This window comes from Pelecanus crispus, chromosome 3 (genome assembly GCF_030463565.1).
Source record: "Pelecanus crispus isolate bPelCri1 chromosome 3, bPelCri1.pri, whole genome shotgun sequence".
Lineage (NCBI taxonomy): Eukaryota > Metazoa > Chordata > Aves > Pelecaniformes > Pelecanidae > Pelecanus > Pelecanus crispus.
Genome location: NC_134645.1, coordinates 92,858,976 through 92,997,206, shown reverse-complemented (window position 1 = coordinate 92,997,206; position 138,231 = coordinate 92,858,976). Strand labels below are relative to the sequence as shown.

The 138,231-nt window shown below is 41.3% G+C and overlaps 1 protein-coding gene across 27 annotated transcripts; it reads right to left on the bottom strand.

Annotated features, from left to right (window-relative positions):
• Positions 1–16,758: 16,758 nt before the first annotated feature.
• SNAP91 (synaptosome associated protein 91) lies at positions 16,759–84,979 on the bottom strand. Of its 27 annotated transcripts, none has more exons than XM_075708259.1 (28): positions 84,850–84,979; positions 66,108–66,250; positions 64,949–65,024; positions 63,034–63,136; positions 61,002–61,095; positions 59,665–59,776; positions 58,157–58,263; positions 56,760–56,801; positions 53,597–53,667; positions 53,171–53,176; positions 52,163–52,190; positions 49,998–50,107; positions 48,730–48,830; positions 43,642–43,656; positions 43,326–43,496; positions 36,611–36,718; positions 35,821–36,078; positions 35,536–35,613; positions 35,361–35,432; positions 34,832–34,915; positions 33,868–33,951; positions 27,590–27,727; positions 26,171–26,320; positions 24,755–24,785; positions 23,424–23,535; positions 20,351–20,434; positions 20,176–20,280; positions 16,759–16,851 (listed from the first exon to the last, which is right to left on the bottom strand). In XM_075708259.1, exons 1-28 carry the CDS (start codon positions 84,977–84,979, stop codon positions 16,759–16,761), a joined length of 2,706 nt encoding a protein of 901 aa, XP_075564374.1. The 27 variants fall into 27 exon arrangements, with proteins under 27 accessions (XP_075564374.1, XP_075564378.1, XP_075564373.1 ...); XM_075708263.1 differs by having other exon boundaries at positions 26,171–26,305; XM_075708258.1 differs by lacking the exon at positions 53,171–53,176 and adding an exon at positions 22,526–22,549.
• Positions 84,980–138,231: the final 53,252 nt, after the last annotated feature.

Below are 138,231 nucleotides of genomic sequence, written 5' to 3'. Positions count from 1 at the left end.
ATTATGCAGGTATTCCTGACGAACCATTAATTCCTCCTACTAGGAATACATCTATAAGCCTTGATAATGGCTTACCCTTCAGCTGTTATTGCTAAGAAAAAAGATCAGATATACTGGAAAAGCTACACAAATATTTTACAAAGATTGTGCCTCTTGGCAATTATATACGCACCATAGTTATTGCAGTTGCTATGGCTTTACTTCTTTTCCATGTGAAAGAGTTCGAAAACATTGGATGAAACCAAGTCGGGCTGGTTTTCAGACAAAATTACTCAGCTGCCCTTTGGCTGCAGTTGCAGCATTCTCCCACCCCTCCCCTCCTGTTTAATTTCCAACTTTTTGGATTAAATGCTGGTTTCAGCTTTGCTTAATCAAAGATGAAAGCAGCCAGGAGACAAAGCCAGGAGCACATGGCAAAGGATCCTTTCTGGCCGTACCCCTCTGTAGGCATTTTGAAGCAGGTCAGGCCCCAGAGGGAGAAGAGCACAAGAGAAGGCAAAGGTGAAGACTGTGATCAACAGCAAAAAAAGCGCAGTGCCTTACTGAATGGAAGAAAACATGGTTTCTATTTTTCCTACAGTGAAAGGCAACCCTAGTTTTTACATTCCTTTGCATTCTCTTGAATGATTAACTCATCAGCTAAGTATTGTTGGCTCTTGTACAGGAGCAAACCAACCCATGCAGTAGCGGGGATACAACATGCCCTCGAATGCCAGCAGGGACTTCCCAACACACAAGAAAAGAGAATGCTAAGTTACCCCAAAGGGGATTTACTAGTAATATGAAGGGGAGGAGCGGGGGGAAGTAATCTCTAAGACAAGCACCATATTTTTATTTAAGTAAAACAGGGATATTTTGAAAAATATGTATGCATAAAGGCAACGGAGGCTTTATAGATATGGGTGGCATATGGGTTTTTCTGCCACGCTCGTCTGTGCAGGACATGGATGCATTCTAGAGCTGCGGTGAGTTACATGGCAGAAGAACAACCAGTTGCTGGTTGTCTAGCCCACCATCTCCCCACAGGGGCAGGGATTTATTGTGCTACCAAACTCTTGCTGCTTATCGTGAGTTTGGGCTCAGACCTGGTCTTCTTAAATGGTGGACGTGAACAGAGGCTTCCAGGCGCATGGCCACTGACATTTTAGGTTTTTATACATTTTGCTGTACGTATCCATGGAGGGTGTATGAAGTCATTTTTAATAATGGTGGGTTGAAACAGTAAGCTGCGGTAACCAGACAAACACTGCATCACATTCTCCTCTCATTTACAATGGTGAACCTTAGAGGGAAATTTGACCCACCACATATATGTATTTACTTGTTATAGAGCGTTACACACTAGGCATTTATGATCTGTAAACAGGTATATTTCTTTTAGAAAGAAATAAAAAGGAAGTCAATACTCAAAAGGGAAAGTAGCTTTGACAGTGTTCAGTTTAGATATGATACTTTATTGCTTGTACATTAACCTGTTAAAACAGTGACCTGTGATCAGGTAATGCTGCTTAAATGACTGATGTGTTTGAGTCCTTCACTTCTTGCTTACTGATTTTTTCCTTACCGGTTGGGACGAAGTAAAATGAGGCATCTGTGCAAAGACCAATGTGAGGTTAGTTTTCTGTCCATACTGTGAAAACAGTTTCCACAAGCTTTAAAAAAAAAACCCACCACAACCAGCTGCCACTAATTGTATTTTATTACCTTTAAACTGGTAGACAATTGTCTCTACAGGGTTATGACTTTGGAAGCAGGTTTTGCTTGGTCATTTTGATGTACAAATCCATGGAATGCCCCCCCCCCCCCACACACACACACACACAAGGAGGGCCAGCTTTAAACTCATCTTCAGCTTGAAGGATCCACAGAGATTGTATTCACTATCTCCAGCTACAAGCATAAAAGAAATGCCATACAGTATTTGTGTATTTCTTCTCACTTCAGCCTTCACCTTTGTATCCTTCACATTAACGATTTCAACTTTGCCCCCACCCTATGCTCTAGCCATTTATCATCAGGCTATTGAAGCACCTTTCCTTGATTCTCTTTCGCATATCACAAAGTTTACATACAGGCCACTTCTGAACTTGCTGAAGTGTTTTTTTCACCTCGATCCTATCCCTAGGAATTGTTTTTCTATTTTTATAGTGGGGAAAAGTCCTGGCTCTCCCTGCTGCAATAATGTATGGACTTGATGCTGCTGCTCCCCACCAGGACAGCTGGAAACTTGTGCTTCAGTCCTACAAGCAACAAACTCCATCGATTCCCTGCTCATTTCTGGGTGCTGCTTCAGCTTTCTTTAGTCTTCAAACAGGTTTACATCAGGCACACACACAGCTGAGGGATGAAGGCAACCAGGGAACCTGTCCCCTGCTCTGCTGCAGAGACCTTGGAGGAAATGCAGCCAGGGCAGGCCCAGCCCCCCTCCTCCCAATATCACCGTCACTGATGCGCAGGCTCAGACATCCCTTGTCCTGTGAATCTCATGCCATGCCTCTTGCACTACACACATCCCATCCCATCCCATCCCATCCCATCCCATCCCATCCCAAACTCCCTCCAGGAAAGGAAGCTCCTCGACTGAGTGGGACAGTGCCAGCTAGGGTCCCAGCCAGGAGCTGCACCAGTGGTGCAGGCTCCCTGTAGGGCTCACCTTGGCTCCCCTTGCTCCAGCTTCTCCTTCAGTGCCTCAGTTGACCAGAGCATCTTCACAGTCCCACTGTGCCCGCATTTCCTCGGGGTCCTGCCCTTTGGAGCGGGGCTAGTCTCTCTCTCTGTACTTCAGCTATCTTTAATGAGCTGTTTGCAACTTCATCTCACGCTTCCCTGCCCATCTTGGGTTTGCTCTGTTGCCAATTCCACTTTTTAATTTTTTTAATTGTGCCTGCTTTGGGGTTTCACCTAATTTTCTACTTAAACACCAAACACCTAAAATTAAATTCAATAAATAATGCCCGACCACTGGTGCTATACAGTGAGGAACTCGGCTTTCTGTCCAAGAGAAACCACTTCAAAGTGCTACTAAGGTAACAGCTGCAAACAGAGAACTAAAGGCAAAACCACTGCCACCAAACCAGTGTTCATAGCTCCAAAAAAATGCATCGAATCTGGAGCCAACCTTGGGAAATGCTTTCATAAGCTCTGAGTCAACCTAAATGTGGGCTGCCAGCTGAAGGAGCGATCTTGTGACGTGCCTTACAAAACAGCTCCAGGCTGCCCTGACAGCTCCTCCTGCCACGGATGCTGACTGCGGGAGAGGTCACAGGCTCTGGACCCCAGCAGCAAGCACAGGGTTTAATCTCCTAGACACATCCTACTCTCCAGGGGAGGCTTCAGTTAATTTCAGTGATTCGGCTGACTGCAAAAATAACAATAATTTGATGCTATTAATCAGATCATACTAACTGGGCTGTAAACAGCTCCCATAGCCTCGCAAGATCCACTGGAGTAATGGTTCGAGTGAAAAGGGAATGATCCGCGGCAGGGAGATGTGCCCGTATGGGAGCCACATCTGCTCAGCACTTGGAGAAATTCAGCAGGGACCTTCTCAGTAGCCGGCTGCGGGTGAGGTTTATCACACTAGTTATTTAAGCCTGCTGCCAAGGTTATGTCTTGTTGCAGCAGAACAGCTTTCTAGGGCTAATCCAAGGACTAAGCCTGGAAAAGAAAAGCTATAGAAGTTGGAAGTAGGTCTTACCTGCAGCATTTCTTTACATACCATTTGCGAAAGAGAAAAATCACAACTTGACAGAAGGGGTAAAGCCTTCATATTCCAGTATGTACAGTGATGACCACCTGCCTTTTTTCCCCTCTCAATACCATTAAACAGCATAAATTTAAACCACTGTAAATATTAGAAAGAACTTAGGAAACTCCATGCTTTGTTATATCCCTATACCAGCCCTTTTTTTAATGTGCAAGGTGGAGCCAGGGGTGTAGGCGCAGCCTCTTTGCTGAGCCCATGCTGGCCCTCGTGTGCTCGTCTCTTGCCACATCAGTCAGAGCCCGCGTACAGAGCCAAAATTACATGGTCCTGGGACAGAGGAGTGCAGCCACGTACTTTTCTAGGCCACAATGCAGCTTTTTTTTTTTTTAATTTGGCAAAGGCTAAGCTTCAAGGCAAGTATTTTTAGACGTATAAAAAGTCACTTTTCTAGATCTAGAAGCCAGCTCCCTCCTCCTAATTTGAAAGCAACCTTTTTGTAAATTTTTAAGCTTGTCTGGCAATGTCACTGTGTAACCAAGTATATCCTGGTAGAAACATGATAAAGGTACAGCTCAGAGATACAAGACTGGTGGAAAAGAAGGTTACCTATGAAGCAGATAATTGCTAAAATAACTGCAAGATTCACAGCCATTCTTAAAAAGAAGACCTGACATAATTTTTTTCTACTACCTATCGACTAAGTGCATGGAAAGAAAATTTTCAAGCAATTAGGGGTTGGGGGGGGGGTTCTTTTGTTTTGTTTTTATTTTAGTGGGATGCCAATGTCATTCTCTTGGCAGAGTGCTTTTTATGCAGCTCCACCAAGTACAGAATTAGGGGTTCAGAAGGTAGTGCCATGTGACATGGGGCAATCCAAAGGCAGTAGCTCCCATTGGTGATGATGATCAACTTTCTACTGATGAGAGAGTCTTTTAGCAGATATCTAAACAACATCCAGATATTATGGCCATTAAAACCCACAAAACTTTCCATGAGAGCAGAGCAGTTCAGACCTGTGCCATGGCCAGATTACAGCTGGTAGCTGTGTTCTGCCTCTCCCTGTTGCCCCTTACGCGTTCATGGTACATGAATGCGGTGCAGCTAGCAAGGAAAAGAAACCCATGCTCTGAATCTGTTAATGCTACCACCATCCTTATTTATTAAAACTCTCCCTTCTGCTATTTTCAGCGTCTTGCATCATTACGTTCATTGGGAGATTCCCCCAGATGGGCACATCCATCACCCTGCAAGTGAGGACCCTGCTGCTGAGCCCCACCCACACAGCAGGGCATCTCACACCAAAGGTGCTGCTCCATACACTTTTGTATTGGGGCGACCTCAGGCTTGCAAACCAGAGAAACTGCTGATATACCAGCACTACTCTGGCAAAAAACAGCTAGGGTTACCAAACAAGGTATTTTACGTTTTCCAACCTGTACATAGGAGTTTTGTTACAAAGAACGTACATTTGCATATTTCAGATTACCCCGCCGAAAATTAAGTATTAAGTGTATCATGTGTACATGTATGTATGGTACATCAGCGAATACGCTATATGTATATGTAACTATGTACAATACATACATAGTAGTGTGATTGTAAATGTGATACTCAAACAGTATCTGAAGAGGAGCTAATGATGCTGTCACAGCATCTGAGACCCTGATCTTGTGCCCACACACTGCACTGTCTCCTCCCTCACCTCTCCCATCACCCTCCAGAGACCTGCAGCTGCTTCTTGCTTCTGTCTCTCCTGCCAGGCACCTGAGTAAGTCGCATGTGGGAGAAACAGAGTTTGAGGATCCTGCATTCAAAGGGCTGAGGGAGGATGGACAGTCCTATCTCCTACAGAGCCACTCTGCCCTGCTGTCCTTGCCGTACGCTGAATTCTCCCAGGACAACTAACTCCCCATGCCCACAGAGATCCAACCAGCTGAAAAGTAGGGTGTGGAGAGACATTCAGCCCACGGCCTCCCTCCTCCTCCCCAAATTTCTTCCCTTGCTGAAAAGTTTTAGCAGTGTGCTGAGTCATTAATGTTGTAAAGAGCCAGTGATGCTCAACACTGAAATTCTTTTAAACTGTCAAATTTCTTCCTTTTAAAAATTATTTCCTTTTCTAATTTTCAGTCCTATTTTTATTTTTTCCCCCCCAAATGGCTACACACTATGCACAAATGTATGCTGAAGGGCAATTCTTTAAACCGCAGCTCTTCAGGAAGGTCTTTAAGAGCATGGAGGAGCATAGGCTGATGATGGCCCAACAATGCAATCCTGCTGGGGAAAGTGCAGATGCCACGCTTGGATCTGTAACTGGGAGCCTGGCTCACAAGCCCTGGGATGTGGTATTTCTGTTACACACAGCACAGGCGTGCCTTCACTCCACTGCTGTGTCCCATTTTGGATGCTGCACTTCACGGGAGGTGCGGACCAGTTGAAGAGAGTGCAGAGAATACCAAGATTGACCAAATATCCAGAAAAATTGACTGGCAAGGAAAGACTGAAGGCAGAGGACATAAGACAGAAGAATGACCGTGGTAACTGCCCAGATATCATCTTTGCTGCTGCAAAGAACAAAGGGCATATCCCCACGGACAGAAGAAATAGCAGTTCAACACACAGCGAGGAGGAATCAGGTAATAGAGTAACAGCAGCTTTCTCAGGGTGAAGGTAGTGAGGTCCTGCAGTGGTGTTTGGAAAGGCTGTGGTGTGATGGAGGTCATTTAGAAAAATCTGTTGGGAATTATACAATTTTGGCTTTAGAGCAGGGAATAAAGTAGAGTGCGCTCTATTTTCTGTGATTTCTATCTTCTGATCCTGCCCAGCAGTCTTAAAGTGGAAACTTCACATGCTCTGAATGCATCGCCTTTGCAGTGGAGTGCAGCAAGCTGTGTTGGTCTTGTTTATCTGTAGCAGAGAGCCAACTTTTAAGTGAAACAGTGTGCATAGTTATACAGAACTTTTATATTGGCAATAAAATGCTTTGGCCAAGAGAAAAATATTATATTTCACACAAGAGTCTGTTCCAGTACAGCATAGATTGAATCAGCTTAGCTCTTCAGTTTGGCTAGGGGAAAATGATTTAATTTCAGTTGCATCTCTCCTCCATCTCTGACAGATCTATCAAAATACTGGACTTATCAGTTAAAGTTTCCAGCCACTGTAAGTTAAGTCTCAAATGGCAAAGCCTGGCTGGCAAGCTGAACTGTACAACTAGAAAAATAATATTCTGTAAGCCTGCCAGCTATTTTAAAGGTCATTGAATGAGAGAAGCACATCCACGATAGGCTCTTCATGCAAACTGTTCTGAACTGGACTGTAAACAGTTCATACACAAGACCAGCTACTTCGTTTTAAGATTTCCAGACCAACCACTTGCAATACCACATTGGTGTAAAGTGTTTTACTTAAAATGTAAGTGAGGGCTATTCCTTTATTGGCCCCAAAGGAGTAAAGGTACAGCAAAGACAACATTGCGGGTTTGAGATGGAGGATTTTCCTTGCTAACGGCAGAAAGTGTCTGTGGGATACAGCCTGGCATAGGTATCACTGCAGCTCCCAGGGCTTGCAATTTCCTTGCTGTTCTTTGTTCCTTGAAAATTTGCATTTGAATGAAATGTAGATGATTTGCCCATTTCTCAGTATATACTCCTCATCTAAAGAGAGATGAAGATTGTAAGTGATATGTTAGCAAATTCTTTGAGGTATTTCTAAAAGCTGTTAAAAGCACAAACAACCCCAATCCAGCCCTCAACATCTGTTGGCAAAAAGGAGTTGTCTGAAAAATCCACAAGCCAGGCTAAATGACAGAGTAGGATTAGAGTTGATCTTGATGATCAGTCATGAAGCCAAATGCCTAAAGAAGCAAAATATTTTAACAGATACATAAGCTACTTTATTGTAATAAAAGTTTGCCAGGATCCTGAAATCTTGGGGAAATCAATCCTGGATACAAAATACTATATTTTGAGTGGATAGAAGAGTGTAACACTTTTCTACATTTAACTGTACTGACTACATATGTGCAAGATGTATATACCAAAACCTAATGTTACATCTTACTATCAAGAACATAATCTGTCAGGCAGATAAAATCTTCAGCAGATAAATACTTGACTTAGGAACCACAAGGTGCACTTTTTCTAGATAGCTGAAGATATCAGCTTCTGGAGAAACCAGGAGGGCTTAAGCAAACATGGAAACAAGTATTAGTTGTCCACCAGTAACCTGGTTATAGAGCTGCTCGGAAGAAACACGTTTACTTAGTAGTATCTCAGAACAAAAAGTGTGCGGAGCATTGGAGACTTATACACACACACACATTAGTTTTATAATTACTACTTACAAGCCTAAACAAGAGCTGGCCATTTAAATAGAAAATCTGCTTTGAAAAAGAACAGTATCTTTTGTATGGTCTCTGTTAATAAATGGGAATCAACTCTTCCCCTAGTCTGTACAGAGACTGTGGTAATAAGGTGATTTCATCTGCGTATCTTGGATTTTAAAATCTAAAGGCAAGTTTTAGAGAGAGAAAAAAAGAATGAATTATTAGCCAAATAACTAGCCTAATTCAATTTCACGTAAGTTTAGGAGGATGCTTAAAAACAGCCCATGCACAAAAAGTGATGCACTGCTGGGTGATGTGTATGCCATTGGAGTTAGTGGAGTTTTTGTGTCAATTAAAAATTAGCTACAGTGTATTGAATGCTACTGTCCTGGTTTTGGCTGGGAGAGAGTTAATTTTCTTCCTAGTAGCTGGCATAGTGCTGTGTTTTGGATTTAGTAGGAGAAGAATGCTGATAACACACTGATGGTTTAGTTGTTGCTGAGTACTGCTTATGCTAGTCAAGGACTTTTCAGCTTCCCATGCTCTGCCAGGCGCACAAGAAACTGGGAGGGGGCACAGCCAGAATAGTTGATCCAAACTGACCAAAGGGCTATTCCATCATGGACATCATGCTCAGTACATAAACTGGGGGAGTTGGCTGGGGGGCTGCGATTGCTGCTCGGGAACTGTCTGGGTATCGGTTGGCGGGTGGTGAGCAATTGCATTGTGCATCACTTTGTATATTATTATTATATTGTTATTATTACTACTACTACTACTACTACTACTACTACTATTTTACTTTATTCCAATTATTAAACTGTTCTTACCTCAACCCAGGAGTGTTTCTCACTCTTACTCCTCCGATTCTCTCCCCCATCCCATCGGGGCCGGGGAGTGAGCGAGCGGCTGCGTGGTGCTGAGTTGCTGGCTGGGGCTAAACCACGACAGCTGCCTTGCTTCTCTCCCTGTCTGGGCCTGGACCATGTCTTAGAGAGTAAAACATTTCAGCCATACTACAGGCATCACAGGTGGTCAAATATTTGGAGAGAAGCAAATTTCCAGCATGACTTGCCTTGGAGCCAAGGGTTCTATAAGCAAATTCTGCACAACCAGATCTTCAAGAAAGCATAACGAGGTAAGCAGCTGGACTTCCATCAGTACTATTTCTGAAATGAGAGCACTGTATCGAGCTACAGGAAAGTGGTTGGGTCACACTGCTGCAAAGCTTTGCAGGAAGAAGCACAAAGAGAACTGAGCTGTTGGTGGCACAGGACCCAAGCAGCAAGGCAAAGCCACTAGCTGCCTGCAAATTTAGATATATATTTAATTATATATATTTACTTGTATATTTAAATATATATTTAAAAGCAGGACAGCTTGTATCCTGCAAAGGGCAGGGCTGAGCAAGGCCCGGTGTGTTTGTTTATCGCTGAGTAGCAGGGATGCTAGATGGGTGCTAGATACTGTCGTGGTGGGGTGGAGGTGAGCTGGGAAGTGGTGATTTCAATACACTGCTGGAAACCTCTTCTTCTAGGCACAAAGGGAATGGTGTGCTCTATCCCAAAGGCGTGCCTTTGGAGCTAGAAATAGCTCCTAAAATTTGGTTCTGCTATAAAAGTGGAAAGACCAAAACCTTGAAGTGGCCAAAGCCCCGTGAACAACAGAAGATAGTTTGCGCAAAGGTTCAGAAGAGATCAGTAGATTCAAAGATGCTCTAATACCTAAGCCAGAATTTGTATAGTAAGACAATCTTATTTATACAGTATGCTGGTCTCAAAATTACTAATTTCCCCCCATTTCTTCCTTTGCTAATCTACTAGACTTGTTTTTTCTATGTTTCAAAAGAAGTGATCTATTCTCCTTGACTTTTCAAAATAAAGCCAAATTTCAAGGTTTTGAAACTGCTCTTTCAGTTAGCTGGAGTCAGTGTGGGATTATTCCAGTAAGGAAGAATCACTAAAAATCCTCTTGACTGATCAACCCAGATTGACAGGGTATAATTATAGACATATCATAGACACATAAAGCATAGTCTTACAATTAACTTTAGAATTTAACTTGTCCTACTCTTGCATTTGAGTAGCATTTCAAAAAATCCCCTTTATTTATACACAGACACACTCAGAGTATGAAATACTGCTTCTTTTAAAGCCTGGTGTCTGCTTGCACCTGTACCTTGCTCTTGCACACAGAATCTGTTTGCTGACATTAAATACCCAAGCTGCAGGCCTGCAGCAGCTTACAAGGCTGACGGCACAGAGCTGCCCGCTCCCTGGGGTCACTCTGCACCCCCACTGCTCCATCACCCACTCCCTCCCGCAATTACAGATACCCTGCAGCCCGAAGAACACACCATCTATCCCCCACACCATTCCCTAGTGTATCCATCCTAGCCCACTTCTCTTTCCCCTCCTTAGTGCAATACTATGCCCACTCCCACACAGACAGCTTCTTTCCAGGCCTGGGTGGGCAAAAGTACAGACAAGGACTACGGGAAGGAGCAACCTGACGTTCTTAAGAGGGGAGGGGAGGGGAGGATCCCTCCTACCCTGTGTGCCAGAGATCCCACCAGCCTCTGCATAGTTAGCACTGATAACTAACCCGTCTCCAGCTACCAGTTTAACTCTGAAAGATTGACTCAGCTTTCCCTCCCGTCTGAGATCACAGTTCCTTGGATCTTTGCATCTTTACAGTAGCTTCATGTAGCATGTGCCTTCAACATACTTGCTGTTTGCACTTAATGGTATGAAACCTCTGCTTCCAACAGAGTGGGTTAGTTCTTTGGTAAGACCTTCGAAAAACATGGCTACTTCAGCTATTTATGATATTGAGGTAAACTGACAAATTTCTCCCATCAAACTAAACTATATTTCAAAAATATGGGTAAACTTCACCATGTTCAACCACGAACATTTGGATGTAGGTGCTTTACAGTGTTGGTGCAGGGCGGACATTCATCAGACCTTTCACAGGTTCCCCTACACTGCCAGAGAAGAGATTTGCGCTCCTTAGTCCTTGCAGTGGATGTCACACCCACACACGTTTCTTCACTTGCTTCAGGTTCTGCTTCTGCTCTACCACCTTTGATAACTCTCTAATTTCTTACACCTAAAATTGCATTCAGAGATGTCTTGGGCAACAGAACAAGCATCAGGCTTTCGCTACCCACATCATTGGCAGAGTTTAATTAAGGGAAAGGGAAGAGGTGGTGAAGCTTTAGGAGCCAAGATCTGGAACAGAAAAAATGGCGGCGCTGTCTGCTTTAAAATACGTATAGCCTCTCTCCTTCTGTAATCCCATCTCTGAAATTCTTATTTCGTCCCCTCATTACCACTCAGCGTCTGCCACTTCCCACACTGCTCACAGCACTAGCAATATAAAATAAATGGAAAAAAGGTTTTCTCTTTTAATAAAATTTCTGATATATTTCATGTTCTAGAAAAGCTTGATCACTAACTCAGTGTATCATCTTTGTGTCACTGCCACTACTACCACAGGAAGTTTCAGTTGGCTTTTCTAGGCATTAAGAGTTATTAGGACCTTTTTTCCCCATGCAGAATAAGTTGCCGAGCAGGCAGCTCTTATTCTGGGGCAAGAGATGGGGAAGGAGTGGCAAGAGCAAAGATTCATGCTGAAAAGACGAAACAGTGTCAGCTGTGGCTACTGGACATTTTGTGAACTAGGTGCTGTCACCCACCAGTAAGTAGCACCTCATACTACCAAAGTCTCAAATGCATTTACAAAGCAAATCTTCCCCTCCTCCCTGCCAGCTACAGTTTTTCCTCTAGACTTTCCTGCTTGGTTTTTAAGACAAGTCTCTAGCATTTGCAGTTGCCTTACTAAATCTTAAGAATGGAAGTTTGGGTAGAAGTCTGATTTTTGCAACCAGCCTGAAACGCTAAGGTGGTCCCCAAGATCTTAGAAAACGACAACAATTTAGTTCCCACCACCCAGGCTTTCACCTGGGGAAATGCCAGCATCAATCCAGAAGCCCTCAGCTCAAGCTACAGTACATTTTGAAAGGCATGCATTATAAAACACAGCTAAAAATCTCAAATAAAGCCAATTAAAATTAATGACGAATGGGGAAGAGGAGTAGATGACACTGCTATCTCCAAACAGTCAAAAAATGAGTCAGTTCTGAGGAACAAGTTGGGGTTATTTGTTCAAACTTCTACAGTAACCTGAGTTCATGTTCCCCAGGTATTTACCGCTCCTTAGGGCACTCAAGGCTTAAGGAGGGGCTAAAAAAGTCTCATGTGGCCAGAGATGCCAGCTTCTAAAGAAGCCAGCACACATACAGCAAGAGCTTGGGTACTTGGGTAAAGGATGTCTGAAGTCTGTCCTCCTCTCATGAAAAATGCAGGGGAAGGAGACAGTTTCTTCCTCCCACAGATGGGAGCCCTCCTCCCCACCCACTCTTCTCTATAGCTTGTATTGAGAAGTGGTTAGTCATAGCAGGACACAGATGCGTTCATGCCTGGATGATGAAACTCAGATGATAACAAGAACATGTTCTTGTCTACAGGCCAGGAAACAACCACTCGTTTTCCTTGCAAGCCAGATTTTATAACTCCTTTGTGATGGAGAAGACAAGAGTCACTTTATTTAGCCTTACTCAGCATACTGGGGAAATACACTGGTTTTACTTCTCACAGTGCAGAAGCTTCTTGCTCTTCCACCAAGTTTGCTTTCTGTCCAGGCTTCTATTTCCTCACAGGATATCAAATGCCACACACACCGCTGTTGGCCATGAGATCTATAGAAGGCTAACAAGAACAAGGAACAAGGGTTGTGGACATGGACAAAGCTGATGCAGAAAGGCAATTACTGCATGGCAGGGACGTGTACCTGGCAAAGAAAAAGCCCTCATGCTGAGGTTTGGCTCCTTGAAACACGTAACATTGCAAACATTCATTCGCAATTCAGCAAGTTAATCAACTTAATTTGAATGAGACACTAATGAACTGGTCTGAATATATTTACATGTTTGGTTATGACTGTCCTCTGAAAACGTTGTCCTTACTTTGAGAAGACATGCACAACACGGTGGTAAGAAGTTGAGCGTTCCCTGCTTTTTGCAACACATAGCACATAGGAAAGAAATGGCAAAACCATGGTGAGCCTTTCTGGGGGTGCAGTTATGGACCCTGTTCAGGTTTTCGTGCTCAAATAGTGAGAAAATACAGAGATTTGCTGAGCTTTACAGATTTCTCATGCAGAACACCCTGACTCAATAGGGTGCTCATCCTAAGGCTGAAGTATAAAAATCAATTTTCCATGACCAAACTTGATAGATTTAGAATACCAACATAGTAGCAAGTAAAAAAACCAAATGAATAATCAAAAAGCCTCTTAAGCAATGGCACTCCCCTACTGGTTGCACAACTTGGAAATGTCTTTGAAATCCAATTCAAGATTAAAACCTTACCGGAGCGTGATCGAATTGTTTCAGTGTCTTGTTGTTCATAAGTACTTCGAAGCAGCCCTTGGCATTCAGTACTGCTTCATCACTTCATTTTGTTACTAAATCAAGGAAGTCTCTACTTAGTCACCTCATAGCAGAAGGACTTTAATGTACTCAACTGTATGAAACATTTTCTCCTCCTTTCATCCTGCTGTAAGACGAACCACAGCACAAGCAATACCTGTAGCATCGTAGCTGTGCTAGCTCTCAATAAGCTGTTGAATGACACCTCCTAGGAAAGAAATCAGGACCAGTATACTAAACTTCACAGTTCCAATATTATTCTAGTTTAAGGAGATGAAGAGCTTTAATGAAGCCTCCTGAGGTGTTATAGGTCAAACTAAAGAATTCTGCTCTCCCTCTCCGCGCTTTACTTGTGGCTTTGTGCTCAGTCTGGCTTTTCATGGATCTCTCCTGTACTGCTTAAAGACCAGCAAAAGTCATTACCATGTGCAGCAGACTCAGCAGTGTCAGGACCTATACACATTTTTCCCCTCTCAAAGTGTATTATTGTGCTCAACATCTCAATGATCATGAAACTGGCAACAAGATATTTACTTTGATCAAGGTGTTTATTGCATCTCAGAGGGCACACATGCACTGGGGTTTTTTGTTTTTTGTCTTTTTAAACTGAAATACAAAGAAGAGCCATTTTGAAATTAGCTTTTTATAGAACTTTCCCATTACGGTGTATGTTATCCCCACAGCAAATTCAGATACAACCACTTTTAATGGTACCATACATTGATTAAATAGTTCATTTGAAAGACTTTAGGTGAATATCTTTCCAACCCGATATGCTTTTACAGAGAACTGCCAAGCCACTTGTAACACTGATCAACAGTGACCTCATTGAAGAGTCAAGATCTTACGCCAAGCCATCAGCAGAAACAGTATGAGAACAAATAAAAATTAAAGAAACACAGTATGTACAGTAAAGGGCATGGATCTCTGGATCAGAATGAAATCTAATCACCAATAGTACAAAACTACTCACAGCGCATTCGGGGCAATGGAGAAAACACTAGCCTAAGGCATACACAGGTAAGCACTAAATTAAGAGATGTACGTAAGAACTGAACAGAGATGAGTAACATCACTTGTCATGTTTTGACTACAGATATACCAAAGAGTGCTCTTTTATTTGAAATCCCTTAATGCCAGCAGAACTATGGTTGCTTTTTCCAACTACACGGAGAGAAACTGACCCTTTACTTATTTTCAGTGCATTTAGCAAGAACTGATAAGTATGTGAATTTTAAATGCAAAAACTTAAATAATTAAAATAGTTTTTAAAATAAAAACAGCAATAAATATGGTGTTCTTTCGGATATGATTTTTCATTCTTGGTAAATCATCGAAAAAGTATTTGTTATGGAAGTTTACCTTTATATTAGTTTAAATTATCTTAACATATACAGTGCCACAAAAATAAAACATTTTTTCACAACAATTGAGATTCCTGTGACTGGAAAAGAAAAAAGTATTCCACACAATTTCATAAGTATTTTCCTTACTATCTGGTATTATCACACCATGTTTTGTAACAGATAAAGGAGAAATTGAGTCTTAGGGAAATTTTAGGTGTCCTCAAAAAGTTATATACATTGAAACCTTCAAAAACCACAGACATCGCTCCAAATGGCTCACCAAACAACAGCTGCATAATCTGCCCCCGTGGGATAGGTTCAGAAAAGCACTAGAAGGCATCAGAAACATACATCCATTGTTTAAATTGTAAAACACAAATAACCCAAGTACACGAATTTCGAGAGAGTAGGGATAACAGCTAAGGTAGTACACATTCCTAATGTTCACTTTCACAGCTGTGCTACACGTTTCAGGAGGAAGAGAAAGTCTGAGTAAGCACTGGGTTTGGTACTGGTGGCTCACTTTGAAACTCTGAGCATCTGTTTGTAGACTCCAAACTCACGTTTTTATCATCCAGTCAGAAAAACTGCAGCTGTGAAAACAGAAAAGTATTAGATGAAAACCAGAATAATGAGTTAGATAAAGCACATTCTAGAAAAAGCACCAAACCTGCTCATCTGTTCACACCTCCCAGGACTTGTTATCAGTTTTTAGTGAAGCAGCAGTCTTCCCACAGACGGTTATGAATTTGTCTACTACAAACCCAAGTCAAAAGTAGCGAGTCCTAGCAATGAAGGTGCATCTCCACTCCTGGCCATCACCACCAAGTGCCAGTTACACCTCCCCAGGGCTGGAATTTGGAGAAGGGGGAAGTGGGACTGGATGGTGTCTGCTAAGAGCAGCCTGATCCCATCCACTGCTGCTAACTCCAGTGCAGAGGAGGCTTAGAATAAGTCTTAAAATTAAGCTCTAGGTAGAAAGAAAAGGGACTTAAGAGAGCTTTGAAGGTATGTCATGATTGTCCTCTCCTCACCTGGCAAATGATTCTAGTCTATAATTATAAAATGTCTACTGTATTTCTGCATTAATATTTTTTAATTGGCTTAAGTGTTCAATTTAATCTGATGCTTCTACTTGGCCCTCTTCACATCATTCTCCAAAACCCCCACAGTAACATTTTTGCCTTTTTTCCCTTCCTTTCTGCAGTACTGTTTTTTTGCTTCTCCATTTTTTCTTTCTATTTACTCCTCTGTTCTTCCCCACTGTTGTTCTACATGGCACCGCTCAGGACCTCATGCCTTGGCATTCAGAAAAGAAGTGCCTTGAAAAATTGTATGGTGGGGGAGAACATTAGCTGGCAGCAGTTAAGAAATACAAACAACCTTCCCTTGATGATCAGGATACATAAGCTTTCCTCTTTTGATCCCTTCACACCTCTGATACCCAATCTGTTTCCACACCCATAAGGCTGGAACAAGCCTCTTCAGCACCATTTTGCCCCCAGTATTTGTACCCTGTTATGATTCTATTTATTTCAGTATTAATTTCAGGGACAAAAAAAAAAAACCAAACCCAAACCACATGAACCTTTGGATTGAATGGAAACAAGGCAAAAAATGTAAGTTATAGATGGAAGATAACTTTTCCTGGTGGTCACTTTTGACAAAAATGTAGCCAAAAGCCAAGCTTTCAGGCTAAAATGAAAAGTGTGGACAGAGAATTCTGGTTTCTGTTTAAACCACCACATTATCAGTGCTTGTTTGTACCTATCTCTGCAGCGACATTTTATCAGCCATATTTAATCTACCAGCCTAACCAACATCTGTGTGCCAGACACGTACCACAGCGTAACATGCTTAGGCAGGCAGTCACAGAATACCTTATCGTTTATAAGAAATCCTTGATGTTAAGATCCGCTAATGGGTCCTTTGTTGGAGGTTTCTTGGGACTCTGAGTGGCAGGAGTTGGGCTTGGAGAGAGCTAACAGACGCCAGTCAGGAAAGCAGAAAAAAACAAAGCAGACAAGGATACGCAAGCATTAGATAGATATTGCTGGTTCCCACACAAGCACATTGCAAGCACATAAAGTTCTGAACTTTAAGTTCAGTGTGTTGACATTTTGCTCAAGCATTGTTTAGACTCCATCCTTACTACAGGGCTAACAAAGTTTGGCTGGTTTAATGGACACTGCTACAGAAATTGCATATATCCTAATTAGCATAGCTTCAAATCACTCTTGCCCTGCAAGACAGAATGGTGTCAGGATCATCAACCCAGGCAGAAGCTAAGAAATTTTTAGATGTTAAACGCCAAGGTGCAGAATAAGCAGAGTGTGTGCTGCAGAGTACGCCTGAAAATCCCAGAGACTGGCATTTAAGTACAAGTTGTTCTACACTGGTAGTGTAAGAGTGAGCCCAAAGTGTACCGGTATGTGACTATACTATACTCTGTTCCTCCTCTGGTAGGTATAAAAGTCATCAATTATTCCACAGAAAGTGTCAGCTGTTCAAGTTCCATGCAACCCTTTTCACTATGGAGCCCAATGATTCTCCCATCCTGACCTTACTCCCCCCTGCCTCCACCTTACTCAGGGAACGGGGTGTTTTGCACCGAAAGAAGCCCAGCAAGTTACCAGTCTAAAATGGTTAAACTTGCATTTACTGAGAAACAGGTGTCATCCAAGAACTTGAGACCTTAGCTTGTTCATAAGCAGCAGGTCGGTTTTCTGAAGAATCCTCTTGGTGGGCTGGGAGTGAAGATGCAGAGTGCAGCTCTAGTAAATGTTGACAAGCTCTGAACAGAATAGGAATGCCCATCAGCTCCACTTTGAGCTTTAATCAAATCTCCCCCCAAAACATATCTTGGATGTAGTTAGATGTAGGAGGCTTTTCAAACCTGTTCCATTGGTCTTGTACAAGGGAATTTAAAAAAAATCAAGGTGGTTCATGTGATCTGTTGCAAGTCAATGGCTGGCTTGGATGGGTGTACTCTTTGCTGGGTCAAAAAAGTGGCTGGATAGCCAGGCCCAAAGAGTTATGGTGAATGGAGTTAAATGCAATTGGCAGTTGGTCACTAGTGGTGTTCCCCAGGACTCAGTATTGGGCCAGTTTTGTTTCATATCTTTATCAATGATCTCGATGAGGGGAGTGAGTGCACCCTCAGTAAGTTTGCAGACAACACCAAGTTGGGCAGGAGTGTTGATCTGCTCAAGGGTAGGAAGGCTCTACAGAGGGACCTGGACAGGCTGGACCGATGGGCCGAGGCCAACTGTATGAGGTTCAACAAGGCCAAGTGCCAGGTCCTGCACTTGGATCACAACAATCCCATTGCAATCCCAATGCAAGGCTTGGGGAAGAGTGGCTGGAAAGCTGCCCAGTGAAAAAGGACCTGGGGGTGTTGGTTGACAGCCAGCTGAATACAATCCAGCAGTGTGCCCAGGTGGCCAGGAAGGCCAACAGCATCCTGGCTTGTAACAGAAATAGCGTGGCCAGCAGGAGCAGGGAAGTGATCGTCCCCCTGTACTCAGCACTGGTGAGGCCGCACCTCAAATACTCTTGTTCAGTTTTGGGCCCCTCAGTACAAGAAAGACATTGAGGTGCTGGAACGTGTCTAGAGAAGGGCAACAAAGCTGGTGAAGGGTCTAAAGAGCAAGTCTTATGAGGAGCGGCTAAGGGAATGTATTGGGTTTGCGTAGCAAGGTTTTGGTAGCAGGGGGGCTACAGTGATGGCTTCTGTGAGAAGCTGCTAGATGCTTGCCCTATGTTCGATAGAGCCAATGCCAGCCGGCTCCAAGAGGGACCTGCTGCTAGCCAAGGCTGAGTCCATCAGCGACAGCGGTAGCGCCTCTGGGATAATGTGTTTAAGAAGGAGGAAAAAGAAGAAAAAAACCCACCAGGACACAAACTGCAGCTGGAGTGAGGAGTGAGAATATGTGAGAGGAACGACTCTGCAGACACCCAGGTCAGTGAAGAAGGAGGGGGAGGAGGTGCTCCAGGCACCGGAGCAGAGATTCTCCTGCAGCCCCTGGTGAAGACCATGGCGAGGCAGGCTGTGCCCCTGCAGCCCAGGGAGGTCCATGGAGGAGCAGATATCCACCTGCAGCCCGGGGAGGACCCCATGCCAGAGCAGGTGGATGTGCCCAAAGGAGGCTGTGACCCCATGGGAAGCCTGCACTGGAGCAGGCTGCTGGCAGGACCCGTGACGCCGTGGGGGACCCACGCTGGAGCAGTCTGCTCCTAAAGGACTGCACCCCATGGAAGGGACCTATGCTGGAGCAGTTCATGAAGAACTGCAGCCTGTGGGAAGGATTCACATTGGAGAAGTTTGTGGAGGACTGTCTCCCGTGGGAGGGACCCCACGCTGGAGCAGGGGAAGAGTGTGAGGAGTCCTCCCCTGAGGAGGAAGGAGCAGCAGAGACAAGGTGTGATGAACTGACCACAACCCCTATTCCCTGTCCCTCTGTGCTGCTCAGGGGGAGGAGGTAAAGAAAAATCAGGAGTGAAGTTAGCCTGGGAAGAAGGGAGGGGTGGGGGGAAGGTGTTTTAAGACTTGAGGGGTTTTTTTTCCTCATTACCTTACTCAGTTTTGATTGGCAATAAATTAAACTAATTTTCCCCAAGTCGAGTCTGTTTTGCCCATGACGATAATTGGTGAGCGATCTTCCTGTCCTTATCTCGTCATGAGCTTTTTTGTTATATTTTCTCTCCCTTGTCCAGTTGAGGAGGGGAGTGATAGAGCTGCTTTGGTGGGCACCTGGCATCCAGCCAGCATCAAACCACCACAGGGAACTGGGGTTGTTTAGCCTGGAGAAAAGGAGGCTCAGGGGAAACCTTATCGCTCTCTACAACTACCTGAAAGGAGGTTGTAGTGAGGTGGGCGTCAGTCTCTTCTCCCAAGTAACAAGCAATAGGACAAGAGGAAATGGCCTCAAGTTGCACCAGGGGAGGTTTAGCATGGATATTCAGAAAAATTTCTTTACTGAAAGGGCTGTCAAGCACTGGAACAGGCTGCCCAGGGAAGTGGTTGAGTTACCATCCCTGGGGGTATTTAAAAGACATGTAGATGTGGTGCCTAGGGACACGGTTTAGTGGTGGACTTGGCAGTGTTAGGTAATGGTTGGACTTGATGATCTTATGGGTCTTTTCCAACCTAAATGATTCTATGATTCTAAGTCAGGCAGCTGATACTGTAAGAAACCTCTTTTACAGTCCTACAGCTAGAATTGAACTGAGATAATGCATACACACAAACTACTTTCAAGAGAAATGGAGAGCAATTAAACATTCGTCTAGCAGTGACACCTACCTGTACACCAGGGCCAGTGGCAGCTCCAAATGGTGGCCTCATCATAGGCTGCCCATACATAACTGGCTGCTGGGGCATCATGGGTACGCCTGTGCCTGCTGGGGGCTGTAAATTAATGCAGTGTGAGTAGGGTTCTGTGTGAAGAAAGGAGAGCAGCATAACAAAAGAGACTCACCATCCCAAATGCTGCTCCTGGCTGTGGGACAGGTGGAGTACCTCCTGTGGCAGGAACAGCGCTTGCTGGAGGCACAGCTCCCGTCTAAAAAATTTTTTTTAAAAAATTAAAAAAATGCAAGAATCTCTGTAACACCAACTATCTGGAAACCACACAGAGTCTCCAGCATTCTCAAAGTTGTTCTGGAAAGTAGGACTGTGATGGAGCAGATAATACCTAACCTCAAAACCACCATACTTCAAAGAAGGAGAGCTGAATGAGTCCTTAGGCTGAGCAAGGGTGACAGACTCCATTTTGTTCACGAACGGAGTTCATTTACTGAATACAACTGAAGATAGGCCCAAGAAAATATGTACTCTCCTCCTCCTTCTACATAGTGTACGAAAGCGTCCCAATTTCATAATTGATAGCCAACCCACTATTATACTTGTTGTAGCACTGTATTTTAGTAAAAGCTTAAGCAGATTGTAAAGCTAAGGGAAATAACTGTTATAACTAGTTTCCAATTAAGAAATATAGTATTTTTATGCAGTGAGATTCATTTAAGTTAAAGAATAAGTTCACACACTTAAGCCACAATCACAGCCATTACATACTTTACTTAGGAGAGTTCAGTTTATCTTGTTATGCCTAACTTGTTATGATTTTCATTCAAATACCACAAGAAAAAAAAAAAAAGGTGATCTTTCACTAGGATTCAGAAAGACAGAACTGTTAGTTTAGTAGTCTGACTGGATGTACAGCACAACAGCATCTTTGAACAAGGCCACTCCACTTATCTAGCAGAACCTACACATCATCCCTTTTGGTTCCCTTGTCTGTAACTTCCCATGCACAGTCTCCCTATGGCCCTGAAAGCATCCAAGTCTCTCCTTTTCACAGAAGTATATACAACCTAATTAACAACTCTCAAGACACTCAGGAAGCATTCAAGGAAAGGGCTTTCAAATGGTAGTAAGATTTTTAGGAACCTCATTACTGCTATCATATGGCCTAAGTATATTGGCACAACTTCTCAAGCTATTACAGAAGCTGAGTCTCCACATCCTTACCGCCTACCCTGAGTCAGTTATATTCCACCATGCTTGGAGAGCAGCTAGCACACTTTCAGTTCAAAGGACAGTACATGTCTCGAGATATGCTGACTACTCCCTGAACAGTTGACTTCTGTGAATGCTGCATTTAGTGCCCTTGGTTGATCTTTGCTTCCAGGCTAAAATATGCCGGTTTCTTAGGAAACTGGAGACAAGTCAAGATAACCTGTTCCAGATGTATTAATCAGCTAACACCCTACAGTTCCTGGCTAATAATTCTGAACCTCTTTTCCAATCTCAAGGCTTTCTGGGGACCATTTCAATTAAAAGCTGTACTGTGCTAGCAGCACAGCTGTCCCCAAACTAAAACCATCATCTGGACATTCGGCAAGGAATAGAAATACACAGATTAATGACATCAGATGCAGTGATCTGACTGCAGCCACAGGAGCATGTTGTAGCTCAAAATCCAGTTAGGTAGATGCCAAGAAAATGGCCACACAGACTGAATCTGCTTTTGCCTCAAAGGGTCACTCAAGGGAATTGGCTTTTATGAAATTCTGCTGATTTTAATCCAGAAGGTGAAAGGTCACAAGGAAGGGAAGAAGTGACCAAAACTTAAGTGGTTCAACAGTGACGTGAAGGAAAGCTACATTTTGGTCTCCACATTTATTTTTCCTGCAGACCTGGTTTGCTTTTGTTTCAAAAAATACCTAAGTGCATGATTTTGAAGAAATATATGTAGCACCCATGTTTCATAAAATACTATCAAAACCACCCAGCTTTCCAGGAAGGCTAGTTACTTATCAGATGGTAAAACCACTACAAGATCAGGCTGATGTTACAGAAGTTAGAAATTTCAGGTAGTACAAGTCATCAGATAGTTCACATCCAGGTAAAGCAAAGACAGTTTCAAGCCATTACTTTCAAGCTTACAGCACAGAAATGGTTAATCACTACTACCATATTCAGCACATTGCCTGAGAATTGTCTGCTGGACAGACAGTCCAAGAAGAGCCATGTTAGGTAGCTTCTAGCTAGTTTTAAGCCAGCAGTAGTAACTGTAGTGCAGGTGAGGTGCTGTTAGTATCTTCATGTTTAGTAAGTAAGTACAATAAGAGATAAAAAAAAATTCACTTACACTGTACAGTATTGCCCAGCCTTTCTATTAAGAAAAAAGTTGATGTTACAACTAATACACTTAATGCAGTACTAAGTTCAGGGAATTCTTCTATCTTCCATAAGGTTAAGGAACAAGCTGGAACATGCTTAGAGTCACATTAACATCTAGCTGTGGCAGCAGGGAACTGAACTGGTCATGCTCCCCCTTGACAGTCCTTTCCTTCCCTTCCCAACCCAACTTTTTTCAAATGGAGGCTGTTTTATGCCCTGTGCGACTTTGATGAGATGAGATATGACCCCTCTTCAGTTTACTCTTGTAGCTTATTCATGATCAAGTTGCTCTTGTACCAAATTTAGATTTTTAGCTCAATTCAACCCTCTTCTCTCAAAGTTAGTGCCTTCTGATAGATTTTACAGGGCAATCTTAATTTTCCAACAGACTGCTTTACTCAGCTAAACAAGCTACCCACTTCTAATCTAACATCAATCACCTGATCAGTATGAATACTGTTTAGTCTTTTGATCTACTTCATTCAGGAAAGCTTGAGAAAAACCTATTTATCTTCTCTCCTTCCAGTACTTCAGCTTTGGATCCATACTGCTGTCTTTTGGGCAATCGACCTGGGCCTGGTGTGGGCAAGACCTATACGGCTAACCTGCCCACAGATACTAAGCGTACATGTAGCGTAACCTCTTGACACATATGCTAGTGTATTTTCATTGACCTGAACTCAATGATTTATTTATGCCAGCTGTAAATCTGGTCTTAAAAGTGTGACTTGAAACAATCATATCATTTATACAGAAGCAAATTCTTTAGGTGAAGTAGGCAGGAGCAGTGCCTACACGTATGCTTGCATAGTCTCATAAAATATTGAGGTTTCGGTACCAGTGGTATCAATGGATTAGCCACCTACCAATGGACCACCTGGGACACCACCAGTTGACCATGTTGCAGGTGCTACTTTTGGCTGCCAGTTGGCTCCTCCTGTTAACTTTTTCTCTCCAGCATTCCACTGAAGGTCTCCCCTAATAGAGAGGGAGAGAGACAGAGCTATTATTTACATACCCTCACAGTGGAAATGAAAACCAATTGTAGTATACATTAACATTAGGCTTGCAGCTACATTAGTTTATGGTGTATGCAGTTTAAGTTATTAACAGAAAGATACACTTCTAGTGCCACTCATTTTCAAGGGTTGTTAGCAGTAGACACCAGTATACTCTATACTGAAGTCGGTTACATGGTTATGGCCTTTGTGGTGAGAATTAAAGAGAAGTTTTACTTAGTATTGACCAAAGGTAACATATTATTGCATATACCCTTGCAAAGTAGGAAGAGGGACTGCTACTGCCTATTCTACTGGGACCAGGCAGTAGAACTGCCTGTTAGAAGTCTTTGAAAGGTCATTTCATTGCTGGAAATCTTGCTCAGACAGCTGAAGGAGGAAAGCATTCAGTTCTGAAAAAAGTTGATAGATACAAGAGAAACAAATCATTCATAGAAGAAAAGGGCTGCTGCAAAACCAGATTTTGTTTGAGGCTGCTCTATCCAGAATAAGCTACACCATTTGAATGAAGTAGACTGAAGAAAGCTAAGTTTTGGGGATAAATGTGATGATATTCCTCCTATCATCTCCACAGAGGCACAATACTTTTTGAAGTACACACATCATAAACTGGTCTTGCATACAGAGAAAGACTTAGCACATAAGTAACCAATCAGTTAGATTAAGAAGACAGATTCAAAAATAAATGCAACGCTGTAAGTATTTCTTCTTGCAAAAAGAAGCTTTTCACTGCATGGAATGAACTTCTTTTCTATTTTACAAGTATTCCAATGCCTACACGATAAGCACATCCAGCGTCTGTAAAAAGATAACAAAACTATTACATATTAGCCTAGATTACTGAGGACAGCTATACAATTTATTATCTGGACTATTTGTTCATTTTAAGTTGTTTGGAAATCAGCTATCCAATATGAAGACAGTGATTTACAGAATTTTTTTTTTTTAAGACTCAGATTCAAGCCAGCAAGTTTAAAAGCTATATCAGGAACAATTAACCTTAATTACTCAGTGAACCTGTATAGAATAGAATCTTTTATCCAGAATTTTTCTGAACTTTTTTTGGGGGGGTAGGGAGCACATGACCAATTCATTGATTCCTAGTAAACACTGAAATAGATGTAAGACTATACTACAGACTTGAAAACTTTTTTTTTTTAAAACAAAGTTGAACTTACTTTTTTGAAGTGGTACCAGAAATTCCAAGATCTGAGAATTGTAAGGAAAAGAAAAGGAAAAAAGTCATGTGTTTGTTTATTAAATTAAGCATGTCAAAGTAACAGCTCATATTTCATTGCATGTGGGCTTGTACAGAGTAATAAAGTTTTGAATGTCTTCATTTATACAGCATCAGAGTACTGGCCACATCTACCTCTTTCTTCAGGACAAGCTTTTAATGAACACTGCAGATGTCTTATACTTGAGGAAGCCATTTTTGCTCCATAAGCAATCCAAAGTAACAATATATTTAGGCCTACAAAACGCTAAGTTATTTAAGAGGACCAAAACTATTTACCATGATGACAAAACTAGTTTCTGTTCCTCATTATAGACACTGAAATAAAAAGCTATTTTTATACACATAAATCTGAATGTTACCTGGAAGTTTTGCACTGTTTTATCTGCTCTATCATACATGGGAACTCCAAGCAGTTTCCTTAATTACTCTTTGGAAGAAGTATTAAGCTAAGTTTTAAAGAATACTCTTCTCATATGACCGGTACAAGTCCTGTAAGTCACAAATTGCTAAGTTTGATTTTCTCTGCCAAACTCAGATATACCAAATGACTTGCAGAAGAGGTTTCAAGTGATTAAGAGTCCTGCTGACTTCTAAGCATGGTAGTTTCCCCCCACACCTAACAGAAGAGTATGCATCATAAGATCAGTTATATCTTTGCTGTGGTGTGTTTACATATACTAACAGAGTATTCCATTTATACAATTCTCTGAAGTACAACTTCAGTAGCATTATACCTTAGCCTAGGTGGGCCTCTGTTAGGTTTTTTTGGGTGTCTGTGGCTCCTGATCTCTAGTTATAAAGGCTCTAGCCCTTTTCCTACTACAGGAAAGAGAACATTTTTTAGTTTAGCATTTCAAGAACACGTTTTGGAAAGTTCACTGTCTGAGAAAAGGTCTGTTCTTGGCTGTTATGCACACCTCACCCCACTGCTGTTCCTCCTCTCATTAAGCAAGAAGTCAGCTATTTGTGTCCACCAGCTTTTCTGCTTAAATTCCACAGTGCTATCAGGTGCTTTGGACAGTTTTCACCTTTCCATCTGTTATTACACAGGGGCACATCCATTAAGAGTCTAATGTGCCTCTGAATGCACCTGGGACGTTCACATGTTACAAATCGCACCTACCAAACAGATCCCATTACTTGATTCAGATCCTGGGCACAAAGAGGGACAAGTTACGAGCCCAGACTACCAGCTATCTGAATCAGGCCTTATACCTGCCCATAGCTTCCCCCACCTCCCCAGAGAAACAGGAGAACACTGAAAGAAGCAACTTAAAATAGACAGGTATTTGGTTCCACAGACGAGAAACACAGCTGTATGCCACACCACTTAAAAGCGAAATTTGTCACTTACTGCCTACTAAGTTTGCAAGAGACGAATCAAGATCACTTCCGAGGCCTTTGCTTGTGGCTGAAGCAGTGACTGTTGCTGTGGCTGAAGGTGCTATAGACTGACCAGAAGGAACCATAGTTGGCATAAGAAGATCACCTAGGCCATCAAACACTGGAGGTGAAAGGAAAATGGGTTAGAAACAGCCACTGTGGTAAGAAATATGCTACCTGCAACTTCACTGTTGCTCCAACAAATATAGCACAGACAACCACGTCACAAGTCTTACCAAAGCACAGTTTGACATTAAAAATAATGCCAACAAGGGCATGCATTTCATTTTACTAGACACTGAATGTACAGTAATCCTGAAAGAGCTATACCAATGAGAACTAATATGACAGGACATGCCTAAAAGGACTTTAATTGGAGCATTGAATCTACATAAATACAGCACCACTTCCACATGATACTATTTTTAATTACAGCCATCCTTAACGAGATGTCAGAAGTACACACGTTTTTCAGGAGATATTGATTTAAGGACTTTTAAAATTGACATCTTGCAGCAAACACCAGTCAGAATTACTGTGGCAAAGGCAGTCTTACACCTTGACATCTTATGGCAATAGGACTGAAAGTCCCAGGATGTTACTATTCACTTGCAAGCAGCACAGAGTCGGGAAAACCTACTAACATCTTATGAGATCAGAAGGAACCAGAACCATCCACACTGACAGAGCTAGCCTCCTTAGACCAGTCATCTAACTCAGAAGTTCATTTTTTAGTTTCCTTGAAGTCAAACCGCTTGGTACATCTCATGCCAGCATTCTATCTTCTGATCTGTATTTGAGGTACATGCTAGTGTTAAGTCAACAGGAAGGGGTAGCATGTGCACTGGCAAGCAACCAAATAACCAAGCAGCAGTACTACTTCAACCTTTTTTTCTTGCACAGTGGCAGAACTCACCAATTTTAAGTTTGTAGCAAGGACCCAGCATGAAAAATATAGAATGGAAGAGATACAAACAAAATGATAGCAGTGATGAAAGTTTAAGCTTAGTCAGGCAAAGAACACAACCTCAGTCTCCATTTTGTGTACCTTCAGGTGCCATGCAAGCTCAAGAACAGCTTCAGCAGCAGCAGCAAGACTACTAGCCTATATACTTGATTTACAGAACAGTGTTTTCCTTGAGTTATTCCTGATTCATGCAAACAAGCACATGCAAGGATGATGTTCACACTAGTTTGTTTTTTACTAACATGGTAGAATAAAAAATGGGTACAGAGAGCTCTTGGGCACACGCCAGCCTGAGTTCTTCCAGCACAGAAGGAACAGGGAAATCACTTATATTGTTTGCACTCAGACCCTAAATATGGTGTCATTAACTCATCTAACACAAAACACATTAGAAAATTCATAGGAAGAAACCCTGTGGCTCACCTGATGCATCAAATGAACTGCCAGTCGTTGGAGCTGTTGTCCCAAAAGCTGCATCAAAGTTAGGCTGTAGTAAGCTGGTTTGAGCTGGAGTGACTGGGGATGGTGATGGAGAGGGAGCAATAAAAGAACCTCCAAAGCCTTGAAAAAGCCACATAAGAGAGGTGTGGATATTAGAGTCAGTCTTGCCGGGCTGTGTTTAACAGAAGCTCAGTCTATATACGGCAGAATGATAGAGACAATTCTTACTACACCATTGTAAATAACTCAGTACTACACAAGCATCCTTGGTATGCCAGGTATGACCCAGGGAATTTAAACTTTTGTGAGAAACATCAACAAAAACTTTGTTTGTTATTTAGATTTCTGCAGAGGCAGACCAACTGAGTAGAGAACACAATTCTTCCAGTACTACACCCTATAGTTCTAGGTAAGTAATCTCACAGGCAGAATGCAACAAACAAGAATTAGTTGGGGGCGGGATGAGGACAAAGAGAAACAGAGGACTAACTTGAGAAAAGCATATGATCGCCCGTCAACTACTTCGGAATCTCAATCCAGAAGAAAGTGTTTTGCTAATCCAGTTTAGTCTCTCTCACCATCTTAAAACATCCTGGTCTCCCTCGTCAAGATGTCTTCAAACTGCTGCCCACTGCCATGCCAAAGCAGGATCAACAGCATCCACAAATGAACTGCTTGTAGGCTGGAGAATCTCCATGATTAAGATTAATGCATGTATTATAAATCCTATATTTATATAAATAAACACTACTCATGGAAATTTTCTAGCCTACAAGCAATGCACTCCCATGCTTGACTATTCTTAAAATCCCTCCCTTGTCCACTATATAATTTGATCTCCCTTGCAATTTAAGCTTATTTGTATTATCTACAGACTCTGGAAACTGATTAAATATGCAAAGACTCCATCAAAATGAGAACAGACATATGACACCTTCTCAATTCTCTTTAGTCTACAAGCCATTCCTCTTGTTCAATTTCTTCTTGACAGTGATGTCCGAGACCTCTATACTACATCTTCAGTCTCTCAGCCTTGTTTTATTCCCAGCTGCCCTTGCACAGAAAGGATCACATCTGAGCTCAGTGCTCCAATCATGACTACACAAATACAGCAGCAAGAGCATGCTCCAAACCTGCAGGCTGTACTTTCCCCCCCCGTATCAGCGTAGGAAGCATATTATTTTGCCACAGATGAGCACAAGACAGTGACGAGCCAGCACTCTACCACTGCCTTTAGTTTCTTTTCAGGGAATGTCCTGCCTTACAGTCTACTGTCCTTATTTGTCCAGCTAATCATTGCTGCCTATGGACAGAAGCTTGAACTAATTTGAAATTTCTCCTTTAGATCATTTTCTCCAATTTGTAGAGACCATTTTAAGTCCTAGTCTCATCCAAAGTAAATACAGATCTTTTCATATGGGTGAAATCTGAAAAATTAAGCATGCTACTCCAACAGTCACATTGTTGAAATCAAGTACCAAATAGAACTTATCAATTTAGAAGAGACCATCTATTTACATTAGACCCTTATCACTACTTTCTGTCTTTTTACTGAGACAGTTTGTACCACTCTTGCTTAAGCAACTAATTCCTTTCTTCCTCTTCTTTCTTCAGCTTTCTTTAGTTACCAGTTCATTGGGAAGTCAGCTTTTTAAAAACAGGAAAATAAAGAAAATTCTGAAGATTTTCTAACCACCTTTTTATCCAAACCGCTTTCCATGGTCACAGGGTATCTCAATTACAGCACATTACACAAATGTCTTACAGTGACAACAGCACATTTCCCAGCTATGGAATCAAGCATCTGCCCGACATTTAACTACAAGACAGGCTACAGCTCAGCATAAAGAACTTGTGCTCAAATTGTGAGCAGCAATTATATCAAATGTTAAACTGTGAGATCTCAGACACTCTCCCCGAAAACTTTGCTTTCTCAGAGAACAAAGTAAGACTAAACACCAAACACTTAACAAATGTTGAAATGATAGGAAAAATTTATACACACACACATACACTCAGTGAAAGCATCAGACTTATCTACATGTCAGGCAGATGCATACTTTAGAAGAGAAGCGAGTCAGTCGTAACTAATTGTATTCAAACCAAAACCCTCAGTAGGGAAATGAGTGGTGTGCCATCACCAGATCCTGGGCACCAGGCCAGCAACTTGCTGTACCACCAGCAGACAGGTTTTAGTTGTGGAATGCCTGGCCTGTATGAACAAATACACTGGCCCCAGACACAGCTGGGAGAGGACAGCAAACCTGACCATGCGCTACAGGTCTAGGAGAACACAACCTCATTAGAAACACTTCATAAATTATGTCCTCCAGCTGAAGCCTGACAGATTGCAGGCAATGACCGAAAACACTCAGATTGTAACTTAAACTGGTTTTCAGATGCTACCGACCACAGGCACTGGCTGGAGCCATGGAAGCAGGAGCAAGAAGTAGAGCAGCCTGCTTTCTGCAGTCCAAAGTAAAGAGCATTTCAAAAGCCTGTGTAAGCTTCCCTATGTTTCTTAGGCCTGCTTCAGGGTTCTGGCACCAAGAAGCCCTTATCATGCAAATCCTACTCCACAGCAAGTGACATGCTCACAGATGCTAACTCTGAATCTGGACAAATGCACTGGGATCAGAGATCTGCCCTCAGCTCTCCAAGGTCTGTTCTTGAAGTTTGTCACGGGTAATTTAGGTTGGAAGGGACCTCTGGAGGTCAGCCAGCCCAACACCCTGCTCAAAGCCTGTCTAATCAAATCAGGTCGCCCAGAGATTTGCCTTGACACCTCCAAGAGGAGAGATTTCACCGCCGCTCTGGGAGGCCTGTTGTCATACCTGACCAAACTCATGGTAAAAATAAATTAACTGGAATTTCCAACCCACATTGCCTCTTCTCCTATCACTGTGTACCTCCAAGAAGAACCTGGGTAGTCTTCTCTGTATCCTCCAGTGAGGTAGTTTAGACACCTATAAGGTCTCCCTTTTGCCTTCTCTTCTTAAAGCTGAATGGACCCAGTTCTCAGCCTCTCCTCATAGGTCATGTGCACCAGTCACCATCTCGGTGGCCCTCCACTGAACTCACTCTGGTACATCCTGATCACCCACATCAAGAGATTGTCTAACACATTCTGGAAGTTCCTTGGATTACCTACACCCAGCCATATTGATCTTCCAGCACATACTACGGTGGTTAAAGTTGCCCATGAGTGCCAAAGCCTGTGATAGTGAGGCTTTCTCCAGCTGCCTAAAAAAGGCTGCTTCTACTGCCTCTTCTTGATCAGCTGGTCTGTAGCAGACACCTACTATAACACCACCAGTGCTGGCCTGTCCTCTGATCCTTACCTACAGACTCTCCTGGTTCATCACCTGTCCCAAGGCAAAGCTCCGTGCATTCAACTATCTGCAAACAAGTACTAATCTCCAAAGAATCAGGCCAGAAGTGGGTTGACAAGATACAGGGATGACAAAGGCAGCTGACTGCAGCAATTCCTAAAGCACTGGAGCCATCTAAAGACCCTGCACTCAGTTAGATCCTTTGAATTTCCTGAGTGAGAACAAGGAGCTCGGCAGCAGGGCATGACACAACTTTCATTTGTAAGATTCTCTTTAGAAAGTTTTGTAAGTTTTTGCAAAGCCCCACAAAGTGTCTGTTTCTCCAACTACAGAAGAGAGTTCTCTTCAGCTTCAGATGAAGTTTGCATGATGATCAGTCTTAATTCCATGGCTTCTGGCCTCTTGTGCAATTTAACAGCAACACTGGGCAGAGAAGCCATAAAAATGCTTTAACAGATTAAGTTCCTAGTTGTCTAGGGCTTGCACAAGACCCAGAGTGAATCTGCAGAAACAGCAGCAACCAAGTTACTGAGATGTGTTGTCTGGACATCCTCAACTGCCCAATTTTGAGGTTGTTTTTACTTACACATTCAAGTAAAATTTCTTGTAAGAACATGCTACTGGAGTACGTACTGGGATATGCATGCACACAGTTTAACTGGATAGAAAGATCTAGAAGGGAAAATGGCTAGACTATCGTATTTATCAGCATAGTTCTAGTCTTGACTGCAGAGAGGCTTAGAAGAGTAGGAAATGTGGTGGTATTTTTTTCCTAAGTGAGACAAGAAGAGACTAGCAACTTATTTGACAGCAGAACACTTAAGACAATGACACATAGTAACTATACTCATAACATTATGCATATAAACAGTACAACCAAGCATTCATAAAACATGAAGGAGAGCCTTCAGCCACCATATTAAATCTGGACAGTCTTAAATTTAAAACTGGATTACACTGCAGGCTATACATCTGCCATTATCCAGGGTGAACAAATGCTTACCAATATGCTGTGATGTTTACAGACTCTCTATATCTGCCAAATAGATATTCAAGTCTACTTGGAGCCCTTTTAAATATATATAACAAAAAAAATTAAAAAGATTAAAATCACCTGTTCACCCCAATGGCTTCAAGTCTGCTTGAGTGTTTAGACTTATGACAACCCTTTTATAATTTAGGTTTTGATTTAATGTGACTCATCAGATTCAGAGAGCATACTGCTGAAGTTTAAGCCATCTGGAGCATAATTCCTACTGGAATTTAAGCTTAGTTACAGATAAGGACATAAAATATTTTGTATTGTAATGTTTGCATAAGCAGAATTAGCTTCTTCCCAACATCTTTGCACCCAGTCCCCCGATAATGCACACAACCACAAATGACCAGTACGTTTCAGAATCTCCTAGTTAAAGCCTGACCTCCAGCCTCAAGCTACCCATAGGCTAACACAAAGACCTAGTGAAGCAATATTAAAACAAAAGGTGGTCTTCTACCTTAAAATCCTGAAGCTGCCTGTACTACAGCTTTAGTATGCATTTATGCATTATATCCCACTAAGTAGCTGGCTTGCCAGCACTGGAACCGACTGGGAATGGACATAAACATTATTATTCTGTAGACTACTTCTACATTCCTGCAGCACAACTAGGTGATGCCCACACTTAGAGCAGGTACTAGCAAAAGTGTCCTCTTCTGAGATGGCTTCAGCATGCAAGCACCCAGCTGTATCAACTCACCGCACTTAGAGCAGATTACATACTGAGGTATCTCACTTATGTTATTTATTTCTCATACAATGGAGCATCTCTTACGAGCACATAAAGGCAAAACATACACAGTATTGGACTTCTGATATATAGTGTAAGCTGGCATGAGAGACCTGCAGACATACAGACAGCAACTAACGTCAGGGCCCCCCATACCTACAGTGGTTAGCAGTTGCATAAAGGGCTGACTATCACTCCAGCTCAGAACTAAAGCCACAAAGATACAACATGAAGCTTTGAATCATCTTTGAAGTTCATGAAGAATAACCTGCCAACCAATTCTACTGAACAAATTCACCTTTCAGAAACATGGGGAAACTAAGCCAAGTCTTCCTCAAACCAGAAGTGCATCAGTTTCCTTTAAACCTGAGGAAGACATGCTGGGATCTTTCTTACTCTCTACAAACTTCAAACTGGGATGGGGAGGAGTCACAACTGTTTAGCACAATCACTATAGCCACTAAAACACATGGTATAGCACGAATTTTGGAAAATGGTACAAACAGAATTCAGCTGAAGCTGCTTATCTGTAGAATGCAGACTACAACAATACAGTTATTTGACCTTTGAAATAGGTGAGACAGTGATGCCACATTCAGCACTAGCAGAGACCTCACCTCACCCAGTATGAGAGGGTCTCTATCACTTGTATGCTCTTGTGCTCAGAAAAGCTCTCTCATCACCCCACTCTCCCTGGCTAAATGCAAGGCTGCTACCAAGTCATCCATTCAAGCTCCTAACATTTAAGTGTGTAACCTGCCTCAATTAAATCAACCAAGAAATGAAGATGAATTAGCAGTAAGGAACAAGTAGCACAGCCTTCAATACTGCTTAACATAACTAATGCTACAGTCAGCCAAAGAAACTTTATGTAAACACTCCTATTCACTGCATAGTACTGAAAAATAAGGCTCATGTAGGAGATAGGAAAACGAAGAGCATGGGAAGAAGATAATCTAGGAAGTTAACTTGTACTTCAGTATAGTGCCTCCATTACAAATCACTGCAGTTTTAATTTGTCTAAAGGACTAAGAAATCTTGTGAACAAGAATTTTATTCCCCTGCAAAAGTCCACTTACACCCAAGGAACATAAAATATTTCAAAGACCATTTCTTAGTTTTGCCTTAAAATAACAAGTTTTTAGAAGTTCTTTATTACCAGCAAGTAGGTCTGCAGAAGCTGAGGAACTAGAAGCAGCCTGGGTTGCGGGCTGGGGTTCAGGAACACTACTTCCAAAAGCATCTAAAGGGAATTCCAGAAAGCATCAAGAAAAGGTAAAGAGTTCAATATTAAATGCATCAATTCATCACTTATCATAAACAAAAGATGTCAAAAGGATAACCACTTCATTCATCAGAAGAAGAAAATTAAAGCGCTTGGCCATCTTTATTGCAGAGCAGTACGATGGATGCAAAGCTCAGGTGGAAAAAAGGAGGTGCAACAAACCAGCACTTGAAAGAAATCTCTTCTTTTAGTTGGGCCTCTTCTCAGAAAACCCATACAAACCACAGCATTCTTGATGAGAGGGTTAAGCCCTTTGGAAATGAATGCATCATATGAGAGACTGGAGTAATTATAGCCAGAATCTACTGACTCACATTCAGTCTTTTTAGAGGAATATTTCACTAACGTTTGAAAATTCACTACTTCTAAGCAACATTCCTGTTCTACAACACTCCTAGAGTTGGCTGCACCCATCCTAATTTCCACCTTGTCAAATCCAACAAAGATCCTCTGATTCAGATATGCAGTTTGAGACACGTCACCCTCAGAACTTCAGCTGCTTTGAGAAATGGAACTGAGAGAAAACAACATGACCATAGAAAGTTGCAAAGAAGAAAAAAAAAACAAAACACAACAGACTTTCATTGGACCTCTGAGGAAGAGCCATACATGCATTGATTAAAGACAGAATGGCAAGTCTCATGACAACAGAATGACAACACTGACAACTTATTTGCAGTTCATTATTGTGCAATATGAAGAACTGGACATGCTAGTATGAGCTGTGATGCTACACAGAAAAGCTGTGAGAAGGGGAAACCGCAGCTTTAGCCAAGTGCAAAGGTAATTAGAATGAAGTGATTCAACTCTGAAGTGGTGAGGAAAGAAAAATACCCACCACCAAATAGGTCAATCACACCTGAAGAATCCACCTTTGCTGGAGAGGCAGTGGGTAGAGGAGAGGGGGCTGCAAACGCATCCACTGCAGTAAGCATAGGATAAATAATATTTAGTATCAGCAAGGCAACAATGATAGCTAAATATTTCAAAGCCACATGGGCTCCACCAGTTAGAATCACAGGGTCGGTAAATTCAGGTAACAGTCTTCAGAACTGCAAACAGAAAGTGTTACATTTCTCACACAGCAACTGAAAACCACAGTACTTTAAAGAAAGCATTGTTTATTAAGAATTTTCTTACACTTAGAGGAACAGTGTCAGCCACTTCATGGTTTGCATCTTCAGCAGCTGCTAATCTTGTGACCAAAGTGTCAACAAAGCCACAACTTAGTACTTCAGCTTAAAGATGTAAATTGGCAGTAAGTCTTTTTTTGGTTTTTTTGTTGCTTTTTTTTTTTTTTTTTAACTCTTGAGGGGAAAAAAAAAAGAAGTATGTCTGTAGGATGGCCTGTGAAGACAAGCACTCACCAGACAAGAGATCAGCAGTGAGAGAACTCTCAGGCACAGGAGAAGCTCCATGCGGCGGAGATGAAAAAGCATCTTCCGGAAATGAAAGAAAAAGGAGAAGTAAGTATCATTCAAGTCAGTTTACACCATTACACACCATCAAAGCAGCACAGTATTGGAAGAATCCTCTCTTTACCTGTACCAAAGAGATCTATGCTAGGAGTAGCATCTGGTTTAGGTGCTGCAGGTACATCAGGAACAGACTCAAATAAATCTAAGGCCAAGAACATAACACGTCTTTAACTCATTTTTGAAAGGCAGGACTGAAAACAGAATTTTCAAGTTGTGCACATCGTATTTAGAGTTAATAGGCTCTCTGGTTTGAAAGCCTAGCACACAGCATGCATGCAACAACAATTTGTTTGTTCTGTACTCCTGACAGATCAATCCACCAGAATCCAAGAGTTAAAAACAAAATTACCACCAAAGATATCTAGAGCAGGAGGAGCGGAGGTGGTGGCGGTAGCAGAAGTGGTGGCAGTAGTGGTAGTGGCAGTAGCCGTAGTAGCAGTAGCAGCAGCAGCAACAGCAGCAGCTGGAGAAGGAGTTGTTGCAGGAACTGGAGTGGCTGCACTAGTTGTAGGGGTAACTACAGGAACAGCAGTCTCTGTTGGCTTCATAGCAAAGAGGTCCAGCTCAGGAGCAGCCTCTGCACTACCTTCGGATGGGGCAAAGGGGTCTTGTAAAAAGGAGAGGGGAAATATATGTGTATGCATACTTAGGATCAGTGAGGGAGGAAGTCAAGAACAAAGCAACTACAGGCAATGCACATACTGCAAATACACGCACGCACACAAAGGAGGTTGCTCTAACATCTAGCCTACTTATCCAGACATGTTACTTATGTTTTTCCAAAATATAGACCATCTGAAAGGCTGAGCAGTCTAGTTACTAAAGGGCAGAACTTTCAAAGGCTGTTTGACAAGGCTAAAAAAAAGACAGGAAACATGACAAAAGAATATCCAGTTTAAGAGGTTACTGCTTACAAAACTCAGCACTGCCAGAATAATTTATTAGCACTACTGAATAAGCATAAAGTTACTGGGAATTAGAAACAGGCAGTTTTATTAAGCATGCTCTTCAGTCTAAGGTTTGTTTCGACCAATTGCAAACACTATGAAAATTTCAGAAAAACACACTGCCATGTAGTTTAAACAACAACAAAAAAAAAGCCAGCAAAACAAGACACTATCTAATGACATAAAACCCACCATTTCCTGAACATGCATCAAGAGCTGCTGCTACAGGGGTTGGGGTAGCTGGTGCTGCTGCCCCTTCAGCTGCTGCAGGGGCTTCCCCAGGAGAAGCTGCAAAGGCATCTTGGGTGCAGTTTAAGAACAGAAATTAAAAGGGAAAAGGATAAAGAGAAGAAAAAAATAGTAAAAGAACCAAGTTAAATTGCACAGGTAGATCCCCTTATACAACATGAATGTTGTTACTCTGACAGCAAGACAAGTCATGCAGCGCAAAACGCTTTGTCTCCCCCAACCCCACATGAGCAGGTTCTAGACAGGGTTTGAAGATGGAGCTTCTCAGGTTGCCTGCAGGAAGTACAGTGAGTGTAAAAGGAGGCATTATTCTCATTGTATAAGGGTTCAGAGCAGCATGCTCATGTACTACCCAAAATTAACTAATGAAGAAAGAGCAAAGGTATGGCAGTAAGTTGGTGTTAATAAAGATATTAAAAACTTGCATGCTCAAAGCCCATAATACATGTGATTAATCTGCAACTGTGATTTTATTTGCATAGTGCTTTGCAAACTTAAGCACTGTTACGAATAATAGTCGAATTACATTGGCAGAGATCTGCATCTACCATTTCTAGCTTTTGAGCCAAGTCAGTCATGCAATGTCTGAGAAATTGAACTTACTTGTTTCTTAACAGTATTCCAATCAGATCTTTCTGAAGCCATAACCTGATGCATAGGTTATATTTACTCAGCTTGCTTCTGACAGATCAAGAACATTCATCTTAGCTGCTGGCCAGCCATAGTTTGTCTCTCCTTTGAGGATCACCTCTAAAGCCAACCAGTCAAGTCAGGGAAAGCAACTGTTTTGGGCTTTTGGAACAACTTGCTCATGAGTTTTCTTTGACTGTTTTTTTGTTTGCCACTTGCTAAGTGGTATGTTTAAATTTCAAGCTCTGAATTTTTACAGCATCATTCCTAGGCTTAAACCACCATCTGTAGCTCTTAATTCCATGAAGTAGTCCTAATGGACAGTGCCATTTGGACTATCCTCATAGGCAAGCATTTTCTTCACAAAAAGACTGCACAATCGAGATTAAATACTTCAAGATGTTCATAAAGGCCATTTTTCTACTGCTACAAGGTTAGAAATTTAAAAAAAATTCTGTTGGGGAATACTGCAATTGCACTGTCAAACTAGTACTGGAAAAAGTTTAACATGCTTTAACTTGAGTGTCAATTTTAAAATGAAACCAACCATTTTAAAAACAAGTTTGTGCCACTTAATCCAAAAAGCTCAACAGAACATGCATTGAAACTTCAACAGAAGACATGAAAGCCAATTAGTCTTGTATAATAGAATTAAAATGAGTTAGTAGCAAAAAAAGGCCTGCTAATAAGCCATTTCATATATAATTCTATTTTTCACGTCACAGGTTACAACAACAAAACTGGATGGCAGTTGTCCAAGTTAAAAAAAAAAAATCATAATTAGTCAAACATCACAGTATTGTATGTATACCCGACACTGGCATACACCACGTAGAAGAAATTCAACACAGAACTGGACTGAAGAGTTTTGAATTATACTACTTGAGAATACTCTATGCATATGGTCATGTGTGTTGGGTTTTGCTCTACAGGGCCAGCTTTCAGATGGAGGGTCACCCTGGGCTCTTTGAAAAGAATACATTTCTATCCACACAAGCTTGCAGGCCAACAGCACAGTAGTCGATCAACACTACAACACTACTAATTACTTCCCAGCATGGAAGGATAGAATCCAGATTTCATATAAAGTGGGATTTCAGAATGCATATAGTCACAAGTTGTATGTTGGGACCACTTCAGCCTTAGAGCAACACCTATTCCTGTCCAGATGCACAGTATTGAAGTTCCATGTGCAACAGCCACAGAAATTCAGGTGGGTACAAAGTCCTTCCAGCCCACAGATGGAAGGGAACAGCTAGCTTGGCACTTGGCACTAGCTAGCTTGGCACCAGCTTTATTATTTATTGCCACTTCTGAGCAAGGTTCTAGCTAAGCATTATCATTTTCTTTATCATCATACTTGGGTTAAATGGTAGGTGGGATAAACACCTAAGTTCATAATGGAACCTAAAGGAAAAATGCCATATTAAGAACTTTTAATATTAGTTACGCTGAGAAGTTCAAGAAACCTATACGAGCATAGAGACAGACCAATTAGAACAGATGACCCTACAATTCACAGTTCAAACCAAGGGTGTTGTGTGTGGGGTTTTTTGTTTGTTTGGTTAGTTTTTTTAAAGTTAATGCTCATCAAGTTCTTCAAAGCCTTTTGAAAGGCTCTGCTGCACCTGCACAGATGCCCTCTGCTAAAATCTAGCATCACATGCAGAAATGGATACAATTAAGTACTGCACATTTTGTTAGTAAAAAAAATTAAAATTGGACTGTTCATTTTCTTTTTTGTTTCTCCATATTGGCATATAACCAACCCTACATTTGCATATCCAGCACTGTAATAGATCGTCTCCCTTTAAAGCAGTTACTATACAACTACCTGAAAGGAGGTTGTAGTGAGGTGGGTGTTGGTCTCTTCTCCCAAGTAGCTAGCGATAGGACAAGAGGAAATGGGCTCAAGCTGCGCCAGGGGAGGTTTAGACTGGAAATTAGGAAAAATTTCTTTACGGAAAGGGTGGTCAGGCATTGGAACAGGCTGCCCAGAGAGGTGGTGGAGTCACCATCCCTGGAGGCGTTTAAAAAACGGGTAGATGTGGCACTTCGGGATATGGTTTAGTCTGGTCTACCCTTGATTAGTCTAGAGTGGGCTTGGTAGTGTAGGTTAATGGTTGGACTGGATGATCTTAAAGGTCTTTTCCAACCTAGATGATTCTATGATTCTATGATTCTATATTTACTCAGTTTATGCCACTTCCTTACATTTGGGCATCTTCTGCTTCAAAAGTGAATCTAGCTTTTGACTTCTAGAATCAAGTAGCACATGATCCTCACTTGGGTTCATAGACAGCCTGGAAACTCAAGGAGATGTTGCTGAAACCTCTGCAAGTTCACACTGCATGGAACATCTATTAGGAGTGATAGGTATGTATTATGTACTGCGTAACACTTAAAACTGTTAAATAAAAATAGTTGTTATTGCAATGACATGCAAACAAGGGCATTTTTAAGTTCTGAATACTGAAGTAGTGCTTCAATACATCTTGTCTGCAGCAAAATAAGTGTTCCTGAAGAGTGATCTGTTTCATTTCATAAATTCAAGCTTTATTTGGTGCCATGGCATCAATAGTTACTCACACATGATGATACTACTGATTTACAATCATTTAATGTATTATGCAACATGTGAAGCAACCTTATGGAAAGTCACAAGTATAGGAAAGATCATAGAACTAAAGTGTACAGATGAAAAGAGTTTTTTTCTGTTTCCACAGTTTCTTCCTCTTCAGTCATCCTTCATTACTTTTTGACACTGAGAACCTGACCTGAGCTAACAAGAAATATTCCACTAGGCTCAGTGCTAGGAAAGAATTGTAAGAATTACAGGATTTTTTTTGTTGGTGGTTGTTTTTTAAAAGAAGCACTAGTTTGCTATACCAGCATGTTCCAGCATAAGGGACATTCATTAGCCCTCAAGTGCCAAAAAGTCTTGATCACCTTGCCTTTAGTTTCTTTAAAGAGAAAACCATAGTTCTCCTGCCCGCTTACAATTCATGTCATCTGAATGCCTAATAACTGAAATTTGCACAGTGTCTGCCATGACTTGTTACTTGCACCACTTACAGTGTAATCACACAACAGAATATAACTCAAGAGCACATCACTAGCGTCCCACAACACCATGTCCAAATTCTATTATTGGGACGCATGGCATTTCAAGATATTTCACCTTTCTTCTACCTTTAGATTTCTCCCTCTCAGGAAAGATTCCAGCTGCACTTTGAAAACAGCCTCCTCTTGTTTCTCTTAGAAACAAGATGAAGAATTCTTCAAGTTGGCCCAAGTAACTGAAAGCTTGCCCATTAATCAGATGGAATTCTTCAAAAAAAACCTATGCTGGATCAATCCTGCATTTCTCATCTGCTTTCCAAGACCATGTTAGAAATGAAGACATAATGCAGAGCTGCTTTTCCTCTTAAAGACAAAGCCCAGTCATAGTCAGCATGCAGGCTCCTATCAGCCAAAGTACCAGTGATATAGTGCAAGATAATAAGTCAACAGTCATTCCTGGAAAGTCTCCTCTTCTACTTCTTCCATCAACTTGGCTGCCTTTTTCCTGCAGCTTTCAGCTTCCTTTCCCTCCCCAGACACTCCCTGCAGACTCTTTACATTCTTTCTCCTGAGATCACTGCTCCCGTACCTTCCCCTACGACCCCTCACTGCAAGGAACTGTGTTCTACTAAGCAACTGAGAATTGGCAAGCTGCAAAAGGTTAAGGTGACCCTGAAGACTGTATCTTCAGCAGACCTCACAGGTCAAATACCTACTTATTAAGATGAACTGTCAGCATGCCTAGCACCACAAAAGCTAGAGAGCAACAGTGTCTGCCCAAAAGCTACCACTTCTTGCACTGTACACAGTCTTAAAGTAGCAAGGAATGTTAGTGTAGGACATCACTTATAGCAGAAGCTTCAGAAAAAAAGCCCCAAACACCCCATCAAAAAAAGAAACAAAAAACCCCGTAAGTAGAGACTGAAGTTCAGTATGGGCTCCAGGATCTTAAAAGGGTCGGGCCTGTGGGTGCCTTGAAGGCACTGCAAAAGTACCTTCACTGCTGAGTGTGTTTAGAGATTTTTCTTCTTGAGAATTAGAGGTTTTCAAATCCAGAAACTTGATGCTACTGTAAATAATAAAACCTTGCTTCTTCCTAAAGTGTTCTAGGAAAGAGTCAGTATTCATCTAATATACAATCCACTGGAGATTTACAGCATTTGAGCAACAAAATACATTCTCTTTAAAAGAAGAGATCAAGTCACGGAAATCTGGATAATGCAAAAGTAAAATTCTTTCCACATTGGAGGATGAAGGCAACTCCACTTCTTAACATGTGCCACTAAGTAATCTAGTGATCAGTTAAATCTCTAGAAACTAAAAACATCCAGCTCTTTGCCACTTTATAAATGTGAAAGTAGACACATGATTTGGTAGCAGCCATTTTTTCAGGCACAGAATAGTGAAAGAGGTAGAAAAAAAGAAGGATATGTCCTGCTGCTGTAGTACTGGAAGAATAGGCAAGGGTAGGTGTTTTTCTGATCTGGTTGCAAGTTTACAGTGATTTCTAGCCATTTAAGTACCTTTTTTTTTTTTTTTAAAGTCATATATATATATATGCTAAATCAATAACGCAATTTGAAAGTGCTGTATCCAAGACTGGCTCGACCCCAATGTCTACACACCAGAAGTTTCACACACGATGCATCTGCAGGGCTGTTAATAAGCACAGGCCTTGACTTCTGCAACGGGCTCCTGAGAGTAACCAACACCAGCTCTCTCTTGCTCCTAGTGGTGTCCAGTACTGCTGTCCACAACTATTTTAAAATTGCTTCTGAACTGCCTGATCCTGTGGCACTTGGACTATTATCCATCTTTGTAAAAGGAGGGGTTAAGTAGCAGGTAGCAGTTGTAGTCCTTTCTTACAGCTTCTCAGCAGTTTTACTGGGGATATCTTGGACATGTCTGTTGAAGTCAGTCCTAAACAAAACTTCTAACTGGGAACTTTCAGTCTTTAGGAAACACCTTTGTAGTCAAACTGTTTATGTATGAGACTTCTTCAGCACTCTTGTCACTAGAAGCGATAGATAAGCACACCCCCACAGAGAATATACTGGAATTCAGTTTTGACAGCAAGTTATTACTAATTCCTGACATCCACTGTCACGCTGGAAACATGCATCAGAGGAAGAGACAACGAGAAGAATACAGTGGTCAGGTGATCTCAAACATGTTAGTAGTTTGTAAATCAGAACATTTCTCCATTAACCTGGGCTGGTACAGTGTTGAAAAATGATAATTTAATGGTAATTTCTGACGCACTGTTGAGAAGCCTCCTGCTCCATGAGAGTGACAAGCAAGCTGAAAACATACAGGGGGGATTTTATTCTTACTCAAGAGGTTAGCTGCTAACATCACAGACTTCAAGAGCATAACTAAATAACTAAATATGTTATATGTTAGTTGTATAGTTGGCATTTCGTACAAGTTCATTGTCACTTTAATTTACTGTTAATGCTACGTGAAATAAAACCCAGACTCAAGAATGCCTAAATATAGTATTGATCCAGCTGAAATTACTATATTTACAGGAAAGATCCAAAAGAAACGCAACCCAGCTCAAGTGTGACATGTAATGAAAGGGCAGGAAGCTGCCATGTCCATCCTCTCCTTTTTCCAGAAATTGTAGTATGGTGCATAGTTATTGAATAATGTGGAAAGAATACCTGCTTACCCCAGCGTGGACCTGAAAACTAAGGTTCTTAGCTGTTCAACCATGAGGTAACACAGTCTTAAGCATGTACAGTTTTCTGTTTCCATATATATGCAGAGGAGTCTATTAGCTAAAAGCACAGCAAACAAAGAGGTAGTTGGACAGTCTACATTTCCTGTTCCATCTAGCATCCAACATACAGGCACCTCTTATACAGTTAGTTAAATTAGAGGCCTTGTAACAATAGCTGAACTCAGTATTACTTCATCTACCTTATAAGCTGGCATAGAACACTAGAGCAACCGAACTAACCTCCAAAGAGATCCACTTCAGCAGTGGCAGCAGTAATAGTTGTAGTTGTAGCGGCAGCAGCTGAAGTAGTTGTAGTATCAGTAGTTGCAGCAGTAGTTGCACTAGGCTCTGGGGCAAATGGATCTGAAATCTGTGGCTCAGAGGTAACACCGGAAAGTGCAGCCAGATTATCTATATGCAATCATATAATGAAGATCAAATAGGAAAAGTAAGGGGAAGAGGGAGAGAGACCACAACCACTCAACTCCAGAAAGTTGGAGCTTTTAATAAGGAGTCTTAACATTCAGAAATCTTAGAAGTGAAAAATATTACTCACCCTCTCCCAAGAGGTCTAGTGATTGTCCATTAAAATGACAGCAAAATAAAGAAACAGACCAATTAGTAGAACTGCCAGATTGAAGATGTTCATTAGCCATATGTTCATTCTCTAAGTGACATGTCTAGGTTAAACATAACTTCTGCACTTGATTTTCCAACATTCAGGAAGTTATTGTTACATGGCAAAGTTCATTCTGTTTAATAGCTCTATTCAAAACAGAACCAGTACATAAGTTGCACACATTTGGTAAGTTCCTTAATATCTAATCAGCAAGATGTTCAAATACTGGTAGTATTTATCACTTCTGTTTTATACAGCTGGTTTTCTTTTCTTAAACTGTAATAGAGAGAACCAAGTAGTGGCCTGAGAAAGGGTTGACAGGAAGGTCTCCTACCTTTCACTACCCCAGGGCAAAGCCAAGAACCACTTCTTTAGAAGCTCAATTCACCACTATACTAGTTCTCTCTTGTATTTGGCTTAGCAGTGTGAGAGCAACACCAGAAGTAGGTAGACCTCTTTGAGGTTTATGAACAGCTAACATCCCCTAAGAGCACTGAAAATTTTAAATGCAAGTTACTGGGCCTAACAGCACACAGATTCAAGACTTTCACCAAGTAAAAGCGTACATGGGAAGAGTGAGCCCCAATGAACCCCAGTGCTCACGTAGAAGTACAGTAAACAGGCATAGTTGAAGCTTATTTAAATCCATGAGCTATTAGCAGAACATACTGAGATACCAAAGAGAATCTCAAGATAATTCTGCTTAGTTGCAAGTATTTTCTAGACCAAAGTAGTCAGAAAGCAGTCAAAATCAACACTGCAGTCATTAAAAGTAGACAGAATTCAGCTTACTGTTCTATGAAAGCGAGCTGTTGTGATCCACCCGTCAGCCCTAGAACCCTTCACAAAACTGGCACCGAAGCCAGGATACTGTAGCAGACAGCAGCTTGCAAATACAGCATTAAGTTATTTCAGGATACAATACATGGCATCCCTACAGCCCCAAGTATATTCTGAGAGGCAGACAGGCTGTGGTTCTTGTACTTGAGACAACTGTTTAGTAGAAGAAAAAAAAAAAAAAAAAAAAGGAGAGCAGCCCCTGTTTGAAAGCTGCATTTGTGATACAGCAAGCATACTATGCAGAATCAACCACCTCTGTTAACACTTGCTATGAAGAGTATGAATGATTGACAGCATAACCAGGTTGGCTTTTTTCAACTTCGGTTCCTTAGTCAACTGTTTCTGGATGCCAATAAAGTATCTTTACTGACACACTTTCCTACAATTTCATGTCCTCTGAGATCAGTCAGATTGAGCTCAAAGACAGAGGAAGCTTTGCCTACATTAAAAAACCAACTATAAGCTATAAAAGCCTGTGAAAACTAACCAGGCCTATTACATTTTTATACTGGAGTTAGAATAGTCTGAGCTCAGCAACTACCTATTTACTAACCAGTAGCCCAGTGTTGCTCCTAGATTCATTGTACACATAACAGGGTCATGGGTTCATCTGGTCCACACTGAGCAGCCAGCACAGAGTCCAGATGCTTTACTACAGGTCAGTATGTAGGAAGCAAAATGCTTTGAGCAAGCACAGCTCAATCTTCACAAGTTTGTCTTTATTTTGCAACACTTGTTAAAAAGCCACCATGAAACTACATGTAGGTATTTTCGTAATTGGTTCCTTGGGAGAGCTCTACTTGAGACTGACTGCACAAGCTGAGGTAAGTCAAAAAGCCATTCTGAAAAAGCGTAACAGTATATTAAAAATGCAGCACTCTGGTATCTCATTACTGCACACCAGGTGGACATCTCACAGCTAGACTTGAAATAAACAACTGTTGGCAAACTTTCACCTTCTATTAGCTCATTCTTCAATGCATTTTTGTTATCCAGTTATGTTATAGATCACAATACAGCGAAGTGATAATTATCCAGCATGGCAATCTACACTTACTGTTAATATGAGAAGGATTAAAACCAATGCTTTATCTTATAGTAATATTAAAGTAACAATACTAATAGCAAATCCATATTCTAAGGCACACTGCAAGGTAGTTCAGAGCAGAAATTCAAGTCAATTTGCTTTTACATCTGAGAGTCAGACCTCACAAGGATGCAGAATTTGACCTACTGTATGTTGTGTAATACTACAGTCTAGTTTGCCTGCCAAATGCCTATCTATTCACTTGTGGTATGCTGCAGGCAGCTTATCACCCTACCTTGATCACCTCCTGTTAGCACAGAAGCGTAGATTTTCAGAAGTTACAGTAAATTTGCTAGATAACTTATGTTGCATTCAGAAATATACTAGGTATAAAACAAAATATACAGTATACTGTATATACCACTAAATATATAGTGTACTATACCAAATATACAGTATATGCCAGAATACATGGAATCTACACTGTCAGTAAGACTGAGAAAGTAGGATTGTTTGTTGGTGACATGTATTCCTGATGTTTATGTGACATTCGAAGTGCCAGTTTGGTGCTGCATCCTGAAGTATTTGATATTCACATTTTCCTAGCTATTCTGAACTGCAGCAATTCTTCCAGCTTCCTCCTCCTACTACTTGTTTCTCATGAGTTTCCACGTTAACTTGCTGTGGGCCAGAAAAGTTTTGCAGATGAGCAAGAAGCTCAAGTAGCAGGGAGGCACTGTTACACACCCTCCCAAATGTCCTGGGTGGAAGGAAGGTCACCTTGTCCAGCCTCCTGCTCAGAACAACATTACACCCAACACCAGATCAGGGCAATCATGGCTTTTGTCTAGTCAGGTCTTGAAAAATCTCCAGGAACTGAGAGTCCACTAGCTCGCATCAGGGATCTGCTCCAGTACTGCCCTACCCTCCAAGTGAAATACTTTTTTCCTAGTGTCCAATCAACCTCTGATGCTGCCATCTATTGTTATTACCCTTCATTATAGTCAACTATCATTTCCAAGAAAATTTTGGCTCTGCTCTGTAACTCCCCTTCAAGTAATTGTCAGCTACTATTAAGAGTCCTCTTTAGCCTCCTCTTTGCCAGATGACAGAGGCCCAGCTCCCTCAATCTCTCTCCATAGAGATGTGCTCTAGATCCCTGGAGTCCTGGTAGCCCTCTGCCAACCCCCTCTCCCTTAAACAGGAGAGTCCAGAACTGGATGCAGTATTCCTGACGTGGCCTCACCTGCAGTAATTAGAAGGCTCTGTAGTACCTATGAGGCCATACAATTTATAAGGACTACTGGCTTCATCCTGCAGATTTAGTTTAAATAAGTAAATAAAAAAAACCCCAACACTTAACAAAGGCTCAAAGGTTCTCTCATGACTGGATGAAACATTAATGGAAATTATGGAAATTTCAGTATTTTCACAATAAAGCCATTCTAGTTCTCAATTTATGCATGTCTGACATGGTGTTTGACAATTATTTAAAAGAGTTTAAAAAAGGAAAAAAAAAAAAAAAAGGAAAAAAAAGAAAGCAGCAAGATTCCAGTGCAGTGACAGGTCATCGTACCTGGATTCCTGCTAGCAGTAAAGCAGACAAACTTGAAGCTTACTAAGTTACCAAAATACTATTCTGAAAGATAAGACTGAAGTATACTTGATGAGGTTAGCGACAATCCTGGCCCAAGGAAAAAAGTTAGCTGTCCTTTTCCATTGTGGAATAAGAAGACTAGGTGCATTACTAGTCAATTTTAAAAGTTTTCAGTAATTCAGAATAAAACCACCCAAGTTGCAAACTACAGGTGCTTTGTCCAAAAGAGCAAAGCAAAAAACCAAATAAATCAGCTTTTAATTACAATGCAAATGAATATTTTACAATATTAATGTCTATTTACTCTGTATAAATGAGCAACTGCTTTAAAAAGTTAGCTGAGAGGCCTGAGCTCTTTTGAACATCTCAAAAGCTTGTGTTCCAGTACTTGGCAATGACAAAGCAAGACAAATAGGACGCAATCACAAATTGCAGAATAATTAGTCCCAGGCATCCTAGAATAGATGACTCTTTGGTCTTGCTTTCTGGGTAAGATTACATTACAATTAATGAAATTGACACTTCTGCAAAAAGAAATATTCAATTCAACAGATTAAATAGAAACATGCAAAACATGGTCTACATGACAGCCATAGCTATCCTGTCATAATGAAGTGGCTGAGATACCATGTCGTCTTTAATGAACTAAAGCTAAGAACAGAAATAGGGAATGCAGAAGCCTAGTACCCAGTATTAGCATTCATAGCAGAGTCAGCATGACTCAGTGTAGAATTCCTGCCATGAGATGGCTGATGAGTTCATTAAGCTGCCACACAAGCAAAGATCTCTTAAGATTACACCACAGTGGGTTTACAACTATGTAAGTTAAATCACATTTACTGGCCTAATTCCTTGTCTTCACAGGACAGGAGTGAACATTGCCTACATTTATTGCAGTCCTCTTCAGACCACCAGCTGCTAGTGCTGCCTGGAACAACAGCCTCAGTTCACTACAGAGCTCAGATTTCAGAGAGCTAGTTAGGTATTCCTATCTGAAAGCAGTTAGCCCTCTACTTCCATCTTCATATTATTATTCTAAGTAGACAAGGAAGATTTTAATAAAATATGTTAAGGGTTGTCAGAGGTAATCACACTTGCAGCAGAACTAATTTGCCACCATTGCCTTTAGATGCATTTTTGGTTTAAAAGATATTTTTGACCCTCCCCCTACTGATCTGTGGGCTTTGCTTTAGGAACAGAAGAGTTGATTTCTGCCCTCACCTTGCCAATAAGCACATGAGCAGTTCTTCTGTTTTAAAGTGCCTACCCTACCTGTTCACTTTAAGCCATCCCCTTTCTGCTCACTCTTAGTTACATAATCCTGGCTCCCCCAGCTTTGCAGTCAGGACCTTAGAAGCAGCTTATACTATTATGCATAGTGGAAACTTCTGGAAAAAGGAGTAGCCCTTTTGCTGCAAAGGGATGCCTGACTGAAGGTCAGCTGAAGCCTGGGAGTGAGCTGGGAACATCGTGTGCCAGCAGAGAAAGAGCCAGGTTTCAGTTCAGCCAGGCAAGAAGATGGAGACTGCAAGAAGAGATGCTGACAGCGAGGTTTCTCTACCTCCCCATGAAGTAGCTCCAGCAGGGGCTGCTGGAGCTGCCTGCCCAGTAGCGGCAAAATCTGGCTGAAGATCCAAAAGATCACTGGATAGTTTGGAAGAGCTGCCAAGGAAAAGAAGAGAGATATTAAATACTGGAAGAATTTGTCCATTGTAATCAAGTTTAAAAAAAAAAAACCCAAACATGACTGGATTATAGGAATTACCCTTAGTTTGGATGACTGATGAAACCATTGAGAGACACATTTTTTTCGGGCCTTAGCATTAGAGCAGTGGCCATAAACACCTCTACTGCAGTAAGTACCAAGAATACATTATACCCTAGGATGGCACCTTAACTTACTTCCATTACTTGATAATGATATTGTAACAGATGTGAGACTTTTACAGTCCTAAAAGCCCAAACAAACAAAACAAAAAAAACCCAAACAAAAAACCCCAAAACCAAAACCCAAAATCCTAAGTGGTCCCTAAGAACAGAGCAAGTAACTGCTGCAACTGAAAAGAGCTCCATTCTACTTCAAAATTTCATTGTGCCACATCAGAAAGCAAGAAATCCACATTTCCAGGCAATAAATAGGCATTATGTAGAAGAGAGTTGGTAAAACTTATATGGCTTAAGCCAGCCAGATATTTGCTTAGGAAACAAGGTCTTGTTCATTTGGAACATTTAAATAGTAAACAGTAGAAGCTCTTTCTTCAGTGAAGTACTTCACCTGACATTTAACTGAAGTTAGTCACATCTTCAGACTTTTGGTTCAAGCTTAGAGCTGCTACATGTCTAGAGTTCTTTCATTTCTACTCATTACAATGAGCAACAGTGGTTTGTTCTGGATTTGACTTGAAAGCAAGGTTCAGATTTTCTCATCAGTCAAATGTTTATTTTTTATTTTAACCTCCAAAAGTTCATTAATTTTGTGCTTCATTAACTGATTTGAACAGCAAGAAAAAAGAATCTTAATTTAGCAGTTTTAGAAACAGAATAGTGAAGGTCAGCAAAGACTACTTTGGATTTGCACATTACTCCAGTCTATTCAATTAAAAGTTTATGTTGAGAATGGTACAAAATCATTACTACACTGAAAGCAAATGAGAGTAGCTGCAATTTTTTTTTCGTTAGATCTCTGTATGTGTAGAGTAATGTAGCCCATTCAATACTGATGTACACTACTTGTAAAGCAAGCAAAACCTTGCAAGCAAGCCTCCTGTTACAAGTGTGGCTTTGGCATCCACATCAAGCTCGGTAACTCAAATATGCTTTCTAACTTACCTCACTGGAGCAGCTGTAGATGAAGTTGCAAAAAGGTCAACTGGAGGAGACGTATCGATAGTTTTTGCTGGAGTAGAACTAGGAGATGTAACAGTTGTGGCTGGGGAAGACTGGAGAAATATTTTAAAAATACACTCAATATACCAGCATTTCTCCACAAATAACTCATGCACAGATTCACATACTTTAAAAATCCAATTTTGACATCAGGTCATCTTATTGTGAGCTGTTCCCCCCTTTGAAAGAATTTAAGGAAGACTGGGCTAAGTTTTCAGAGGGTGGTGGAGTTGAGAAACTCCAAGGTGACTCCACCTCGTAATGCCTAGCTCAAGAGGAAACACCTACTGCATGCATTCAGAGCACCTGCAGACACCAGCAGCCAGTCTCATATGAGCTTTAGTCCCTTGGTTTCACGACTCACCCAACATCCAGGCAACTCACTCAGAGACTTGTGATCTGGATTTGCCTTACCCACCTTTTAAAATCCCCATTAGGGTAACTAACAGTTCCTATGTGTCAAAGGTTTCTCAGCAAGTTCCAAGAAAATAGTTTGCTCCCCAGCAAACTCCCTCCTCTCAGTTTTGATACCATCCTGAAGATGGGAGGAACAAAGTATTTTTGTGGGTTTGTTTCTACATCTGTCAGACCCTTCATTTTGTCCACAGAATGAAATATCTATTTGTCCACAACAGCACCTTAGTACTCTAACCACAGAAATGGTGGGAGAAGAGAAATGGTTAGAAACTAAGTTAAAAGTGTGTACGTAAACCTTCAAACTGAAGAGAGTTTAAAGAGCCATCAACAGTGCTAACTGTTAAGTTGTTGGGAAGTGACTGCATCACTGGACAAAGGAAAAGCAGAAAAGGGTTGGGCTAGATGATCTCTAAAGGTCCCTTCCAACCCAAAGCATTCTATGATTCTATGATATAAAAGACAGCTCAGCCTATGATTTTGCTTCATGAGCTCCTCCAATTCTGAATAAAGATACCTTAAGTATGGCAAGAACAGACACCCTGGAGAGTATATTGTAACTCTTCTGTGCACTTGAAGACTCAAGTTACCTTGAAGAGTGTCAATTTAATTCTAAAAGATACCACAAGCTTTGTTGTAGCACCTTGCGTGCTAGAGATGCTTTTCGTATGAAAACAAGTCCTATGTTTATTACTGTTTGCCATTCTGACCACTTCCAAGAAAGAAAATGAATGGCAAATATGAAGCGATTTTCTTCTGAGTTCTGCTGCTGCCATCCCATCATCACAACTCTAGCAGGAGATGGATATAAGCTTTCTAGACTTTCCTTAAGCCTTTACTAAGGTTTAAGACTAAATTGGTCCAAATTCTTCATGTGAACCAGAGAAGAGGGGGCTACTTAACACTGTAAGAACACTTTCTGAGCCATAATGTAGTTCTCATCAACTGCTACCATACTGGATAAGAGGGGGTTTTGTTTTTTGTTTTTAAAAAGTGCTCTTTGGAAAGAAATTTAAGAGCTTTCACTAGAATCAACCATTGAACTGGCTCCCTCAGATTCAGAAGTTTTCATTGAGTTTTTCCTGCACAACACCCATTATTAGACACAGAACTACAGCACCTGGCAATGCTTCAGGGATACCAGGAACTACTATTACCGACACTGTAAAGCTCATTAGTTTATCTGACACTCAAACCAAGATGTTTTCACTGGCAACTCTTGCTTTAGATTAAGGTGAGCAGTCTCACTAATAAAGGTAAATTCTGAAATTAGATATATCCCATGCAAGTTTTCTTGGCTTTTCACATAAATGTGTTTTTAAAAGACTCAGCACTTTCTCCTAAAAAGCTGCAAATGGAGTGAAGAAATTGGAAGACAAATAGTACAGAGAAAGTTTCTCACCGACATGAGGATTAAAAAAAACAGCTGAGACAAAGCTATAGGCACCTTTTATGTTTTCACAAATCCCACAGTGGTATAAGTACTACAGCCCTTCAGATCAGCAAAATGCTTTTCTGGGGTCATTATTTACAAGGCCATTTAAAGATGCAACTTTGTCACTTAGGTGGGGCCTAGCTGATGAAGTCTAAAAAGCACATTAGGAGATGGAAATTTAACTCCTTATGCCCTTAAGATGTTCTAAAGCACACCACCTGAACAGGAACTAATTAGTACGGCAATTGACAGTATTTACCTTACTCAGAGGAGAAGGAGCCCCAGATCTAGAGGGGAAAAAAAAAGGGGGGTGGGGTGGGGGGTGTCAGATAAGTACACTTTTGGAAACTATGTTTCTAGTCATCAGAACTCATGCAAAAAAAACAAAAGCTAAGCATGACAGCTTTCTGAAGATCTCTACAGTTGCATGCACTCCCCATTTCTCAAAATTTCATGTGTCACTTTAGACAAGGAATGTAAATTGTTACTTCAAAGCTTAAATGAATCTTTTAAGCTAATTGGTATCACAGGATTATTCTGCCTTTTAAATAAGCTCTACTAAATGGAAGAAAGGCAGAGATGCATGCAAGTGTCTTGTGTTAGGGCCTACAGGAGCCAGTAGGAAAGAGTTATTGGGGCAAGGCATCGCCATATTATAAAATCATGCAACAGCAGCAGAGTAAAATGAATATGGAAGCAGTTATCTAACACAAGTCTTCTGAGGATATGTCAGTGAATTTTCAAAGTCTATTGCTCTTTTACAGAAAGTCAGAGTTACTTTAAAATAGTGATATTTAAAATTTAAAAGTACGGAAACAGTTTGAATGTCCAAGCTGAAAGTTCTCACACATGCAAGAAAATCACACAAACACTAACCAACAGAGCCTTAATCATAAGTTAAAATGTACATCAGTGTGTTTGTTTACTTTCATTATTATGAGGTAAGAAAATACTGCTACACATTTTTAGAGCTGCTTTGATCTAAGAGATGAAAGGAGAAGTTGAAGTTAAAACTGCACCAATATTGAACTAGCATCCATCCTATAGGCTACCTGAATTGAAAAGTCCTAGGAGCTGTAGAACTGATTAGAAGATCTAGAGCTAAGACAGAAATGACTAAAAATAACTTACTGACTATACACAAAAGCAAGCAAGACTTTAGGTGCAATTTAAAGAAGATATCTATTTCAAATTGTTCAAGCCATCTTAAAAAAAAAAAATTATAACCATGTCTGCATGCAAGTGATATGTGAACACATGTACTTACCCTTCGCTATATTGCAAGGAAAGCAACAGTAAAAGAGAAAACACAGGTTTAGCTTAATCCTTCCTAGACTTAGCCATGACAAGTATCTAGTAAGAAGATGCAAAGCCATTAGAAAACAAATCAATTTTGATAATAAAACCCTTAGCAGCAGGGAAAACCAGTTCCTTCTAGGAGTTTTCCACAGTTAATTTTACTTCATTTTGGGAAGCGTCTAGTTGTTCGGTGTATCATTTCCCCCCACCCCCTAGTAAGAAAAAAAAAGTTGCCATTAAGACACCTTTGTAAGAAAAAGGAAAATCCTAGTCTTACCACAGCTTATGTTCCAGCTAAGTGACAAAACGAGGTTGGGGGAGGCAAACCTAAACACCAGCTAGTCTCACGTTGTTACTATTATGCCTTGATACATGGTATAACATATATACCTACTTGTTGCCAGGTTTTTTTCCTTCCAGCGAGTTTAGATGTTGCTCAAGGGTCTCCATGAGACTGCTAGGAGCCTTGAAAGCAAAGAGAAATACACTTCTAAACACAATACATTGACCTAATGATACTTCAAAATCCAGCACCAACTTCCCTGAAGTCCACCATGTGCATGCTCATGCTGATACTTTATTCACACCACTGTGAAAATAGTGGATTTCCATGCTAGAAGTATTCAGGCAAAGACAGCTTTTGAAAGATAATCTTGTGTCTAAATTTGCAGAGAGAAAACATTTACCTCTACTAAACAGCACCTGAAGCCTAAATCCAGGCCATGCTGCTGATCATGCTTTGAGTCAGTATTAAACATTGACAACAGCACAGGCATCCACAGGGTTAATTTTAAGAGTAATAGGTTCAAGGTCATCCTTCCAGTTTTGCTTTTAGTCGGACCTCCAACATCTCGTTCATGACGAGAGGGTTAGCTAATATTTGCAATCTAAACAAACTAAAAGTCCTTTCCAATGCCCCCCAAAGCAGCTACCTTTGGTTCAAGACTCCCAACATTACAAAACCTTAGAGCCGTTTGTTCTCAAAATGGTAGCCACCCACAGGTTACTGAGCCCAGAAGTTAACTCAATATTCAGAAAGATTACTATTTTAGACATCTACAAAAAACTAAGCTTTTTCAAGCCTCCCTGATCTCAGGTTTTATTTTAAGCAGCTTTTTTTGTGGTCAGGCAATACCCCCAGGCATGCACTTGCTGTTACAATGGAAGATAGGAAAAGTAGTCATAAATGCAAATGACAGTGTGTTTAGCTACTCCAGTATAAAAAAAGCATCCAGATAAGTAGAATCCTACAAGATCAACAAGCAAGGAGGAAACCCTTGAGAGATACAGTAGCATGTAATAGTCAATTATTTCATCAGGGTTACCGGTTCATCAATGGTACAGTCTTTAAACACGGAATTCTCTTTATCAGTCTCTTTCAGATCAACCAGAATTCCTGACAGCAATACCTACGATGTTTTTCATAAATAATGTCTTTAATTTCAGGGTATACATATGCATCAAAAAAGTCAGTTTGTGATGCTTGAAAACAGACTATCCACTGCTCCTATGTACAGTATGTTGAAAACCAGCTGGCTAGCTAAATCAGATGTCTCAGGATGCTTAGTACCTGCTAGTACCAATGCACAGCTAAGTGTACTTATACTGTCTGCCTATTAATTTTGGCACTAAAACTGAGCAGTAAGGTAATTTAACACAAGCAGAAATTTAAAAAACTCAAAAAATCCTTAAATGATGGCTTGAGTTTAAATGTCCCACATATATACACAGTGCAGAAACATCTTAGCCGTTGCTGCTTTTATAGGCATATTTATTCATTTTCAACTAATTTGAGCACAAGAAAGAATTTTCCAGCAGCAAGAAAAAGATGAGCAAAGGCTCTCATTTGCAAAAAAAAACCCAAAAAAAAAAAAAAAAGCCTCCTCAACCTCCAAAACCTTGAAACCTTGCAGCCAAACTAGAAAGTCCAAAGATGACAGCTATCAATTTGTATGTCAGTACTGTGTCCACTTGTTTGGATTTACAGAGTATGTACACGCATCAAGAGCAAAACAACCAACTTCTTGTGGAATACTACTGACTATTGCTATGGCTTGCTTTAGGAATTTAGGTATACCATTGACATTATATACAATTACATACTACTTATTAGCTGAAATTCAGTTTTATTATCTGCCTTTTATTTATTTCTCACTGAAATACACTGCCTAGGTCTTATACACAATTGACAGCATGTGGCAAGTCCCAAGCAGCCTTTCAGAGAATACAGCTATGAGGGACTACTTGAGAAGACCACTGAAGTGGTCAGCCAGTTGGACTAGATGATCATTGTAGATCCCTTCCTTCCAAAGGAACTATTCTGTTCTATGTTAAAGCATTGGTTCATGAGGTGAAAGGGATCCTCCAGTAGCAGTAACTAAGGTGCTGCTGAGCAAGTGCAGCACTGACTGGTGATGCAGAACAGGGCTTGTGCAGTCCCACCAGGCTGATGCAACACAAACAAAAGCAGATAAAAGTGCTACAGGAATTTATAAAGCATATTTCATTAACTGAGCTTAAGGTGAGTTCTTCTGGTTCAAGGACTTAGTTCATGGCTGACTGGACCTTGTTGAAAAAGAGCCCCTGAGGTGCAGTTAGGTGAACGTACTACTTCAGCTATTTCAGAATTGGGTTTGGTATTCCACACACTGCTAGAAGTCTAAGCTTTCCTCTGCTGAAAGAGTGGCCAGACTTCATAACTCCGTAGCATCTGAAACCCATAAAGATTAAAACTCTCCACCCTCACATCATGTCTCACTTTCAGAATTTTTAACTGGCTTTTTAACCAAGAGAACCAGTATTCTGATGCTGATTTAAACCAGGCTTTCAAGAGGCTTTCAAGAACTACAACATTCATAGCTTATGAATACTTCGGATTTACAACTGTTAAGCAGTTTGGGCTGCTCTTCTGTTCCAATTTTACTGGCATCAAAACTGCCACGAGTGAGCTCTTCAGCATGGATCTCTTCTTCCAAGTAAATATCCTTTTCATATTAAACACAAAGCCAGGCACCCAGCCCAATTTGCAAGTGATGTTGAAAATGGACCAGCACAATAGAATTTAGGCAGCTACAGCATAAGTGAATTTTCGTGTTAAAAATTTTGATGCATACTGACAGAGAAGTTCAGCAATCAAATCACAACCTCTGCATTTAAACTTCAAGTTCACCGTACCTAGACCAAGACAGCAGTGCTGGTGCTGCTCTGAATTTAATCTTTGGACCAAGACTGTATCAGGGAGAGATTATGAAGCAAGTCACACTACAATCTCTATGCCATCTGTCATCAAAAATGAACTTGAGCTACAAGCTGCAAAAATTTGTCCTTTAGTAAAGAAAGAGCAATCCAGCTATAGGTCAGAAGTCATCATGAAAGACATTATTTTAGTTATATTGGTCTTCAAAAATAGCTTTGGGCAGTTCTTACTTGCAAGTTGGGCAGGCTTTAAAGTGTTAGGTGGTATGCCTTCCTACCAACATTTACATTCGTAGTGTGCTTCCTAATTACAGAACTTCTAGCTATTACACAGATCCAAAAAGACTACAAGAGAAGCTTACCTGTGTAAGATCGGGGATATCGCCTTTGTCAATTCCAACTTGCTGCGGATATAAGAGGTAAAATGTAAATGCATTATTCCAGTGCAGCAGGCACTAATTTTGACTAGAACTGTGGTACGCTCTTCAACCTATAATGCACTTTATCTACAGAAAAAGACTACAAAGTTAGCAAGTGCAGATGCCCATCTTTCCAGTAGCTATCTCCAAGAACCTGCAGCAGTCTTTTTTTTTTTTTTTAACCAAATTAAATATCCATTTTAAAAAAATAAAAAAATAAAGGAGTTCAATTCCACCCAGGTGAAGTTCATACTCCATACTGCAAGTTGGGCAGGGCTTTCTGGTCATATACCGTTGTCTCAGAGGACAGCATTAGTGAACTGCTGAACCCATGCTATCCAGATACCTGACTATCCTAATGAAGTTCTCTGAAATTCAGCCAGTGAACAAATCCTAGAAGACATCACTTAAAAAAATGCTAAAGCTCAAGTCACTATGTTGTTCTGCCCTTCTCTCCTAGCACTTCAAATACAGCAGGATGAGGTCTAAGTGTGCAATCTTCTATTAGTTGTCCTGTTGCTTCACTATCGTTCTTCAAAGTGCTTGTTGGTTTACCTTTTGCGGAACAAGCTCCACCACACATAGTAATCCTGAAGCATAGTTGCTATAAGCCCTGTCCTGCAAAGCAGACCTATAGGTGTCTAAAGTGCTTCACTCCCTCAAGTTCAACATTCATATCAAACATTACATGCCATTTGGGAGCCTAGCAGGCTCCTTCATAAATAACTAAGTAAATTAGCAAAGAAACAAAATTTTATTCAGCTCATTACTTCTGGCCGTTATAATGAAGCATGAAACGTGGAAAATGTGCATCTTGTGCCAAGGAGCCAACCACCACAAATGAGAGCCCAGCAAAAGAGTTAATTAACCATGTAATATTTTTCTTATCCACATAAGAGGATGATAACAAGGATCAAACCCAGGACAATCTCACATTCCAGTTAAATTGTAGTTGGCTGCAAAGACTTAAAAAGCAGACTTACAAAATCATTATGCTTTTATTCCTAATTGCTCTATCTTCCTCTAGTGTTCAACCCTGTCCTAGAAGCATGCATTTATTAGAGCATTTCCAGGAAATGTTGATATAGCTGAAGTCATGCCATCTGTTATGTTACCAGGAAAGTTGAGGCTGGCTGCACAGCACAGACATGTGGAAGTCCTAAGCAGGGCTTAACTACTTCAAGAAGAGCTGAACAAGCAGATCCAGGAACTTCTATACTGCCTCACATTTATACACAGTGAGGCAGATGCTTAACAAGTGCAATTAATATTTTATATCGGTGCTAAAAAATTCACAAAATACTTAAGTGCCAGACTCCAGAAGACTGGAAGTCACTTACCTCTGCAACTTTAAGAAACTCTGATACTCTGGTCATTCGAGTAAGAAATCGTTTGTAGATTTCAAGAGCATCTTTACATTGTCCCTTTTTCATTTCAAAAAATTTCTCTAGAGAAATAATTTGGCAAATTTCAGTTAAGATATCTTACATTAGGTCTGCATTCATCAGCAAGTCTAGTTTTCAGGAAAATCACGTTTTAAGAATATTGCACTTCATTAATATTTTTCTACTTGGGCACTAATCTAGTGGTGTTCCTAGTCCTTAGTAGAATTTAGAAGTTGGGCTTGCTGAGCTGCTAAAGAATTATATAGACTGGAAAATTACACCCCAGCCAGCCATAGCATTGTGTGTGATGTAAACCAGGTTTTTAAAGATAAAAAGTAAGGAGGTGAAGTAACTACCAAACTTAAAATTCAAAGTAATTAAGGATACTTAAACATATATTAATACGTCCTCTCCCAAGTTGTCTTCACTCCAAAGAACAGTCCTTTTTTTCATTTGAGAGGCTCTCTAAAGTTGGTTTGTGTCCATTATCAAGCACAACTGCCACATATAAGTAGCAGTAGACAGCAAAATCTCAATCTAATTGTTATGCCCACACATTTGTACCTGCTCCATAAGCTTCCCATGCCTATAGTTTCAGTCAAAACACCTGGGACTTACTTTTATGAAACCACCAGAAAGCATTGCAACACGGATACAAAAAAATTGTCTGAGCTTTGCAGCTCAGGAACATCTTTTTGCCTGTTCAGTCTCTGCAACATCTCAGTTTCTTCCTGTTCTAGTTGCAGCCAGAGTTTTAGGTCAGTCATGCTGGCCAAGCAATATCAGTTTTTAGCTGTCTTTATAGACCAGCTGAAGTGCTCACAAGTTTTAATAGTTGAAGCTCTTTTTCTACAGGGTCAGTTATGTTTCCTGCAGTTTATGGCAACCCCTGGTTTTAGACTCCATAATAAAGTCTTTTGCAGGGATAGCTTGAGGTGTGTTAAGCTGGTGATCACGCCAAGCTGTCTGAGCTTCGGAATGTGCTCACAGCCTCCTAAAGACTTTGTAGGCTGATGGTAGGTAGGGCTCTGGAGGGGATCCAGCTTTGGCAGTCACACTTTCAGACAGATCAGGAATGTTATTCAGGAGTATATTACTTCATATAGGGCTACCGCATAGCATATATAACAGAAGAATCTGGACATCTTAAAAATGCAATCAAATAACAAAAGTTGCTTTACTAACCTTGCAGGACATACTATGGAAGCTCACAGAGCACTGTACATTTCTTTAGGCACAGAAATGCTCACTATCTTTAAGCAAACTTCTGTACAATTTTAAGGGCATACAACAACCCAGCCTCAGATGAACACTGACGTAAGAGGTTATGGCTTAAATTTTTCTCTCAAGAAAAATGTATTAAATTTTAGTGAAAATTAAGTAAAAAACACCCACTGAAGCAGATCTGAAACTCATTTTTCACTTGTTCATGGTATGTGAGGTATAGACACCAGGTTACTTACCTAGTAAGTTAATAACCCCATCATTGTAGCAAGCAAAAAGTTTGATAAGATCTTTAAATAGAAGCATGAATGCAGCATTTATGACACCATTTGTCAGTTCATTCGGATGAACCTACAAATAAAACACCAGTTATTTACAGCAGATTTACTGAATGCAATCAGAAGTTTTAGCTTGCACCAGGTATCTGATGCTGTTATAGAATCAAGCACTGAATACAAGCTTTCACACAAAGAAACCAAAGGTTTTGGTTAGCAGATCAAGGATTGCTTCCTTCACCAATCCAAAACAGTCCATTACAGCAGAGGAGTATCCCCATCAACAGTAAACATAGTCTGGAATCCTTCACCTATCACAGAGGTGGAAAGCAGAGATGCTATTAACAAAGCTTTAATGAAACTGGACAAGAGATGTCAGTTCACAGCAGAGCTGAACAAAACCTCAGTAGTCTAATATGTAATCAGTTGTGTTAATGATGTCAAGCCCCTTCCAGTTCTCACATTAGCTTGGGCAGAAAATAAGTGCTTATTTATTGAAAGATCTTTGTTTTATTAAAAAAAATCTCCTCTTCCATGACCTTTATCACAATTCCTATGCCGTTTAAGTAACAAAAGCACATTAGCAAGACATGTATTTCTAAGGCCTTCCTCTGACAGCTGTAGTGGGTCCTGCCTTGCATCTGGAAGTGTGTCCATCTGCCGACCAAGAACAGAAGAACTTCAAGATGGATTCCTTCAAAGACCTCTTGGCAACATTACACTGTACCTCCTACATCAACTGACTCCTGTTTTTATCCTTAAGACAGATAAATAATCCCACCAACTTTCATAACATTTTTACACTATAAATATATTGTAGACACTTATTTCTGTGAATAGTCCAATCCAGCCTACAGCTGAAAACCAGACGAATGTTTTGAGGAGCCAAAACAATGTACATGTGATATTTTAATCGCTTTTTCTCTCCCCCCAAAAAAAGTTGGTTGCCAAGAGACAGAAAAAAAGATTCTTCAGTCTCCTTGCTTTGTCCATTTCTTCCCCTCACTGATGCAGAAGATGAAACTCCCAGCTCTGAGTCGGCATTCCTCAAGAGCCCTCATTTCCTGTCCCCCTACTCTTTCCACAAAAAAAAAAAAAAGTAGAACTGCACATTTTGTACATATAGGAAAGAGCTATCCTTCACCTCACTCTACCTCAGTGAGATACTGAAAAGGGGATTTTTTTGCCCACATAATGGGATGCTCAGTAAAGCATTACCGACAAGGTGAAACATTTTAGTTACAATGCAGCATTTATAAGTCACTGCCCAGTGTTAATGCTAGGTCAGCTTCAATACATACATCGAATTCAAGTAGTGCATCAATTTGTTCCTGCAATATTGGCATACTCTTCAGTAGCTTTTCAGGAGCCATTGTTCTCATTACACCATCAGCTCTGCAAGAGGGAATACAGATTAGAAGCCATGCTGGTTTTCCTCTCCCTCTCACCAAACTGGTTTGTTGTCTAAATTTAAGCTTAAAGCTGCTATAACCCATTTCAAACATTTGGAGCACTGTCTGATTCTCCTGCTTCCCACAACCTCACAAGAGGTGGCATGGAAAATATTTCATCCAGCCACCCTCCCTGACAGCAGGCGAAGAAGGGTTTTGTGTTAGAGTGACGAATGCAAGAGAATGATCTCTTTATGGAAAGAAGACACTGAGACTTTAAAGAACTTGAAAGAAATACAGTCACAGAAGTACTTAGAGAACTGATAGTCTTTGTGCATTAAGCTTGTTAAGAATAACTAATGACAACTCATTGCTAAGAGTGCTTTTTAATGATGTGTCTGTGGTCACTGAAGACAAAAATAATTCTGTAGGTTGGGTTTTTCCCCATCAAGTGCCACAATATATGCATGCCAATTCAGTGACAATTAAATTCAGAGCAATCTTTGCTTAGAGCTTCTTTCCTCAGTATTCCTGGGTACTAATTAATTCCATTACTCCTTCATAGCATGTCCACTGACTTTGACCTGCCTTATCAGTCCTGAACCATTACTCCAACAGCAGCACGCAGCAGTCATGGATGTGTAGCATTCCTTAATTGCCACCCATAGTCTTATAGAAGTCTTCATGCATGCCCATTTTAATCTCTGAATATCAAACCTGCACAACCACCATTATGTATTGCCCCATTCTGGCCACTGACAGGTATAGTATCTCCTCTCGGGGAATGCATACCACCATTTTTACTTATTTTATACTCTACTCTGAGGCAGCACCTTGTTTTGAGCACCAGAAATAACACACATAGAAAGCCTTTCCAGAAACATATAGCAAGGCAAGAATAGAAGGACTCCCAGCAACTCAAACTTATGTTTATTTAACATGAATTGTTTGAAGGCACTAGGTGACAAAGGGAACTTAAGATGCTAGCACTACAGCAGGCTGCTGAATCAAAGCCTGCCTGAAACATCAATCCAACTAGCTACTAGTCTTCATGTCAAAAACTTCTTAATGATTCCTATTCCAGATAGGTTCAAGAGATAACTACTTTGGTCCCCACTGTGGGAATGGCATCCAGCTGTATGACAGTTTGAGAAGCAGGAGAGGAAAGCCTGGCAGCAATGCTTGCATTAACAGCTCGGAATCCCAAGCTGCAGAATATACCGAACTGCCAGAACAATCCTGTATGCAACTCATGATTAGCAGGAGCATCTTCAGCATGCAGTCAATTAAGCTGCACCTTCAGTAGGTGTTAAGTCACTTGCTGTGCTGTCCGTGCTTCAAGAGAGAATCTAGAGCCATTAAAGTCCCAGTTAGAGGAGTCAGAGACCAAAAAAATGTTCTGACAAATACCAACATACTACTCTGGCCTGGGTTAACTTTTTTTTTTAAAAAAAACCACAATCCTTGTGGGAAATAAAACCAGTACTTTACAACCTTACTCTGTTCAGTTTATAACTGTTTGCTGTGTTGCCTGCTAAGGACTTCAGGTGTTCACTTCAGTTTTCCTTTGTAATCAGTCATCTTTCTTAAGGAAAGAGTCTGGAGAATAATGAAACATCCTAAATCTTCAAATCCTCAACACAGTCTCGCTGCAGCACAATTTAATAAGAGTCAGATTTAAGGCCTAGTGCTAAAAGCTCCCAGTTCTGCAAGGCACCTTACTTTAGTCTTCAGTATTTGCTTTACTACCCACAGTCTTTCCTCTCCTCCTTGTGCAATTTTAATCCATTACAAATACTTAAGAAATCCAACCATTTTGGTATTTCATTGTGGCCAAACAAAGAACTAAGTCATTGAGACACTAAAATTAAGCGTAATGCCACAAATAAAATTTTCATGGGTCAGGCAATCCTAACAGTTTATAGATCTAAACTTTGCTTACCCTTTCTTCACTCGTGCAAAGTCAAATGCCATTTGCCTGTAGGAAAACGCTTTTTCATTCAAGTATCTACTATAACGCCTTATAAAGGTGGACATGTCATAACCTGCAAAAAACAGTTACATGTTTTACATTTAATTTTCATGCTTGCTTGGAGGTTCTTTAGTTAAACGATAACATACAATCGATGGGCCCTAAGGTTATGTGATCTCTGTTGCACTAGACAACCACACATACGGAACAGGCATCACAGGACATCTTCCAGCTTCTGAAGAAAAAGGAGTAGTGCTGCACCAAAACAATCTACCACCGTCCTCTGCTTCCAACAGATTCATCCAATGCACCAGTGGCATGGTTCCTGGGGAAACCTGTTAGTGACTCCTACACAGTTATGTGGTAACGTTATTTGATGGCAAAATTAGTTATCCCTCTATTAACAGGGAAAGATGCCAATTTAAAGAAAAGTTTATACTTAACTAGCACATGACTTCCAGGATAAAGGCCAATTTCAACTTAAACACTCCTGCTACTTTACCTACGTCAGTCCCTCCAACTCTTACATTGACCTTCAAAATTCCCCTGACTAGGTTTACCAGAACAAAGAAATTATGATGGCATTCACAGAAATTATTGCCTTCTTTGAACTGTTACACCAGAGATCTTCAAGGCATATGATGCTGTACAAGCAGCCTCAAACTTCAGTGACCTTCAAGCCTGTAAGACTTCTGAACAGTTAGTATTACAGTCTATCCTTCAGGTATTTCTTTTAAAGTTTCTTCCTCTAAGCTACAGAAATGTGTGCAGAAGGCAACTCATCCTCCTCTTCAGTACAAGTCCCTTTTTGCTACCTTTGTTAAAATCCACACCCCTTGACTTAGTCATTGACTGTATTTTTCCTTAACATCTCTCAACATCAAGCATCTCTGTCAATTCAGGCTTAACACTACCAACTCTGATGCCTCATTATCTATGACACACTGTTGTATTATCTATGAAATGGCAATTTAAGCTTAAAGAAAGTGGCAAAGAACATATTTAACAGAATTCATTGTTGCCAAATACCAGTATCTTTGAACATGCATAGCATGTTTTGCTTAGACAAACACAGTTTTAGTATTTGTTTGGCTTTATTCCTGCCCTGTGTTACCATTTCTAAAAGATGCTCAAGTCTTTTTGCTGTCACCTGTCTCCACTGAGATATGGAGTAACATGTCATTGCTTCAATCTTGCCCATTATTGTAGCATTCCTGCATTCTGCATACAGTCTACAAATATTCTCTGACAGCTGCTGAATTATAAGTTTCCTCTCTTCTCTAGTAGAGCTGCCATGAAACAAGCTTTTTCTCTGTTAAGTGAAGCAATACGAAAATTCACTAATAATTCCAGAGTCAAAGTAGAAAAGCAGACATTGTAAGCTTTACAGAGAACAACTCCTTAATTTTTGCCTAGACCTTCTAAATTCACTACTCAAACCAAAACCAGCTAGTTCTTTTGGTGCCTTCCCACTACCTCCCCAAATTAAACATTTGTATAGATAATTCCTAGAAAGTGCAGTGTCCCCAAGCTACCAAATTACCATTTAAGACTGAGTAAAACCCAAAACACTAAATGGAAAGTTATCCATTCTATCCTTAACTCCCATAACAGTTAAGGAGATAGCTGACCCAGCCCTGATGTCAACCAGCACTCTCTAAGGGAGTTGTACAGTTTCACCTCTTGAGTACAAATTTTGCAGGAACTGAGAAACATTGTTCTGAAGTTGTCCAGCATTGACTTGAGCTCCTGTATTCATTAAGTACTTATAAAAAGGCTTCAGCAGCACACTTTTGTATTATTTGCATCTTATGAATGAAGGAGCAAATTAACAATAGTATCTTATTTGGAATCTTGTTAAGATTATAGACATGAGGAGGCTTACCATGAGATCCACTTTTGTCCAGAAAATTGCTGAGATTGAACAATGTGTTTCTAGATGCCAGGTACTGAATAAATCTCTGCAACACAAAGTTATTTTCTTATCACGGGTTGTATCTGAAGGCTTTGTACCTCCTAGCAAGAAGATTACCAGTCTAGCTCCAGCATACACACATGAAAACCCAGATTTTTGTCTTAGCCTGCAATACCTTCCTCAAAATTTTCATCCATTCAGATTAATTATGTTTAGCCTGGATCTCTACTAAATATCCTACTGTATACATAAAAATAGATTCTGTGCAAATACAAACCAGATTGTAGAAGAAGCAGTAAAAACAGTTAATTCCACAAAGAGATTTGAGTAAGCACAAGATTTATCTACTTGCAAAGCAGCATATCCAGGCTAGTCCCAGACTTTTCAATCCAGCAGCCCTCAGTTTCAGCCAAGCCAAGAGACTGTTCTAATAACAAGCAGGCCTCACATCAAGTACAGGGACTAACAGACTGAAAGAGTTACAGAAAGCAAATCAGAATACTGGCCAAAACTTGGAATGGAAAAATAGGACAGCAGTAAAAATTTACTCTGTGACATTGAAGAAGTTCCTTGTATGAAAACACGTTATATACAGCCAGGGAGGAATTGTTTCACAGTCATACTAAAGCTCTTTAAGTAAGCTTTTTGTTTTTACACAGACATACCAGTCTATAGAGGCCAAAAAAAAAAAAAAACCCAAGGGGAAGGAAAAAGCAATCCAAAAGGCTACCAAGTTGAATTTACAGCTCTAGGAAGATTTTAACACTCAGAGAGGGCAGCTATTTGGATGGCAGTACACGTGTGCCAGAACATCAGCTCTGACTCTATTCAAAAAGTTCCAGGTAGTCTTCAAACCTGCATAGCTCTGTTTTCAGATAGCACATAAACTGTCAACAGGAACAGGCTGCTGCTTGCTCATATGCTACAGTTTTGTAAATGGAGAGACAGATAATCGGCATGCCTCCAACTACATTGTAAAAGGTAAGTTTGCTCCTCATCAAGAATCATTCTTGCCCTTTGTTCTCAGGTCCTTACTGGTTCAGAAGAGATGCCTTTGCACTACTAATTTTTTTGGCTTGGAGTCTGCTCAGTGCCAATGTGGTCTCACGATAAAGCTGATTACACTTACCTCATTGCCATGAACCATTAGATGATGTGTGGTAACTAAGGCTTTGAATACAACCACCCAGCTACTATTTGTTGCTCGCTCAAAAAGTGTATCAGCCATCTGAGGAATATTCACGTTTGTTTCATTAGTTGCTTGGATCAAGTCTGTAAGAAAGAGAAAAGGAAGGTGTTAGGTGCTACAAATAAGATGAAAAAGTTTGCAGCATGGCCAAGCTCTCAGCCCACCAGGCTGCGGGCCATGGTTGTGACAAACAGCAAGCTCAGTGCTTATTCTCTACATTTTAAAACAAAACAAAACCAAACTACTGATATTATATTAGCACATACTGACAGCAACGATACTCTGACTCTTCAGTCCAACAATTCTGTCCTGAGCTATGTCCCAACCTTTCTCCATCTTCATCCCAGATGAAGTTAGGGTGCACAACATCACATGACTTTACTGCTTGCGGGTTTTCAAGTTAATTGTGGCAGTTCACTACCTCTGGGTTAGATGAGTAAGTATTACTGAATTCTTCACTTACAGGTAATACATCAAGCACACTGAACCCAGTCACATCATCAAAAAGAGGTATCACCAGAAACAGATACTCTAGCCATCTCAGAGGTTAGAGTTTCATCAGCATGCTACAGCACACCTCCTATAGTCTCTACAGACCTAGACAGCAGAAGAGCGCATTCAGGCATGCGTTAAGACCTCTTCAACAGCAGAAAAGAAGGCAAGGATGACATTAGTTTATAGCAAAGAACAATAGTCTTTTGCAAGCAACTGCACCTTACATAGAAGAAATAAGACATTAGGCTGTCTTAGGGAACTAGAATAAAATACAGCTTTGTGTCCTGTACATTAGGGAGGTGTAGACTTGCACAGGAGAGTACATGAAATTAAGATAAGTACTTAAAATCATAAACAGTAGGGCTGCAAGCTTTCCTCTAGCACCTCTATCGCACATCTACTGATAAGATCTTTGATTTACTACATCACCTATTACCTACAGGCTCTTGCTAGGCAGCCAGCAATGGCCTTCTACAAGTTATTACCTAGTTTTTGAGACACAGTTGGAAACTGCATACTGCATCTGCATGACCAAAACCCATGTGACACCAGACACAGCCCTGGCAAGACTTCAGGAGAAGACTTCATGCAACACAAAGAACAGAGAATACAGACCTAATTGTAGGGTTGAGGCTTAAAGTTTGAAGACCTAAGTAGAAAAAGTTAAAAATCAAAAAGTTTAACTACTAGACTAAGCATTATCTGTGTTCCTAATGAAAATATTCATCTTTTACTTTCCCTGAGAGGAAAGTAACCATTGTTAATGATTGTCCACATATTTCTCCCCTCCCCCCAGACTAGAAATGTTCATCTAACTATTCAAGCTATTCAGTGATGACAGATATTCTACCCTAGAAGCAGACAGGCTATTCTTTGACTGATCCTTGCACACCTAAACTATGTGAGTCTGCTGTAAACACTCTACAGGAGTTCAATTCACCTGGGCAGCAGGGTCACCACTTTACAGACTTGCTTTCCCTCCCCAGCACAACCCCATATAATGGAGGGCATTAATGCTGCTAAGAGCAGAAAGCCAAGGTTCAGACCACTGTGAAACCACTGATTCTGCCTCTGCAGGGAAGGAAAAGTCCAGAGGGCAGGTTTGTCTAAACAGACCGATGAGTTGCATCAGCTATTGAGAACCACCTGGTGTGTCCAGAAACCCACACTGCTGTACCAGAAGCATTCAGAAGTTTAGTAACTTTTTTTTTTAAATTCATGGCAAGTGGTTTTTTATGAGGGTTTTTACTTCTATTATACAGACTCATTTAAGATACAAGAAATCTATAGCTCAAAGTCAGAAGCCTGTGAAAACTGCAGTGCTTGTGTTTAAAATTGTCTTTTGCTTGGGCATAAAAGCGGCAAGTTGTCTTCAGTTTCAGGTCAGTGGAATGATTTCCTGTAATGAGACAGAAGACAAAAACTCACCAAGTTTGATTTTAAAATGTTTGTTGTCATGGTGTTTTTTGTTTTGGTTGTGGGTGTGGTGGTTTTTTTTTTTCAGAACACCTTCTGAAATGTAAAGTTAACTCCTATAGCTTCAGTAAGCCTATAGGCTCAGTAACCCTTGAAGAAGGCAGTTCTGCAGACAAAGTATTACTGTAGTAAAGCCATGCTATTGAATGACAGCAGTCCAAGCTCACAGAGCTCCAACAATTCTCTTTGATCTTGTACAAACAGGCCAACAATAATTTATTCTGTACTGCTGATTAACACATTACAGAAGACAGTGGTTTGTACAAGCCTACAAGCATGTCACAAGTGGCTTGCTCACCATTTACCCCGTTCAGAGGTTTTACTGCAGATGACAGCATTTGTCCTTAGTATAAGGAAACATGCATCAAATTTGCAAGCTTTCAGTCCTGAGTTGCAGTACGTAGCTCACTATGGAAAAGGGGTGCTATAAATTGTGTATTCCATCGGTGGATGTTAGACAGTGAAACCTCAGGAGTCCACCCACAGCAATGCTAGCAACGGAGGCTACCAGGCACTACTCCTATACACTACTGCAGCACTCCTTCTCAAGTCACTCAGTCATTTCTGCCTCCTCGCCAAACTGCTGGAGGGTACAGCATCTCAGTCTGCAGCTCTGAATGTTTTAGGACACGAGTAATTATAGTGTGCTTAGTAGAGAGGTATGATTAAATTTAAGCCTACTACTTTCAGTGCACAGAAAAGAATTAAACCACGCATGAAGATTTTACTCATCATCTGAGAGGGGAAAAAAAAAAAAAAAAGATGGGGGTTAATTCTTGCAGAGCTGTTTCCCATTACGTGACACCACAAAGTTAAGGAATTCAAGCTTCCTGGATTTCTTGCCTCAGTACCATAGAGTCTCAGCTTAACCAGCAATCGTCAGCGTCTGGAGCAACTCAGAAGCATAGCTAACGAACTCTGAGCAGCAAAGTTTGGCGGCTAAGCTGAGTTTTAAAATAAGACTTGGCAAAATTCATTTGCTTTCAGTGTGGTAGGGAAGAATAGGTACAAGAAAAAAGAAAATCTAGAAACTACATTTTCAAAAGATTCAGGCATTTACTGGTGGGACAGAAACTTAGTTTTCAAAAGAGACAATGAAGTTTAGAGTCTTCCAAGCAAGTCACAGGTGGACTTGTTAATATAAACCAGATCATATTAAGAAGTACCAGCTGAAGCACAGCCCATGAGAAGCCATATGAAGCAACCTTACAAAGGTGATTTGGGTGGGGGGGGCGGGGTGCAGAAGTAGTACAAACAAGGATTACAAGATACCTTTCTGATGAAGCTTCTAATACCATAGGCATCCATGTCAAGTACACCGACAGCTAATCCCCAAACCCAAAACCTGAGCTCAAATACAAATTCCAAGCAGAGTAAAAAACCAGGAATGGTACAGCAATAGCAGCCAGCGCTTTCATCACGACTTTCATGCAAGTGGTGAAGTTACAGAATGAAGACCTATACCCTTCATTTGAATCTGGTTTCCTGTGGCACTAAATTATAATCGCCAAATCACAGTACCTGATTTCTCCTATTTCCTCCCTTCACATCTTGCTAGCTGCCATTTTGAACACTCCTTCAAGTCTAGAGATCCTTGTTTAAATGGTACGTGTAATTTGGACTTGAATATACTTTTTCTAGTTAAGTTTTCAGATGCAAAACCTATGCACATAGGAGGAATAAATGATTGTCAATTCTTTGACACCATAACTTAAATCTAAACACCAGCCTTTAAACTCTTTGACTAGCCAATTCTTTGACTCAGGCTTAAGACATTTGCAACTTATTCAGGGAAGAGACGCAAGGCTAGAGTATGATTAACACCTTCATTAATAAAAAGACAAACCTGCCAAACCGAGGAAGATCGGTAGAGGGTTCAGTGAGGAAGACCAAAGTTAAGACACCTTAGCTCTTCGTGACCTTTTAAAGAGATCATTAAAAGATGTAACTAATTTTGGTGTGTGTTTGTTTGTTAAGCTCATAAGGTAAAAAAAGAGAACAGCAAGAAAGTTTCACTGTCTTCAGAATTTCAGACTTCTTCAGGCTCATTAAAATCTACTTCCTGATTTTGAGATTTTTAAAATTTTTATTTTAATGAGAGAGATTCTACAACACTTAAAAGAATCTATCTTAATCCCTTACCTTTTCAGATTGTATTCTGGATTGGGGCAGAGTTTTTTTTCTAGCTTGGTTTTGTTGGGTTTTTTTTTCCTCAATTGTTTAATAGACAGACTTGGGAATCCTCAGTTTAAAGTTAATTATTCACAATTTACATTTCAGTATTTACATTTACACAATTACATTTCAGAGAAACAGCAGCAGAGCACAAGACCTCTCTGTTCAGAGGGATATTGGTGCCAACTTAAGAGCAGCTGTCATTCCAGGTTGAATTAACAGGCAAGCTGCCTCAGCATCTGAGCTGTGTCATACATTCAGTTCCTAAACTTTGCCAAATCTCTCTGAGAGTAACCCCCTTACAGACCTTCCTTACTATTACGCTGAACACTACAATAGTCTTCACAAGTTATTTTTCTGGCTTGTAAGTATTTAAATAATGCCTTGAACCTACAGAAAAGGAAATGCAGGATTGTTCCAAATCCAGGCTAGTCAAGAACAGAAAGAAGTGGCTTAAAGTAGGAGTTTAAAAGCCTCAACCAAAAAAGTTAAATAGGCAAGTAACAGCAGAAGTAGTCCCTTCCAAGACACAGAACTGTATCAGGAAGCTACTACACCACTGTGCTAACCAACGCAAGAGCTGAACCTCCAGGTCTACAGAAGACTGACCACAAAACAGTACTGGAAAGCAGAACAAAGTTATAGGTTTCTGCTTCTACAATTGCTCACGAGAACATTAGATGATTTTAATGTTGTCAGCTTTGACTATCAAGCACTTCCATAAATGAGAGTAGGGAGTTTATCTGTGGGGTTAAAGTTTACCATCTACTCTTTTCACCCCCAGCTTGCCCCATCTCTTGGAGTTTCCTCCAATTTCTCAACCTGAGAGTTTAATTAGCCTTACAATCAATCATCTTACCACACTACTCCTTTTTAAATACAACAGCACACCACTTCCTATATCACCAAATACCTGTTTTGAAAACAAAGCTGAAAAACCTACTGCCCATACACATTGCCGGATTTTATTCCAATGCACTTTCATATGGTCTGCACCCCTCCTTCCCCACCAGATCAAGCCAAGATATTCGGCTTTAAGTCATCCGCAAAAACCACCCCAGTTTATTAGCAGTATTAATTAAACCAGTTATGTTGGATTTGTGTCCCTTTTGGTCCTTAATGATTTATACATATGTCATCTTCTCCCGAGAGCTTCAGGTGCAGCTCTCTTGGAAAGGGGAAAATAAAAGCCAACTGTCAGGTAGTCTTCTATTGGATCTGAAAGGGTGCAACTAAGGCAGCTGTTTTCCTAAGTACTAATAATGGGGAAAAAGTGTGATTATAATGTGTTAAAAAAAATTCTTGCCATAAGCAACTCCTTCAAGTTCCAAGAACTATGAATACTTTTTACTTAAAACAAAAGTTCCCACAAATGTATAGCTCCACTGACTGTGGGGAAGAATAATGTGCATTACCTTTAGTGTTTACATTTGAGTTTTCTCCTTGAGGGTAATACAACTGAAAGATGACAGCTGCAGAAGCTCAAGATTAAGCAGTAGTCACTGGGGCTTTAAGTATGGTCTTTAAGACTGCTAACTAATTAGTGATGAATATATTTTACGGACGAAGTCCGAGACCTTACTGACACCTGTGATCCAACTATTCAGAAGAATAAAAGCTTCAACTTTACTCAGGAATTAAATATCTGGAACAATAGAGCTGTCACCCAGAAGATGGGCTACACAAACTCCCTAGTACAAATGTACTAAGGAAAGCAGCTTTTTAGCCTGACACACATGAAGCCAGAAGACTAAGCAAAGGGGAAAAGGCTACCATGGTCAAAGAATCCTACCTGGTTTCTTCCCAACCGCAGCCACCACAGCTTTTTCAAGCAGCTTCACTGTAGCAAAAGCCTTAGTTATTAAGCATGGAATCTTTCCCCTGTCCAAAGTAGTAAGAAGATCAGTCTTGAACTTCATTTGTACAGAATTCACTCACTTTGAATACCAAAGCATTTGTTTTGGGCAAGAATACAAGTTCAGGAAAGCAGGGGAAAGAGGAGAAATCACTGCTCTAATGTTCCTTTCCTCTCACCCAGAGACCCCATTCCAGACTCTCACTCCACCCAACTCCTGCTCCACAAATAGCTCAGCAGATACGTGGGTTTTTCTGCTCAAAGACAAGAATTGAGCAGTTCCGCTTACGTCGATACGAAACATCAAGTAATTCTGGAGCTAGATGTGCCACTTCTCTATTTTATTGATTTACTGCAAATAGCAGCTGAGCCACAAGTCACCATTGTACTACATTTTTCGCACAGCTCTCAATAGTTTAAGATATACAAATGCCATTTGCATTTGGTGGACACCAACTGATGGTTATAAGGTTAAAATGTAAAAGCAATTGGCCTGGAGAAATGCTATTCCCCATCCTATTGGAATATGGCATCTTAGACACCAAACTCTAGGGGAGGCAGGGATATGAAAAAAACCCTACTAACATTACAAGTAGCATTTGTGTTAAGCATTTGACCAATAACTTTTTGCATAAAAAAGAACTTTTACCCCACATGGCAAATCTCAGACCTCATTCTACAAGCCTTTTCCTTCAGCAGTTCAAACCTGGAAGCCTTAACCAAAATACACATTAATTTAGAGAAGAAATATGAAACTGCGGCCACTAGCCAATCTTCTGCCAAGTATTCAAAGCACTTATTCGATTTCCTCTAAGGGGTAGAATTTTCTCCCCATCCATGCAAGCATTAAAGCCACAGTCCCGTTGCATCCTAGGTCTTGCTGCACACAACAAAACAACTTTAAAGGGGATATATTGTTGCAAGATTATTGCTTCAAAGGAGAAAAGCCAGTAAGATCTAGTTAATTGACTACTGTAACTGAATTCCAGTTGTGGAATTCCACAGGATTCCAGCTGTGCCCTGTGATTATCCTTCCATGAGGGTGAACAACCCCTAACATTACCTGTTGGTTATATCAATTCATAACTCTTATGACTTGGTTGTTTATTAGAATATCAGTAACAGGATCAACTGCAGCTTTTATCCGCAACAGCAGAGCTACACTAGAAAAGTAAGGATTTCATGTTTTCCACAGCCGCGTGGGGTCATTTACTGTAATCTCTGCGCTAGAGTGTTTTCTAATCAACCTTTACACATTGGGCTGATGTTACACTCCAACCACATCTGGCAGAAAGCGGTAATCAACTGAGGCATGGTACATGAGCTATTTCAGTTGCCGTGCTGCTCTCATTTTTATTCTGAGAAGAATGAACCCTAGTTAGTGCTTTCCACCCCCAAATGATCTACGTTCCTCAGAAAACCATTTGTTTTTAATAAACCTGTAGAAGTGAAACTGTCACTAGCCTATCAACTCTGCCCAGAACAGCAATTTGTAATCCACCCCAAATCTGAATGAGACTGAAAATATATTGGAAGCAGCCTGATGTTTCAGCTGCACTGCTTAGCTGTCACATATTGGGAATACATAAAAAAAAAAATAGGGTGGGGATGAGACTACGTGTAAGCATCTTCAGTGACATGTTAATTAGCTACAGCCTGTATGCTGGAAACAGGTCAGCTGAGCAGGCAGGCTCAGCAGCTGACACATCCAACTTTAAATATCCAGACCATGGTCTGTGTTTTTCCTACTATCTCAGCCAGATTCTTCTAGAAGTCCAGTGATTTTGCCAGTAGAGGTCGTGGGACGACATAACCTTCAGTAGGGTCAGCCTGAAAAATAACCAAACAAGACCAGAACCCCAGCACTCTGTTGAGCTGACAAGCCACAAAAAGCTTAGCATGGGTTGAAATTCTTAACTGGGAGTGAAATGCCCACAACTATGCAGACAGTGCTGTTGAAAACATGAACACATCTGTAGGAAAAAGAAACCAAGTGTAATGCAAACCTGTCCATACAGTCAGTGCAACAGTATGACCTCTCAGAGGCATACTGAAGCAGTTGTAACTAAACACCAAGTACTTTATAACATGGCTACAATCACTTCAATCCATTTTGTCTTCTATGTACCTATAATGCAACAGAAAGACCATAAGAGTTCCTAAAACCAGCTGGCTGCCTCATGTGTGAATGCTGTGCCTTAAAACAGGGGTTTTTTTTTGTTCGGTTGGGTTTTTTGTTTGGTTGGTTTTGTTTGGGGTTTTTGGGGGGCACTGGGGGTTTTTTGTGGTTTTTTGTTTGTTTGTTTTTTACAAACTGACCAACATCCCTCATGATTAGATGGAGCTTTACTCTCTCCTTGACCCCCCCAAAAAATGAAACCAAACGTTCAATTCCTTTATGTCGATTCCCCTGTACTACACCAGTTAAACAAGAATCTTTTGCTTCTGCCACACGGACAGGCAAGTTTAAGTCTCAGAAACCTTGAAAAAACTAACATCAACTACCAGCAGACTTTACTCTTCAAAATGATCCTGCAGCCTTTCACATCCTGCCGATTTCTTGATGAGGCAAAAGAAATTCTGTTAAACTCAATGAACATCCACCTGAGAGATGGAAGATGCAGTTATGACTACTAACATTTTAAAAAAACTGACAGTAGTAAGTTGCTATCTAACATTTCAAAGTCACCAATGCCTCTGGAAGATGTGTTTGCCACTGGCAGTGAAAGTCTCCTATCAATCTATTGATGAGTGGGGAAGTTGTAATTCATCACGCAGGCTTACATCCAGGCAGAATAGCTTCACACAGAGTCAGATCTCTAGACTGGAACACCCAAAAGTGTCAATTAAATTCCTAAGCACGCTATGGAGGTGAATTTTGAAAGGTAGCTTCTCATAATACTGCCTAAGCAATTTCCAGCTTCCTGATAAACAAAAGAAGTTCTTTAAACTCGCCTATTCCAAATTTAGCAAACTTTGCCTGTTAATACTCCTGCCATTCACAAATAACAGAGCAATTTGAAGTTCAGATGAAGCTTAGCAAAACTAGAAAGACTCTAAATGGCTTAGCATGAAAGATCAGATCAGAAAGTCACAGGCAAGGCTCACATATGAAAATAGTGTTCTGTTTCAGATGCCAGTAACAAAACATCACTCATAATAAAATTTACATGTTTTCAAAACACTGGCACACTAGATATGCTGACTTCCTCTGGCTTGCTGCCCCTTAGCAGAATGTACGTTCTCCTATAAATAGGTTTAGATGAAGCTATAAACTTAGATTAAGAGCTACAGGCACAGTAACCATACTTTGGATTCCAGACTCATGCGGCAATATCCAAACCCAAGTCTCCATTTCAAAAGGTTAGGTTTTAAAACACCAGGGTTGCTAAAGAACCAATGCAATGATATGTTAAAGCTTGCATCTATATTCGACCTCTACATAATGAGAAACAGCAGCCTTCAGAGGCAGGAAACAGGCCAGCTGGCTCCCCCCTTTCACACAAGTCCTACACTCTCTGAAACAAGAAGTGAAAGAAAGAGTCCTTTTAAAAACAATTTGAACTCCCACTTAAGTGCATCTATGTGGGCTCTTCAATTATGTGTAAAGATGCATGCTCCAGCTAGTGCAGTCCTGCACTGTGGCAAGATAAGCGATCACTGCCTTATTTTGAGGACCTTCCTCTAAACTTGTAAAATTGCATACATTTTAAGAATGTGGGCGACAAGTCAGCATGTTTTATTCATGCTTTGAACAGTCATGTCTTCCTCTCACTTCTATGGAGGACCATTTTAGAACATTCTGTAAACTATCAGAGAGACTTAAGAGATATAACAAAACTATGCCAGAGGCACTAGGAGCCTGCCAGACTCTGCAGGCGAACCACTGACCATCTGCTATGGAAGCGCCCGCTGCCATTGTGTCATCTGCGCTCGTGCCAAGCCAAGAGTCAGTTTGAATTGATCAACTGTACCGTCAGTAGTCAAGCCACAGTCTTGTCTCACCTCTTTAGGACAGCAAAGTTTAAGACATTTTCTTGAAAAGACATGTTCTTTGGTCCTTTAAATATATGGTAGAACAATCTCAGCTCAAGTGGACACCAAACTCTCCAATCTACTCTTACTGGTGTTTCACATTTCAGCCATAACCTAGTCTCCTAAATACCTAGAAACAAGTAGCAGAGAACATTGCTTTCTTTTTCATTCCTTCTTTGAGAAAGTAAAGCCACCTTGGTAAAGCACACGGCTCAACTGTTTTGTTAGAGCTCTGTGGCCCAACTACAACACAGGAATTCCTGCCAACTTGCTTTCTACCTGTGGTAATTTTGCATATTGGCTTACGACCAAGAGAAGAGTTGATTGCCACAAGTCAGACCCAAGCTGCAGACACGTCCTGTCAACAATCTGCAGTTCTCAGTACATGTGAGAGGCAGGGTGTGCTTTCTTGGTGGCCTTCAAGCATGATCATGCTTATGTACTCACAAAATCTCCTCTACAAGAAACATCATAACACATTTGAGTTTTATCAATAGCTAGAAAAAACAGACTCTAGGAAAGGCAACCAGCTGACACACTGCCTCAGCTCAAATGGCCAGAGTACAGATTACATAAATACACAACATTAGCATGACACCAGGGCTTTTCAGCATCCAATCCCTTTCATTAAACTAAGTTAAGATACAGATATAATCTAAAACAAAGCATGAGGTGGCATTATCTTGGGCAGGGAAGAGGAACAGAAAGGTATTTAGACTTGGTTCCTCCGGAAGGCAGTGGTAATACAGTGCACCGCCATTTCCTATACTATGCCTACGACTAAGCTGCAAGCCTCAGATGCCCAGTGGATGCACCATTTGCCAGTAGCCTAGAAAACACTGTGCTAGTATTCAACCTACATTCATGGTGGCATTTCAAGGCTGATGTCCAATACCATTTGTGCCACTAGTCCAGATTACTGGTATATTCCCTCTCCTAGTGGACTACAACTCTCAGCTGCTTCAGCAAATGTGGTTCACAAGCTAAAGAGAATAATTTTTTATGAGCACAAGCAGCTTACTGGCTACCAGCTATGACTGTTGAATATACCTCTGAGCCCACCCTTGCAAAACTTTTGTATTGCTCTTCAGTGTTTTCAAGCAGCTCTGCAGAAGTAAACATGATCAAAATAGCAAGACTAAAAGTATCAAAAACAGTTTTAAGGGTCTAGCATGCGGTTTGCAAGACTCCAGAAAAACCAGACTTAACCATACTCTGCAAAGTGACAAGCTAGCCTCTGCCAAGTATTCCTATTGCCTTCTAGCAATTGCCAACATCTGGTTTATTCAGGTTTTATTTAAGCCACCAAGCTCTCATCTGAGCAAAATTTTGGCCAGTAGGAAAATCCAGCAACCATGCCAAGTCTGGTGGGGTGGGATACTCTAATATCAATTTACCAATGAAGCTTCACATTGCAATCTCGCTGGCACTGCTGACTCGGGAACAAAAGTACTGCTGCAAACCCTGTGCTACAGATCAGTGCCTGCAAATCTACTGGGAAGGCTTCTTCTATCATATCATTTAGTTTGAGTTCAGGGTTCAGCCCTGTGCCACATGACCCGCTCTTTCAGCACACTTGACGTCGTGTGCTGAGATTCAGACCCACATTTCCTGGCTTGCTTTATTCCTTGCTTTTTAGTTTTCATGGTATTTGAAACCTCTCTCTTCAAGCCAGGCAGAATATTGTTACTAATCTGCATGCCATGTGTTGAAGTTTGGAGATTCAAGGTTCATCAGACACTCATTGGTGAGACTACTGTATTTCCCCTAGGCACACACCAGAACTTGTGCTTTTCCACCCTTACCCACATCCTGATCATGCCTTGAAAAGAAGCTCCAAAAAGGAATAGGGCAGGTTAACTTAATGATACTGTTTGGTACCACTGACTCATCTTCAGACTACAGCAAGATTAAGGGAAGGGATATAATGTCATTCCCCTCCCCCCAGTTTTTCCCCACCCCCAGAAACACAGAAGCCAGCTCCTTCAGCAATACCATATGTCCACAGCTAACTGAGAAAGGTCTGTCCCTTTCTTCTCTTCAGGGGCAGGGGGTATATTGGGTACACGTGGCAAGGTTTTGGTAGCAGGGGGGGATGCTGCAGCTGTGACCTCTGAGAACAGGGGTCTCTTCCACAGACTGCAGGGGCTATCTGCTCCAGCACTGTGGAGCACCTCCTGTTCCACCTATGGCCTTGGTGTTCCCTCTGCCATTTCTCACTTTTCCCCCTCCTCCTCTGGCTGTCCAGTTTTTTCAGCCCTTTCTTAAACACATTTTCCTGGAAGTGCCACAGGCTTGGTGGATGGGCTCAGCTGTGTCCTGCAGCGGGTCCATTGTGGAGCCAGCTGTGTCTGGTATGGAACAGGCCCTGGTCTCTTCTTATTCCTGCAGACAGCACCTTGTCATGGACACCCAGGACTGGGGGGGAAGCTAAGTAAGGTAGGGAGAGTGAAGTAGTCTTGAGAGTCTTGAATGTAGGCAGAAAATACTAGAGGCAGGTGTGCCTCTGCTATATTACCATTTCTTCAGAAGTGGGGACTAAGAGGGCAGCAAATTCTCCTCTTTGGCTACCAATTTCTCCATCTAGCAAGAAGCAGGGAAGACTAATAGCATCCACAATGCTATTCCATCTACACCTTTCAGAGTTATCCTGACTGCCGTCTACTCTTAAGCACTTCAGAGTATCCTTCACGGGGGTAGAGACACAGAAGCATGGACTGACCACACCAACAGAGCACTTTCTCATAGACTTCACAGAATTCCTCACTAGTGGCACAGGCCCAGGTAAGGCACACACAGAAGACGGAGATTTTAAGAGCCAGGCTGGGAAATCAGAGGCACAGATCAAATCAAACCACAGGAAATCAAACTGCAGATTTTTTGTTTGTTTAAAAGATGTTCAATTGCTGCCACCCAGGATCTAAGGGAGCAACACTATGAGACTACTATGAAACCTATTCAACTACTAAATAGAAGTGATTAAAACTATGGACTGGTCACTGTCATAGTGACCATCTCATGAACAAGCGGCCTCAAAGAAAGATGTGGCTACTCCATTATCAAGGTCTACTAATGGAAGTCAGTACAGCAGAAAGACCTGACTTGCCCCAGAATTTGTCATCTGTGACTTTGACAAAGTACGTTTAACAGAAGGATCTTGATCACTATTGAAAACAGAGTAAGAATATATGCCTTCAGCTGAGGAAAAGCCATGGGGAGGGAGGGTAGGACTAGTCAATGTAGCTTTATCAAGTTACACTGTTTGGATGAAAGAAAGTTTAATATTACACTATCTACCCACTCTTCTGTTTCCTCATGCTCCCTTTCCTTTCCTTAGGCATTGCACCATAAGAAGACTTAAACACAGAACAGTTCAGATGCACAAGATCAAGCGATCCTGCCCATGTTTCAACCTTTGTATCATAACATGAATTCAAACTTCTACCCAGCTTCAAACATATTTTGAAAAATTATTAGTTAGCTAAGTCTTAGCTTAATTAAAAAGGTAACCTTCTCTTGGTACTAAACATGCCTTAAAAACATTATGGGGCCGGAGGGGGAATTGAAAGTTAATGCCATGGAAATACTCAAGATCAACTATTCTAAAAAGCCTTCTTATTAGCTCCCCTTACCCATTACAGACATTTCTACTCCTGTTCAGAGATCTACACACCTCCAAATGAAATGAGTCTTCAATACCGTTTTGGGAAAGGACATGGGAGAAGCCCACAGAAACAGAGAGCTATTCAACACAGAGACTGATGACAAGTCCTGACACACAAAAAGAAGTGCTAATTCAATATCCATTAATGAATTAAAGAAAATAATTGCTTGCTTGGATTTTTTTTCTTCTCAGATGTGAAAAAGATTCATTGGGATGACAAGGAGGAGTTCACAATTTAGAATACACCCCAGCTGTGATAACAAAAACCAAGAGACTGTATTACAGCTGATCTTCAGTGTCAACTTTGTTTAAAAGTCAGTTCTCTTGTACATGGAAACTGTGACAAATTACTGCAATACAGGATACAGTGAGACACACAAAAGTAGCTTCATTAGTAAAGTGTGAAGGATTAAGCCCAGTTTGTACAGGGACTCTGTTCTTGGCAATTTTCTTGAAGGTATTTCCACAGCCATAAAGACAAAGTGTCACCTGGACTGCAGAGCAATGCAGTACTTGTATGTCTGCGCTACTCCTGCTAGGAAAGGCCCCCAGGTGCCAACAGACTTGGAACGCTCCCCAAATCACCTCAACAGCAAACAACTTGCGAAATATGCATCCCAGTTAACCTTAACAGTCACTGAAGTCTAGTGACTCAAGACAGCTCCCCTGGCCCCACACCTCTCCCAAAAACCAGAGACAGACATATTCCTCAGGATTGAGATAGAGGTTTCTGAGCCCTGTGGGATCTAGCAACTTCATCTTTACTGAGGCCTAGCAAAAAAAATTAACCCATTGCTTTTGGTCAACAGCCACTTCTGTTTCAACACTAGAGACCACAGTGATTCAAACTTGTTAGGGTCAGCCCCACAGTTTGCAGGAGAACAGCAAAACACTGCAGAAAAAAACCTGTCTGTATAAGCAAAATACTGACACCAGCCCTGCAGTACCAGCATGAATTAAACTATAAATTTCCTTTCAGAGTCTTTGTTTGCCAGCCACATACAAATATGCAAAATTAGACTTGGGATAGGAAGATGTTACTACAGATACACAGGTCATCTCCACAGCCACAGAAAATCAAGTCCTGACCTTCATCTGCTTTGTTTCCACATTTCATGATCAGGCCTCTGGAAGGGTCTTCTACCTTATGAAAATCATTTTGAAGAAGTAAGGAGGCACCACATGGTCTTTTTAGAATACACACTCCAGAACTTCCTCCTGCTACAAAGCAATTCACTCAACAAAATAAGTCAAGGAAAATCCCAGCCATTTTGATCATTTTCAGAAACAGGAACTTGTTACGACCAGCTGCAGACACAACCACCTCACTGGCTTCCAATTCACTTCCCTAAATGAAAGCTTCACAGCCTGTTTCTAAGTGAGATCCTTTATAAAAGGAGCTAAGTTCAGATCTACCTATTTTTCCCCTCATCTATGGCGTATTTTAACATTTGAAAGTCAAGTTATTTCCCTTCTCTGAAAGCTTCTCCCTGTTGATACCATCAGTCACCCCTGTTCTAGGCTGGACCCTGGCTTTTACTTGCCCCACACAATAAAACCCTCAATGAAGCCCTAACATAGCTTTCAGAACAATTCTGATAATGAAGCTTCTATGCTGTGCACTAGGATTGCACTCCCAGTTGAATTACCACAACTCATATATCCGTAACATAGTCCATATATCTCATTCACCCACTCTGCAATGGCCCTTCTCATTGCAGCAAAATCAAGTTGCTAATCCCCACTTCCCCATGGAAATGCTTTCCTCACTTGTATCTAATTGTAATTTATTTAACACAATGTGGTTAGCTGAGGGAGATAAAGTCACCACAATGATATGGCTTCAAGACAAGAAGTTTGTTAAGTCCAAAAGGGTCAGAGCTCTTAATGTGCCAACTGCAATGGCTTGCCCCAAGCCATCAGAGCATCCTAGATTTACATTCCTTTTCTCCCCATAGGTACTTGGGAAGTGCATTTAATGCCATCTGGCACTACTTCCCGCAGTTGCTGGAGATTCACTAGTATGAGAGCTGGAATTCAAGAAAATGGTAAATCTTACTAACGAGTATATGATAGCAACCTAATCATACTTCAGTACCTCTTTACATGCCAAGCCTGTGCAGCACCCATAGTCCATGCCAAAGGACAGCCACTATGCAGCATCCATATTAAAGCCTGCACTTGCAAGCTATGCAAGTACCAAAAACTACACAAAGGTAAACACTTAGCAGCTCAGCTTCTGCTCACAGAAGACATTCATTCTGTTCTCTCCTCCCTTCCTCACACACATGCATTCATACCCAAATCATGCTTTTTATTCCTCAGAGCAATTCCCTCTAAGAAGTACTCACTAAAAAAAACCTAAACCAAACAAAAAAAATACACTCCATGCCTTGTCACCTATCGTCTTTCTATAACCCTCTGGAACTAGCATCTTCTGCAGAAAACATGAGGACAGGCATCATTGTGTCCCATCCTCACAGGACTACTTAACTCATGTTAAATAGTTGATCCCTCCATTTAATTTACAAAGTGCATCTGCTAAGCAGGGCAGTGGAAGATAGGTTGTGTGACACAACACCTGGCCACTAAGACACTAAATAAAATTACAGAGTTCCCTAAGGACATAAAACCCCCACATCAAAACTAGAATTACAGTTCTTCATAAAGCATCGCTCCAACCATCGCTCTCTGGTACCTTAAGTTTTACTCACCTAAATCCTTCGCAACTTGTCTCACCACTTATCTTAAGGCATTGTTTTAGCTTTTGTTCCCTCCTCCATGTCTTCAAACGCTATTTATCCAACTTGAAATGCAGTCAGCCACATGGCTCAGATGTACCTCCACCTAGCAAGCAGTACCTCCTGTCTACATGGGATTATTGCTCTTTCAGAGGAAGAACTTTAATTTACTCTCTCATTACAATACATAAGGCCCATTTTAACACTTGTTCACAAGATACATGTCAGAGTTCAAAGAATTGCCTAAAAGTTCATAGTTCTGAGGAGATGCCTCAGGTTTAAGAGCCTGAGAATATTTCTTCCAAAAGATGAACTTGATTTTCATTTGTAGTCCACAATTTTGAATGTGCGCATCTCCCACTGACAAGATTCTGTCCTTAATGATACCAGTTAAACCCTCAACTGTTACATACAGCTTGGAAAATAGAAGGAAAAATGATCAGGGATATATCTTCCCAGGAAATGATCATTTCTCTTCCTCTTGTGTGTCTTAGATGCAGGTGGGTATGAAATTGTATGGAAGGCTACCGGCTTCAGGCTCTCCCACATTCATTTTCTGAAGTAGTAATATTAGCACCAATATCCAAACACAATCCCTTTCCAGACCTTAATATAGCACTGGTAAATTATTTCTACCTCACTTTAATCCTGCCTGTTCCAGATAGTGCTTTTATTTATATATATATATACACACACACACACACATCTACACATACCTGTGTATGTGTGTATGTGTATATATATTAAAATACACACACAGAGGCACAGCATGCTTTTAAACACATGAGCTAGGGTTTTTTTTTTTAAGCTAAAGCTTCTAGTAAGAGATAGGACTCCAAGGAGGACTGTCCAGACACAGCCTACAGATTAAGAAGTGTCAACAGCTACCAAACAGCAACATAGGAGACATCGATAACCAAGATGGTTGTCTAAAATACATGAGAAAACAAGAGAGAATATATGATAAAGACAGCCGATCTATTTAAGCTACAGTTTAGACTCAAGTCAGTCTTCAATCTATGCTGCTTACGTCAGCATCTCTCAGACATATATACAATAGTATTTCGATATACTGGAAGACCAACAGGCTGTTTGCCACTTTATGTGTTAGCTATGCAGTCATTAGCACTGAAATCTGGAATAATTTTCCAGAAGTAATACTACCTCCTTTTAAGAAATACAGCATCATCAGAATTCTACCTACGTGCACCTGCACCAGCATTACTTAGTAACAGCCAGCACCCAAGAGACTGCTTGGTATGAAACCTGCTGATCTTTACTTGAAAGTGTTTCTTACCATGTCCAAATAAAATTGGGAAAACCACTTAATTTTAGACATTAAAACCTGCTGTTGATCTACTGAGTTCAGTGCCAGACAGAGTTACTACTGGTAAGCAAGGCCAATTAACGTCATGCAATTAAATTCTTTCACCATTGTACTCCTTGGTGTCTCCAAGCAGGGACTGACAGTTGAGTGGGTTGACAAGAAATAAAATTGTCAAGACAAAAACATCACTAGCTCATTGTTTTTTAAGAAACGTTTTGACTTCAGCCTTGTTTCATGCACTAACTAGCTAATGCCAGTCCAGAGTAGATCATAAATCTATGAGACAAAGCCACCAGCCATCTTCAGTGAAACATGATGCAAACCATCAGGTAGCTCCTGAAGTTGCTCTCTGATATTTGGGACCTCAACAACAGCCCTTAAACTCTCCAAAAGCTGTCCCAATCTACAGCGTAGTGTTATCCAACTGCCTTGCCATCTAAGCACGCCACCATCTAAACCTCTTCAGAAGTTTGCTGTGGAGATGGCCACGCTCCTACCGGTGCTTGGCCAGCTCCTGGAGGAGCATTTAGGTCTCTGCCTAGCTTAATCCTGCCCAAAGCAGGCAGTGACAAGCGCGTGTCTGCTCTGCCCCGTGTCCAATTCTCTCCCCTTTCTCCAAGGCCCTGCTCTGCCAGGCCCGCTTCGCACGGCCTTCCTGGATGAAAGGCAAGAGGTCATGAGGGGAAAAAAAAAAAAAAAAAAAAAAAAAATGGCCGAAAGAGCGATATTATGCAATAAGAGAAGAAACGCAATAATAACTCATCCTCTCCTGGAGATTTCTCACAACGCTCACGGTTTGCAAGCTGGATTACAGCAAGCGCGACAGCCAGACGGCTCAAAGGCACACTACAGAGCCCCGCGGGCGGCTTCCTCGGCCCCGGGGCTTCACTGGGGAAATGAAGAGGGATGCTCACAGTCCAGGTGCTTCTTCTTGGGCCCCATCACTTCATGCGTGGTGGCTTTGCAGACGGCTCTGGCTACGGCTGATCCCGTAACGCTGTACTGAGCAGCTGCGATGCGATCTGTCAGCGTCTGACCCGACATCTTCGCTGGCGTGCCTGCTGCTGCCTGCTCTGCAGAGGCGGAAAACACGGGAGGGGAAGGGGAGATTCCGGGTTTATCGCCGAGGGGAGGCGGGGGTGGTGGCGGGGGGGGGGGGGGGGGGGCACGGCAGAGACACGCACGGACACACGGACACACAGAGCCGCGCCACACGGACAATGGTCCTTCAGGCAGCTCGGCCCCTCCCGAGGCGCAGCCTCCCCCCGCCCCGTTGTGTAAGCCTTTGCCTCGCTCGAAGCCGCCTGGGGCAAAAATACAGGGTATTTTAGACGCTGCAGGGAGAGGAGGAAGGGGAAATAATGACGGCAGCAGAAGGAGGCTGCACACAAATAGCGCACGAGCCCCCGGGGGGGGGGGGGAGGACCCCCCCACGCACACGCACCTGCCCCGGCAGCGCCCGCCCCCCAGCCGGCCCGCGGGGGAGCCGCCGCCGCGCCCCGGCCCCGCCGCAGCGCCCGCCCCGCCGCCTCCCCGGGGGGAGATTAGGGCACCGTTGCGCCATGTTATGCCCTCCCGGTGCCTCCCCCCCCCCGCCCCCCCTAGCCCCGATGGCGACCCCCGCCCCGCTCCCCGCTGGATGCGGCGGCGCCCAGCGCCATGCAGCAGCCCGGCGCGGCGCGGCGGGTGGGAGAAGGGGATGAAGCGAGCGCCAGCGGCCGACCTGTCAGTGCGTCCTTCCCTCCCGTCCTCCTGCCGCCGCTCCGGGGAGGGCACCGCCGCCTCCCGCCGCGACCGCTCCCCGCTGGCGAGGCGCCCCGCGGCGCAGCAGCAGCCCCCCCCTTCCCCCCCCCCTCCCTCCCTCCCCCCGGCCCCGGTGGCCCCAGGTGCGGGGCGGGCTGCCCCCCTCCCGCCGGGGATGCGCTGGGCGTCCGCGCCCGGGAGCCGCCGCCGCCGCCGCCGCCGCCGCTGCTATTTCCAGCCGGCGGCTTAATCCTCCCGCAGCCTAATCCCCGCGCTACTGCCGCAGCAGCGCCGCCCCCTACCCCGGTGCAGGGGCGGGACGGAGCGGCGCTGCCGCCGCCGCCGCCGCCGCCGCCGCAGGTCGGTGGCCCCGGCGCAGTCAGGTGACCCGGCGCGGTGCGCCCGGGCCTGGCCGGGCCGCCCGGTACCGCGGGGCAGAGCCCCCCGCCCCCCGCCCCGCCGCGCCTCTTCAAGGCGACGCCGCCGCCCGGGCCGCCGGCCCCGCGCCCCGCTCGCCCCCCGCCCCCCGGGTGCGGCCGGCGGGAGCCCGCTGGGGATCCGCGGGGCCCGGAGGTTGCGGCGGAGCCGAAGCCGCTGAGCTTCCCCTGCCTGCAGCGTGCTCCTGTCCTTAGCGCTTGTGGCAATGCATTGGGGGACCCCGAAGCCGCACATACGCTAGATCTCTCCAGAACCCGCTTATGATGTTGCTGCTGCTATCAAAGACACCCAATATACATCCCCAGAAGTGTCCTCTTCTTTCATCCAAGACACAGAATCATAGAATCATAAAATGCTTTGGGTTGGAAGGGACCTTGAGAGATCATCGGCATCCCAAAGGTCTTGGTTCCAACGCAGCGCTACGCGAGGGAGGGTATTTTGCCACAATTTTATCGTGCACTTGAAGCCTAACGGAGTGATCTGTGGAGAATTCAGAAATGCGGTGCACACGGATGACCATAAATTGGCTGAACTTAGTTTTGGAGTAAAGTGATTTAAGTGGGTGGGGTCTAAATGAAATGGTCCTGGTAGCAATTGCTTCAAGCTGCCGTTAGGACAAATTTCAGAAGTGATCTGTAAGTGCGTGTTATTAATTAGCTGAAGAAAACAGTGTGTACAGTCAGTATTGAAGACTTGTGCATACGAAGTGATAATTGGGTTGTGTTGCATACAAAGACACACGGCACCATTTTCATTTATTATGCCAGGAGGAGAATACTGATGAGGGATCGTGGTCTGTGACAGTATGAAACAGCAGCTTTTTTAATACCTTTTTTTTTTTTTAACCTAACAACTAAGAGATTTTAAAGTCCTAGGTAGCCTGAAAGCTTGGGAATCCAGTTAAAACAATGCTCAAATTTCAAGTTACCGTTTCTATGGAAAATCTCTTCCAAAATAACTGTTCAAATGGTGCCTGTGTCCATTGCAGAAATGGGTTGAAATTTTCAGGCTTTTGATATTGGTTAAACCTCCTTCATTTTTACAGAGCAGATAGAGATGTTCGGATTTCAAGATTCAAATGTATTCTCAAATGCAGTGTTTGAATATGGAGAGGGATTTAATTTGAAAAAAAAGATGTAAAGCATATGTTTGCAATAAGCATTAGGGGTCTGCAAACTTTGAATGTTCCCATAAGTAACTCATATTCCAATAATGAGAACATGTATAACCACGGTGTCCGTGCTTGTCAGCTCTATTCAGTAATGAGTGGCAAATGAATAAATGCTGGAGTTGCACAGAAAGATAATGTAACACTGTGTTCTTTAGCATTACTATAGTCTACTGTACAGACAAATTTTAGTAATATTTAGAAATCGTTTCATTCACCACTGAAATGTTAACTTCCATTCCTAGAAACTCATCATTAGCGGGGTGATTTTGGGGGAGCTAGAAGCATGTCTTAGCAAAGGCACACACACAGTTTCCCTCTGTACTTCACGGTCAGTTATTGGGGCCACAGTGCCAATTGATTTCAGAGGAAAGAAACAGTTGGGATCTACAGACACTTCATGTTCCCTTACTGGCATTGAGTGACTCTGAACTCTTCTTGGTAATACTGACAGGAGTTTAGAATGGCTTGACTTTCAAAAAGACAGGAGGCTTCTTTTTAACTGGTATTTCTATATTATAGAAGAAAAAAAAATACATAGACTGTTTCGGAGTTTGCTGATTTCACCCAGCAGAAATTTAGAGTCGCTTTACTTGCTGCAAGCAAGACAGTTTTCAGCTTTACACTAGGCAAAGTATTTAATGAGTGATGCGACTTTCTATTAATGTCTAGTGCACATCTTCTGAACCAAGTTTAATGTGAAGATCTGGATACTTTCTGAACTAGTCATTATTGTTATCAGTAGTTTCTGTCACTGAAATTCTTGGCTGTGTAGCAAAAAAAATATGATTGTTAATACTCAGCTCATTTTATATCTTCATATTGTTAAAATATTTAAGCAAAAGATAAGTTAGACAATTTGTACTATTGCCTTAAAATTTATGTATTGCAAACTGAATTTAAATGCAAAGAATAAAGAGATCCTCCAGTGTTTTGGTTATAAGTCAGCAGGTTGCTAAGTCCTGAGCTGGAGTATGCAAAGGGAACGCATTGCAAGATTACAATTACAGAAGCATTTCTAAGATGTTAATTTATCTCCCGTTACTTGCATATTCAGCAACAAATAACCAGTTTCATGAATACAAACCACTGGGAAAATCTGTCTTACATCTGTATCGTGTTTGGTCAGTACTGCTCTACAAGGGGCTCCTCTGTTTCTTAACGTCGGTGGACGGACCTCCATTGACTACTGCATACAGAGATTTTGTTGAGCAAAACCAGGATCACTTGACCCTGAGAGGTGCGAGAGGTATTTCAGACAAATCTCATTCTTGACAAGCATGTTGTCTGAATTTTTATCGGTTTTGGTGCATGATGATCTTTCTGAAAACCTAAGATGCTTTAAAAGAGTGAGACAAGAAGACATCAGTGGTCTTAAAATTCAGAGTAAAAGGATGTGATCTACTGAAGGTGTATTGCTTTTGGATTTAAAAACAACCACCACCACCCCCCCCAAAAAAAAATCCCCAGGCATCCCACAAAACAGGAGGCCAGCTTTGTAATAAAAGCCACAGAGGAAATAGGAACCATCTTGAATAAAGAGAGACCGTGGAGGGAGGTGCCCAGGCCTAAATAGACAGGGGCTTGGGGTTACCATTTGACAGGGTAGTTTTCAACTCAGTCCTGAGAAGTCGCCTGCTGTGCTGGCTCTGTGAATCTCAGGTTCACAGCTCGGCTGGTGGGATGCACCAGGAGGTCTAGACGAGGGCCATATAAGCAGCTGGAAAGGGTTCTTGCTGTTAAGAATAACCCAGAATTGTGGGGTTTGTCTTGACTGTTTCTAACTGTGCTTTCAACTCCAGAATGAAGACCCTAAAGGAGAGAAGATAGACGACAAGCTGAACAGCCATTTTGAGACAAATACTCAAAGATAATTCTTAACTGATTTTGAAAAGAGAAAAAAAGAGTTGGTCTGTGTTAACCTCACCTTCAGGCGCCCACGTGGAGGGAAGGAGGCATGTCTAGAGGCTGATTCATCACACCCCACACCGGAATTATGCACCACAGATGCCCATGTCTCAGCTGTTGTAAAGCACGTAGGACTCTGTTGCATGCACTTTAAGTTAGGGTTTACTCAGCATATTTCCTTATGTTCTTGTTTCCCATTTGCTCTCCTGTTTCCCAGTTTTTCCTCTCAGGTCTTCCAGTTCTTCAGCCAGCTTCGATGCCCCTTCCTCTTGCCTTCGCAGCCCAGGCAGATGTTCAGACCCCATCCTGTTTACGCCTGAGCCAGCATCAGGCCCAGTACTGTTGGTTTGCTTCTCCCTTTTGCCCTTAGGGCCAGTGGTACAAACAGAGCTCCTGGAGAGGCTGGCTGTAACCATAGTGATAGCAGCAGTCCTCAACAGATCTGTATAGTTCTGGGAAAGGGGAGAAAAGGACTTTTCAAAGGAGGAGCATCCTCCAGACTTTGTATCAGGCTGATGGAGCCAGGTAGGTAGCAGTATTCTCCCTCTACAGCACCTGCAGCAGAAGTTGCTGTAGGTGTAGATGCCCAAATTATGAAATACCAGTAGGCGCCCAAATTGCTTTTGGGTTTAAAAACAACCACAGCTGTTCTGTACAGAGCAACCAGCTGTGTTCCTTCCTCTTATCCAGCATGCTGGTTCCCACAAGGACAACCTTAAAATATAAAAATATAAAAAAAATACCAGTAGATGCCCAAGTTATGAAATACCCAGGAGTTTCTGTGCTTCTGCTGTTAAATATAACCTTATCACTTGGTCTTGTGCAGCTTCTGTCCATGGCAATTCATTCAGCCTCTGTACTCACCCTCCTAAATGGCAGCTGTTCCAGTAGTTCCTTTGGTTACTGTGATAAAAAGCACCAATGAGAAATTAAAGCAGGCTGTCAATTTACCAGTCAGAATTATGGCTCAAGAAGGATGTAGCCTGGATGTGCTCATACAGCCCAAGTTAAATTTTGGGGGACCACTTGAATTACTTTTCCTGTGTATGAATCTAAGAGAATAACAATACACAGTGGTAAGGGTACAGGCTAGGAGGTGTGAGTACATACTCTCTATCCCATAGCAAATTCCTTTTTTGTGTGTTTGAAGACTTTCAAAAATTAAAAAGATAATTTAGATAAGGGAGAGAATTAATACAAGGGAGAAAGTTATACGAAAAATAGCTAACAGGCTCTTTTACTGGTCCATAAACCATGCCAAACCGAGGTCATGTTCTGCAGAATATGGAGAGATTGGCATATTGCAGAGTTGATGATTACAGAAAGGTGGTACTTGGCACGTGTTGAGCTGTTCTGTACAGAGCAACCAGCTGTGTTCCTTCCTCTTATCCAGCATGCTGGTTCCCACAAGGACAACCTTAAAATCTGTATAATCTGAGAGACCTCTGTTGTCTGATGCATTAGTGGACTCAGTCATCCACATCACAAGGATAAGTTTTGCTGCCGGAGTAGCTTTTGGCTTGGGTCTGGCAATAACACCAAGGTTAATAGACCAGAAATGGAAGAGATGGGCACACGTATCAGAAATGGGACAAAAGTCCTGTGCTCATGAAAATCAGTACCCATGAAACTCCTCGCTATTTGGTATTGATTTTGGTCATTAATTTTATTGTCTTGGTAGAGCCTCCAATGCAAAAGTCTGGAGTTATGAAGTATATTGCACTTCCACACAACAGACTCAGGCTTTTTTTTTGTTTGTCTTAATCTTTTCTTTTATACTGAACACTAATCTTATTCTATGGATTTATCTGAACAAGTCTGTGTACCAAAAGCTACCTAACTTGCTGCTTCTATAGGTAAGGTGTATTCTAATATATTAAGTGTAGAAATAACAGCTTTAAATTGATATTAGACAGATCTGAGAATTAATTTAAGGAAGTCCACAGGTCAGCTTAAAGACAAATATTTAATATTCCATTGAAGCTGCTGATAGTGGGAAGGGGAACATCTGTCAAAAAATTTAGGTGAAGTCATGCTAGGCTTCACAGACATTAGCATGAAACAGATTTTCAGGAATACACAGAAACAGATAATTTACTACTAATTGACTTCTAAAATTTATTACTCATTGACTAATTGACGGTCCTGTCTTTGAACACAAAAGTAACTCTGAAGGCATTGATCACAGCTGCATCATTTCCTCAAAGAGAGAAGGATGCTGCCTGAAATAAAGTCCAAATTTAATTTCTCTATGTGCCATAGAAATTGTGATCCATGGAACAGACAACAGACTTTTAACCTAGCTTGGCTTTGTGGTCATTACATTTTTCTGTTCAAGAAAAACCAACCCTTTTTTTGTAAAAGTGCATTATTTTGTTATCCATACTGACAAAGTGCCAGCATTTTGCTGTCAGTGGTGAATTGCTGTTGTATTAATAATTGCAGTAATTGTACAATTGTAAAAATTGTACTTTAATAGAACAGGCTATTTAATATCCTGGCTATGGCCATCATGTACAGAACCAGGGATGCTTCATTGACTGTCACTTGTCCGGCTTCTGTCTGCTCTGCCAGCGCAAGCATTACACTGCTGTAGTTTACATTGAGGGGAAGCAGCACAAGTGCTGCAAACTATGGCTGAGAAGCAGTTAGCAATGGTTTGCAAAAGGAGAAACCTTCTCTACATTCTTCCAAAAAGACAAGTCTGTCAAGAGAAGGCAATTTCATTTCTTTGCTATGCTATATGAGTAAAGCATAGCTGCCGTCCTGAAGCCCAAGCCTGGTCTCTCACCTACTTGTCTGGCTCTTGGCAGCAAATCTGGGTGGCAAATTGTCCATTTCTGCAAAAGGGGGGCTGCTGTCAAACAGTAACTTTAATGTGCTGAATACTTTTCAGTAAATTATGTGCATTTACAGCACGTTTTTATTTTACATGTTGTCCAGTATCTGCAGGAGCTGATGGGCAGAGAGTGTTAGGCAAAAGCTATTAAGACAGTGGGCCTTCAGTCAAGGCCAGGAAGGACGACCCGCCTCCTGTTCAAGAGCTCTGCCAGGTGACATGAACTGGTTATTTGAGCTTTTTGGCATCCTCGAAGCAGGTTTTAATGAAATAAGAACTTGGGGTATTGTAGAAAGAAGTTGAACTACAAGGAAGAGGTTGCTGGGGTTCAGCATAATGCATTTTCCTCACAATCAGTGGCAGCGTGGTACCACCCAAACCTCAGGACTGAGCTTTTGACCACATACTGCATGCCCCGTCTGCTGCTGCTTTAGGCTCAGGAATACACCGCTGTACAGTAAAGTGACAGCAAAGTATTGTCAAAGTCTGCTAAGAAATTTCTGAAGTTATAATTTCAGTGACAGATTTGTTCAGCAGAGGTTCAATAGACGTCAGATACATGTCAGATAAAAGTAAAATTTTCAACCCAGAGGGTAGAATATGTTTTAAGCAAAAAAAGATAAGCATGTATTTAATAGGGGCAGGAGATTTTGATTTGTAGTACCTTATGACCAAATACGACCTCTGTTCATTTGAAAAGAAGCTGTTAGGCATCCAGCAATTAGATACATGAATGTATGCTAAAACCTATATATGCAGATATGTATATCATAGTGATTTTTTTCTGTGTTTTTAGAATAATTTCTAATCTTTTAATAGTTCTTGTATTTTCAGTGCAGATTACAATTTTGCTAAGGCCTCTGAGCATAAAGTGCAGTCTGCTAATGTAAAACCAAATTCTTCATCTGTGCTTTTGAAGTCGTAGCATGACCAGTATGGCTTGGTATGTTCTCACTTCCTACTCTTCCAAGCTTGAAATTGCGCTTTAACTGAATCTGTCCACCCACAAGAGGACATTTTTGATTGTACTGGCCTCCAGTGGCAACCTAAGGGCCATTTCGGTGGTGGGATGTAGTCAGTCATCTCCTTCTTCTTGACTTCATGCATTATACATTTAATTGGTCTTGCACCGTGTTGACTGTGTCACAACCATATAAAGGACTAAGCCCTTCTGATTTTGGATTCCTTGGTAAACTGCGATCACTACCAACACTTTAACACAGTCAAGTGTATATATCTAGAAGCAAATCCTGTAAGATTACTTTCTGGAAAGCTTTTACTCTGAAAAAGGATTAGGGGTCATAGCAGGCAAACAACATATTTGAACTTCCAGTGTGATGCTGTGTGGAAAGACCTGGTCAGACTTGTGACTTTATAATCAGATACCAACAACAGGACCAGGGTGTGATTTTCATTTCTATGTGTGGCATGGATGACAGTGACATTACAAGACTGCCTAAATTCTGTTTTGCATGTCCTCTTTAAGGAATTTTGAGAAAAATTCTAGAGTGTTAGGAGGCTCTTTCTGTCCTCTTGATAGAGATGTCCATGTATCCCTCAGGATAGACATATGGGGACCATGGCTGTAGGCTGCTTTCCATAAAGGGGAAGAATTTTTCTCCTTCTCCAAATTAGCTAAATCATTTGATAAAAGAGGAAACAGAAGAGGACAAATAATTTCCTTTGTCAAGAGCATCTGTAAAAGGTAGGATTTTATTTCTGGCATTTTTTTCAGTCCAGCTGTAGATGTTGCTACTATTTCTGTAGAGCAAGAGATTTATATTTTTGCACAAGATGGTTGGCCGAAGCTGCCTCCAAGCCAAAAGAGAGATTTTCCACTGGCTCTTACAGGGGCAGGACTGTACTCAGGCTGTTTGCACTCTCCAGTCCTGACACAGAGAACTGTAATGAACAGTGACAAATACAAGTTCCCCCGCCCATTCCTTAGCTCACTGCAGTCTGATAATGACCACTTACTTGGAAAAAACATGTATTTCAGCACAGGAGAAAAACTGATTAACCCTATGTTTGCACACACACCATGCAGGTGAGTATTTTGCATAGTCATTGCCCAGTGCAACCCTGATGCTCACTGCCGCTCTTCCATCAGCAGTTCTACCCAGTGCACGTAATGGGGCCATGTTTGCTTGCTGATGGGGCGTTCCCCATTTCTTTTCTTGCATCTTCTGGTTGTGGGATGATTTTCTCTTTTCATCAAAGCTGCTTATACTGGAATAGAAATCCAGAAAAGCGGATCTCAACTTCTTGAAAATCAGGACTATAAAAAACAGTCATGGATTTGGCACTGGGTAGAGAGATGAGTTCATTTATTCTTAAGATCATGGTAGGAATGTTTCCTCGTAGGCTATCACAAGAAAGCATAATTTCCACAGCAGGGCCTGACTGTAGTTACTAAACTAAAATACTACTTAAAGAATATGCGTCAAAGTTAATTTCTCCTCGAGTTTTGTCCAGTTGGGTAAGAACAATGCTGACTGCTCAAAATATACAAAAATATATCAAATACAAAAAGAGGTGTTTAAACATCATCTTTAGCTAAGCCAAACTGTGTTTATCCTGTTGCTGTAGAATACTCACTCTAAGAGGAAAACAATTACTTGTTAATTACTTTGTGTTCAGAAAAAGAGCCAAACCTTTCCTGATGCCACGTTGAGTTCAGCCTATGGGAAGAACGAGCCCAACGTTACTGAGATCTTTCAATCTTTGTTTAGCTACCTGATGAGGCAGCCTGTTTTCTGGCTGAGTGCCAGAGCTCACCTTGGAAATGGTGGTACTATGAGTATCTTGCAGCTCTGGAAAGTGGTGGTGTTTTCTTAAGATCCAAAGATTGACAGGAGCAAGTTATTGACCCTGCCTCAGATTAGAAATGACATACAGGGGAGCTAATATTGTGCTAAATTTGGGGTGAAGTAGGCAATTCAAGGCTAGAACTAGACAATGTGATTCTGTTAAGCGTGCACACTTACATATGTAGCATACATGGTTTCATCACGATATGCTGCTTCTGATGGGCAGAATGGCAAAAATGATCTCTAGGAGGAACTGTGATAAGGGAAGTGGCTTGATAATCAGATTCCCCCAGAGTGAGGCCAGAAGAAGAAAGCATAGTAGAACCTGCAAGAGCAGGATGCTAAAGATGGTTATGAATTCTTATGCTTGAAAGAGAGGAACAGCCTCTAGAAGCAGCCATGGATCAAGACCAAGATGTTGGACAGGGTTTGCCTATCTGACCATGTTTACTGGGCTACTTATTCCTATCTCTGGGTGTATAATAAAGTGCCTATATGGAAGACTTCAGTCTGAAATAATAACTGATCCAGATCTAGCACGAGTCTCATTTCCATGTGTTACTAATAGAAAAATTATGGCCGTTACTGAATAGCATTGATTGTTGACATTTTTGTTTCACAATGTAGTTTGCTTTAGCCTTCATGTCTATGGCATCCTCCATTCAAAGAACTCCAAGAACTTCACAAATGCTAATTTAACCTCCCGACTTCACTGTGTGGAAGGTAACTATTAGTACACCCAGGGACTGCCTTCTCTTTATGTCAAGGGAGTGCTTACTACATTGCTGGCACTGCTAGAGACCTTCTATAATAAGCTGTTTGCAGCGCTAGAGACCTAAGGAGCAAAACCAATAAAAGGCTATCTTTGTTCAATGTGAAACAATTCTGCTAGTAAATCTCTAAGCAGTAAGTTTAAAAATGGACAGGCCAATGCAGCTTGGTAAAAAAAATAATTAAAAAAGACACAGCAAGGATATCACAGAAAATACATATGTCATGTTATACTCCATTTATATTTTGGTGTACAAACAGTATGAATAAGCACATGAATGCATATGTGTGGCTTTCAGCTGTGTAAATGGCAGTTAATGAGTCTTATGGCTGTACTTAACAATGGAGAATATGGAATTTTATCCTTTTGCATCTTTCCGCATTTATAGTGTCAGACTTGGCAGATCAGGGCAGAACACTCAGTATTTGTGGGTGTTTCATCTTGATGAGTCTGAGCAGGACTGTTGTAGAGGGAGGCTAACCCACTGCATAATGCTAACATATTTATATTTATTTGTCTTGTCAATAATTAATTATATGCATTTATGTCTTTTTAGTAAGCATTCATAGGAATAAACAGCCTTTTCTGTGTGTCTGGATTAGACACATCTTTTTACTTACACCAAATTTCACTGGAATTATGAAGCTATTTGATAACTACTCATGAAAAAGACAGAGGGTGCATACAGTTCCTTTAAACCTGGAATGTATGCATTTTATGTACATTAATAGTATCATCATTAAAGAAACTAATTTTTAGATAGGGATGAACTGTTCTTCCTCTCTCAGGACTGATTTTGGAGGGTTCACTGAATCCATTATGAAAGTTTGATATCCACAATGCTTCTTAGTCATTCTGATCTCCGATAATGACTTTGGAATAGATGTAATGAAGTGGAATAACTCATTTAGACTGCATCTTGTCAACATCATTATTAATTTAAAGCACCCATTTTTGAAGATTAAAAGTAGCTGTTGACGATCTACATTGGCAAACAAAGAACTGAGCGGAATAGTGGGGCTGGATTTCCAGTCTGCTGCCGCCCTTTCATGCCACTCCTACCCCATAAAGTATCTGGAAACCTACCAGGATCATCCCACAAGTATTTCTATTGGCATAAAAATAATATATGGGTGGCACACTGTCTCTTTCCAGCCCTTGGGTTGAAAAGATGGCTGATCTCAACCATGAATGACAGTAATGGGGACGCTGCAGCCCTTCATCATGGTTTTTCTGACCTATATCAGGCACCAAAGAGAATTTTAGTGGTAACTTCAATGCATCTAATAGACCATAGTTCAGCCGTATTGATGAAGCTAGGCCTAAATTATGTGGTAAGCCTTTATTTAAAATGCTAGAGCAGTTTGTAGAGTTAATTCAAACTGTTAGAGATTACCATAGCATTTAGACTGTTTGGATGGCAAGAAACAATGCAGGAATGCCCCTGCATGCTCTGATTTTCAGTGTGTTGGTTCTTCACTGCACTCAGACATCCTTGAAATGTTATTGAACTGCCTCAAAAAAGTCTGAAGGAAGAAAAAGAAGTTTGCTCCTGTATCACTGGCTCACAATCTTGGGAAAAACACAACCAGAACTCTTCAAGCTTACTTTTCTCTTGTGTGCTGGCAGCAAAAGGTCATGAGGTAACAAGCACCTCTTTACCCAAATAAATCAGATGCAGGCAGCCTTGCCCGTGCATCCCTCGCACACTTAAAATTCTCTGCACTAGTTACCTTGGACAGTTAATGTCTGATTGCCTTGCTTTACAATGCAGCCATGCTCTGGCCCAGTATTCCTGTAGAAAGTTCTCATATAGATGCTTTACGAGAGCATGGAATATAAAAGGAGGGTATATAAAAGTACAGAATATAAAATGTTGAAATTTGGCAGATTTTCTGTATGTGCTTGATACAGATGTAAAAGAAGAACCTGGGTCTTACAGGCTTCATTCACAATCAATAGTCTGAATTACAATAAGTGTAAGACCTTGCACAAAGGCTCTGCAAAAATGTGGTGATCCTTCTGAGGCAGAGTGGGGTTAAGGAAGACAGAAGTCTTCATGAAAATCAAGCACATTCTTTTTACAATGCAAAATCCCCCACAAATGCAGGAATCCGAAAAACCCGGATGCAATATTTTTTTTTTATTACAGTTTTATCATTCACATTTCTGTAGAGGTTTATCAAAACTTTCAGAAATCTCTCTATTCATGGGTCTGGAAGTCAAGTTTAATTATAACCTTTGCTGTCAACCCTGACACACAAAACTATAAACAAGTAAAAAAGCTCTCTGAAACTCACTGATCCGTTTTTAAGTTTTGCACTGAAGTTTGCTGATTTTGAACAATTGGATGAGGTGGATTCTTCACGATTGCTAAGCACTGTGAGACCATAAACTTGGTTCTGGGTCATGTTCAATCCACAGCAACAAGAAACTTCTTTTGGTATTTTAGGGGAAAAGTATGTAGCTGAAATACCTGTTCAAGTGCATACGCATCTTCAGGTTGTGTTTTTTTTAAAGCAAGGATAACTAAGCATTTCTTCTCCATGTAACATACATAGCAAATAAAGAATTAGACAATATTTCTGAGTGGCTTTGGATATATTCCAGCCTGGGTCATTGTATTTCTGTTCTCCCAAAAGGACATGTTAAATTACAAAAATTCACAGGAAAGAAAATAAACTGGGGTGTTCTTAAAACAATAAGAAAAACTGCAGTGAACTTGCTTCAAGCACCCACTCAACAGACAAGTAAAAGACCAACTACTTAACATTTAATGATCTAAAAAAGATGAGTTGAGTCATACTCAGCTTGAAATCACTTGAGGATACTTTGGGGATAGTTTCTTGAGAGGAGGTTACCTAAACAAGGAATACTTTTGTATTGCTTTTTACAGTACCTAACGTGTAAGTATTGTACTGAAAAGAGTAAACAATGTGAAGTTTCCTTTGAAAAATAATCACTGGGGAAAAAAAAAAAACCAAAACAGGTAAAAAATGAAAAGAAGCTAGACACCTGTAACCAGGGAAACATGAGATCCTTGCAGAAACATTGCTCTCCAGTTCTCACTCAGAAGGGTGATGTCCTTGTCTTTTGCTGTTTCTATATTTTATAACCTTCTTCAAAGTTACATGCGGTTTTAGTTCTCATTTATACTCCTGTCATCATTACAACAGAGTACATTGCACTGGCAATACCACAAGTTTGAAGAGATGGAGATCTAGCTCTAGGAAATGTGATTTGTTTCTTGAAATGTGGACATCTATCTGAGCTTTTTATCTGCTTTCTAGCCAAGAAGTAGCAATTCTAAGGTACAATTCATCTTACCATAAAACAGATTTCTTCATAAAGATCAGATGAATCCTGCGTCTGTCTCTCCCTTGACAATGAAGGAAAGCCAGGTAATGAGCTCACACACAAATATCCATGATGTGGGCATCTAATGTGACCTAAGATGTATCTTAGTCCCAGCTTCACCAATTTAATTTTAACTCTGTGGCCTTTACTTCCCTGTTAACACTGTTATCCCTGAATGAATGATGCGAAGCAGAGACGATGGGATAGAATACTTGACAAGTATTAGCTCTAGAAAGCTCATAACATACTGGAACCTCTCCAGTGTCTTCATATGCTTCTGACAGGGATTTCAAGAGTGTTACCAATTCCTTACAGCTGGCAATTTCGGAGGCTGCTGAAGTGCAGGATGAACACCTGGTCTTCAGCAATAATAAAGGCTCCAGACTGTATCAAAGGTCACAAAACTTGACACCTGCTGAGCTGCTGAAAATACTTCAGATCATCCTTCTTTGCAGTCCTCTTTTAAAAGGAAAAGAGATTTTAGAGGGGGCAAAATTATAGTTCTCCACAAATCCTGAGTAAATGGGCTTTAATATTCTTCCTTGAAACTGAGTGGGAGAGGTGGGGAAAGAGAAGGGAAAGGAAATTCCCTCTGTTTCGCGGACACAGATGGAGGAAGAACAAGACATTTGCTCCTGCAGTGGGCTGCAGTAGTGGCTGCTTCCCTAGAAGAGGCTGTCGGGAGGGTTTCTGACCTATTTGTGCCATGTCCTTTTATCACCTGCTACTTACATGACCCAGTAATAGTAGAGCAGAGAAAGTTACCGTGATTTATTCAGCTGTCTACATAGCTGTTTCAGGGACTCCCCTCTTGCACTGCTCAGGCACCCCACAGGCTAATCCCCACCCTGTCCATGTGGCTGTGTAGGATGGGTAAAAGGGTTTTACCTTAATATTACCATCCCATTCTCTCAGCAAGTCAATATGGCAATATGGCAGATTTTACTAGAAATACAATATTAAGATCTTCATCCAGTGTAAATCAGAGTTATTTTATCTTAGGAGAAGAAACTGTCTGCAAAATTTAGAAAACATGCTCCGCACTGTTCTACCCTGTTCGGTGACACTTTGACCCAGTGGCAGCTCTAGTGCCTTTTAGCTAGCGGGGGTGTCAGAAGAAAATTTAGTGAGAGACTCTGTGTGTGTGTGTGCATGTGCACAAGTGTGCACACATAACGCAATGGAGATTTTAGAGATCACGATCACACAAAACAAGAAGGTGCCACAACACATGGGAAGTATATGAAGACATGCGCACACAGTAGCCCTCAGTGCTTTTTCTAAGCTCACATAGATTTGGGAAAAAAATCTTTCCTTGAAGGAGAATAGAATTTAATTTGCTTATATGTAAGCACCAGGGAAGCAACTAGTAGGAAAGATGTAGGTCACTGCGCATATCTACTGAAAAGTTCTGCATTGTGGAAGGTGACTGCTGACTATGGTACTATGAAGGCAACAAGTTTTTCTCTGATGTGACTAAAAGGTTTAGAATTTAAATCTAAGAAAATATCCTGAGTATTTAGATTTCCTGTTTAGATTTCCTTTCCCCAATTTTTGAACTTGCATAGAAGTGGCAGGCATAGATCATCATGACATACACTGTTCCAACACTCTTGCAACAAGTAGCTAATGCATAATCTGTCAGAACTGAAAATAGTCTTCATTTCATTTAATGTTTCTCTCTATGATTCAGTACCTTCTGTGACTTCATGATGCATTCGATTGCTGACTAATATATGTATATTTCCTGTATGTAGCTCCTTTAGTTTAAAAAAACAATGCTTTCACTTCTGGGAAGTAAACTTTGATAAATATTATTCTTCATAATATAAAACTTTGATAAATATTATTTTACCTCTGACAATTTTTTTTTTCTTTTTTTTTTCATACTGATGGATGACCCATAAGGTACATATTTCATTCCAGATTCATGTGTCATGTTTCTGTAATAAAACAAACTGGTATTTTATCACTAGCTAGCCAGCGTCTTTGCTACAGGTTTTGAAGTCACAGTCAGACATAATACCAATTCTACTATCAAAAAACAATCATGGAACAATTCACCACTGTAAACCCTGAATTCAGCCCAATCTGTGCACACATGGGAGATGCTAATGTTTTGGGTTTTTTTTTTTTCCTTTTTTTAATTAAAAACCTGTAAGACCAAGGAACAAAGTTAAATATGACATTGAATTTATATGCTTGCTTTCTGTCTCACTTGTGATGGCTTGTTTAACATGATTTACATAGTTATTCTTCCTGATTTTTTCCTCTAAAATTCAACCCATTCTCTCATTGGTAGGACCAAATATCAAAAATGTAAATCAGTGCAGCTGTTACAATAAGGGTATATATATTTAAAGAGTTATTAAAAGAAGCTATAATTTAATTCAGCGGGCTAACAGTCAGTAAAGGCTAAGAACTATTTGCCTTACTTATGCAAGTTATTACATTGCAATGAGATTAGTCACCTAACGTAAGTAGGAGTTGATTCTGTAACAAATCTGCAAACACACACACAAAAATGGAGTTAATCCTGAAATACCTTTTTTAGCTTGCTCTCATTGTGCCTCTTTGATATTATAGAGGTCTGCTAGTAGTGACAGTTCTAACCTTGGCGTTCTTGCTTTTTGAGAGATGAAGTCAGCCCTTCATCTGAATGTTTTTTTCATAGTTTAATAACCTCATCAGTTTTACTTGAAAGCTAGGCTAAAAAAATGAATAATAAATTTGATGAGAGCTGGTTAAAGAAAGCATTGCATTGAATCTGGATTGCTCCCAGCTGTCTTAATTGAACAAAAGGAAAGTTTCCAAATACAGCTTCTATATTGGCTGACTGCCTTAAAAGTTGTCTGAAGGTAGAAGAAAAAGTCCTTCCTCTCCAAATTAAAACACATACTGTAAAAAAATACCCAAACTATTACAATATGTTGTATGAAGTTAGACCAGAAATAATATAAAACAGATTATGTCATTACAAGTTGGCATCAGAATTAAGCTATATTGTGTATCTGGTTTTGTGTTGGAATAGATAACAGGATTCTAGTTTTTGTCATTGTGTAATTTTGCGTATGGATAAAAAACTGATTTTTAAAGCAAAAAGTCCTGTTCTTATTTGGGTAGTCATAAATCAGTAAAAGTACTGGCACAATTTCCTAGTGATGTGGAAGTCAGTCTGCAAGGTCTGGCCCCAAACTGAAAGAGGGGCTGCCGATACCTGGAAGCAGTTGAAGAGAGCCGGCTGGTGACATCGAAAGAATCGACTGGAGCTTGTATTATTTTACCATCTGGAGAGAGGATAAACCCGAAACATGGTGTTTCATCAAGCTACATTGTCCCTTCGAAATATTACCCCATAGTCTGTCGTGGCCACAGGCATGCATAGCCTGGTTTTCAAGCAGCAGCTAAAGGGCGATCCGGTAAGCAGGCTGATGACTATCAGTGAAAAAAAATTCCAGCCTTATTATATTGGTGCTTTCTGACAGTGGGATGGGGTTTCTGCATCCCTAAACTGCCAGGGAACTCCCTCTGGTGATGGGGAGGGCCCGTGGGAGAGGCAAAAAGAAGCTAGTGGTGGCAAAGCCTCATGAGGACTTTTCCTGGGCAGAGGAACAGCCATACAGCGGTTGTTAGACGCTGTTAGCATACCTCCGCCATGTGTATTTTGAAACACAATATCCATGCATCAGTTAGCAAAAATCCCTTTAAAATCAGCATGTTCTGGTTTTGCCTGGGATGCCTGGGGTGGCACTCCTGGGGTGTGGTCCGCCAAAACCCACCAGTGGGATGTCAAGGACCTTCTGCAGGTTGCTCTGTAACACTGTGAAGGCGGCGCTCGTGGAATTGAAGGCAGCAGTTTGTATGCTGTGTGTAACAGCCCATGCTCCCACCATGAGACCAAAGATTTTTCCGTATGGAAAGTATACCATCTTCTCAGGAGCAGCAGAAACATGTGATTTGCATAGTAAATAAGCCTGAGGAAGACAGCACAAAAAATATGTATTTAAAACAAAGGGGTGTTATTGATTATTAGCTGTACGTGACATTTCAGTCTGCTCACAACAGCAGTCTGGCTTACCTTCTATATACATAGCTCACTGTATTCGTCACATAAATTGCAAGTTCATGGGAGCTGCTATTTGCCATTGGGTGTATGGCAATTACACCCAAATTATACTAAAAAAAATTAGTATACATAGAGTTTAGTATGCAGAGGCATGTAATAAAAGGATGTTAATGTTTTAAAGAGCTATTCAGCTTCTTAAAAGTTAGGGGGTGCCAAAAATAGGAGCATAACTTCAATTTAGCTCATTTGTGCGTACAGTTAATAATACCGTACCTAATGACACAGTCACATCTTTTTCCCACAGCACTCCTGCCTCATTTTGGCTGGAGGATGGACAGATGTCACTGGGGGCAAGGTAATCAAATATTCCACTTTCAGTAAGCTCAAGCCTTGCTTACACATTATTAACACAATTATTCAAATCCTCTATTGGATTATTAATCTCCTAATGAGATTTACTGTGACGATCTCTTTGCAATATTATCACTGTTTACCAACATTAATTAATGTATCCCTACAGCTCTGTTTTGAGGTTACTCTTCCCTCAATTATATGCTCAGGGACCTGAGACAGAGACCTGAAGAACACCTGTTAAACCCAGAATTATCAAGTATTGTTTAATTTGGGTGCCCGATTTTAGAAGCTCAGAGCCTGATTTTTTCCATGTCTTCAAATCACAGCTAGCAATTTTAAGTGCAGCTGTGAATGTTCAGCCCTTTTCTAATTTAGACCCAGATGTCTCCCATTGGGCCACAAGAAAATGAAAAATGACAGAGGCAGGGATAGCATCAATCTCTCCAGGGCAGCATTCAATTGCCTGCGGTCCCCTGCCTCATTCTCTGCACATTTTATAACTTCTGGAGCTAGTGAAGCAGGAGTCACACTGACAACAGCTAGACTGGCTACATGACCCTGAAACACTCTTTAATTACATGATTGTATATGATTTTTTTCCAGTTATTTCCACTTATTCAGTGCACAGAAAGAATGATCTTCAGAAAAATACCGTGATTTGGTTGCACATAAATGTTCATTCTAGCATTTCCCAAATATTGAGAGCCTGACTTTGCGAACTCTGCATGCTACCTAAGCCTTCTTTAGCACATTAATGCACTAACATACTGGGGGCATCTCTGTGCAAAATATTGAAATAATTTCTTAATAAAAGGTGGGGGGGGGGGTGTTGTGTTTGTTTTTTTCTTTTTTTTCCCCAGTGTTACGCTTAGGAGAGGAACGGTCTTGTGGTGAAAGCCTAAGGCAAGGAAATAGGAAATATAGTTCCAGAATCGGTTCTGCCATAGACTTTCTTAGTGACCTTGGGCACTCCTTATCCTTGCTGTCATTCCCTTTCATCATCTTGAGTTTAGGACTAGCACGAGGTCTGCTTCAGGGCAGTTTTGTGGAGCTCAACGCATTATTCTTGGTAGAGGGTCAGATTCTCAGGTGGAATGTGCTATAAAAGTGTGAAGTATTATGCAATAGCATGCTGCAGTAGAAGTGTCAAACACAAAGTGGTGTTATGAAATACTAATTATGATCTAATTGTATTAGGAGATAGGCCCTTATAAATTGTTTACTTGCTGTACAAGATACCTTTATTAATATCATTATTTCTCCTTAACCTGACCATGATGATTAGGTACCAAGGCTCTGATGGCAAGTACAAAATGTCCAGCATTGCTGCCTGACTTCAGAACTGTATTTGTACAGAACACCAAGGAAATACATGCAGCTTGCCTTTAACTGGGATGACTTGAAGTCCAAGCAGCATTTCACTGTAGTTTTACGTATTTAATACCCTGCTTCTAGCAAATTCTTTACCTTTTCCATTTATTGCTATAGCCTTAGCTTTGTCAGCTTCATAGGTGGCTTGGCTACAGGAGCCTGGCCCCACTTATTCCATTTTTCTATGAGACTCTAACTTTAGTTGATAAAAGTAGCAATGTGATTGCCACCCAAGGGACTTTTGTAAGGACATTTATCTGGCTTTCTGAGTATGGTTAAGTAGCACAAAATATCAATAAAGACTATTTAAACAGGACTGAGAACAAGCTAAATGGAGCATTTCTGAATTGTCCTCGGGGATTACTATTAAATGCGAGCATTTCTAATGGAGCTTTACATGGGATACATGGCTGCAGCGTATTCAATGGTCTCCGTGATCTATAACAGATCTATAATGGTCTTGGTCTGCAGAGGACGAGGACTGTCCATATGGTAAATAACGATAAGGACTGGGCTATCATACACACTGATCTGAACTATTTCATTAACCACACCAAAATATATTTTAATACAGCCCAAAGCAGTCTTATACATCTGGGAACAATGTACTTAAACTGTGTCTATATAAGGGAGAAGTGTCCAGGGGAGGATGTAAGGAGAAGCAGACAAGCAGCTCAACGTGAGAAGACACGGTATTGTGTGGATGGGGTTGCAACCAGCAGAAGTGTGGGAAGATAATGCTGTAGGTGGAGCTGGTGAGATGGATCCTGAAACACCACACGGAGTCCCTTGTACACATTTTGTAGAAGATAGGGGAGAATGAAAAAAAAGTGCAGGCAAAAGACACAGAAACAAGATAATTTCTGGCATAGTGCCAGAAATTGCAGTCATTACTTGAGGTAGTTAAAGACGTTAGAATTTTAAGAAGAGATTTAATTACAGTGAATCAGTATCTTCCTGGAGAAAATATGATTGCTAGGATAAGTCTTTTCAATGTGGAAAGGAAAGCTATTAAAAATTCAGTGCCTGGAATTTTAAACTGGGCAAGCTTAATATGATAGAAGACATGATTTTTTAGTGAGATGGTAACTAATCATGGGAACATGTCACCGCCAAGGATAGCGGTGAATTTTCTGTCCCTTTGCATTCACAGCTTGGATGCCATCTGGAGGATAGGCAGTAGTCCAACACAACATCAATATCAATGATATACAGGATGATCTAATGAACCCTTTTGGCCTGATACTCAAGGAACTGAAGTTCACCGGAGTTGCGCCGCTGACTTTAACGAAGGCAGGATTTCATCTTCTGTTCCCAAGGCTTTAATAATGGAAAAGGTATTAATTACCTCTGCTCAAATGAATGAAAGCAAAGTGATGTGCAATACCGTGGAGGAAAGCTGCCAATAGAAAGCAGCAATAATGCAAGTTGAAACCAATTTCTTTTTTTTTTTTTAATAAGTGTTTTCTGTGTTTCAGCTGCCTAGTCTCTTGAAGCACATCTGTGTGGCCAGTTCTAATTATAGAACACTTCTGGGACATAACCCCGCATACAGCGGGAACCAGGGCTGCATCACAGGCTTTGGAAAGCAGCAGATTGAGAGGGCAGATCCTAGTGATCCAGATTTCACTGGAAGAACAGATGCAAATTTGGTAATTGAAGGTGAGCAAAGTTGTCAAAGATGGGGCAAATTGAAGGTCATCTGCGTTCTCAGTGAAGGGAAGCAGGATTGACAGCAGCGGATAATTCTGGGCTTTGGAGATGACTGCATCTCTGTCAATGAGCCAAGAGAAAAGATAGATTCTTCTGCTTCAGCGGGATTGACTATTGCTTCAACTTCAGAAACTGGCTTATTTGTATAGCTGCATTTAGATGCCTTGCCAGAAGTGAGGCTGCTGGCTATGTACTAGTTTCTTTTAATAAAGACATGTTCAAATGTTACAAGTCTGCAAATGTTTCTTTCCTTTCTATCTCTGCAGCATACCCTGCACGTAAAAGGCTAATGAGTTATTTAGCCGCTTCATGTTAAGAAAAGCTAGAACATTTGCTATAATAAAAAATATTCTGGGTTTAAAGGACAAGTACAGCAAATACTCTGATAAGGCTGCAGTTACTGAAAGCAGACTCTTGATTTTCCTGTTTTTATATAGATTTGCATTTTGAGGCATCGAATCATGAAATGCAAGAGGTTCCGCTAAGGTACAAACAGGATCCAGTAAAACATGGACATATATCTAAGAAGAATGCACACCTACAGGCAAAACCACAAATGTACAACTGATTCAAAAGTCCATAAAGTATCCCCGAAAAGGACTTCAACATCAAACATTTCAAATATTTTTGATAGCGAGTATGTACAGTGAAGCCATCAGAACAGTCAAACAATAATGATTTATTTTATGCTTTAGCTCTTTGAAAATACCAGCTCCCTCTGTGAGCATGGAGGGAAAAAAATGCATAAATAAGTCGGTTCCAGGCTGTCAACCCTCCCTGGTATATGCCTTTCTCATTCAGAAAACCCTTAAATTCCAAATTGAGTTTGTAACCAAGTTCTGTCCTGGAACAAAGATTATGTGAATATCCCTCTGCCCTAGCCATCCAAATACAGAGCTTGGTCCGCTTGGTCCTTCTAGGGAGGCAGAAGCCTTTAGGATGTGGTACACATTGTCTTAGTTTGGCCTCTGTTCGGGGGTGACCGATGCTGGGGCCTGTATGGCACAGCTGAGCAGAGACAGAGCTTAGGAAGACAAGATAGACAACTTAAATCACTGCACTGAGGCAGTGTGAAAAACCCTCCTCCATCCTCTTATGGGTCTGTTGTGTTAAAAAGGTCAAAAGAAGGATAGGCTGCATTAAAAGCAATATCGTGAAAGAGCCGACATGATATACCGTCGTATGATCTACTGTGAGTCTCTGCTGGGGCTACAGAACCCAGACTGGGACACCGTCAAGCAAAAGAGACAAATTATAAACTCCTTATAAATGGCGAGGCGAAAAAGTTCATCATCTAAGCATAGGAATGTAGATGTCAGGCCATAAATCCAGAAAATAAATTCTAGGACACATACTGCAAGGATTTAGGACCTGTTTATACTATAGTGACCAGCCTAATAAAAAAAATGGTATAAACATGCTGTCATCCAAATGGGAAGACAACGCAGCATTCACATACTTGTATTCACTTTCACATGTTTAATTTGCAATAAAATTGCTGTGCTTTTTCATGATAATTAGACCCAGGACGTATGAATTCTGCATTGCTCTTTCTGACATGACCTATGATCTAAAGGATTCACTTAGTCTCAGTGCTTCTTCATCTCCTTATCCAAAACCAAAAAAGGTTTTCATTCCTGTTGAAATAAATGCACTTGTAAGTGCCAGGTATTACAATCCGGTCATCTGAAGAACACCAAACCTATCATTTCAGGTGTACGTTACTGAGGCTGGCTGCAATGTTTACTACCCTTAAAGTAACTGCAGTAGTAAAGCTTGAAATGTTATTTATCTGACTATGTATTGACCTGTTTGATTTTCCAAAGCAGACGCCTCTTCAAGGCTTCTATACACCATACCAAACCACAAACCATGCCAGTTGCACCATACCAACATGGTCTCTTCAGTGAAAATATCTGTATTTCTAAAGTTCATTGTAGCTTGTTTTCCTCTCTTCTGTTTTTGACTTTTCTGTCAGGCGGGAGGAGAATGACAGCATGTCAGAGATGCCTTCCTGGTCCAGCCTTACTTCTGCCTCCAGCCTAAATTGGAAAATAAGAGGATAATTGAGTAAAAGACCTCTTAAGAAATTGCTATGATTATTAGACTATTAGGGGATAGTTTTACTTTCACTGACCAAATTCAGACACTCTCAACAGTGCCATATCCAATCCTATTTCTTGTACTTTCAACATTACAAAAGCCATCAAAATTCTTTATAAGTGCTGCTGCAATGTTACACCTACTCACCTTGAGAAGAAAAGGTCCCAGTACTACAATGTTTTTGTCATTTGACAGCTTCATCTGTCTTTCAGTAATTCTGCACCCACTTTTGGTATATTCACAGTTGGCTTTTTTTTTCTCTTTAATAGTCTTGGATATTTTGTATGTCGGGGATACACATCTGTTTTGTTTTGTTTTGTTTTTCCCCCTACTCGCCAGCTACATTTATTGCTTTCTATTATATATCTCTCTCTTAAACAGTTTAGATAACTAGCATTGGTTCATTACATTTGGTTCCTACAGATGCTGGAATACTTGGAAGCAATACCTCTTTCTAAGTATTGTCTTTTTCTAAAATCCAATGAAGTAATTTATGGCCTATTGGCAAAGTAAATACCACAAATAGTGAGGGGTTTTCAAATTCTGCGCCTTCAAACCTCTGACTAGTAAAATTCTGGCTCATGTGTAGTCTACAGCAATGTTGTTATCAATGTGAAACAGCTGGTCTTAGTCAAAATACAGGAATGCATCTCCCACCCCCTTTCTCTGGCTCTCGCAGACAACATGTGGATGCACAACACCTTCTTCACTCAAGTATTACAACAGAAACACCACTGATGTTGTCAGGAGATGCACGGCATGAGTAAACATCAGATGATTGAGACTATAGATATGGATCTGTAAACAATTTTTGAGTCATTTGGCTATTTAAAATAATTGGTTAAAATATCCTTCTTCTTTTAAACTCAGTAGAAATTCCCACAACCTAAACTGACTAATCAGCATTGCAGCTGTTAGTTATGTCAGTAGAAATTATTGGCGCAATATTATGAGTAATTGGAGGAAATTCTGAAGTCTGTGTTATATAGAGACTGCACCAGCTGGTCGCGTGTTGTCAGTAGCTCTGAAAAGACAGCAATACTGTTAGTGGAATTCAGCTTCAGGTCAACAACACACCTGAATTCAAGTGCCTACCATTGCCCACACACAGGCATCTAGAGCCTTTTGAACATGCCTTGGGTGTCCTGCTGGGCCACCAGCTCCTGCTGCAGAAGGGTTTGGGTCTCCTGCAGGTCCTGCTGTCATGTGTGGCAGCTCTGTGTGGATGAGCGAGATACACAAGGACATCTTGAATGGCACAAGGTGCCTGTGCATGGGTGCTGCATCCCACTCATGCCCTCTCTCAGTGGTGGTAGGAGGCTGGATGCTTGGCCCGCATGTAGACCTGGATAAGCAGACATCTACGGGCAGGTGTTTGCATCCTTCCCTGTATGTCATCTAGGAGAGAGATTCATTTCAAGAGGCTGTGTAGGCATACCCAGGGTTGGTCCTAGCCTTGGCGTGCTCTAAATTTCTCCAGAGATAGTTTGGGAGGCCTCACAGCTGTCCACAAATGCAGGGTCAGACAGTGGGACTGAACCAAGAGAGAGGAGACACAGACCTCTGCCTTGGGATGGGGAAGCTCTCCAGGCAGCGCTGGGTTTGTGCATGTGCCCTTGCTGGTGCCGCTGGCTGCCCCCCGCAGAGGAGCTGCTGCTGGGGAGGGAGTCAATAGGCAGCACTGCTGACATTGCTCGCCAAGAGATGGACACACAGACATGCTGCATGCAGCATGGCAGGGGATGAATGATGCTGCCAAGGCCTCTGCTTAGCTACTGTCCTGGTTCCGGCTGGGATAGAGTTAATTTTCTTCCTAGTAGCAGGCACAGTGCTGTGTTTTGGATTTAGTAGGAGAAGAATGTTGATAACACGCTGATGTTTTAGTTGTTGCTAAGGACTGCTTATGCTAGTCAAGGACTTTTCAGCTTCCCATGCTCTGCCAGGTGCACAAGAAACTGGGAGGGGGCACAGCCAGAACAGTTGATCCAAATTGACCAAAGGGCTATTCCATACCACATGACGTCATGCTCAGTATAGAAACTGGCGGGGGTTGGCTGGGGAGCAGCGATCGCTGCTGGGGAACTGTCTGGGTTTTGGTCGGCGGGTGGTGAGCAATTGCATTGTGCACCACTTGCTTTGTATATTATTATTACTATTATTATTATATTGTTATTATTATTATTTTACTTATTTTATTTCAGTTATTAAACTGTTCTTATCTCAACCCAGGAGTGTTTCTCACTCTTACTCCTCCGATTCTCTCCCCCATCCCATCGGGGTAGGGGGAGTGAGCAAGCGGCTGCGTGGTGCTTAGTTGCTGGCTGGGGCTAAACCACGACAGCTACTCAGTAGTTTTTACATCTGAGAGCTGTCTTTGCAAAGCCATGGGCACAGCCAAACAGCATCCCCCGAAACAACACAATGACCTCTAGCCATGGCACTGACTGCTGTCAGTGCTTGAGGATGCATGGGAAGAAGAAGGGGATGACACAGCAACTGATGTCTGTAATGAATACATCATTTGTGTAGAAAAATAGATGCTGTATCTCCTCTGGCACCGTGGGGTTTTTTCTCCAATAAAGTTTCCTAACTCTGTACCCCAAATTAACATACCTTGCTTTGGCTACGAAGGTCAATCTGAAAAGTATTTAGTAACTCCAGAAGCTACTAACAGCCTTTAGGAGCTCACTGGTAGTGTCCAGCAGCTGGCAGAGAAGTGATTCATGAACATCCATAGATATATTTATAGATGTATTGTATATCAGTGTAGCTGCTGATCTCATTAAAACACATCTGCATGCTTGCCTTCCTAAATGATCCTGGGATGTGTGAACAAGTATCTGGCCGTAGATGGCACCAAACAACCACGAGCAGAGCAATCCCTTCTTGCTGCTGGAGCAGCCCAGCTGAGGCTGCTGGCTTGTGGCTGCACCCCGCTGCAGCCCCAGCAAACAGACTGTCTGCCATGAAATGCTGGAAATTTCACAACTTCTTCTTCCAAGATACGATTCTGTATATCGCCCCAAAATCAAATAGCCTTTCTAAGCTTCACAACTATTTTTTCCTGTTTAATTCCCCCACGGTCATTTTTTTTTAAATACAGCAGCACAAAAAAAGCCCTACCATGGTCATGGATGTAGTATGTTGGCACTTTGAAAGATGATGGGAAGGGACCATTGCTGCTCTGAAGACCTAGCAGTCTGAATAGGTTGTTGTATAGGATTGTATGTCATGAAGCCTAATTTTTGCTTTTGCAAGCAATTAGGTAAAGTAATCCTATTCATAAACTGATGAAACTCTATCTTAAAATGTAATTACTCTTTTTTATTCCCACAACAGTTATTGGGAGGTGTTTTGCTCCTGTGCCTCTTTGAAGCTTAGGAAGGTTTTAATGTCCAGCCTAGATTCATTTGTGGACATATTATCCTTTTTCATTCCTGTACCAACATTGTGTTTTAGCTTAAATAGCTGTTCTCCCTGCCTGGTATTTCCTGCCCAAAAGAGCTTCCCATCAGGCCCATCAGACTGTGTGACTCCCAGCCAAAAGGTTGCAGGCTTGGGAGGAAGACGTGTTTACCTTCACCTCCCTATCCTGAAGATATGCCCAGAGCTTTTCCCTCCTTGGCTCCCAACAAAATGCCCAGCTGCTGTTGGGGCTAGAGCACCACAGCCCAGGTAAAGGGCTTATAAAGACATCAGCTTGCTGAAGGCCATCCAGAGGGTATGAGCCACGGGAAAGATGAGCAAGGAGTAAACAGGCAAGAAAAGAAGTGAGGGGGTGGGATCTCTGGAGAAGGGGCGACAGGGTTGAGCAGTGGTGCAGATGCTTGGGGCAGACTGTGTCTCTCGACTTGCTTTGGAGGCTTCTGCCATTGCCTGTTATGAGCATACCAGGGAGGCTAGAAAACAGGCATTGTGGACCACATGTGAGGTCAAGGCCTCTCTCAATTCACTTCATGCTATTACCCGTTGTCCTGGACTCTTGCCATTAGGGTCATCAGTCTCCTCCAGCTTGCTAGCTGGATGCTCCCCTGACCCACTGGCGTCCCGCAGCTGTGTGCACCTCGGTGCACACCCATTGCCCAAACTTGGCCATTAAACTGGTGATCCTCCAGTATTTCTCAGAGTATCCTCCTTCAAATCATTTGCTTGCCTTCAAGCACAATGTGCTGTTATTCTCCATCCCTCCTCAGCTATGGCCACCTTGAAACTCCCCTCACCATGCCTTCCTTGTACAGTTGAACTAATATTTTTTCATTTGGAGGACTTACTAAATATCTTGCAGATGTCCAGTCAGGCTTCTTTTCTCTCTGAAATAGGTAATTTATTTTGAAAAGAGGAAACTGAGACTGAGTAAGATTAAACAACACCCTGGTGTATTGACAATGCTGGAGGTTCATTTGCAGTACTTACCCGGAGGTGGGCATTTTGTCACCAAGCATAGCTACTATACTTTGGTCCTGCTCTACTACTCTTTTTGCAAACTTAAATGCACACATTGAAATGAAGTTTTGTGTATCCTCAGTTAAGAACAGGGGCTGGGAAGTTTGCATGTTGCTGGGTCTGAATGTCTGCTTTCATAATCCTCAACTTAAGATATGCAGTATTACATCTGAGAGGACTCCTTTCCTTTCATTAAGTTTCCATTTCATTTTAGTCAATGAATATTGACTGATACTGAGTGATTGCTTCTGGGACTAAAAAGGGGAAAGTACCACATGGATATGGAAACAGGATGTGCAAATTTATTTTGCAAACACAAATTCAGATTTTTAAGACTTTCAGCACAGGTCTGTCATTAAACGTAGGTTATAAGCTCCAGAAATCAAGGATTGTCTTGTGTATTCTGTAGCACACTTTAGCTATGATGTCAATAGTAATTCTATTGGGAGTTTTGCCTCAATAAAGATTGAATGCAAAGTGCAGAACAAGAATATAAAAAAGGCTCAACTGGCTCAGCCCAAAAATTCATACAGGGTCTTCATTCTGGGAGAAGGCAAAAGGACAGGGGGAACATAAAGGGATACTGCTTTACATCTGCAGCTTTCAGGAGTCTGGCTCTTGTTCTGGTTCATGTTCTGCTTAAGCTCAACTCATCTCAATGTTGTAGTAAAATGCACTTTGAGAAGTTGCATCTTTTTAAATAAGTGAGGGTTAATAGCTCTTATTGCTTACACATTTCATGTCCTTGACATCTGTTTCTTTCCTTTTGACCACGTGGTGGTGGCAAAGCTAATGTAGTCTCAAGGCTTCTAATTAACACCAACATTTATTTGAGCAGATGCATAAATTATATGTAAAATAGATAAACTGATATCCAAGCTCAGATGTCACAGCTTCTTCTCTTCCTTAGCACAAAGTAAAATATCCTAAGCATCCCGCTTCTAACATATTTGCCACTGGTCATACATTATTACTGTGATACGTCCAAATAACAGCTGTATTGCATGTTCACAAGTTTTTGTAATTTGTATATTTTCTCCTTTAAAGTACATTTCTCCATTACTGTCCAACAGAATGAAATGTTAATTAATGTCAGCTCACTACAGGAAAACAGAAAGGAGAGGTGGGATAACTAGACTGGCTGCTACCCTTATCTGAGCCGGCTGGAATTAAACAAACATTTTCTGTCCTTCTCTCTGTTTGTTTAATAATGTAACAGCAATTTTATTTTGAAGCTTTCCCTGAACTTCATCTGTTCTTCCATTCCTTTTAGCCATTCAGTCTTTTTTTTTCCTCTGATTTGCTTTTCTGTATTACCAATGACCCCCTTTGAATTAATATTTGTACAAAAAAAAGGAGAATATTTTCAGCTTCAGTTTGGAATTTATTTTCTATCATGTCCTTCACATAAATGAAGTCCAAAGCAGACTACCAGAAAAATTCACCTGCCTTCCTGCAGATCCCAGGACACCTAATATCAAACTGGTGCTTTCTAGATAGGCTGAGCGTTACCCTTTTTCCAAAACCTAGCAGCACTGAGGACGGGTTTGTATGATCTCAGGCAGTAAAACCACCTCCACATGCACAGGCAGGTAGAAAGTTCCCCAAGGTCCCCAGCATGCCTGAGCTTGTGGAAAATGAAAAGACTCTCCTGTCAGGTCCCAGAGGGATTTGGAGCATGTACTGGTGGTGGCACAGAGTGTGTTATTTTTTCCTGACCCTGAAGCCTTGAAGCATGAGATTTGGTTATAATCATTGTTCCATTGCAGAGCTGCAAAATTTATGAGCATTAAGAGCACAGCAGTGAGTTTTCTTTTCTCTATAGAAGACCAGCAGTGGGTATATGGGGTGAGCCCCAGATTTCAAATGCACACACATGCAGACACACAGAGAGCTTTCCCTACCACACCCACAGGCAGGAGGGAGACGGTTAATTCACCTGCAAGCATCTGAACAGCATCTGTTTCTTTCCTGGGTGAAGTGTTCAGTCATTCGCTCTTCTTTCTGTTCAAATGAAGCTTCATTTCATCTAAGCTCAGCTGATAATTCCTGGATCACATTTTGCTCCTATTTCCAAGGATGAAACCACCCCAGCTTCTCCATATGAGACATGGTTATCGAGTCACCTCCCAGCTTCCTTTTGTGAAAGGTTTTTCCTAATCTCTGAATCATTTCTGGGTCTCTTCACAAGGCCGGTGCAGTGCGGGCGCTCTCCCAGCTGGGCTGCATGGGGGGGGCAGGTTTGCCTCCTCACTCACAGCAGTGGTGCACCACGATTTGTCTTCTCCCCCATGTTTCCCTTTCCCATTCCGTTCTCCTCAGAGCTGCTCATTTCCAGCACATTCTCTCACACTGAAAATGTGTAAAAATAAGCTTTTCCCCCCAGTAGCTGGATCTTTCTTTTGTAGATGTTAGAACAAATGCTACTGCATCAGGACTATGTACACAGCAGATCCAGAGCACTAAGTAGCCAATTGCTAGTACATGTTACCAATGCAATCTATTGAGATCCAAAATCTTGTCAGCAAAGACTTTGTGACTCACCCTGTGAATCATCAACATAAATGCTGAATAGCCTTGGACTAGAAACTGAATGCTGGGAGACCCAGCAAAACCAGTCCAGTTCATCGGAGGTCTCCATTCTCATCTAGCTTGACACCCGTCTGTGAATGTCTGGATTTAGCACTTGCCTTCTTAATTGCACCAGATAAAAGCTTTTAGATCTCAATACATAAACATATATATATAAAAAAAATATATATATATATATAAAAAAATGCTTTGCGGAAACCCAAGTAGATGGTATTGACAGATTGTCACTTTTGCCTAAACTGTAGCCGAATCAGACAGTGAAATTTCATTTGACGAGACCTACCTTCCATGAAACCATGACATTGATTACTTGTATTTTTAGCCTCTACCTCTTTGCTGTTACAGTCTCATAGAAACCATTCCAATGTTTTGCCTATTAGGTTACCTTCCTTATATTTTCCCCTCTTTCTAATATTGCAAATGAATACATTGAAATATTTCAATACGTTGATATATTAGTGTTAGTGGTTACAAGATCTCTTCATATATTTCCTTTAAAGTCCTTGGTGTGAAATCTCTAGACCTGTATATTTGAAAATGTTTAAATTTAGTAGGCACCACTTTGCATTCTCCTGTGTTAATTTTATAAAAATGAAAAAGAAAATTTCTGTGCCAGCTGGAAAATTGTTGCTGTGGTTTGTATTTTTCTTTTTCCCTACGTAGGCTGAGCACAGAATTGGTTCTATACCCCTGAAGTCTATGGAGAAAATCTGAGTCTCATATGAGAACTTCACCCAAAAGCTTTTAGGCAGCATCTTCGGGGAGCCCTCCCTGCCACTGTGGCAGTGGGCATTTACAGCTACCCCCTGTACCGCACATCCCTTGCTGCCTGCCATGTTCACCAATGCCCACAGCGCACTCATGGCTATTTCATCTTCGGCTTCCTCTTGAGAAGCAGCCGTAAATTGAATTCCCTTTCAGCTGCATGATTTGCAGTTTTTGGCTTTGCATCCTGATCAGATACAATGTGATTCACCAGAAGATATTTCTAAGCATTTCGAGAGCTGCAAAGAAAGCAGCATTTCTGGTTTTACTGCTCTAACCACTGTTTAATGATACACTGTGCCTTTACTCCCCCCGTGCTCTACAGCTTTTCTCTCCCCAACACTTAATTCTGATCTTCAGGGTGTATTTAAGCCCTACAAAATTTAGCAGATTGCAAAGCAGTTACTGTGTATCTTGGCAGTAATTGCATTACCAGTCCTGTTTTCTCTCCACAGTTATTACTTATGATACCTATATCAGGCCTTCCCCTGGAGAGCCTAATTGATATTGATGTTATTGATGACTGTGGTTTGGGAACTCTGCCTCTCTGTTGCGGTAGGGCATTTTGCTCTCAGATTGCACCAAATACTATTTTTCATTTTTAGTGTATTGAATTTTAAATTACATAAATGGGAGCAGATTATTTTAATCACTTTGCCTTCGGTGTGGAAATAGGCTTCCTACAGCTAGCTTACATCCATCACTGGAGTGGATTTTGGGCAGACATCACAGCGTGGCCACAGTAATCCTGAGCAAGTGACTGCTGGGGTGGTTCAGGATCACTCAGTGCATTCCTGTGGTTTCCACATGAGCTACGACCATCTTCAGTTGTTTCTTTCTTGTCACATTGCACAACAACAGCCAGGTCTGGACTATCATTGTTAATGAAAAATCACAGCAAAACCCTCACTGCTTCACAGAATCATAGAAGCATTTGGGTTAGAAGGGACATTTAAAGGTCATCTAATCCAACCCCCCTGCAATCAGCAGGGACATCTTCCACTAGTTCAGGTTGCTCAGAACCCTGTCCAAGCTGACCTTGAATGTTTCCAGGGATGAGGCATCTACCACCTCTCTGGGCAACCTGTTCCAGAAGCTTCAGAAAGCTTCACTTAACCTGAAGAACACAAATCAGAGCATGATGTGAAAGTGCCGGGAATTGGTTTGGTTCTTATGTACTACAGATGTAAGCCTAAGCACCAGCTGCTTTAACTGAAATATTAAAATAAATCCTAAAGGCTTTCTGCTGCCAGTTGGTTTTGTAAAATGCTTCTGATGCTTTAACTAAATTGCCCACAAGAGCTAAGCAAGTAGACAAAATCATGTCCAGCTAAGAGAAAGGGATATGCTCAGATATACTTAAATATTGCATTATACTATTTTGGACTTAAATTACCTGACAGCATCTTTCTGAGTTAACATACCTTTGAAAGCATACATGTGTGAGCTTAGCTCATTCTTACTATGTTAGAGTATTCACATATAACCTCTCACTCCTGTTAAGTGAGACATATTCTCAAGGAAGTTATATAATACTAAGAGGAAATATTAAACACGAGCCTATTTTTTACAGTTAATACCTGCATCCCCAGTACAGATGAGAAATGCTAAAATATGTTGATTAAATGCTGGCCTATGTTGAGCAAGCATGTGAAGCAGCTGAAGAGCAATAGAATCATAAACATATAATTAAAGGTGAATTCTTCATCCTAAAGGAACCAAGCCAACCCTTCAAGGAACTGCAAAACCTGGGAAGTCTCACTGACATTGGATCTGTGCACAGGCTGAGAGCAGTTACGGGTCCTCCATGCCTGGTGCTTCTTTCAGCTGAGCTGTCATTTTGTTAAAGTATCAAAGATGCATAGCGTCGAAACAACTAAATATCACAACTGAGCCTTTTTAGATCACTCTGCTTTTTGTACATGACAGTTACAGGTTCCCTAGACAAGAAGTGATTCAATAGATACATTAACACAAGTCGCACATGCATTCATAGTGCAATAAAACTGTTAGTGTACATCTGGGAAAGCCTTGCTTGTATTATAAAGCAAATCTGTAAATGCATTTGCTTTGTGTGGGAGCTCCTCCACTCCTCTATCCATGGGACACAGAAGGGATGATGAAAATACACCTTGCGGTTTGAGAAGGTGTATTTCCCTGGCTTCTTGTTAGAAATGCAATTAGCTTTCCAAACCGCCACTTACTTCCTTCTGTGGGTAGCACAGAGGATGCAAAAACTTACAGTGCTCAAGTAGGGCCACAAAAGATGGCAAGTGATAGGGACGTCTTGTCCCCAGATCCTTTTAACAGGGCATGGGACTTCCGCAGTCTGCACGACACCTCAGCCTGAAACAATGGCGATCCCCAAGAATGCTTTGAGTGACGGGTTAGCAAACTCTGAAATCAAAGGCAGTTGCTTTCAGTGAGCTGATCTGAACACAGGAAGAATAATATCTTTTTGATGATGCTTCCCCAGGGGATACCCATATGGGAATTATAGCTATAACGTGGTGGAGTTTATTTAAAGGGCAGTACTTTACTTAAAAGATGTGAGACTGTAACTCAGGAGTTACTCCTCACTGGCAGTTGGCTCTGAACTAATGATTTGGTTGTAGTAAGTTTAAAAAAAAGGTGTTCATCTCTAACATGTCTAAGCTAGTAGAGCAGGAAAAGAGAATAAGCATTAAAGTACAGAACATGCTCAAATGAAACATTATCATTAAAAAGCTTTTTTAATCAAGTGTCCAGTGCAAATAAGTCTGCACTAGAACAGGCTGAATGGGCATTCCTGAGGCTTCCTCCATGGCTGAGAAGTTAAAAAGCTGGCTCCTGATTTGTGACATCGCAGAGCTTCAGCTTTTGTTGTCTTAGGTGCTCGAATACCCCTGTGAGTCCTGGTTTCCACTGACGTTAACTAGGGGAGATCTATTCACAGGTCTAAGACCGACATTTTTTTCTTCTACCTTAGATTCAGTTACTAGGTTTCCATTTTTCAGATTTCTTATTTCTCCTCCTTTGTATCATGAAGTGTAACACAGTTGTACTTGCACAGCCAGCAAACCCCAACTTCGATGCTTTAGTGATTGTGACAAATGTGAGATGATGAAAAAATTCAGGATAAAATGCCTGTCAGGGACCCCCCAAATTGAAATTCTCAGGACATTGCTTTATTTTGTGTTGTTAAATCTAGCTGAAAGAAAACAGGATCTTTGTTTCTTAAGACTTTGTTTCCTTCCACTATTTCTTTCCTATACTAAGCCACAGATTGTAATCCTGTTTGTCATCACAATCTGTCGTGGGAATTATGATATGATGCCGTTCTCATTGACGGCAAAACTCATTTTGACTTAGGAACACAGAAAACCACATTGTATAATCTCTTTCCTTAGTTTATATGATATAGAGTCAGCCGTAAGGTATCAAATGCGCTAAAGAGTAAAACATTCAGTTCTCAAATAAGAAAATTATTAGAAAGCAGAATGATCTAGGTATAAGAAAAATAATCTCAAGTTAATCTGCTTCTGTTGGGCATTTTTAAAAAGTGTCAGCATCCCTTACTTACTGAAAGCTAGTTTATTCACCAGGCTCAAGGTGTTCAAATATCTTATGTGAGGCTTTTCAGGCTTAAGACACACAAAATCAGAGATTATGAACAAAGATTTCATCCTGGGCTCTATGTTTTCTGCATAAGACTGTGCAAACTGTCCTGCAGAAGCACGTGATCTGCAGTGGAGCAGGATCCCCCAGTCAGAGAGGCACCAGCACTGCTCAGCGTAGCATGGTTCATGGCAATGTGAAGGGCATGGCAATGGGAACTGAATGAATCCCCAGGATCAGCCTTATGTCATTTGCTTTCTTGTCAGGGTGTGACTCCAGTTTTGATATCATTTCATCGTGAAGAGGTCTTGACCTTATTCAATCCCAACTGCTGTTTTCCTCCGCTGCCCACTTGTTAAATCAATATTAGCACAGGCAGTGAAATTTGGCTTATAAATGTTGGCATCTAATCTTGATCTATTAAAAAATTGTAAAGAAAGAAATCAAAACATGAAAAACTGTACAGAATTTTTCTTATAGACACAGAGGATCTTTATCAGACAGGAAAAGTTAAATGAGAAACAATATACAGCATATTGGGTGCAACACAATGATCTGCAGATTTCCCACTATGCTTTTTGTGCACCTGGAGCAACGAATGTACTTTCAATCTATTTTTATTTTACATTACGGAAATATGCAGCCTAAGAAGGACGTTACACAAATTCTCCATGGGTTAGGAGAGAACATAAAGATCATGCTCTAAAAGAGTGCTCACCTTGAGTCTCTCCACAGGTGCTGCCCAACAAAAAGACAAGCAGTCTCTATACTTACAAGTAGTCGTACCTGCAATCTCTATACTTTCCTCTCCTCATTTTGTGCGTTGTGTCGATTGAAGGTACAGCCAGATCTGCTCAGAGAATTGCCGAGGTTATCAAAATACACTCTCAAGGTTTACAGTGAGGAAGAAAAAAATGAAAGGTTTCATACTAATAGCAGAGATAATGAGGGAAGAGATTCAGACAGCACACATTCAGCTTCTTTTCTCCACTGATCTCTAGAGAAAAGGCAGGTCATTCTCATATTGAAGAAATGCCGACAGGTGAAGTTAAAATTGGAAGTCAGAAACACTACACTGAATGTAGGGAAGGTGATTGAGCAGGAGAATAAGGTAAAATCAGCTCTGAGAGCCACCATATCAGTGACACAGTTGGCAAGGGAGGTTCTCAAGGGGGAAAAAAGACAACGTCGGAAATGCTTCTGCAGAAGGAAGTCTTGAAAGCAAAGGAAAAATAGACATATATATTTGAGCTACAAAGTACATTTTAACTTCCTAAGCTCTGAATGAGGATCTTGAGAACAGTGCGACTTTCCTACTCCCGGGATGATCATGCCAATAGATACAAATTACTTTTACACATCTGCCAGCAACCTCCTCATGTGCACTGCAGGCGGAGGTTTCGGTAGTAAGGCACTCACACCCGATGGTTGTGTCCTCCTCCTGCCAGCCCAGTGCCTCTGCTCCCTGTCTGGCCACTCTTCCCCCTGACCACCCTTAGGTGTTTTTCCATGCATCCCCAGCCAACGCAGCTGACGTGCTGAGAGGGCTTGGGCTCCTACTGTACTCTTGCGATCTGTTCGCCTCTGCAGATTAAGGAGATGCTTTCCTCTGTCTTATGGTCACTGAATCCTCAAATACTTTTCTGGACAACAGGAGCGTCCTCAGGAGAGTTAGAAACCTTCCCCCTCACCCCCCACAACAGGATGGCCTGTTGCCTCCTGATTAGGCCATTTTCTGGGGAAGTTGAAGACCTGTTTCAGTTCTTTCAGCCTGAGATAACAGTTAAACAGATATATCCCCGGGGGCAGAACTCAGCTGATATCTCCCAGCTGGTTTATAAGAATCACCAACCCCTCTTCAGCTGATAAATAAGGCAGATAAAATGGACGTATCCCATAGCAGTCTGTGGTCCACCCTGCCTTATCCCTGAATTTAGCCCTCCAAACGCAGTGATTTGTTTTTCTGCTCAGTTCAAGATACACAACTCTGTGGATATGAATAGGAAGTTCCTGTGCACATTATGTCTATGGCATTTCTAATTGTAATATAATTTTGACTTTCAGGAAGGCTGGTCAGACGTGAAAATGTAAAGGGAACTGATCCTGATGATAACGATAAGGACAACTAACTAACAAAGGGGCATTTGGTGTTTAGCTCATGTTCTCTGAGACAACGGCCTGATAATAAAAGGGAACAAAAGAAACGTGATGAATGAGAGTGGGACTCCTAAGAGGAAACAAAACACAGTTGCAAACAAAGATAGTGAAATAATAGGGATCCTTTAAACCAGTCGGCACTTTCCCGCAGAACCTGCAAGACACAAAATTCACATAGGCCAAAAAGGCTGATTGCTAAACATGCACGCATTTGTAAACAAGATGTAGTTTGCAGTCAGGAAAAGGGTAAGGACTAGATGATGTGCTGACTGAACGGAACATTAATTGGGTCAACTGAGCCTTCAGTGCTCATAAAACTTCAAAGACTTATTTAAATAATATTCCTATCCTGTATTTCAAATGAAAAATAATCTTGGATGCAAGCATTTCCCTATTTTCAGATTTTGCAACACAAAATTTGCCACTTAGCAGTAGAACACAAAATGACAAGCATAAAAACTCAACAAGTGAATCTGGTTGTTTTGCATCCACTTTGGATGAAATAGAAATAATAAAAGAGTATCAAGGCAAATAGCCAGGCTGAGGCCTGATGTCTTCCAGTGCAAATGGATGCAGGTGCTTTGGTTTCCTTTTGCAGAAATACTGACAATTTAGAAACCCCTTCAGCTTTCTCTTTCTACATTGTAATCAAAGGCATAAGAAACAACAATGACAAAAATCCCATTTTACCATATTTTCACTTCTGAGTTTAAACATGGCTTAATTCAAAAGTGAAATGAGATCCAACTTCATTGCTCAGTCTCATTAACTCTAAGTTAAAATTACTGCATTTCTGATGCATCACTGGGCCAGTGTGCAACGCATACATCCCACAGCACTCCAAAGCTGCCTTTCCCAAAAGCCCTAGGGAAGTATCATAGACCCCCCCAGCAGGCCCATAGGACTTCAGCTGTGCTGCCACTGGTAAGCCATCGCTCTACCACATCATTGCTCCCAAATCCTCTTCTTGTGAATGAGTTAAAGTGTTAACGGCTGCAATGCTGTTCCTCTCTGGGTACCCCCTGAGCAAATCCCTCCTTCCCCAAGAGACCCAGCAGCTCCAAACACGTGCGATCATGCAGCACTTCCACAGCGTCAGGATGGACAATTCCTGTACGGTTCCTCTGTGTACCTGCCCATTTCAAACACCAGTCAGCAATTAAAAAAATAAAACACAAATAAAGTGAATTCTGAAGAGTGGAGCGTTACACAGCCCCTCGGATGTGGAGAAAAGTCTGCTGGGGCAGTGTGAGCAAGTGATTGCTCTGGCACAGAGATGCAATCCCTGTGCTGATATGGCCACCTGAAATTTCTAGGAAACACTGGTCTGCCAGTGTTGGCCCTTATTGATCAATATACCAACTCATGTATAACCACACACATGCCTGTGTATGTGTGCCTTTTACATATCTGTGTAAAATGTAGATTGGCCAGATACAAACTTGGACAAAAGTAACTCTAGCCCCTCCAGACTGTGGCAGGGGGGCTGTAATCCAACCTACTCCATTTGACTAGGGAATATCTGGAGATTTAAGTTGTAGTTAGTTAGTGGGTTGGGTTTTTTTGCGTTTTTTTTTTAGCTATGGTAGGGCCATTTAGAGGCTTCTCAGCAGAGATCCCACCCTCCTCATCCCAAAGAAATAATTTCACGTATTCACACAAGAGATTCCACTCATAAGATACAGAATAACAGAGTAAAATTACCTTCCTAAGTGAGAACTGTGATCAACACTTGCTAGAAAACCTTTAGGACCATTTGTAAAAATAGCCAAAGATGTGTTGTTTGTATTAGCACTCTGAACTATTTCTAACCTGAGCTTTGTGTTTGCTCAGGCATAAGGGGAAGTGTTAATGTTTACTGAGTCAGAATGCTGTTGCTGAAGGAGCTTAATTAAATTTATCATTCCTGGCTCATGGTGTCTCAAGACAAGTCACAGAATGCACTGAGCCACCAGAAAAAGGCAGATAAGCACACCACCATTTTCTGTGTTTTCTGAGTAACGAACTGTGACACGGGGAAGCATCGATCTGAAAATAACCCTGTTACTGTTAACATTTTTTCTTACCAAATTCTCACTATAGCAGAAGAATGTGAAAGTGGAAATAATCAAATTGCGCATTGAAAGGGATATATTCCATACGAGTTAAAGACATTTATCTTCATTGAAATAAGCAGAAAGAGGGCTGCTGTGCTTCATTCAGTTAAGAAAGACTTGGTATTCATGTTTATTTTCCATTTACAAATGAGAGCCCTGGGGATATAACTTAGCTGGAACCGTTCATCTTGAAATTATCACTTGGAATCCAGCCCAGTTTGCAATAATCAAAGGTTATTATTTGATGCGCAGAAGTGGTGAAAATAATAACTTATTTTTCCCTCCAACTTTTAAGTGACATTGGTGAGAATGTAAGATCAGCTACTCCCAGCTAGGCAGGGCACCTCTCCAGTTCAGTCTCCAACTCTGGATGCTGAGAAGGCTCAGATGTATCTGCCTTGTCTATGTCTGATACGTTTTAAAACTTCTCCATGCTTTTGGTCTCTATGGCACCCTGTGGCAATGAGTTTCCCAATTTAATTAAGCATTATATGAAAAAGCATCTTCTATTTTAAACCTGATACATGGCAATTTTATAGGATGCTTCTAGACCTTAGGTTATGAGAAACAGCTGTTAACCAGTTCATTAATGATTTACAGATATCCAATAAAATTCTTCAAGTCACCTTTTTTCTAAGCTGAAGAGTCCTGTAATGTTTTCTCCCCTTGCCTAGATGCTGTTTCCAGTCTCTGATCCTAACTGGTGCCTTTCTGTACCTTTTCTAGTTATACTGTATCAGTGGAGCAAAAGTCCATGCAATACTCAAGACACAGTTTCACCAATGGCTCACAGGGTGGTATGATCACGGGTTTTGTTTCATTTTCAGATCTGCATTTAATGACTTGTGGATATGTTAAACAATGTCAAGTACATTGGTGAAGTGTGACTTCTACCTGTACAAGCCGTGCTTACTCCCTCATGTATAAAAGATTTACCTTTACTTTCTTCTTCTATGACTCCTGTCATTTACTTTTGATGAGCTTCATCCTTTGTAAGCAACCCCCTTCTTGAATTTGGGATGTTGGTGCCTTTTCCATTTTTGCAGGGATACTGGATTTGAATACCTCAAACTCACTGCTACAGAGTTATTCCTCCATAGTCATATGTAGAAACATCTCCTGCAGACTACTTAGCATTAAATCTAGAGTGGCTTTTCCTCTTGTGGATCATCTGAGTAGTTGGGCCAAGAAGTAAAACTGTCTAAAACTGTCATCTCCAAATAATACTGTGCTATGAAGTTTTCCTAATCTCCCTGCAGACAGCGGAAGTCTCCCATTGCACCTACTTGACCCTTGCAGCTTTTACTGAGGGTGTTTTGCAGCTGTTGTCACCACCTGGTCAAGACACTAGCAGCACAGCCTTGATCATCAGGTGGATTTATCATGCTTAACTTTCCTCACTGAACAGGTAAGCATTTTGTCAGAGCTCGCCAGACAGGCTCCTGAGCTTGTCGTCAGCAGAGAGGGATGGGCACTTGCAGAGCAGGGCTGGTTCCGCCTGTTTGGCACCCTGCCTTGGCATGGGGTGGGCTGTCCTCTAGATAGGTGGGTCTGACTTCCAAGTACGGGACAACTGGGTTTTGAATATCATTGCCTCTTGACTAGGAAGGAATTTGATTTTATGGCAACGGATTTTATGGCACATTTTCATTCTGCTACCAACTTGAAACTTAGCTTTCTTTTAACAAGGACTACTGCTCCTCTAATGGCATGATCTTTCCTGTTATTCAGATTAATTTGTACTCTACTGTATTGCAGTACTCCAATGATTATCTACTAGCAGATGCCTACTACTACAAACATTTAAAATTGAATGTTCCAGTTCACTAATCTCCATCCTTAGACTCCCAGCACACACACAGAGCAGTTTTATGTGGAAACTTAATCTAATCCCTTTTTGTATGCTCGATTTTCTTTGGATTGTTTGCACCAATCTTTGTTGTTTCCTATCTGGATTTTGTCATCTTCCTTCAGGCACGCAGAGTGTTTTCAGTTTTACCCTTTCGATAATGAGTCACTCCGACTGGCATGCTCTCCTGCACCTGTCATCTCGTCCTCAATCCCCCATTTAAAAACATTCTTACGGTCTTTTTTTAATCCTGAATGCTAGCAGACTCCTTCCGCTCCACATTGAAAGCTGGGGTTTTCACACATTCTGCGTTTGCCTTTATTCTGTTTGCTGGAATGCTGGTTTATGGAAACAAGACTCTTAAACACAATACTGGAGATGTTCAGGGAAAAGAAATTTTAACTGATAAATATGAATGTAATGTCCTCATGGGAAACAACCATAGCAGTCAACAAGAGAGCAGAGAGACATGGTGAGTCTGTCCATCTCACTGACAGACTTCCTTGACACAGCTCAGTTTGGTTAGGAGGAACTGCAAAACCAGTTCGTGCATAATTTATTAAGAACAGACATGCGTGGTTTTAAATAAACAAACAAAAATAAAATATTTCTGAGCCCGTTCACGGTTCTATTATAAAACTAAAGAAACATGCACACTCACGCACACAGAGATGAACCTTTTGAAATAAATGATTTGTTGAAAATGATATCCTCGGTTCCAAAGTTCACCGAGGCATGCTATTAAGCTGAGCTAATTTCTTGTGTCTGCATCAGAAAGCCATTACCCCAACTGTCGCTACGGTTTGCATGCGCAGCACAGAGGAGGACACAAAATCCGTGTCCTCCTCCTCCAGGGAGTGCTCCCAGAAAGCTTACGCCACCACTGCTTTCTGTCCTTGAGATCCATCCGGATTTGTCCTGCTACTTGGCCTGCGACAGGAAATCCCATGTCCGTATAAAGCCCATGCAAATAACAAGGCCTTATGCCACGCGTGCCTCTGCTCTTTCTCCACCAGCAGCCTTACATACAAAGCTGCCACAGGCACCTAAAGGATGTGCTGGGGAGGCTGAGGCGGGGGCTGTTCCTAAATCCGAGCCTTTGCAGAATATTCCCCATGCGTCCTCTCCCATTCCACTACACCAAGGGCATCTCGGATGCAAGGGAGGATTAAGCCTTGTCAAGCAAGTACTTCCCAGGGATACTACCTCCCCCCCAAAATACATCTGAAATTCTCCAGAAGATTAAAGCTATTAGTATTTACGATACGATGACTGAGAGCAAGGAACTGAAAACTGTGCGTGGAACTTCCTGCATGTGTTGTGCATGCAGAAACCCTTGGGTATTTTACACAGAAATGTTGATTATAATTATAGTACTAGAACATCTTTATCTGCCAAAGTGTCTGCCTTGCACCTGCTCTCCTGCTGTGGAAAGAGAGCAATGAGAGAGAACAGAGACTGCAGCAGGAAAGGGAAGAAAAATAGTAACCTCTTTAGAAAAGCTCCATCAATTTTTCTTCAAACAAATTTTTCCTTGGCCTCAGTGTGGGGAAAAACAAGCACAGCTCCTCCGCTCTTTCCTTGCTCACGGATATAAGCAATCTTGTGAAGGGCATCTCAGCTCTACAGTTCTTTGAAGAATTGACATGAAAGGATGGATCCTCGGAAGCCGGTATTTTCTCTTTGGTCGAGCAGGCACAGGTCTTGCACTGTCAAGACACGCTTTCTTTCCCTCCCACCGACGGGAACGTGTTTCTTGGCATCGGCTGAGAACTGACACGACTCCCTTGCAGTTCAAAGTGAAGTCGCTGCAGGTGTCAGAGGCAGCCAGGGCAGGCTCTGAAATTGCCTCTCCTTTTGAGGCCATTGAATCCCGTAGAGACTGCCAGCTTGATGCCAGTCAGCACAAGGCGTTTTTTCTGATAAAAGCAGAAAATGCACGAGGAAATGAAGCCTCCACCTATTCTGTAGTTATTACATAGCCCTGGTTTTCATCCATTACTAATATAGGTCCAAATTCAAAGAAAAGGACTTTGTTTCAACAAGGTGCTTAAGAACATGTATGTATAAAAGTTGCTTTAACAGAGCGTTCACTTAATATTTGTACAAATTACGCCTAGCACTCCCTATTCAAGTCCTCTGAATCCTAAGTAAATCAGTAAATAAATAAAGCCGCCACCAAAAATACCTGTTTAAACGTATTTAAAATATTTATTTCAGGCAAAAAGCTACTCGGCGCACATGTCAAACAATATTTTATTTTGGAGTATTTGCCAAATGCTAATGTCACAGACAATATGAGTGATCTCTTGCAGCGCTGAGATAATGAATACCCAAGGTAATCATTTCCATGATGAGCTCTGCATTTCAGCTGGAAAACACTCTGAACATTATTTGCCTTTTAAATTATTTCTTCTTAGTAGCAGCACCATTTTTAAAAATATATATTTGTCAAAACCATATACTTAGGAAGAGATATCTGACAAGGTTTAGATTTGTTATGTGTCAGTTTCCAAGTGGGTCATATATATTCAGGTAAAAGTGAATTTAATATGTATTTCATATATATATAAAAAAACATACCATATATATATTCACAGCCTCTCTATATATAATATATATGTATTCTGGGATGGTAAGAATATATATATATTCTTCTATGTCATATATATTTTATATATATTTTCACACCATACATATAAATAATATAAATATAAACAATAAATATAAATATAAATATAAATATAAATATAAATATAAATATAAATATAAATATAAATATAAATTCTGTGAAGGTAAGAAAAATTAGATCCAAGAATTTACAATGTCTAGTATAGCTATAAAGTAGTTCAATAACAAAAAAAAAAAAAGATATCATACGAACTGTTATTTTGGAGAAAGAACTAGTTTAAGAGGACAGGAGGTAAATGTAATGGAAAAATTTCAGACTTTTTTTTTATACTTATGCTGCAGTAATGCCTGGAGGCCAGAGAGATACTTGGCTGACTAACAAAATGCTAATTATTCAGAGACTTCTGTTCCACAGAGTAAAGCCACATCAGTAACTTGGAAAGTGGGATCTGTGGAATTCTTAAAGTGTACTAATGGAAAAAATCTGTCAGGAGAAAATTTAAAAGATGAGAAAATTTACAATAATGTGATATCACACCGATCTGCTATTCTGTTTTTCATATTGTGCACACTAGGATGTACAAGAATGTCATGTGTGATGATGAGACTGTGGCTGCAGGTCAAAGAGGAAAGAAATCAATAAAATTTTGAGCAGAGGAAGCTGATAAAAATATTGAGGATGCAGCTTTTAAAACATTGTGATAGTGATCTTCAAGTTCTTTAAAAATGACAAATTTACACCTGTCAGAGAAAATTTGCTACCATCTACTTTGAAATCTTTCCCTGTAGTAATCTGAGTATATGTGTTCATATCAAAACCAAACATTGCACCTCCTAGTTTATCACCCGATATAAAATACATAGAATATTTTGATATATTTTACAGTGAATACTCTAATACCTTGAATATTAAATTGGGGCATATAAAGACATGCACAGAAGGTTTCGAGGGAAATTAAAAAGGGGAGGATCTTAGGCAAAATCTCCAGATGGAATAAACAAGAGACACATCTGTCTCACACTCCTGGACAATCGTGTATCAAAACATTATTAAGACTGTGATAGTGAGCACCAGAAAGTTAGAAAAATGCCAGAATCATGGTGGTCTACACAAATTCAGTTTATGTGCCTATGTGCATTACAGCAGTCATTGGCATCGCCAGCTTCTGTTTTTCACGAGTCCCTTCCCTTTCTCGGTGCCCAGAATAGGTAGTGACAATGTACTGAATTGCTATTCAATATATCATTTGTTCGCCATACAGCCTGCACACTCTGATGGTTTTCTCGCATAGCAAAAACTTACAGACAGGATTTCAAAATGCTGCTCTGATGAGTTTTCTGCAGTCCAGTAACCGTGGTGGCTGCAGGAATTAATGAACAGACTTCGCAGAGCCTTTAGGGATTGCAGGTGCCTTACTACTGCTGCCATTTTACACATAGGTAACTAAGGACACAGACTAATGTTAAAAAGGCTCTTTAAACCTGGCTGGCCAGTTTAAGATAATGATGATCTCATTTTTCCATAGCCTTAAATTATATAGTACTGCATTTAAGGCATGATTCTCATTAATTTCAGCTGCAGTCATGAGCCTCAGATCCATAGCGTCCAAGCTATTTAGGACACACAAATGCAAGAGGGAATTTGCACTTACAAACCCTAGGAGGGCTGGACTTAAACATTTCTACAAATCATACTGCAGACTCTCATATCAGACACACAAATATAGAAAGATGTCATTGGGATTCACATTACTTAGCTTGAGACATCTAAAAGCTATTTTCAAGCTAAACTAGACATTTCTAAGCTAAACTAGCAATCTTTTAGAGTCAGTAGAGAGACATAGACTGTGCCAGAGAGCTTGTCATCTTGCGTGCCCTGTACATTTTAGGCTTCCTAGACGTCTCATCTTAGGATGAAATTAGTTGTCCTCTGAAGGTTCCTATCTAACGCAGCCTGAATTCACCATCTTAGATGTAGATGACTAACCATTAAACACTTAAATTAGATGAGATATAACTCATATGTGAATATTTGTTTTTTAGAAGTTTCAGGATTTTTGAGTGAATTTGCAGTGTTAAAAGTGTTCCCTATCACAGTCTGCAGGTGAATTCCTATGTTTGTACAACTGCAAACGAACAACTGGGGCAGGGGAAGTCATCAGGTAATGCAATAATAGCACCTGGATAGGAAAATGTCAGGTCTATGAAGCAGGCTCTTGTTACTTGAGCTAACAGAGTAACTGTTAGTGGTACTGACTTGGAGCCTTCCCTAGAAGGTGATGAGACCTTGCCAGCAGGTTTCTCAGGCTTTGCTGGGGTAGGGTCTCCCAAGGTCCATCCCAGGCTTTGGAAAGTTGTACGTTGGGCCCACAACTCCTATACCTATTTTTTTCCAAACTTGATTCCTCTCTCCTTTCCCCTCAAATGTACTAATATTTTAGTCATGTCTCTTCCCAATTTTAGTTCATCTCACTTCTTATTAACCAGTCCCAGATTCTACCCTCCAGACCTCTCTCCAGACCACCTCTGGGACCCAGACATCCAGGCACAATGTCCTTCACTAGGAAGAGCCTGTCTCGTGCCTTTTGACTGTGTTCCCAGGCTTTTCCCCATTTGTAGGCACTTGGAGCTCTTCATGTGACTTCATGACTGGTTTAGTGTGGACTTGGTAGTGTAGGTTAATGGTTGGGCTGGATGATCTTAAAGGTCTTTTCCAACCTAAATGATTCTATGATTCTATGTCCTCAGTCCTTCACCTCAGTCTTCTTACCCCATTAGTGCTATTTCTCTCTCCCAGTTTCTCCTCCCATCCATTTTTCACCCTTCACACAGAATCTATTCTATCACCACGTTACTCTTTTCCGGTCCAAATTGTCCTTCCCATGCTCAGTGCTTTCTTTTTCCAGCTCCTGTTCCAGCCACTCTTGCTTTGCTTCTGCATCCTCACTCCCCCTCTGACCTGTCCTGCCCCTTCCCTCCTCCTGTTCTCCACTGCCCATTTGGGCTTGGACACAGTCTCTTTGCTCAAACATGGCCTGTTCTTCCCACATCCTCAAGCTATCCTTCCCCACATCTACTGGAGCTGATTCCTCCAGGATGCCTCCACAGGACTTAAGCTCTTTGGTCAGCCAGCTGCAATGTCCCTCATGAGCTCAAGCCATGGTCCCAGTTGTCCCCTTGGACTCAGCTCACATGGATTTGCTCTCCTCACCTCTCTCCACATCCAGCCTGGTTCCACTGTCAGGGCGCTGGGTGCACCAACAGGCTCTGCCATGCAGACGTGTCTGCATTATCTTTGCGGGCAGTCTCTGCCAGAGGAAGCATGAAGGAAGCTGCTGTGACACTGAAGGTTTGCTCCAGGAATTGATTGTCTCTGTCTGTCTGTCTGTGGGACAGGGGGTGGCATGAGAGGGAGAGGTGAGTTGACCTTAAAGGAGGTCCAGGAGTTCCTTCCAAAATCTGTGAATGGGCTCCCCTGTTTGGTAATCATAGAATTGTTTAGGTTGGAAAAGACCTTTAAGATCATCCAGTCCAACCATTAGCCTAACACTACCAAATCCACCACTAAACCAGTTAAGGGGAGAGTAATAATTAATTTCATATTTCCTGGCTTGGTGGCTGGATTATTTTTTAATGAAAGTAAAAACTAGGAATCATTAAGGTTGGAAAGGATCTCTAAGATCATCAGTCCAACCATCAACCCAACACCACCATGCCCACTAAACCATGTCCCAAAATGACAGAATCATAGAATGTGGGAAGTCACAGCATGGAAAAACATGGTAGGAAGAGTCAGGCAGTCAGCAGGGCCATGGGCAACTTCCTGAAGGTGAAAAAGTGAGCCATCTTGGTGAACAGGTCCACCATGACCAGAATGGCTGCATTTCCTTTTGAGGGGGCAGATCTACTGTGAAACCCACGGGCACAAGCTGCCACAGCTGGGTGGGTGTGGAGAGGGTCTCAGAGAGCCCTGGGGCCTTTGCAGAGGCCATTGGTGCAGGCAGAGGTCTTGCAGGCCAGGATGTAATCAACTACCTCAGCCCATCATCTGGGCCACCTGTCTGCCCAAGTGATCAGGTGCTATGTCCTCCAGCAGCCCCCATGCCGGGCTGCGGGTGCATTGGTTGGGGACTGGCGTCTGCCATGGTCCCCAAGCAGTGTATGGCTGCTTGCTCCAAGTATGAAAAGACGTCTTTTTCTTGTAAGCAGAGGAATGGAGAAAAGAGAGACTGCAGACCCTGTTACTGCAGTCGGGGTCCTGTCACCGAGCCCCAGTTCTCCTTCATCTCTGTTTCCAGGCTTAGTCTTCCAGTGGGCTAATTAAACCTCCCCACTGCCTCCCCTGAACATAATTTCTAGTCCTGGTTCTCAGTATCCCACAAACCCCAGCCTCAACCCCACTTCCCAGTGTGTGTCTGCTACCAAAGCACTTGTCCACTTCTTCTTTTCCTCCTCCTCCTCCTCTTCCTGCCACCCTCCTCTTGCTGCAGCCCAGGTGTTTGGGCTATGCAAAGGAAGTGGAGGAGAGCAGAAGAAAAGCAAGTGCCTCCCAGTTTGGATGAGTCACTTCATGACGTACCCCAGCCTCCGGCAACACAAAGCTTAGTTTGCAAGGAGAGCCCTGGTCACTTCTGGATGAAGTGAACCCCAGGCATATTTCATTCCTCAAGAAATTTAGTAAGTAAGTTCTTCAAAGTCTTTTCAGTGAGCAACTCAAACTGTCATTTTTATAGACCTGGAAATTGGTTGAATTTGAGTGTATTTTCAGAGAAAAAACAAAAGGCAAATACCTGGTGCGATGGCAAACTTCACAGTCCAAAACCATGCACTGCTCCTGTACTTGCTAAACTCCCCCAAAAAGGTGCTAGAATTTTTCTGTGTTGCAAGATGATGTTTCTACCATTCCTCCCTCATTCTTGGAAATGGCTCAATGATTTGAGCTGTGTTATTTTGATCGCAGTTTTTCCCCAAACTGAGCCTGAGTAAACCTACGATAGAAAAATTTAGTTCAAATAAAATTTGGAAAGTTAAGTATAAACCATGGAAAACGTGGTTTTTAAGGGAACTGACAGGCAGCCTTAAAAATAAGTGATACCAATATTTACTTTTGGTACCTCTGCCATTTATCTGCATCTTCATTAAGACAGGCAGACTACTACCAGCCCGTACAATGAGTTCCCTATTCCCCGTGTTCGATGCTACCATTAAGGATCACTGGGATGTGAGCATGCAACGAAGAAGTACTGAAATTCTGCCACCATGGAATTTGCAGCCTCAGTCACCAGAAGCTAGGGAGAAACCGCAGGGCTAGGGGGTCTCTGTCAGCGCTTATCTCCAGGCGCCTGTGTAAGAGCTCCGACATCCCCGCAGCGCAGTACAAGATACCGCGTGTACTCCTCAGGGCTGGCACTGCTATCTTTAGGACTCATGTTGCCTTTCTCAGGTGCTTGTTTGTCAGAGGTACGGCTCACACATCACTGTTCCTTGCAATTCATCCCCTCCTGCCAGAGGTTAAACGCTGCAGTAGATACATCACCAACTTAGTGGCATGCATCCTTTTTGAGAGTCGATGCTGTGCTCGTGTCTTCGAGATACAGGGGAAATGGAAAAACAACCACTCTCCTTCCATGCCTATCTTCGTAGCCAGGAAAGCAATAAATCTGAAGAAGCAGTTAACTGAATGGAACATTGTGAGAGGACAGATGACACTGCTAGGGACTGTACTACCAGTCAGAGGAGTCAGATCAGGACATTCCAATGATTATCTAATTTCTTCATCTCTTCTGTCAATAGCTGTTGGGCTAGAGCGACTTCATTTCATTTGGCTGCCTCTCGCTTCTCTGTAGGGGCGAGAGGGCAAATCCTGCCAGTGCCACACTGCAGCACCGCGCGCTCCAACTGCAGCAAACACTGTGACATTATGCTGCATTATGCTGAGCGAGCCAGACACTTCTGCTGAGCCCCGGCATTAATGATGTATCAGTGTTTCACTGACTCCCATTCTATTAAAAGAAGTTACAAGATTGGTGTTCAGCGCTGATGGCTCTGTTTCTTATCTGCATGGAATTTAAAGTGCCCATAACTCAACAGCAAATGATATTCCTATTTTTTAAAAGATCCCTGTAACCGGTGGCTGATCCCATTACACATTCTCAGTCCCTTAATGTGTCGCTTTCCCATGTGGATACGTTATCCTTTACCATTTGCCAGCCTGGGCCTGGGAGCGGAGTGCAATGGGGGAGGGAAATGAGGAAGCCCAACCTGCTGTGTGGAGTCACACCTTGCCACATGGACACACGGGGGCCTCAAGTAGGTGTGCGTGTGCCACACACACAAACACAAATGTATTAATTACTCCACAGCAGATACCAATGACCACCCAAATGTGCTCAGGGGACCACAAAGTTTATAATGGCATCAGGGCTGGGATAAATCCGGGAAAGTTGGAGGTTTTGTCTCACTGACAGAGCGGGCTATAGAGCTGTGCCCCTTCAAGTGAGGCCATTTGCTGTCGAATCCTCTAACCCTAGGTGATGGTGCGCCCCAAGTCACCAGGAACTAGGTTCCCAATAGCACAAAAAGGGTGAAAAGACACGTGCTTTCCTGGAAATGCACCCCTCCTCTTCACAAAGTTTTCCTTCCAGCATTCCTGCAATCCTTGATGTCCAGTTAAGTAGAGGAAGGGGAAGAATAATTTTCTCCATAAAATGAAAGAATGACATTTAATACTATTACAGCCTAGTCAAAATCCAGAGAGATGGGGAGAAGTGGGATGGATGTCTCCACAACAGAGCATTCCATCTTTAGGCCTCCAAACACACCTCTCTGTAGGAAACACCGGGCATTTGGGCTTAAGTGGAATTACACTATATGAGTATGTGCTATATTTTTGCATGTAAACAGGATGGAAAAAAATACACAACAGCAATAGAACAAGCACAGTCTTTATTAGAGAAGCAATAGTTTTATATCCATTGGTAATGTGAATAGACTAATCTCCTGATTAAGTTCTGTTCCTTTTTTTTTTTTTCATAAGAAAACTTAACTTGTATTTATTTTATTTCTTAGGACCTAGTTTGGATCTCATATTATGTACTGACAAAAAATTTCATTTTGTGGAAATGTTGAACCAAGCCCACTTCCAGGTACATTAGTGATATCGGAAATACCGTATCAAAACCAAATAATGGTGAGGACAGAGGCTGGCAAAACCATCTGTGCTGTTCTTAGTTCTTTACAAACTGATGCTTTACTTTCAAATTATAGCAGAAAAAATGCCCTACATATCATATCACAACTAAAAAATGCTTGATGCCTCATAAGGCGCTACTGCCATTTTTCCAGTAAAGTAATTATAATTGCACACAGATTAACATCTACCAAAGTTGTGCACATAAACTTCCTACACAAACTTTGCATTTACCAGCAAAAAAATGACCCATTTATGAGCTGATAGACCGAACATGTAAATAAATGACATATGCATGTATGGTCAGTACCTGTATGCAAATACCAGGCATACACTTAATTTCCAAAACCCGGTCCTAAAGTGTTTCCAAAATTGGAAGCATCAAAATGAAGCTAGGCTATAAAATACTCAAGACCAAATTTTCTCTGTTAATCAGTTTCCTCAGTCCAGTCTCAGTAAGCAGAGGAGCAGTTCCACATATTTGACCTTGCCTTTCTCACTAAAACAAAGTCCTAACAAGATCAAGCCAATTCTCTCCTTATATCAACTCATGCAATAATTGTCATACAACGTCCCTGGTTTACTAATAAGTGAGAGCTATCGCTGCCTTCAGAGAGGCTCGTATGAAGCCAGCTGAGTGTTGTCTGTCCAGATATTCCCATGTCCAAGTGTGATTAGCACTGTCTTGTCAAATTTAGCTCTAAGCCATTTGTGAACACCTTCTTTGTTTATAGTAGCACACTCAAATCTGCACAGACCTCTGTGTTTGCTCTTCTGTGTATCCTATTAACAGTGCATTACATTTCAAGATGTCATACTGCAAAGGCTACAAAAGGACTTTTAATCAATTTAAACCAAACCAAGTGAATCACTTTCATTCCGGATAAATACTGTTTGGTATACACTCTGAGAAAACAAAATTGGGTTTTAGTTCTACTGCTGTAAATCCAGAGTGACGGCACAAGAATTTTTTGTACTGCATTTGAAATTTTTCAATTGCAATTATACAAAAAACCCTATAAAAAACAAACTATGGCTAAACAGAATTGAACCCTGTAAATTGCCAGCTATGACCTGTTTGGAAAGCAGTATAAGGAAATAAAAAAAATCTATGATCTTGAGAGAAATTTTCAAGAAGCTGAGAACTGATGGAATGCCGAGATACTTTTATTATTGTGTAAGAGAGTAAATAAAACCATATAACATCATATTTCAGTTTTTGTTCCACTATAATACTTAAAGCACAGTGTATTAGATCCTGACTCCCAGCCTCGCTTTACTAAAGGCAGTCTAGTCATATACATACAACCAAGAACAACCTTCAGCTTAGGAGTTATACTTTTTTTAAAAATTGAAATACAAAAAAGGAGGAACTAAGGCACAGAAAGGAGAATAGCATTTTAATTAGATGGGTCAAGAATACATGATAGGACTGCTTCTATCAGACTTCATGTTGAATCCAGAACTATGCTTTCCACTACTATATGCAAAAAACCATTTTTAAGCGTGTTCCATCACTCCCATTTGTCCGGCTATTTGCTCAGCGGCTCTATGTAGCTCCTACCTACAGAGGTTTTAGCACAATTAAACCGTGGTTCAGATAGTAACTTACCAATGCACTGTTACTCTTGTTCTGTGCACAAACTGAGGAAGAAAAGACAGCCGTGACAAAGAACCTTCTAGCCTTGATTTAACAATTTCTAACCTATATTTCAAGGTCAGTGGGAAGATGGCAAAATGTTAGGGGTTTGGGGTTTTTTTTATGGTGTCAATGATAACAAGTTATTATTGCAAAGATAGACTTTTGTATTTCTCTCAATAAACAGGACTGCATTACTAAACTATAAAGCCAAGAAGAGTCATATAGTGTGAAAATATGCAGGGGAACAACAGCTGTTAGTCATTATTTTCTCCCTATCCTTTCAACACCTCTGTTTCAGTTTGCTCTCTAATGGGTAAATCACATTTTCTCCCTAGGACATTTTCTCATTGCGGGCAGGTACTAAAAAGAATCCCGAGACAATTAAGAGTCACTGGCCAAAGACACCCCTTCTTTTGTTGCTTTTACTGTAGACTCATTTTTATGCTTTATCAAACAGATAAAGCTGATGTTGTGTTCACTTAGTCCTTTGTCACTACTAACGTGATAGAGGATGTTTCTGCTTTTCTTCTTCAGACAATGAAACTAGCCTCTATTCTTTTTTTTTCTTACACAGCCTGTGTAATATTTCTCAAAAGAGAAATACCAACTACAAAAATTATTGCTCTCACTTCGTTTAGGCAAAAGAAGAATCTACCACCAGACAGCTTTTAAACATCTGTTTTATGCTTTACC

Coding starts and splice junctions, on each gene's coding strand:
- SNAP91 (XM_075708258.1), bottom strand. CDS start 84,979: ATGTCGGGTCAGACGCTGACAGATCGCATCGCAGCTGCTCAGTACAGC. Junction 36,719..43,325: donor TGAAGTGGATCTCTTTGGAG/GTTAGTTCGGTT, acceptor ACTGCACCCAAG/ATGCCTTTGCAGCTTCTCCT. Junction 22,550..23,423: donor GTGTCCCAGGTGGTCCATTG/GTAGGTGGCTAA, acceptor TTTTCTTAATAG/AAAGGCTGGGCAATACTGTA.